The sequence below is a fragment of the Pagrus major genome, chromosome 13, assembly GCF_040436345.1.
Source record: "Pagrus major chromosome 13, Pma_NU_1.0".
Taxonomy (NCBI): Eukaryota; Metazoa; Chordata; class Actinopteri; order Spariformes; family Sparidae; genus Pagrus; species Pagrus major.
Genome location: NC_133227.1, coordinates 6,954,026 through 7,062,612, shown reverse-complemented (window position 1 = coordinate 7,062,612; position 108,587 = coordinate 6,954,026). Strand labels below are relative to the sequence as shown.

Genomic DNA, 108,587 nt, shown 5'->3' with positions numbered 1-108,587 from the left:
CATTATATTTGACCATATTTTATAGCACAAAAGTCTGATCATTACAATAGTGCCAGAATAACTATGGCCCCCGTGTACCTTTTGCATCCTAAATGTAGCAATACATAAGTATAATTTTACATACAAAAATCTAAATATATACTGTATATAAGAAAATAACATAATAACAAAAATCTAGAAATCCAGGAAAGTAAAAGCAAGTCCACACAGCACCGCAACACATCTGCCTGCCAGTCACATAACAGAGATGGTGCGCTGAAATCCAAACAATGTCTTCATCAGTGTGCTGATTGTTTCAAACCCTCCTCTGAAGAATAAAGTTCATACACATTTTAGAGGTTAAATATCCATGGATGGTTCGCTGCTTCTACTTCTACAGAGGTCGAGTGGTTACGAATTTCCTGTCTTGTCATATTATCTTACCTTCAGCCTCTGATTCAGCTGTGATGATTGGCTCTATGTTACTATTCAGCAGTGCAGATTGGCCTGGTTTGACTTACAGTGACTGTATTATGCAGTTGTAGTATTTGTGTGTGTGTTTAGTTACCTTTTTTTTTTTAATTATGTTAACAGCGTACAAAAAAGAAAAAAAATCAGTGCTTCCCTCTTGATTGTAAGGCTTGTCAAAGATTTTATTGATGAAGTCATCACACATACAGCATTTTACAGGTTCAAATGTGGTAATTATCTCAGAGTAAAAAAGCTGCGATAATGTGAATTTATTTCCGTAGCACATATGACTGACAATAAATTATAGACTCAACGGCTCTGCTGTATTTTTTGTTTATTTGCTAACCAAATGGTATGGGAACAGTACAACTTATTTCTAAGAGACTTCTCCTCATAAAAGTGAGGCAGTCTCAGTCTTTTCTGTCCATCTGTCCACTCATTTTTAGTGATACTAGTGCAATGTCTATGTGGCTCTGTCAGTGTGAGGGTCTGTTGATTGTTTTGTGAGTCCACCACTTTGGTCCAGACTGAAATATCTCAGCTCCTAATGGATAGATTGCTGTGACATTTTGTGCAGACATTCATGGTCCACAGAGGATGAAGCTAAATGACTTAAGTGATACCCTGACATTTCTCACCACCACCAAAGAGGTTATGTTATCGCCCATGTCTATTTGTTGGGTGGTTGGTTGGTTTGTGAGCAGGACTGGAACAAATTTCCTCAAAACTTGGATGGAGGATGTTTCTCTGCCCAGAATAGACCCCATTAACTTTTGGTGTGGATCCGGATAAAGAGATGGATCCAGGAACTTTTCTCTTATTGCTTTAATGTTGCCAGAAAGGGACATTTTCGTTCATTTGTCAGGGAACAATGCATGCATCTTGATGAAGAAAATTAGGCGTATTTGGGTGGCTGGTATCCGTCAGTACAATTTTATGCAGATCCTAGATCTGGTGAGATTACATTATGGTTAAACAGTTAGGGGTGGTTTAAAATTTAGAGTTATACAGGGCTATCCAGTTTGATATTGATTAGGCTTGATTGAACTGATCACTGTTGGGCCTTGGTGGAGGTATGCACTCTACTGAATGCCATTCTAGTTCGTTTGTTGTGAAATATTCTAGCAAATTTTTGGTGGATTGCCAAAAGCTAATGGGTTATCAAATATGTAATTTTACCTTGAAATATGGCCCAATGTCCCTTCAGATTTTAACTATCCATCATCTTTCAGTTACTGATCAATCAGGAAACTGTGAAATAATAAATATTTGTCAGATTCCTTACATTAATACATCTTGTAACCTGAAACATTCGAGTTTCCCACCCTGAGCATGACGTCAGGGGAAAATGTCCCATAGCCTTGTACTGCTGGTCTTTTTTGTTTCATATGAGGCCTTTTGATGTATACATTGTGTCTTCAAACAAAACCTTCAAAGCAAAGGATCTATTTCTTAAAAGAGCATCAACAATTGCAAAGAGAATACAAATAGAATAGAAATGTGTGTTTTACTTTAATGCACTAAATCATAATGATATAAAGTCCCCTGTCTGACATCGTTTCATCCCCCCTTTGGGGACACAATCATAATCTGTCCAATAAAGCTTTTATTGTGAACATCAGTGGTATTTCTGCCCCCACAGCACCTCACCAAACAGTTGTGTGTGTGTTTTAGTGACCTGTCTAAGGCAATTATTGATTTTTGTTCTGGTCTAAGGCATAGTGAAGCTCTGCGGCCTGTATGAGGAAATTGTGGTGCTCATCTGTTGTGCAGAGAGATATAGAGCCACAATTGCAATGAAATCTTGAGCTACGTCTGTATTATGAGAAACCCCTCAGGACTTGAGTAAAGCATGCATGTTATTAAATGTGCTTTCAGGGATTCAGCAGCAAACTGCAAGCTATTCTTTTGATCTGAAGAACACTTCAGCACACAACATTCCTGTGGCCGGAGCACTTCTTGTGATATACTCTGTTGTGCAGCTCAAGCAGATTGCTCAGTACAATTAAGCGCCTAATATTCAAAACAAACCAGAGAACATGCAGTCAGCAGAAGTGCGGCACAAGTAAACAAGATCTCATAGCAAGTCTTAGGGCAACCGACTGACTTAAAGCCTAACTTTGTTTGTATAATATGCTTTGCAATAGTTTGTAATATTGATTAATGAGTGAACGTGGATGAAATACTGACGAGTAATCAGTTATTGATGTAGATATTGGATTTCTGAAAGTTTTATGTAATGTACAGTCATTCATACCATAACTATATTATAATATTTTAATCTTTTATTAACAGGGCTTAGTAATTAATCAAACATAAATTACTGAGCTTTGATTCTATGTTTGTTTTGAAGTTTCAGCACTTACTCCTCTCACTGCATTGGAAATATACAATATAATGTTATGTGATAATAATATGACTTCATCATAAAGTAAAGACAGAAGATCAATAGTCTTTTTTCTCTGCAGACATTTTGACATCTAACAGCAGGTATAAATAATAAAATTAATGATAGCTGAATTCTATTTAGCTGCTTCGGTTTCTGGATCCTGATCTTGTGGGTGTCGCGCTCTCAGGAGGGAGTGTAATTATATGGCCATTGTGAAAAATGTGTACAGAGCAGAAAAAGAATTCTGTTTCAAGATTTGAAATTAATAGAAAAAAATAAATAAAATAAAAAGATGTTAGAACAAACCTTAATGTTAGAACCTAAATTGAAATGTTTTTAGTATTGTGTGCTGCTGGTTGACCATGTTAGTGATACCCTAAAAACAGTGACAGGAAGTAAATAAGTACATTTACTTAAGTACTGCACTTAAGTACAATACTTATGCTTAACTCAAGTATTTCCATTTTCTGCGACTTTATCCTCCCACTCCACTAAAATCCTCTTCTAAAATTATTTGATGACTTTAGACACTAGTAACTCTCCAGAGTTAGTTTTATTATACCAAATATAATTTTAAAAAATATGATAAAATATTATTATATTAGACTTTATTAATCCCCAGGGGTAAATTCTCAAGCTACAAAGCAATGTGTGAAGTGATATATATATATATATAAAATATATGTAGATACATTAAAATTAGCTTCATATTAACCATCTGAATTATAAATATGATGTACACAATAATGGATCAACAATCATAATGGAATAATATGATAAATGGTCTAAAATGAGCTCCTCTGACTTCCTGAATGTATTGCTTTGACTTGTAATGGAGTATTTCAATGTGGTATTGCTACTTTTACTAAAGTTAAAGATCTGAGAAGTTCTTCACACAGGTGTGTACAGTTATTAAGGTTCGTTAGACCTCCACCTATAGGTTTAAGATGGGTGGAGTTATGCTGGGAATTAGGTGATGAAGTTGTTAATTGTCCTGCCTTAACAGGTGCAACAGGCAAGTGAGGGAGCTGTCAATCAAACACAGTCTGTACATAGTCCTGAGAGGAGCTATAGTAGAGTAAAATGTAAAACACCTGTGGGCATGAACTTTGATTTTGCAATTGAAGGAATCAAAGAGTGAATTTTGATGCTTTTCTGCAAATTCTCTTGTGTTCCCTTCATATCTACAGAACATTTATTCGATGCTTCTCTGACAAAATGTATTTCATCACCACATGCGCCAGAGAATTCTTTGTGAACGCAAGAATATACTGCCTACGACACTGTCAATTTATGAAATATTCTGATAACTTTTCTTTAAAGGTGTATTCCTGCAATTTTTAAGTTTGTATAGTCATCAATTTTGACGATTGGTATTTTCATAACATTCGGGGAAGCACAAACGTTAGATTAAAAACAGAATTAAAGAAGCAGAGGCTGGAATTTTCTAATTTATAGTCCCTGGCATGGATTAAGAAAAAAACAAACAAAAAGCAAACACTGGATCCTACACTTCCCATAATGCAATTCAGTGTCTGTGTCTTTTATTAGGCATCATCAGGGTTATTTTTTCAAACCTAAGCTCCTTTTCATGAGCTAAGAAGCTCCTTCTAATGTGAAATCTTGAACTACAAGTGTCAAATCGGTGCAGTGCCACTTAAATTAGCTACAACATCTTGTGCTAATAAGTTAATATTTAATTAGCCAATAATGCTCACTCTGCATAGATGCAGTTGGTTCCTCCCCAGTTTACTTACTGCAGAACAAACCTGTGTGACATTACCAGATGTACCACCAGGTGACAGTATTCCTCCTGTGCTGGCCTCATGTTGACAGGTTCACAGACGGACACAATGAAGCATCTGACCTGAGTAAACCACCGCAACTTAACAACGTCCCTATGAACCAACTGTGCCCTGATTCATTGCCAGCAGTAAATGCAATGCAAATCAGATGATTAGTATTCCGCGAACGCAACAGCGCTTTAACTCTACACAACAGAAATGTGCAGTGTGGATGCAATTAAATGCCTTTTTCCAACCATCAGAGATAAAATTGTATTACACACACGCACACGCGCACACACACACACACACACACACACACACACAAAACAATAATACTTATCTTGTCTGTCACTATTAGAAATCTTTGCAGGGAAACTGGAGATAACTGATTTCACGGTGTGTGAAAGTGAATTGAGCAAGTCCAGATTTTACAGTTTAGACAAACATTTTTAATAATAACTACAATAGTTATGCAATTTAATTAAACCCAATACATCTTAATGAGGCCTGCTAACGATCGCCTGCTGCAGCCTCATGCAGAAATGAACGCGTGCCAAGTAGTAGGTGTTGTACCTTAAGTCCTTAAATTTTGGTGAGATGTAAACAAAGATGCTCATTCTCTTCAGGCAAAGGAGAACAAGCAGCTTTCCCACCGACAGTCTGTGTTTAACAATGTGTCTGGGAGTCAACGTGCGAATAAGGCAAAAGAGAATTACAGCCACGGACCGACTCAGAATGTGATTATTTGGGTGCTTTGCTGCTGTAGCGCAGCAGCAGTGTGTTTTTGTTGAATGTAGACAACTGAAAAACCATTAAAACAGAGAAAGCGACATTTTATCTGGCACTGGCACACAGCCTGAATATCCCTCTGACCTATATTCAAGTGCGTTGGCAAGTTTCCCCTGAACCACATGCCCCTGTGCTACCTATTAGTTTGTTACTGAATCTCACATCAATGTGCTGAACTAATCAAACCTCAGGTGAACTCACACATATCAACATTTTTTTCTTCCACAATCTGACAAGTCTTATTTCTGTTTTTTCATCCGTTGCTTCCACCGGAGCCGATCCCATGACTCCTGAATCCTGATGCTGTGGAAATAAGAAAAAAAGAAAAATCCATCCTTCACCTGGAAAGACCTGAATTCACCCGCTAGCCAAACTGAGTGAGGAAAAAGAAGAAAGAAAATAGCTTCAATGAAAAAAAAAAATCGAATTCTCATGAAAAGGATGCAGTGCAACATGATGTTTAGACACGGAGGTGTGAGACATAGATTGCACCTGCAAATGTAACACATTATTCTGTGTGACAGCTTTCAGATACAGTTATGGCTGTGTGAGGGGAGGTTTGGCTGTAATGTCAGCTTCATATTGTGAAGAGTAAAGAACAGAGAAAACAGAAATCTCCCCAGCTTTTGTTGTTCAGTGCCAGAAAACATGAAGACAGACCTGGATCAATAGAAAATTTATCCAAAACACATTTTACGAATATGTTGTGAAACCTAAGTTACATATGCAAGCAACGTACATAAAAGAACCACCTTTATACGAACACATATGAAACGTTTTACTTTTTGTATGTAGTTGTATACTACATTAAATCGGACATATTTTCAGGTTCACAATTGTATTTTGGGTTACTATTAGAATAGGTTTACATGCTTTAATCATCCAGTGCACCTCCTGTCTCTTTAAGGCCAGTCTGCTCTGATTGGTCAGCTCACACATGCCCGAGCCAGCACCGCCAACAACAACAGAGCTGCAGTGCTAAATCAATTCTTTTATGTCAGACTAGCCGCTAGGCATAAATTATGCAAATGTATGACATGGTGACGTAGTGTGATGTCACAAAGTCACAGAATAAAAGGCGGGACTACTGTCGAGCCCTTTCAGGAGCAGTGTTTTCTATGGGAGAGAGGAGCTTCTGTTGGTGTGGACTTTGACCTTTTTTGACTTACTTACTTACTTTCACATGCACAAGAAACTATTACTGAAGGAAAAAAGGAAAAAGCATGATAGGTCTCCTTTAAGCTCACCAAACTTGATATTTTCAGCCAGTCAGAGCTATTAAATATAAGGAAGCTCATGTTTGCCCCTCAAATCTTAGAATTATCAACATAGAGTCTTTCTTCTTCCTCATTTTACTCTGTGCTTTGCCTGCACACCCTATCCCTATATTTCCCTATCTTTTCTGCCTATTTTTCTTAAATAGCATGCATGTTAAGAATATGAAAAAAGTGAGAATATGTAAATTGCCGCATAAATCCCAGTTTGCACCTGCCTACGCCAATCAGTTGCCTTTTACAACCCTTTCTGATGCCTGCAAGACGACACAGGCACCTTAATAACTGTAGTTACTGTTGGCCAATCAAGAATGTTCATTAACACCAGAGTTAATTGAACAAATATTCTCTAGAGATCGAAATTAAAATTGAAATTAATTAAACTTCAATGTATCTTCCTTATTACATGATGTAGAGATCATAAAAGAACGTGTCGGCTGAAAAGACAGACAGCATGGTAGATAGTGTTGATAAAAAACCACAGAGACGGTCACGTTGTGCTGGCACATGGACCTATTTGGTGGCTCGACTGTCGTAACAGTTCCATTCGTCGCTGAAAATCTGCTTTCACATCGAGAATATTGTTTGTTTCCTTTCACAGTTTCCATCAGGCAGTACATTCATTCAGTGTGGTCTTGAAATGCTTGATGTACCATTTGACAGAACAGCCAGTAGACATGTAAGAACATAATTTGCTCATCATAATGGACAAATCGGGGGCACGCCAGCTTCAATCTCTGTCATCTGTTATGCGATGGTTCCTCTGTTCTGGGGGTCATTTGGCAGGCCTGAACATTAAAAGGAACATCACAGGAAATGGTGTAGAAAGCATTTATATATACTGTGTAGGTTCTAAAAATTCATCAAGAGATGCAAAAAGGGGCCGTGAAGCGCTGCCAAACTCTTCAACAACCACCTGCAATTTGATTTCTGTTTAGCTACCGTCCAACTGTTTGGTGTGTATGACAGTAGCATCCTTTGTTTTTTTCTGTCTTTTTCTATCTTGTCCAGTCATATAGCAGAGTGGTTAGAATGAATGGCTAATTTCACTCCCAACACTTTTCCTGTCAACATTTATTTAAAGTGCAGTGCACTCCAGTACATCTTGACACTAAAGTAACCGTTGCTCTTTCATCCAGCATTTAACCAGTTTTGGTCCCAAGGCAGAAACCCCCTTTTAACAAGATAATGATAAATGCGCAAGTTGCATCCTACTGAGAACAGCTCAGTAAACACTTCCTTCCCCCTTATGCTGCGGTCCGACTCATAGTAATATACTAGTGTTGTCTACCGGCTCTTGCTGACATTAACAAGATATGCCTTTCAAATATCATGGCCTTTGGGACTGGGTCAGAGTTACTATTTATAGAAGGGCAGGACTTCACGATAGTTTGGCGTGCTAGAGCTGAAAATAGAGAAGCTCTGCTGCAGCTGATTTTGTGTCAGTTATTGCTCTGGGCTCTTGAACATATGTGACCTACACAGACTCTGGATCACTGGTCTATAACTACTTACAATACCACTGCGTACAGTACCGGTGAAGTAATACACTCACATGAGAATGCTAAGAGTTGCTCTTGGGTCTGCAGTATGGGTTGCTAAAACAAAATAACGTCCTGTAACTGCACTCTAATGCAGAAACTTATGAATACGGTGTCGCCCTACAGTATGATAATTAGCAGATTTTGCAGTGCTTTGCTTTTAAGGTGCAACAAAATACATTTTTTAATAATCTAATGTACCACCACCATCTGCTGAATAAGGCACTCTTGCCAACTATGGGGAGAAAAACAAGTTAGCCATTGTAGCTGCCAGATATTATCTGCAGCCTGTGTTTCTTCTACAATATCAGACAACACAGGGCAGTGGAGGAGTTACATTTTAAAGAATGTAACTAGATAAAGATAATGTTCTGAGTATTTATAAGGCAAGAATTATTTTCCTGATAAAATGACTGATGCTGGATCACTCATTGTAGATTGTCTTAATAAAGCAATATACAATACAGATATGGAAAGCCAATAGGTTTTACCATTGTTTCCACATGTGAAAAAAGCCAGTAACATATGAATGTACAGTATGTAATTCACAATGTGAAAATGTATGTTAAATGTTATTTTTATTAAATATTTGAAACAGCCAATCAGTTGTGAAAACGCCCATTTCACATGTGTCAGTAGTTTCTTTTCACACGTTTAAAGGTGCACTATGTAGTTTTGGGGAATAAAACGTAATCAGAAGAGAAAGGTCTTCATTTTTTATGCCTACACACACTAAATGAACAAACTGACCTTACTGGACAACATCATTTTATACTGTTTTACTTTGTTTATATGTGGCGGACCCTGCCACCTTTCTAGCTTCAAACAGTGTTCTGGGGACCTTATTTTCCTCTGAGAACAGCTTGTTTATTCAGTTATGGAAACAAAATATATTTCTGAGTTTGTATTATTACTTCATTAATATTGTAAATATTTAAATTCTGAGTTTGAATGTCTTCTCCAAAACTACATAGTGCCCCTTTAAAATATTAATAAGGTAATAATACGCACTCAGAAATATATATATATTTTCCATATCTAAATAAAAAGCCATCTTCAGAAGTGGATAAGGTCCCCAGGACACTGTAACTACTTAGAAGGGTCCAACAATATGAAATTGTCAATTATTGATTGATTTTGACAAGCATACAGTAAATCAAGTTAAGAAACTGAAAAGTAGATTAAATCTCATTCAACCTTCTTATTCCCCAGTTTATGATAAATACAGTAAATCCTGTCATGTATGCTGCCATCTTTGATTCAAGATGGGCCCCTTCGTTATTCAAAACCTCTCCCCTCATGTGCCCTACCATACACCTAATGCACCCAATCTGCTCCACCCTCTGCTTAATATTCATCGTCGTGCCTTTAAAAATGCTGAACCCGAGCCTGTGGGGTGGGTGCCTGTCTTGCTGTGTCTCCGGGCCCGGTTGTGTGAGCGCCTGTTGTCGTACTGTTTACATTCTTCCAGAGTCAGAGCCCTGAGCTGTTACAACTCGTGCCACCATGTCTAAACCCTTGTCTGACCACGATAGAAAGAAACAGATCTCAGTGCGAGGCCTCGCCGGCGTTGAGAATGTGGCAGAACTGAAGCAGAACTTCAACAGACATCTCCACTTTACGCTGGTCAAGGACAGAAATGTGGCAACCAGAAGGGATTACTACTTTGCTCTTGCCCACACTGTGCGGGAACACTTGATCGGCAGGTGGATCAGAACCCAGCAGCACTACTATGAGAAAGATCCCAAAGTAAGTGAATAGTGATATCAAAGACACAAGAACATAGAAATTGACTGATAGATAAATATCTTATAAGCTACTATTGTAATATGTAATGGCATATACATAAATTATTTAATGGCAATAACAGTATAAACAGTATCACATCTTGTATTTGTGTATTTGTGAAAATGTTGATATTAAGGGGTAATACCAGCAACTATGATTGATCTAAGACCTGGTTTACACCTTCATTGTGAGCTCTTTGTGCCATAACCTGATTCTTATATTGCTTCATGAAATACCTCTGTTGTTTCTGCACATTGAACACACTTCAGGCTGGAGTAAGGGTAAGGGGGTTAGAGCCAGGGCTTCACATTCTCCAACTGTACTTTAAGCAGCCTGATGTCAGACGTGTAATGTCAAGTCATGACATTTAAACTTCACCGGGGCTTCTTAGCACTCTGCTGGTATGTTGCAGTTCTTACAGTGCATTGAAACATTAAACCTCAGCCATGACCTTCTATCCCCATCCTGTCCAGCCATAAAGCACATAGCCTTTACTTGTGTCATGTGAGCGCATGCCTTCCAGGGTGTCTGAAGTCGGATGTCGTGGTCACATAATCAGAAAAGCAAATGTACTCGCAGCGGCACAAAGAGCCTCAAAAAACAATTGAAAGCTAGTGCTGCTAAAATAAAGCAGCAGAATTGCAAACCACACCGCATTATTCCTTCAAAATGTCACACGAACCTCGAGTAATACTCATCTCCAGTTGCATTTACTTTGCAGGGGAAAAAAAAAATGTTCCTTGCCAGATCAATAATAACTCCACTGAATAAAGGGAGCATTTTTCTTTTCTCAACAGCGGAGGAGAATTTGCCTGCACACCACGGCTAACTCCGCAAGGTTGTTGTTCTGTGATTTAAGTGCCAGAGCCCCTAATCTCCGCAGGGAGACATTTAGTAACTCACATCGAGCCAGTTTTCAGACACTGTTTAACACATGTTGATGGGCTGCAACCTCTGCGACTGTATCACTTTGTTCCAGCGCTCGAGACTGAAAGGTCATAGGTGAAGCCCTTAAAGGTCTAAACAGAGACCCGGCGGAGGAAGGACATCCGAGATCGGTCTAGAGAGTCTCGTGGTGCATGTTAGATCATGTCCAGCAGGGTCACTGTTACAAGATTCATTTTTCACATTGCTAACATGAATTATTGGATGGAAAAAGGGCTAATCAGCACAAATTTGATGATTGAAGTCTGATAGGATTTGGAACATGCAGTCATATATAATTCAGGAGATCCTGCTCCGTCAGTCGTATTCATTATTATTTTACACGTGTGTCTGAACCTTGTCTCTGATCACTCCACACATGAACTCCACAATGAAAGGGTATCAGGCTCAGGCTGACCTTTACAGCGACCTCTATAGGAGCTATTTTTTGCCTGGGCCTAAATGTTGGTGTTATGTAATACCCAGAGCAACCCGTTCCCCCCTCCTCCAGTCCCCCTCTCCTCTCTCCTCCTCTCTGTGTCAGAGGAAAAAAAAAATAAAACAACTAAATGGCAAAGGCTAAACACAGGCTCAGGTGGCACATTTCTACGCTCTCCCAAGCATGAAGCTAAATCATAAAACTTGAAGATTTCTTTCCCAGTCACAGGATGGATGTTGTTGTGACATTTGACTTTTGGTTTCAGTGCCAAATCTTTACCCATCACGCTACTGTGGAGACCTTTCTGTAACCCTAATCATACGTTAAAATATCCCCGGAAATGTTCTTAAGTGTTCCTAAGACAGTTCGGTCTTCTTGATAATGATTAGTTCTCCCCTTCTTCCCAAAACTGTAGCGTGTGTACTACATCTCCCTTGAGTTCTACATGGGCCGCGCTCTCCAGAACACCATGGTGAACCTGGCACTGGAGAACGCCTGTGATGAGGCCACGTACCAGGTCAGACAAAGACACTTCAACTTTTATCAGAATAAAAGAGGCAGCTTCTGAAAATGTCTGTTTAATTAGTCCATGTTGTGTTGTCCTCTGTAGTTGGGTCTGGACATGGAGGAATTGGAGGACATGGAGGAAGACGCTGGTTTGGGAAATGGTGGTCTGGGCCGCCTCGCTGGTGAGCATCTTTTTCCTTTCATTCTTCATGTTTGATAAATTCAAAGAGTTTCTATCTCTGTTGACAGACTTAAATAATGCATTTTTCATACAAGAGCTGGTTACATTTTCTTCATGCTCTGTCTCTATCTTTCAGCCTGCTTCTTGGACTCCATGGCTTCACTGGGTCTGGCTGCCTATGGTTACGGCATTCGCTATGAATTTGGTATCTTCAATCAGAAAATTGTCAATGGCTGGCAGGTCAGGTTCCATCCTTCTTTCTTCTCGTGTTTCACTATAAATCACCTGCTGGATCAGTTTTCTTTTATCAGGAACTGATCTTCCTTGTCATTTTCTGTGTCTGGCTCCGGGAAGAAGCTGCTCACCTGAATGTTTTTTTCCCCCTTCAACAGGGTTTTCTTTCTTTGAAATGTAGGCAGTTTCTGAATACAAAATGCATTGCAGTTTTTGTAATTAGGAACATATTCCATTACAATACAATTAACGTAATTTAATCCATTGACTTTTTAGATTACTTCAATATCAAACATTGAATTATTGCACCTTATTCTAAGTAGTGAACCTAAATTAAATTAGATTAATTTATTTTATCAGCAACTGAATTGAAAACCACTGATTTTGATCATCTGAAAAATGCTTTTTACAACACTGTAAGTAACCCTCACAAAACAGTTCTTGCCCAAACTACAGGTGTACTGTGTGTATCCTCCAACATGTGGGATGCTTTTCTTGTGTGTACGTTTTTGTAACTGCTGTTTTGTAGTCAAAGGGAAGGAGAAGCACTTACTCAAAATGTCATCTTCCATTTTCAATGTAAATAAGAATGGAAAAAAACTCCATCTCCGTAAATCGTCATTAAGAGAGCTAACAGACCACTGGCTATCATAAAGATGAGTTTAATCATTTTGAAATTGCCAGATTTTAAAAATGTAATTAAAAAGCAATCAAGCACAGCTATAATACACATTTTTACAAATGTATTCTTGGCTGATTATAGTTACTTTTTTATTTGTAATCTGATTACTTAATCCTCATTAGGTGTAATCCTTTACAACCCAACCCTGCCTCTCTGTAATATAACTGTATGTCATTACTCAGGTTGAGGAGGCTGATGATTGGCTGCGTTTTGGTAACCCCTGGGAGAAGGCCCGTCCCGAGTACATGCGTCCAGTGCAATTCTATGGCAGGACCGAGCATCACCCTGATGGCGTCAAATGGGTTGACGCTCAGGTGAAAATATGATCCAAAGTAAATTAGTGTGTGTGATAATAGAAAGATGTTTTCTGAGATTAAATATTTATCTATTTCTTTTTCCTGCCATGGTACTGGCAGGTGGTGCTGGCTCTGCCGTATGACACCCCTATCCCCGGCTACAGAAACAATGTTGTCAACACCATGAGGCTGTGGTCTGCGAAGGCACCCTGCGACTTCAACCTCAAAGACTGTATGTGTCTGAAAGAGATCATGTTTTCAGTCGTGCTTTCAAATGAGAATGGCCAAAAGAAGTGTTTTTCTTTCCTTTCCAGTCAATGTCGGTGGCTACATTCAGGCTGTTTTGGACAGAAACTTGGCTGAGAACATCTCCCGTGTGCTGTATCCCAACGACAACGTAAGAAAATATGATTATATTACCTTTAATCCACCAGACGTGCTCTCATAGGGTGGCCATGCATATGTAAACCTGGATTAGAGGAAGCAGCTGAATGTTGAATGTTTTAAGAGCTGTGGACTGTATGGCTCCTGTATGGCTGGAGGGTTTATCTTAACACAGTTAAGGGATGGATTTCCATAATTTGGACCCCTACTGGAGTCCTTTGTCTTCAGCTATAGAGCTCGAGTTCTTTTAGCTTATTCTGAAGCTATCCTTTATAGCTGACATAAAAAGTGACCACCGTGTGCGGTCGGCTCCCTGAAGGCTCAAGGAGGAGGATTTGTGAGATAACCATCTACTGTAGCTCGAGCTGTAACTCATGTCGGGTCTGATAATTTATGTCTGTGCAAGTGAGAGCAGGCGCGCTGGTGGACAGGATGTTTATAGTCAGTCCAGTCACACTGCTGTTTGATCATGTTGTGATTTGATTTGTGAAATTTGAATTCCCAGTTTCTCTAATTTTACTACTTTTAACAGTTTGATATATTTGATCGTATCAATGACGATGTCACATTGGGATTTTTAGAATTGATTGCTTAAAATTAACTCATTGATTAATTCAGGGTAGAAATAATTAGCCCTGCAGTTTCATTGTAATACCTCTTTATTTGACTAATATGCTTTAACTGCAAATTGAAGGTGATATTTCCTCAACTGCCCTTTGAAAAAGTATATTAAAGGATAAGTTCACCCACAAATGAAAATTCCGTCATTGTCTACTCACCCTCCTGTTAATGGAAAGTCAGATGAAGGAGCTTCACAATGAAACACTGTTGCAGTGTTCTCTCAAGCAACTGAAGTAGATGTGGACTTTCTTTTAAAATCCATATAGCTCGTCGGGTATTACCGAAGTCTCTAGAAGCTGTGAGATCCCAAACTGATTTGAAAAGACGTTATTTACTCCCTTTTTAAAGCCAAAATCTTCACTGTAGCGGCTAAGCTAAAAGGGAGCACCACGCCTGAAGTTGGTGCACAAGCTTGGCTGTGCGTCGACAGTGTAAAAGTCTTTTCAAATCAGTTTGGGATCTTGGGGCTTTCTAGAGACTTGGATAACAAAGAGCCTCAAAAAACACTTCACCTGACTTAACAGCATGGGGGGGTGAGTAGATAATGACTGAAGCTTAATTTTTGGGTGAACTTATCCTTTTATATCAACAACTGATGACAAAAAAGCCCAAACATTTGCTTCAAAGACATCAGCAGCTTATTAAATGTGAACTTACCAAATTGTTTTTCAGAGGACGAAGAAAATGTTTGTATTATTGAGTCTTCAAGGATCAGCACTGAACACTGATTTCAGCTCAAATAATTGTTCAATGGAACTTCACATTTACACAATGTATGCACATATATAATACACATACATTAGCATATGACTGTATATTATAGATGGGTGTTTGATGTTGCTCTAAAATGAGTTAACAGCACTTTCTTTTTACATTAGGACTGGGTAATTATTTTCTTAAAATGAAAAGATTTCAGTTGTCCATGAGCTAATACCAGTCAGTAATATGCAAAAGGCTATGTTTAAAGAATAAAAAAAGCTATTCATGTTCGCCTGCAGAACAGAATCAGACAAATATGTGTCTTCATCCTCAGTTCTTTGAAGGGAAGGAGCTCCGTCTGAAGCAGGAATACTTTGTGGTATCTGCCACCCTGCAAGACATCATCCGTCGTTTCAAGGTCTCTAAGTTTGGCTCCAGGGAGATCGCTCGCACAGACTTCAGCAAACTGCCTGACAAGGTGAAGCGAAAAACTCAACAAAATAGTTTCTGTCAAAAATGAAAAGGTTTCCCCCCTGATGTTCTCTCTGTGCTGTCGTTAAATTGCCTCTGTCAGCGTGTGGAACAGGTTGTAGGAGGGATTTATTGTATCTTGTGAGAATAGTTGACATGAGCAGTATGTACAAAGCACTTCATGCTGTATTCTAATTCTGTATTGATGTTCGATAATGTTCTGCATATTCAGGTTGCCATCCAGCTGAATGACACTCACCCAGCCATGGCTATTCCTGAGCTGATGAGGGTTCTGGTTGATGAAGAGAAGCTTGGATGGGATAAGGTGAGGAAGAGCAACACTGACACTTACAGCCTCAACAAGTTTTATTTTTCAAATTAGGAATGTATCTAAGTGTTTCAAACCATGACACTCTTGCTTTGCTTCATTTTGTTTCATTTGCAGAGGTTTTGAATGGGACATAAACATTTTAGTGTAGTTAATAAGACACATTTAGTGGAATCATTTACACTAATTTTGCAATGTTTCTCAAAGTCTTGCCCAGTAACATACATACATGCATATTTCCTTTTGCTGGCGTTCAGGCCTGGGACATCTGCGTGCGCACCTGTGCCTACACCAATCACACCGTCCTTCCTGAAGCTCTGGAGCGCTGGCCAGTCGACCTGTTTGCTCATCTGCTGCCTCGCCACCTAGAAATTGTCTATGAGATCAACCGTCGCCACCTGGAGGTTAGTACTGCACATTACAACATGTTGTCATATCCAAATGTACTGCATACAGTGTGTACTCCTCCTTACTAGCAGTGAAAGTAAACACTGTCAGTGTTCTCTAAGTACCAATGTAGTAATAAAGCCTAGTCATCAGAATATCAGTCAGTACTTTACATAAGTTACATAATGCCGAAGCAAGCAATGAATTTGGTTAGTGGTGAAAAAAAGTGCTGTGCATTAGTACACTTTGAGGTACCTATACCCTCTACTCCAGAGGGAAATATTGTACTTGTTTTACTACAAGTATTTGACAGGTATATATACTTTCTTTTCTGATTAATAACCAACATATCAATTATTATTTAGATTATGGATAAAGAAACTTGGTTTCTTGGTGAAATACACAAGTAGCCCTGCAAGATGTACAGCAGAAATTAAGCCCCACCTTTTCCAGCTGCAACATTAAAGTGATGAACAAATGAATGCATCAATAATTAGAATTCCATCACATAATGTTACTCTGAAATGGGTCCTTCTGTGTAATGAGTAATTTGTGTACTTAAAGTATATTTTAATGCTAATACTTTTGCACGTTTATCGTGTAAATTTCTGCACAGTTGTCATAATTACAAATCCCAGGTCTGTAACAATTTGTCAGATGTAATGTAGGTGCTACAAGCAAACACATGTTATGTGTTGAAAACTTGTACGTTGAAGTAAACATGTATGTAACGCTGTGATCCTACCCTCTCACTGAAGTTACACAGTGCAGGAACAAGTGATGGGGCCAGAGTGGCTGAGACAGAGACACCATTCACCCTATTACAAGACACTGTACCATCAACATGATTTAAGACGCGGTTATTTTAAGTGAAAAGGTTACATAATGCTGCTTAAATTAAAGATCTGAGTTGTTCTTCAACCTTTGATTTGAATGACTATTAAATCAAAGTCCATCACAGAGTAACATTTTAAAACATGTGAGGCTGGAAAAGCAGAACAAAAGAAAGACAATAATTACTGTATTTGGTGTTTTATCTAATTTTGATTGCGTATTATTAGATTGCCACGGTGGAAAGAGACTACAGAGAAACCTGTTAAAATGCAAGTACCGACTTTAAAGACTACGAGCACGGGCACCTAAATGGTGTGATGTAAAAGTTGAAGAACAAAATGGCATTTATTGACTCTTAATTGCAACATTTGTCAGAGTTAAATTACATGGCTCAGGAAGGTGAAAGATTCCTGACATGAAGTGACAGGCAGGTTTTATGAGCTGCAGCTTAACCAGACCTGCACTATAACACACAGAATTTCAGTTACCTACTTAAAATTGTCTTATTACCGCTCATTTAAATGTGCAATATGTAAGAATTGGCCAGCTGTTGAGGCCATACACAAAGCAAATAGGGCCCATCATGTCACAAGAGTAAAGGCTAAATGCTGCTAACTGTTGCTGCTCTTAGCTGGTTAGCTCGGTTAGCTGTGCATGTAGTGGTCTAGATTGGGAGCACCAAAGGAGTGCTGGTGTTTACACCGCTAGTACAGGAGCTTAGGACCGGGACGGGCCAGGGCTAACTGGTTAGCATGCTAACTTTAGTAGATATCGCTCCAACAAAATAGATGTCATTATGTAAAAACTGTAATTTATTAAGACTCTGTTGATAATTTTTGTTAGTTTTGATGTTTTCAACTCAATACTTACATATTACACCTTTATTTTAGACTAGCTGCATTGACATACCTTAAAATGCATAATGATTAAAATCTATGATTCACCAGGAAAAATCAAAACTTTAGTTATTTTTTTTGTCTTATGCTCTTTTTAACTTTGCAGAGAGTTGCTGCTAAGTATCCTGGTGATCATGACCGCATGCGCCGTATGTCCCTCATTGAGGAGGGCGGACAGAAGAGGATCAACATGGCCCATTTGTGCATCGTCGGTTCCCATGCTGTCAACGGCGTGGCCCAGATCCACTCTGACATCCTCAAAGCAACTATGTATGTCCCTAAAATAAACACTAATCTGCCTGTAAAAGTGGTAAAATACAGAACATAAGTACTGTATCTGTTTCATAAATCACTCAGCCTCTATGATTTCTGCTGCTGCATCTGTTGTGGGTTCTGATATATGTGATGCTTCCCTTCGCCTCCAGTTTCAAGGACTTCTACGAAATGGAGCCAAAAAAGTTCCAGAACAAGACCAACGGCATCACCCCTCGCCGCTGGCTGGTCATGTGCAACCCCGGGCTGGCTGAGGTCATCGCCGAGGTTAGCTCTGTTCAAACGCATACATTTCATATGAATGAAAAATACTTTATATTGACTTTTTCTCAATTTTTGTCAACAGAGAATTGGTGAGGACTTCATCCGTGACCTCGACCAGCTGCAGAAACTCCGCAAATTTGTGAACGATGAAGCTTTCATTCGTGATATTGCCAAAGTGAAGCAGGTGATGAATTTATTTGTTTTTCTGTGCTTGATGGAATTAACACTCATGCTTAATGATAAAAAGATACTTGTGAATAAGTAGTTGCACTTTATTACAGCTGGTTATGTAAATACAGCTGCTACACCTGCTCAACAGCACAAACCCCTGGAGAGAGTTGCACATATTCCACACCAAGCAATCTGTGCCTTTTCAGGAGAACATACACTGATTGTTCCATGGTGTGTTGCACATATAATCAGGCTGTTTTCAAGCCTGCGGTAATCAATGTCACAGCTTCCAGTAACAGCCTCTGCAACCGCAGTCAGCAGTCAAGGAGTGTGTTTTCTTTGACATTTGTGCAGATGTTGTGTCTTTCTCTCTTGTGCCTGACTGTGCCGTTATAGAATTATTTAGCTAAATGACGAATGTGTCTTGAAATAGTTGTCCTTTATGTGATGAAGTTGATGTTTCGATAATACAGGAGAACAAGTTGAAGTTTGCTGTGCACTTGGAGGAGCACTACAAGGTGAAGATCAACCCCAACTCCATGTTCGACGTTCAAGTCAAGAGAATCCATGAATACAAGAGACAGCTGCTCAACTGTCTGCACATCATCACCTACTATAACCGTAAGTCGACACGCTTAAAATCTTCTGCCACACACATTTACTTCAGATGCTGTGGTTTTTAAGATTTTGCTGAACACCTCAGTCCTGTAATCTGTTCATATTCATATATCTCCACCAGGCATCAAGAAGGAGCCTAACAAGCAGTGGACTCCAAGAACTGTCATGATTGGAGGAAAGGTTTGTACTTGAGAAGAAACATATTATTTTTCGTTTTCATAATTTTATTTTGAGTCACTACTGGAATATGTTTACATGCTTTTTTGTTTTACATTTTTAACTTTCAAGACATTTTACATGCACAAGAACCTAAATACAATAGACCACTGAAGGAAAGGACAAAAATGAAAAAGTGTAACAGGTCAACTTCAACTGACATCATTCCTCAAACCTTGTCTTTCATGCAGGCTGCTCCTGGATACCACACCGCCAAGATGATTATCCGTCTGATCACGGCTATTGGCGAGGTGGTCAACAACGATCCCGTGGTCGGAGACCGTCTCAAAGTAATCTTTTTGGAGAACTACAGAGTCACACTGGCAGAGAGAGGTAATTAAAAAATCATTGCCCTCTATTCCCATTTTCCTCTCTCGTTTTCTATCTGTTCTAATCCTCATCACCCAGCTGATTTGCTCATTTGCAGATGTCCCTAGCCATTTTTTTTCATAAAAACACGAACACAAAATGCTTATTAGAGTCATCAACACTCTGTGTCATCTTTCAGCCATCCCCGCATCAGACCTGTCAGAGCAGATCTCCACAGCTGGGACTGAGGCCTCTGGCACCGGCAACATGAAGTTTATGCTGAACGGCGCTCTCACCATCGGCACCATGGATGGAGCCAACGTTGAGATGGCTGAGGAGGCCGGCGAGGACAACCTCTTCATCTTTGGCATGAGGGTGGATGATGTCGATGCAATGGACGTGAAAGGGTAAAGATCTGTCCAAATGTATTTACATTTTCAGCTTCTGCCTCATTTAAGTCCCAATATTTGTTTAGAACTTAAAAATAAATGGATCGTGACATAATCCTACAAGGGGGCATCAAAAGGAGCTGAAACAAGGTTCTTCCTTGTCTTTGTATTTGTGCAACTGCAGTATGTTATGTCTTTGCATATAAGAACATAGTGTGTTACCTGTTATCAGATCCACTTGGTGAACTTTTTGGTGACTTTTTCAGTGAGCTCCATGTGTTCTGACTATCCTGCAGCGTTGCTGTCTCCCACAGAGGGTGTTTTTTTAATGATGACTTTCACTAGACTCAAGTGTTTTGTCCACCAAGGCTGATGTTTTCTACACTTAAAGGTGTGGCCTTGTGGAACCTGCTGGTGCCACTGTTTAGGCATTGATTACCACCCCTTCATTAACAGGATGGTTACTACAGCAACAAGCCTGCTGTACTTCTGTTTCTCTGAATGTGCACATTGTTTATTTTTCCGGTCCTTCTCAGATACCACGCTCATGAGTACTACAACCGCCTGCCAGAGCTGAAACAGGCTATTGACCAGATTGCTGGAGGCTTCTTTAGCCCAAAGCAGCATGACCTGTTTAAAGAAATTGTCAACATGCTGATGCATCATGACAGGTAAAGACACATCTAACATTCGCAGCCCGAGGCGCACGCGTGCACATACACACACACATGCAAATAAGGACGTGTATAAACTTGCATGCTGGTGCAAAAATAAAGAAAAGGAAAAAACAAAACAACTCACAGCCCTTTGCATGAACTCCAACATTCAGTGCTCATAATAATACACACATGTATTTACATTGTAATTTATACTATCGAATGCTTTTCTGCACAGATTTAAGGTCTTTGCTGACTATGAAGACTATATTAAATGCCAGGAGAAGGTCAATGCTCTTTACAAGGTATGTTCATTATAAAGGAATTTTTCAATAATGCATTTATAAAGTGACTTTAAGTAGTTTGTGTTCCCTGTGAGTATAACCACTAATGAATGGAGACTCAGAGTTGGAAATCTTAAGAATCACTGATCATACCAATCACTTATCAATCACTTTCATTCCTACATCAGAACCCCAAGGAATGGACCAAGAAGGTGATCTACAACATTGCCGGATGTGGCAAGTTCTCCAGCGATCGCACCATTTCCCAGTATGCTCGTGAGATCTGGGGCATGGAGCCCACACTCGAGAAGCTTCCCGCCCCTGATGACAAGCCCTAAACTGTCCACATGGCCCTCAATCTTTCCCCACTCGTAACAAAGCACGAACGCCTTATCATGGTAGATACTGCGCGTCTGCTCAAAGTCCCCCGCACACCTACGTCCAAAGGAATTAGCATTAAATGCTTCCTGCGTGATGACACTCTGTCTCACACAAACTCCTGGACTGGATAAGTTTCATTTTTTTTCATACCTGCACATTCATGGTGTAATAAAACTGTTAAAATAAAACATAAAGTGGATTCAAGCACTTTGTGGTGGGGTTTCAGAACTTATCCATTTTTTTTTTTTTATTCAGCAGTATAAACTCTTGTATTTCCACTCAGATCCATTCTGAATAAAATGTGTCTGAAAAACTAAAACAGCCTAAGTTTCTTTTTCCACCTTTTTATTTCTGGGAAAACCAGGAATTTCCAGATTTATTAAAGCATTATAATGTGGAGAATCAATACGCAAATCCAAAGTTCACTTAATGACAGTGTTATCCAAACATTGCCAATGTTTGCAAATGCATATAGAAGTGTTAGTCACCTTCAACTGGGAACGAAAGGTACTAGTGTGAGGACAGTGAACTCACTGATTGTGACTCTTCAGAGAATCATTGAATCAGTTGTACATTTAAGATCTATCACAAAAATACAGCAGAAAACCTTCAACATGCATAAGATACTTAAAGTTTAATTTTCACACTGGCATTGTGTCTCACAGTAAACAACACATGATCTGCAATGAACAAACAATTGAGACTCTCAATACTGAGTAGATTTGCATAGGCTCAATACACAATTGTTTCAAGGCAAAAGGCTGATTGAATAATGGGCTTCCTGGATAAAACAGATTACATTTCAGTATCACTTAGATTACTGTTGCAATGGTGAAAAGATCAAAATGAAAAGTTGGATGGGCACTACGTACTTTTGGAGAAGAAATTCAGACTGAGGTAATAATAAAAACTCCCCATAACACTGTTTGAAGCTAGAAAGGTGGCAGGGTCCGCCACATATAAACAAAGTAAAACAGTATGAAATTGTGTTGTCCTTTAAGGTCAGTTTGTTTATTCAGTTTATTCAGTCATGAAAACAGAGAGAGTTTGTTTATTTAGTTTGTTCTGATTAAAACTTCTTCTCTAAAACTACATAGTGCACCTTTAAGGCTTGACTCGTCTGGGCTCACCTCGCAATATAACACAAGATTTAATCAGAGGTATCTGTGTCTTGGCTCTCACAGTGTAACAAAATGTATTCACAGGGATCTGTTAAACAGTGTAAATGGTTTTGAGCTCACTGTCATGCATTCGTTAAGACGCTAAAATCATACAATGAAAATCTGACAGCAAAATTATAATAACGGTGAAGATATTTTCTTCTACACTACAGTTTCTAAATTTTGAGACTATGCACTCACATGCTTCTATCTGAGTCCTTCCCCATATGTGGATGCCCGATATCGGTCCGCATCAGTTGGGCGGAAACAACATGTTGAAAGTGTGATTGCATATTGTGAATAATAGAATATCAAACCCCCACAAGGCATAATAGTCTCATCTCTAACGATGCAACGTGTTCTGGGTGCTGCTCAGTTGTGTGGGCTGCAGCTGAGAAAGGGAAGGGGAGGTGTTCAGAGAGCACACATGCACATGAAAGTCTCAAGAGAAATATCTATTGTAAGTCTGTGTTGCTGCCATCTTAGCCAGGTCTCATTTGATCTCAATGTGACTAACCTGGTTAAATAAATGTAAAAATGCAGCTGTTATTCTTTTTCTAACACTGACTCTAGTGTCAGATGATGGAGATCTGTAAAGGTGAATCAGGACTCACTACTGGTGTCGATCTCGCATGTTAGTGTGCAATGCATGATGGATTATTTGTAAGTGACATGACACTTTTTGTTGTATTTTGTTATCAAACTTTTCAATGTTATGAAATTTGTAACATTCAAAAAGCGGAAATGCTGTGACTGAATCAGCAGACAGACAGACAACAGTGACAAAGCTGAACATTAACATAAAAACTGGTTTATGACTAAAAGACAGACATCCATCTATTTCATTATCTGTATGTCAGTTAAAGGGACTGACATCATGTGCTTTCCCATTCTCTGAAATCCTATTAGATTAGATAGACTTTATTTATCCCACAATGGGAACAAGTACAGGAAAAAGAGTCAGACAAATATGCATAAAGTTTAATTAAAAATAAATAGAAAAAATAAGATATTTACAAAAAACAGCGGGTGTAAGAGTCTGCTGCTGAAAGAGCTGCTCAAGGCTTCCACAGTCTGGTGCAGGGGGTGAGAGGTGTTGTCCATGATTGACGTCAGCTTGGCTAACATCCTCCTCTCACCCACCACCTCTATGGAATCCAGTGGACAGTCCAGGACAGAGCTGGCCCTCCTGACCAGTTTGTTTAGTCTCTTCCTGACCCTGGCCGTGCTGCTACCTCCAATCAGCTGTGAAATGAAGTTCTTATAAGTAACAAGTGGTAACGTTATAAAAGCAAAGCTGTCAATGTAGAGCAGAGTTAAATGGGGTAAAACCAACAAAACAAATAAGGGGGATAAGAGAACTTGATAAGGCCAGTGCTCTCGGATGACAACACCAACACAAGACCTGAGTCAGCAGCAGCAGCAGTCAGGACTTTAGAACTGTGTCAATGAGGACAGCGCTCCTATCCACTATACTTGTGATGGGATGCAGTCAGAGGCAGTACTGTGCTGTACTGTAAATAAATATGGGTATTGGGTCACATTAAAGCCAATTTTGTTGCCTTATTAATGAAAACTGCTGCCTGACAGGCAGTGATGGAATGTAACTAAGAACATTTACTCAAGTACTGTACTTAGGTACAATTTTGAAGTACATGTTCTTAAGTATTTCCATTTTCTGCAACAGTTTGGAGGCAAATATTGTACTTTTGACACACAACTGATTATTGACAGATATTAACAGATGAATATTTTACATAATAGATTCTATCCAGATTGCATGCTACATTGGAGCCAAAGTCATGCATTTTTAAATTCATTCAATTTATTGGAAATGGGATTGAAAACATTGATTCTGATAATCACAAAAATGAGATCTGATCCGATAACCAGCTAGGCCAATAATCAGTCAACCCATAATACAAACTATACAGACATGCAAATATGTACAATATGATTTTAAATGTACTTTTTATATTTAATTACATTTATTGCCAGAAAAATTACTTTTGATACTTCAATACATTTAATATCAGACACTTTAAGACTTTTACTCAAGTACTATCTGTATCATTGTCTGTAGATTCATACATGTGGCTTTTACTTTTACCAAAGTAATATATTAACATGACATCTTTACTTTTACTCAAGCATGACTTTTGGGTACTTGTTACAACACTGCCAGCAGGAATATTAGTCCACGCATCATCTAGTGGGTTAATCATGGCTGAAAAAATATGTTTTGAGATGTTATCTAACATACAGTATTGTTTGTAGCTGTTTGAATTTATCGCAAACACTTAAAGACTCATACTTAGACTTAAAGAAGTATTGCCAGTGACTGAAACCCACTCATTCATGTGTACTGTAGTTGGAAAGTTATTTAATTGAAAAATGAAGTTCTTTGAGTTGCCTGGTGGAGGAGCTGTTGTCACCAGAGGCAAGGTGAGAGGAGTGCTCTCAAGTGTTCTGGGGGTCTGACAGACCCCTCTGTTGGTTGGTTAAAAAATTTATAATGACAACTGCAAAATCAATTACTTTTCTCCCTCATATACATAAGGAGAAAAGTAATTGAATATATTGCTGTAAAGACTTATAGGTGCATTTTTTGTACAAAAGGTGCAATACAAACAAAGTTTATTATAATTATATTATTTTTATTATTTTTATTAATTTTCTTCTTCTTCTTCTTCTTCTTCTTCTTCTTCTTCTTCTTCTTATTATTATTATTATTATTATTATTATTATTATATTAATACCTGTATTGGTCACCACAATTTTAAAACAACCCTAACCTCCCGTCAAGAATTTCAGCCTTTGGTCACCACAGACCTCCTTAAACATGTCAATTTCATGAGGTGTCATGGTGATAAAACAATAAATGTTTTTTTAACTGTTAAAGAGGGCACGGATCTCAAACTGACCATGAGGGTTAACTAAAGTTTAATAACAGACACATGTTATATTAAAATACATGATTTCAAATACTGATGTGTAAATGATGAAATTGTAACAAACACCATAAACTTGAATCTTCATTAAAACTTTTGGATAATTAAAAACAAATAGAAACAGTTCCAGGTATTGGAACCAGACTTTTGGACCCGTGCTGCTACCTGATCAATATCTTATATATTTTTCTTGGCTTAGACAAAAGGTCAGTGTGTCCAGTTGTGTTTGTAACTATTAACAGAGCAAGAGACATGAAGCAAGAGAATGTATAATATGTTACTGCAGTTTCTGAGTGGATTGTTCAAAGGTTTTACAGGTGCCATATATAGATAACTCCGGAGGGTCTGTCACTGAGTTTAACTGGTTTAAAGTTCAAACATGCATCACACATGTAACAGCTTCAGATAACTGCAGAGGTAGAACAATCCTTTAAAGGGACAGTCCACCTCAAAATTAAAAACACATGTTTTTCCTCTGAGCTGTGTCCATCTAGATTGTTTTGGATATTGGCCGTAGACATATTGGCGATCTCTTGAATACGATGGAACTAGACGGCACTGGACTTGTGCTGAGCAAAGCGCCAAAATAACACATTTTGAAAAACAACTTTGTTGTGAGTAGTTTCATATAGGAACTATTTTCTTTCTACTGGACCATGACTGCATACACAACCGTATCATCACAGAGAAGGAAGCATGAATCACTCATAAATAGAGGCAGCTAACAAAACTAACTGGGCGAGTTAATGTTACAGTTCAGCCGAGGAGGACGCCATTAATGTTTGCATCCTGCACTGTCCATGAATTGGTGGACGCTTCTGGACGGTTGTATTTTGGTAAAGAAAAAAAAAAAAGTTCCTACATGAAACAAGGTCTGTGGATTATCTTGAGTGTTGTTTTATTGTGTTAATATTTTGTTAATCATCCACACAATATTGTTGCTTTATTGATATAGAGGTACATGGTCAAAAATATTGTGATTGTCGCCCAGCGAAATGCATTTGATTTCTAAATATGTATCATATATCAAAATATTGTAATATTAGCCCTATTCTGAATTTTAAGGGTTGAAGGTAATGTTAAGTTAAGCTTAGGTATGCCATGAAAATGCAATAAAATATTAACCGGCTGTCCGGGAGGTTTCTATGTGTCTGCTGGCAGCAGAGGGACTCTAAGTACATGAAGTACATATGAGATGTGATGAGCCAGTCTTTTAAAATTTCAATCTGCACGGGCGAAAATCAAATATCACCTTTTCAGGGGACAAATACATGAAATTTTCTCAAGAGCAACTTGAAGAGGACACCAAAGCAGTGCTGACTCAGGCATGTGTGAGTTGACCAATGAGAGCAGACTGGGGGCCTTAAAGAGACAGGAGCTAAAACAGAGTGTTTCAGACAGAGGGCGAATACAGTGATAGAACCTGAAAGGTTTTTTTTAACATTAAAGTTAATTTAGCTAATCTAGTAGTAACCCAAATAAAATTCTGAACCTGAAAATAAGCCCAAATTGTCTCCTTTAAAACGCTGTGGCTTCCTGTCTGTAGCTCTGTCATCACTTTAGATATAAGTAGAGGGGAATATTTTCTCTTGTATGTACAAATATCAGCTGGTATCAGCGGAGAATCATCCTTCTTACAGTTTCACCCTCTGGAAGCTGTTTGGCTGATTCATCCTTTGTGTCTGAGTCCAACCCTCACCCTCCACTTCACTGTTTGAAGTCTGTGTGCGACTTTGTTTTGTATCTTTTAGGATTTTTCTGAAGTTTTTCCACATATTGTGTAAAATACCCTTACTTTTAGGGCTCAAGCCACAAAATACCCTGAAGAGAGAGGAAATCAAAAGGACAAATCTTTCCCCCATCAGAGTCCCACAGCTGAAAAAGCTGAAAGTTGATTGTTTTGCTTTGGTGCACCTGCAGCTTCATTCAGCCTGACATCTCATGCTGATTATTACACAAGTGCACACATTCCTCAAAACTAATCATCAGGACACAAACCGGGCAGAAATGTCTCAGATTTTAGCAACATGCACTCAGTAAAGCACAATACAAATATGAAATACAAATGATTGCAGTGCAGTGCTGTCATTTTGTCTTATAACAGTCAGTCAGCACAACGTGACCCAGTCAGAGTCACTTATTGACATTTTCTGTTTTATAACACGAGATGACAGAGGAGTCGCCTTGTTGAAGCGCTGTTAAATGGTTGAATACTGCTGCTGATAGCTTTTGTCCCGTAAACCACCAGCCCACACTGACTTATGAATGAACTGAGAAAGAAAATAAATAAGGAAAACATTAAAGAATCTGACAACAAAACACACAGCTCAGACCAGATTAGTGCGGTTGACCTCACATGTGCAAACATGTTGAGACACACACACACACACACACGCACACACACACACACTTTATCACCCTGTCTCTCGTATTAAGTAACCAATAAGGGGCAGGGAGTGCGTTTCAAGGAGGAAAAAGAGCTGAGCTTAGTGGTGCACCCACTCTTGATGCTGAAGCTCACTTGCACTGAAACACTTCAACCAGACATTGTTCCTGCACAGAAAGGACTCAGCACTCTACCTCAGTGAAGGAGCTGCTAATTCCTCGAGAGGTTACATTGCACTTCTAATAATCCAAAGTTCAGAAAAAGCCGTAGGAATTTGAGAGCCGATTACTCACTTTAACACACTGCAGCAACAAGACGACTTTTACTTCCTTTTTGATTTTTTAAGGACTCTCTCCGGAACACTTTGGCCGGGACTTTATTTGATTTGAGAGTATTATGTGTTGGCTGTTTTTTTAATGAAGGTGCTACACTTTCCTTGTTTTATTCTGTGGATATTTTATGTGATGAAGCAAGAAGACTAATTCAGCAGGTGAGTCTGTTACATTTCAGATGTATTAACACATTTAATTTAGTCCTGGCAGCTGATGTTTTCCTGATTACTTAAACAGGTGCTACAACATAGTCCTTTTTGCACATCCAAGTATTCTGAGGGAACCCACCACCAACAGGATCTAGTGCCATAACATTAAGTCTAGTCGTGTACAACGATGGCATTTGGTGACCTACTTGAGCTGGTGGGAGCCACGGGACGCTTCCAGATCCTGCATGTGACCCTCCTCTGCATACCCGTCCTGATGATGGCCAGCCACAACCTGCTGCAGAACTTTGTGGCCTCGGTGCCTCATCACTACTGCAGCGCGCACAAAAACCTCTCTCAGTCCCAGCTGAGCCCAGAGGAAACGCTGCTCATCACAGTGCCGGTAGACCAGACGGGGAAGCTTCAGAGGTGCCAGCGTTATGTTACCCCACAATGGCACCTCCTGGTTAAAAATGGGAGCTCCAGTTCAGGGGAGCAGGGTGACACTGTGGACGGTTCGGATGTTGATCTGCAGGGATGCACAGACGGATGGTCCTTTAACATGACTGAGAGGAGCTCCACCATCATATCCGATGTAGGACTGTGTATCTTTTTGTTCTGTCATCTTTACATGTTGCCTTGTCATGTGTGGTAAATTGTGTTACATTTTTTTGTCAGTGGGATTTGGTGTGCGATTTACGCTCCCTGAAGCAAATGGGACAAACCGTCTACATGGGAGGTGTGCTTGTGGGAGCTCTTGTCTTTGGAAGTCTTTCAGACAAGTAACTTTAATCTCATCCACTCATTTTTATAGTTACGGTGTGGTTTTGTTGCAATGACTCACATGTGTTTTTTCATCCTTTAAACATGAATGCAGCATTGCTCAGAAATTCTAACTTATTCAAATAATAATCAGTCAAATAATGGGATATAGTTTGACCTTACTGACCTCACACTGTGCAAATCTACCTGACTCCCAGGTATGGCCGACGTATCCTTCTGCTCATCTCTAACCTGCTGATGGCGGTTTCAGGAACATGCGCCGCTTTCTCCAACTCCTTCTATCTCTTCTGCCTGTTCCGCTTTGGTTGTGGCATGGCTCTGTCTGGCCTGGGGCTCAACACCTTCTCACTCAGTAAGATATTAAAGTAGATGGAGAACAATCAGTGTACTCTGAATGGCTGGGCAATATATCCATATTATCTTTATCTTTATCATGATATGATATTTATCATCTTTGATTTTTGAGGTGTTTTCTGTGCCTGGTTTTAAAGCAACATTATGTAACGGTGTCTCTGTCTCAGCCACTCCGCCCCCCATCACTTGTCTCTGCTCTATGTCACTTCAGTGACATAACATCGTTATGACGTGACGAGTTTTGTTTGTAGTTAGCAGCTATATTATGTCTGACAAACTGTTACGGACCTGGGATTTGTATTTACGGCAGTGGTGTTGCTCTCATAAACTGTGGGGGGCGCCAAATCACACAAAATGCTAATTTCTACATAAAGTTGTACTGTTCTACATTTTCTAACATATCTCTTTACCCACTGAGTCATTATATCCACATTACTGATGATTATTTATCAAAAATCTCACTGTATTCATATTTTGTGAAAGACAATATTGTTGCAATATTGATGTCCGGGTACCCGATCAAAAAAATATGACATTTAATTTAGTTTCCAGCGTTCATGAACTGCTTTTGAGGAGATTATCAACATATATATGATGTGCAGCAATATACCCTAATATAAGCCTTTTGCATTGTTATTTTAAAGCAACATTATGTAGGAATTGTCATTTTATGCACCTTGACACCCCCCCACAGTTTCTGAGTGCAACACTTCTGTCGTAAATACAAATCCAAAGTCTGTAACAGTTTGTCAGACTTAATCAAACCTCATTACATCATAACAACGTTATGTGTTGAAAACTTGTATGTTGAAGTAAACATGTATGTAACGCTGTGATCCTACCCTCTCACTGCAGTTACACAGTGCAGAAACAAGTGATAGAGACAGAGACACCATTCGCTCTATTACAAGACACTGTACCATCAAAATGATTTTGAGGCTGTTATTTTAAGGTAAAAAAGTTTCATAATATTGTGAATTAACCAATATTCTCACAAAATTGATATACATGATATTTAATTTGTTGCCCAGTCCTGGCATTTCTGAAATGCTTTTGAGGAGATTTCAACATAACGAGACATATATCTTGTGTTGTGATATAGAAATATTGTGTTGTTATTTTAGGGCCATATCGCCCAGCCTTAGTACTATGTAAAGGACTTAACTGAAGTCAACATACATGCTATACAATATCTCTTTTTCTTTCACTTCAAGTTGTGGAGTGGATCCCCACTCGTGTGCGGACGGTGGTGGGGACGATAACAGGTTACTGTTACACACTGGGGCAGCTGCTCCTGGCAGTCATAGCTTACTTCATCCGGGACTGGAGGTGGTTGACCCTGGCCGTGTCTCTGCCCTTCTATGTCTTCTTCCTCATTTCATGGTGAGATGCCAAGTAATGAACAGCAAAATAAAAGTGAGGGTTGCAGCCAGAATTAGCAATCAGTGTTTAAAGATACAGTTTATTGCCCTGTTAACAAATAAAACCCAATGGATGTCTCACGCAGGTGGTTTCATGAATCTTCAAGATGGTTAGTCCTGAGTAATAAGTCCGAGCAAGCCATCACGAACCTTAAAAGCGTGGCCAATTTTAATGGTCGGCGTGAAGAGGGTGAAAAAATCGACATTAAAGTAAGAGAAGTGTTTTGTTCTTTGTGTTATAGTGCACCGTCTGTCTGTGTCTGTAAAATCAATTGGAATTAAGAGAACTTTCTCTTTATGCATAGATGCTGCAGGAGTCCATGAAGAAAGAGATGTCCGGTTCGCAGGGTTCCTACTCTGTCCTGGATCTTTTCCGCACACCCACAATGAGGTCTATGACGGTCTGCCTCAGTGCTGTCTGGTAGATATCCTGCTCTCGTTGAAGAAAAACAGTTCTTAAGCACATTTTATAGAATTTCAGTGACACAATGCATGATTTCTCCAGGTTATCGACCAGCTTTGCCTACTATGGTCTCGCTATGGATCTGCAAAAGTTCGGGGTGGACATCTACCTAATCCAAGTGATCTTTGGTGCTGTTGATATCCCAGCTAAAGTCGTCATCACGGTGTCTATGAGTTTCATTGGACGGCGGCCATCACAGTGTGGCGCCCTCATCATCGCAGGAGTCACCATTCTGATCAACCTGCTGGTGCCGTATGGTACGTTAGAACACGTGCACACAGGGTGAATATTACACAAGAGAAACAACACAGTGATCTGATTGCATGTTCCACTTACACGCGTAGATAAACAGACCGTACGCACCTGTCTGGCTGTGTGGGGTAAAGGTTGTCTCGCTGCCTCCTTTAACTGCTGCTACCTTTACTCCGGAGAACTGTACCCAACCATCATTCGGTAAGTCCCATCTGGCAACAAGAGTGGAATTTGAGCTTTTGGACATTTTAATTTAGTTTTTATTGTGCAATTAGGTTCAGTTAATTTGTTTAATGTGGAAATCGTCTCTATTAATGAATGAACCAGAGGAAAGTTTCTCTGGACTTATGTTTGCCCTAGTAACAGCCTTCACAGCCAGGTCTCATAATTATGCTGCCAGTTCTAGAGATCTGCAGTTTAATCTTTATTATTTCAACACAGAAACCTATTTTAAAAATCTACCAAAATTAAAGTTCTTCACCAAAGAAAAGTTGTGTGGTGTGTATTCTGTTGGTTTGCTGTTTATTGTACAGACGTGTTTTGTGGCAGAAGAGCAAGTTACAGTCAGAGGGGAGAAGGGCAGATAAAGATTAACAGAGTCAGCGTAACCCGCCTAAACAGTGAAGGATCATAATGAATTAAGTGACCATGTCGGTACATAAACTTGGTTTGTCACGTCTTCAAAACAGCTGTTATTCTTTAAACTGCAGCTTCGACAAGATATTCAAAACACCTGAGGGGTTTTGGTTCACGTGCATGGTTTTCTCCGGACCCTTCTTTCAGCAGTGACAATCGCCAGAATAAATGTTGGTATTGTTCATTTCTGTAAACCGTGGATATGCTGAAACTTTACATTTCTTTACGTTGCAAAAGTTTTTGTCGGTTCAGTTTTCATTGTAACTGTTCTGACAATGCTTTGTGCTTATGGTCTGGTTAAGGCACAAAAACCGATTGGTTAGAGTTAGAAAAAGATCACATTTTGGCTTAAAATACCTGCACGTAAACGTGCTTTGCAGAAACATAAAACACCAGCATTTTATTCTGGCGACCCAATACTAACCCAATCGCCAGAAGATGTGTTTGCATTTTATTTTTCTGCAAACCACAGATATGTCGAAACTTTACATTTCTTTATATTAGAGTACCCAGTGAAATCTCCACAAAGACAGCCGAAACATGTCCTGATGGTCGCTAAAATGACCTGGTTTGGGGGCTGGAACAGGAAGAGAGAGTGATCGTTTGTGTGGCAACCATTTCTCCTATCCACCAATTTTAAGCTCTTTCCACAATTATATGATAATAACAATTAACATATGCATCTTTAGTTTGTCCCTAGCAAAACAATCACTGATTTAAAGGAGTGTAGTTACAGTATGGCTCTTTGTGGTGTTTAATAATTGAACTTTACTACTCTCTCAGTCAGAATGGCATGGGCTGGGTATCCATGATGGCTCGTGTTGGAGCCATGGTGGCCCCCATGGTGCTTCTCACAGGGGACCACATTCCTTGGCTACCAGGTTTGATCTACGGGGGAGCTCCCATTCTCAGCGGAGTGGCTGCACTATTTCTTCCAGAAACACTTGGCTCACCCCTTCCTGACACAATACAAGACGTGGAGGACAGGTAAGCCCGAGCTCTAGGAGTCAAGATTTGTTATATTTGTTTGTTCTTATAGCTCTTATAGAGTCCACCATCATCACTGAAAAGAGAAAGATACAGAAACTGATTTATCCATGATTGCATTTTTAATTTGAAACACAGGGGATCTGGAAGGCGCCCCAAAATGGCACCAAAGGAAACAATCAGCTTGCAGGACACGCAGGCCAACCTCCTGAAGCAGACTGCCTGAGGGCATCCGTGTTGTTCCTGATGTTTTTGCTGACATGTTAATGGAAGTAGAGTGGGTACTGCTTTTTCTCTGGCCTGTTTGTATATTTGATTTCCATAAAGAGTTTATTGTGTCTTATGACTGCTGGACAAATGGAGTTGCATTGTTATTTTCTTCTGCACAGGTCAATACAGTGAAATGAATAGCTGCAAACAATCAGACCTAGATTTATCTGCTATACAGTAGCTGTGAGGACTTTAGTCTCACTTTGGAACAATTATGTTTTATATTTTAAATATCTGTGGTAATAAAAGGATCCTATATAAAAGGCCTTTTGAAGATTAAAGGCCACAATTTCACTGGTGTTTTTATAACTTCTTATTACTTTATATAAAACCTTGTATTTGTGAGGAATAATGTATTTTCATTAAAATCAACATATATTCACGTATGTCTGGTGTGCCTCTATTTTCTTACTGTTTAATGGACCCAAATCATCAGAATGATTTGTCAACAAGGTCCCGTTGAAATGGGCTGAGTCATTGTCAGATGAAGAATCAAGAAATCAAGGATTTAAATTTAAATAGAGAAAAAACATCTGTATTTGATGCATCTGAAATGAATCCGACAATGAGTAAACCTACCTGATTTTAGTAACCACACGCAGGATGGAGTGTTACATCCAAAGGTACAGCTCCAGTTTAAATGTTACTTACATTTTAACTGGATGTTGCAAGACAACGTCTAGTTTCATGTTGAAATGACCCTCAGTCTTTAAAGATTAAACTCTTGAGTCTCACAGACAGTCTGGCCAATGTCTGCAAGACCTTTTTTCACTTCGGTTAGACATAGTGAAGTATAAATAATGAATTTGCTGCTGAATTAGACTTACTTTTGAGCACATTTTTTCTTGTGATGAAAGCTGTATGAAAGACTTTTGTGAGCTGAGTCATGTTTGACAGAATTATTTTACAGTCCGTGTTGTGGTCATTGAGCCTTCACCATCATCTCCACCACAGTAAACCACAACATAGTTTACATTTTGAAGAAAATTGTATTTGATACATTTGTGCTGAACCATACAGGGTCTATAGTCTTCTGGTGGTCAGTAGATTGACTGTAGATGCTGTAAATGAATAAAACACTGACACGTACTGGTGACTTTAATACTGAGTGTTAAATATTTCCATTTTATGCTGCTTTATACTTCTACTCCAGAACATCTCTGAGGCAAATATGGTATAGTTTTAACTTCACTACATTCATTTGATAACATTAGTTAATAGTTACTTTAGAGCTAAGATATTAATATTAATATTCTGTATTAAACTGTGCATTGACAAGTTTTCTGCTTCAATGTACCATTATGAAATAAATGTTGACTGCACTATTTAAAGGATATAGAGTAATTAAACCATCTGTTTAGACTGGTCCCCGATTAACCTCGTTATCACTACACAATTTTGTCCACTACGGGGGCACGTGGTCACCCGGGAAAAAGGAAGGTTAACTTGTCCTCCATTTCTACTAAAGAATAAATGATTGAATAAACTCATGTTTTTATGGAAGCCCTAAAGGGCCATGCATTCATACATTTTATTTCCTCTGTTTTCTGTTTTTTTTTTTTACTACACTATCGTTTTGTTTTCTCAAGATCTTGAATCAATTATATCATTATCTCGGGAAAACAAAGTTTTGTTATCTCGAGATCTCGAGAAAATTATCCCGTTATCTCGGGAAAACGGCAGTTGTTATTTCGAGATAATAACTCGAGATCTCGAGAAAACAAATGAAATTAACTCGTTATCACGGGAAAACGGAGGAAATAAAATGTATGAATGCATGGCCCTTTAGGGCTTCCGTATGTTTTGTCCTGTGCTGTTGTTATTAGAAACTCAGAGAAAAACAGACACGATCCGGTTAGCTTTTCAACAGCGGTGCCAACAATAATAACACTTGGAGGAGGGAAAAGTTGTCTGTTGCCCTTTAACACAAAATAAAAACCAACTCATAAATGATGATGTTTTATTACAGATTCGACAGATGAAAAAGTAGTTCAGATTAGCTCCTTGTTCATCAGCTTTTACATTAAATTGCTGTACTCATGAATGCATCGATAATTACAATCCAGTAATATAATATATAGGATTCTGCAAAATTAGTATTTTTACTTTTAGTACTTTATATATGTTTTGATGCAAATACTTATTTTCTGAAGCATGACTTCAGTATATAGTATTTATACACTGAGGTACTGCTACTCAGTGATGGAATGTAAGTACATTTACTCAAGTACTGTACTTAAGTACAATTTTGCACCCGACTACATTTTGGAGGCAAATATTGTACTATTTACTCACTACATCAATTTAATAACGTTAAAGCGGATCTGATAATTGGCTTGGCTGATAATGGATCAGCCTATAGTATACAGTATACACATAGGCTACATGTAAATATATGTATAATTGACTTTTATTTGCACTTTTGATACTTAAGTACATTTAATATCAAATACTTTAAGACTTTAACTCAATTTGTATGATTGACTTTCACATTTACCAATGATATCTTTACTTTTACTCAAGTACTACTTTTAGTTACTTTATACTGTAGTATGAGTATTTTTCAGCCACTGCTTCAGGTGAGGTGTATTTTAAATACAGTTTTGATGTTTCACATTTGCTACAATAGATGCTTTGGATCTCAAACTGCAATTTAGAATCAAAGTAAATGTTGGCACCTCTTCCCATAAACACCACTGTTATACTCGTCTCTATTAAATGATACAATCTTGCTGTTGCACCACCATCTAGTGGTCAACCCATGCTAATGCAACAACACTGAAATACATGTATATGATACAAAAGAGTTAAAGAACTTTAAGATAAAATGTCACATTGAATATAGATCTGTTTTTCTTACATCATAAAGATTATTGTTATTAAAGGTTTCAATATGAAGAGGACAAATTGAGTCTTATATGAGGGCTGCTCCAACTTATTAAATCAGCTGACTGTCAATTTGTCATTCAAGATTTTTTTGTTAAGAGATCCTTCTGCAGAATTACATCCATCTGAGGGACAATAATGCTGGAGAAACAATAAAGTTTTGAACTTTAATAAAAATTAATAGTTTTTTATTTGAGGACAGCCCTGTACCTGTTTTTTCTTTCCTTCAGACAGCTCTCAGGCAGGGTGTGTGTGTTTATACGTGCTTGTGTGTCTGGCACTGTATGAGCTGTAGCATGTAAAACAGCTTTGTTTCATCTATAAACCCTCAGGTTTTATGTGTGTTCTGGTGTGAAGACAAAAGGGCAAATCAAAATGCAGAGCAAAGCCTTTTACAGAAAGAACTACATCGTAAAATGATATGAATAAAGATTTATTTTCTCATATGAACAGGTGGATTCATTTTTCATTTTATTTTACAATCTATGACAATCTCGCAATTTTTTTCTCTTTTTTTTCTAGCATATTTCAGGAATGACATGGGGAAAGGTTCTTTTTTATTGCTGAATGTTAAATGAAATACACTTTCACTGACTGGAAAAGAATTGTCTGCTGCTTTTTTACCATGCACCCATCTAACCGTGACCACAAGGACATGCAGAAGAGAGGTGTTCAAACATTTTTCAAGCGAGGGGTGGGGTCAGGTGGGGGGGTGGGCTCATAAAATTAAACAGAAGAGACTGGCAGGACGTGCCTTGGTAGCATCTCGATTGGGTGAGAGGACTGGCAAAGTGAAGGGAGTATCACATTTAAAACTAGAGGAGCACTGTCTTCTTTTGCATTTTTCAGACATACAAAATCAGACCCAGAGGTGAGAAACTCAATGAAATATCTGCAAGTGATGTGTGACCAAAGACCTTTCTCTAGAACAATACCACTGTGCATTCACCATATAGCAGTTAGAATTGCAGATCAATCCTTTTAGGCATTTTTTAAACCATTAATCATCTGATAATTCAGCATTCAACTTTTTTTTTTTTCAAACAAGGAGTTGAAACAAAACCAACAGCGATGAAACATCATCGGCTGCTCTCTTGCACTGAGTCACTTTTAATGGGTTTGACATTTCTTGAATTATCTTTTAAATATTTACCTTCAGTGGAGGACTGGGGGGGGCTTAAATGATTTGGTTCACTTTTAAAGTCATCATCATTTAAATTGTAAATGACTAGATCTGTCAACAAGACAAAGCAGTACACAGTACTATTGGAGGAGGAGACACTATTTGGATGCTATCTGACATTACTTGGAAGTGTGCATGTTAAAGTGGGGGCGGTCTAACAAACCCAGTGATAACATAATTCATGGACACAGTCATTCAATGGACGTGAGCGTGTGAACAAGAAAGGCTGACAACGTGATAGATGGCTGCATAATGGCTTTAAAAACTAACTCATGTAAATATGCATTTATATCATGATAGTTCATTCTACACTACAGGCATCACATAGTTTTTTTTTTTTTTTTACACACACAACACACTACAATCACCTCTTAGAAAATGATGTAATCAAACAGCAAAATAGAAAGTTTGCATATTTTTGCATTGTATGATCCTCCAAAGTTTCACAGCTATTTCATTTATATTGTCTAGTATGTTTCTGCACTGCTCTGCTCTCCGCTGAGCTGTTTCCGCTTGGCTTGCTTTCTCTCTGCATGGGAGTGTTCAGGGAACTGGTAGACTGTATGTTAACATTTAGGCCTTCATTATCTGAGAACCTTAGTCTTAGGTAGACCTTAAGTTGAGGGTGAACTGGGTTTAAGTTGGAGGGGGAGAGGGTGGGGGTTGGGGTGGGGCTTGTGGAAATCCTGAGACACTGTGTGGCCTTTTAACACGAGCCACAAAAACAGAATGGACACAGAAGGATGATGAGGCATGGGATCAGGGGCTGAGTTGAGTGGAAACAGATGCAATCTTTTTGTTTTGCCATCACCTCTGATGGCAGGGGTCACCCTGTGCCAAGTAGCTCAGTGTTTGTTGGCCTCGTAACAGACTAACGTAGGGAAAACCTGCCGGGAAATAAAAGGGACTTAACTGGGGCAGGCTGGGAAAAGGGGCGGAATAGCTGTAAACACATCAAGCGATGACCTGCATAACATACAACCCGACAGCAGCCTTACCTGTCCACCTACACTGAGGGGTCACTGTTCTGATAAAGCACTAGTCTGTGCACCTCTGAGAGGCTCTTCGGTCAGCTCTGCTGAGACGCCAGTAGACCCACACGTTTGATGTTACCACAACAAACAATGAGATTCATCTAACAATCACAAATACATGCAAGCCGACTGACATGCGCGCACGCACGCACACACACGGGCATTTATGCACACACACAACCACACAGTCTCTCACTTTTATCTCTCTTTCTCTCGGTAGACATTAGTCAGAGGGCAAAAGAGGATCTACACTGTATTTATCAGGCGTTCTATTAGATCCCAAATCATAAACCCTACAGGCGAATCATATTAATGTAAACATACACTTTATGTTGAAGTGGTTTATATTGCGTGACATGGAAGGGGTTATGTTCCAGTGGGGCTAGACTCCTCAAAGAATGCAACTTGGAAAGAAAGTAAAACAGGAAACCAGAGAGGAAAAAAAACATAAATGTGTATAAAAAATGAGGCGTCCATATAAGAAAGGCTACAAAAACCTCCACTGGCCCTCTGGCATCGGCATACAGCAAAAGGCACCACAATATTACTCTATTTTTTACGTTGTGAAAAAACTGGCACATCTTTTTATGCTGTAAATCAAAATGTACATATAAATAGAGTTTTCCCTATAAAAAAGTCTTTGCTGTTAACTAGTAGACAACTTTTGCTAAAATGAAAATAAATATTTCATTTGTTTAGAATATCTGTCAGTTATATAAAATAAAAATATTTCTTATAGATGCAGGTCTATACTATATTGATTTTTGTTGGTTCATTTTCACTCTTTAATGGGGTGTATTGTCCGGTTTGGAGCGTGAGTGTGTAAGTCTTGTGTGCATGTTCCCATGCCCACTGTGCCGCCCCGATGAGTGAGAAGTCCGACTGTCCACCGGCCTGTAGATGGTGGAGGGCTCCGCATTCATGTTCTGCATACTGAGGAAGGGCGTGCTCTCACCGTCCTCCTCTGACTCACTATCTGTTAGGCAGCTTCGAGACCCATAGTCCCGAGATGCCTCGTATCCACGCGGGGCCACGTGGCCGTTCAGTCTGGATCTCCGCCAACGCCGGCTACCAGTTCCACTGGACCCACTTCTCTTTGGTTGCTCCCGAGAGGAGAGATACTCCTGGGTGGTCTCATAGTCTTCTTCCTCAGCCAGCCGGTAGGGGCTGGAGGGCAGGCTGCCCCTGCTGTCATTTAGATAGGTACGGCGCTGCTGCCGGTAGGGCTCCTGGCACTGGGCGTCGTGTAGGGGCACCTGGTAACGGCGCAGCAGAGGCTGATCATCCTCCAGAGGGTAGGGGTTGTGGACAGCAGGAGGGAGAGACATGGCATGGCTGGCATTGGGGGATGTGATCTGGAAGGTAGGCACCTGCGAGGGCAATGAGTAATGGAAATCCACTGGCGAGAGGCGGGCTGGTGTCGTCAGGGCTGACACGTATCTGTGGTGAATACAGAGGGGAGGAAATAGTTAGATAGAGAAGAGCGAGGAACAGAGGAGTGCACACAAAGCAGTTTGAATGGTTGACATGCAATCTGTTAACTCACTTAACTGTAAATGGTCACTTTTATTTTTATATGGACAATAAGTATTTTTCCATACATAGATTTAGCTTAGCTGTTCACTTGAGCTTAACTGCTGGAAAGTAGGTTCCACACTGGTTGACTCACTTGAGTCTTTCCATTTTCTACTTTCTACTTTCTACTTCTACTCTAACACATTTTGGAGGCAAATACCACACACACACACACACTCACTCACTCACTCACACACACACACGCACGCACGCACACACACACACACACACACACATGCTGATGGTTTGCAAGAATCAGATTATTATCAAGATTGGGTGCAGTAATTCACACATGAACTCTAGTCTAAACAAACATGCTAAGTCAGTTATTACATCAGTTATCTGAACTACAGTTTCAAATGTTAATCATAATATTTGCACCCACTCTTTGATGTCCTCAGGAAGGAGCAGCTGCTTTGGCTGCCCTTCAGTCTATAATGAGGATTGACGGTGACTAAACAGTCTTCCTCTGCACCCCTAGGCTCTGGATCAACCTGCCCGACAAGATCGCCCAGCCAACCCATTGTCCTACTTTTTTAACCCATTTTAAAAACAAACCCTTTATGTCTGGCTTTTACTTGAGCAAATAATTACACTATTACATTTGACTGGTCTGTGTATAGACTGATAGTAATAATAATAATAATAATGATAATAGTAATAATAATAATAATGATAACAATAAGACCATACTATTCCATATCCTCTCCCATACTTTGAAGACATATGGTGCAACTTCCTGACTCATCATTCCCCTGTAGTATCTTTAAATTAACTGCTATCTACACAACTCATAATTACTGTGGTTGTCTTTGTTCAAACAAGTGCCATAAAACACGTGGGCACCGTGGTCGAATGCTAAAGTTAATGTGGAGGTTCTTGAAAATGCAGAACCAATAATTACTGTTAGATGTTAGCTTTAAAAACTTGGCCTACTTTCTTTCAAGGCAGAAAGTCAGTATGAAGTTAAGTGACAGGTTTCATGGTTGCCTCCTTTTAGGCTTAAAAACAAATTTGGATTGTCACAAACACCGGAAGCTTACTGGCGTCATTACCTGCACGATCCTGCAGTCATAATACCTTCATCATATTACAACTGAACATTCATGGGAGTACATTTGAAAAGCAACTTAGAATTTACATATCACTGATGGTGAATCATTATGGATGAGACTGCTTGGATCGTCTGTTTATTGCCTTGAGGAGACTACAGCCGGCTGTGTGAGACACAAGCCTGACATATTCCCACAACACTGCTGATTCAGCTGATGCAAAAGCTGCCACCATGATGGAAGAGGTGCTTGTTACCTGAAATGACTCTGTGGGGATGTTGGTTATGCAATCTGGCTCTGCATAACAACTCAATGGCCAAGTCCCTATTCAAGCGTACATGCTTGCTGCATGCTGGCGTCAAACACAAATCTTATCTGGCTAGTTAATTTGAAAGGAACTGGTCTTTTGCTTCATTCAGAGAACAACTGCCAGCACTGCGCACTTTCTTTTTCAAGTCCTTGTGATTTATATTGTCTCTGTGTTTTCGCTGCAGCCATCAGCTCGTGCAGGACACTCTATCTGTCATGCAGTCGGCTCCAGAAAGGTTGAAATACTTTACAGACGCATGCATGAAACAGTCCTTGCTCCATGGCTGTCATATTTAGCTCAGTTGGTGGAGCACGACTGAAGCTGGCCATGCTCTGATTTGCATATTCAACACTTCCAAGTATTTCACAGGAATAGCAGGCCAAGTCTCACTGAGTATAACTTCAATGTTAGAATTAGTTAAAGTGTTAGAGGGCCTACATCTGGTCCTAAGTGTGTCTTTGGTCGGCCTGAATGTAATGTAGCAACTTTGTTCAGCCAAAAGGCAGGAAGGCACCCGTTGACTCATCCGTCATGATGTCATTATGTACGCCGACCCAGTGGATGTTTCTCAACTGCACACCTTTTTTTTTTTTTGTATTTTGCATTCGACCTACATGTGTTTTCATGTCCTCTTTTTGTTTGTGAAAAGGAAAGGCGGCTTCATACCTGTGACCTGTGCCCATGGGAGGATACTTTGGCTTTGCACTTGCACAATCTAGTGTTTGCTGTGACGATCCCGTGCAAAGGGTTTAATTACTTACAACGTCCCACTCGTCTGAGAATGTGACCACTCTGTTGTTTGTTAAAAAATAATCTCATGGATGGATGCCTGCTTTGTGGCCACCTTGGCTCCCTCTCAGAGTTTGTGAAATGTTACCATCTGAATAACATACTGTACTATCCTCCAGATCTTTTGTTGTTTCACTGAGCCCTTTTTTGTGCCAACTACTCAGGTTCCACTCAGCTATCATTTTACAGCACCTTTCCCAATGGTAAACCATCCTAATTGGATTGGTTGATGTTGACAAAAATTAGGGTTTCATGATGGAGGATATTAGGGTTAATAGTGAGGCCTGTGCTTAAAGGGGCTCTGCGAACTTCTGTGTTGTGCTGGAAGCAGGTCGTTAGTTTATGTTGGCGCACTCCATTTCTAAACTAGCGTTAGCTACTGTTGCTCTCTGTTAGCGGAGCGGAGAAAGACACTGAGACGAGGCACTCGAGAACATGCATGAAGTCACATCCTTTGGACTGTCGCGGAAAATCTGACCTGAGTCGTTCCACAGAAATCCATAGTCCAGCAGCGTTAAACTACTGAAACAAATCGTCCAAGAGAGACAGGGAATGTCTCATTTTTCATGTCATTTCCACTCACATATGGCCAATAAAAAAGTGATTAAAACATGTTTATTGCTAAAAAAATGTGTCACAGAACCCCTTTAAGCTATAGGAAAGGAAGGGCAGGGCCTCCTCATGTATGGCAACCTCAAACCTTAAACACAGGCTCTTCAATTACAGGGTCAACAAAGACAGACTTGCTCATCCGGCATCATTCCCTTCCTTCAAAAATAAGCATGTTTCGAGCAAAAATACCTAACCTACTTTATTTTTTATGGGTGCTGTGTTTACATGCCATAATTTGAGTACAGGGTCCAATTGTGCTCCCATATCCCAAAATGTCCTCCCAGCTCGCTGCTAATGTGCGCTTGTTGAGCGATGGATGTGTTGGAATTCTAAACATCAGCAGAGAGCTGACGGGAAGGCATTTTGGGATTTGGGGTCTTACTATAAGGCCCCAGAAAAAAAAAATCAGGAAGTGTATCTTAGGCACTTTAAATGCAAGGTCAAATTCAGGCCATGGGTGACACTGAGTACTACTGACATAGAAAACATGACCCAGCCTCACATTATGGGAAATTTGGAGGTATGTCTGATGCTGACAAGAGGACAAGGAGCTGATGGACATACTTAACGTTGTGAAATAGTTGCGCTTCGATTACGTTTTGTTAAGTTCAGGCACCCAAACTACTTTTTTAGGTTTTCAATGAAGTACAGTAATTACATAATTATTCAAGTTAAAAGTGCAATATGTAAGAAATTTTATCAAAAACTCACAAGAATTAACTAAAATTATCAAGAGAATTTAAATAAATAACAGTTTTGACGTTATGACATCTATGTATTGTGTTGCAGCGATATCAACTGATGTTAGCATCACCTCCTTTTTGTTTTGTGTATGAATCTTACAGGTGGCCAATTCTTACATATTGCCCCTTTAAGTTGTGTATTTATGTATGTAAGTGTGAGGGTTGAGGTTGGGATGAATGAGTGGGTCACTTCCAACATTATTTTAAATGAAACCATGCTTTCTTTCTGTTTCCTGCCATTTTCAGAGAAAATTTAAATACGAAGCCAATCACACTGCGATCTTTTGCATCCTTATTAGGTAGAGTTAACCTGTTGTGGCCCTGAAACAAGGCCACAACCACAGCTCGATATACTTTATGCTTGTTTGTCATCTTGCCCAGAGTCACACGAGAAGATTGATGTCGTTGTGCCTCAGTACAAAAATAGGTGCGAGATAAATATAGACTTCTTTGGAGTTGTTGTAAGGCATATTTTCTCACTTCTGACAGACAGAGCTTCCTTTCTTCCCGTTTCCTGTGCTAACTAATGGGCAAGATGGCAAAGTTGAAGGGAACACTTCAGCCAATCAGAATAATGTGTGTCCAGATTTCTCATTGAAATAAACACTCTGCCTTGCAGTTTGTCAGTTTCCAAACTGCCCTTACTAGCCTCACGAGGCTGACAGAGAACCCCACTCGGGCCTGTTTCCCACCTGTCGCTGTGCGGAGAGTCTCCCAGCGAGTCGAAGGAGTCTCCGTACTGCAGGCCCGGCCGATGGGGGTCAGAGTAACCACAGTGTGCAGCGCGCCGGGCCCGTGCCTCCATGCACGCAGGACTGCTGCATTTACTGGTCCCCACGGATGATGACATCATTCCCGGCGAGTCAGAGAGGATGCTGTCAGAATGTTCCAGGCTCCATGTCCGTTCCTCATGTCTGACAAATAAAAAAACGGTGTTAACACGTACACACCCAGTCCCAGTGTGACTCTTTTTTTAATCCTTTTTTTTCGAAGCTCCAAAATCGGTGCACCTGTTTCCAGAGGCAGAGCTTTTAACTAAGCTCCCAAAATGACCAATCACTTTGTGCGAGTTTCTGTTTTTACATAAAGGGCTGAATGTGCTTAAGGCAGACACAAGAGCTGCATGGTGCACGCTCACCTGTGAGTTGATGAATGGGCTCGCGTGGAAGAGTTGTGAGATCTGGAAGAGGCATGGCTGGCAGGGAACGATCCCTCTGTTGCAGGCCGTATGACTCGTTCAGTTGCAGGGACATTCTTTGATATGTACTGTGTCGGAGAAAAAGATGGATATGGCAGATAGAAATAATGTGAAAAAAGGCAAGCTTCGATTATGTAACCGAGCATAAAACCATTTGTTGCACATCTGTGTGCGCACACTTTAATAACATTTGGAATCCTTTCAGAAACTCACATCTACCATGGGGATTTCCTCTGGGCCTGGTCCTGGGTGATTGGGTCCGTTAGCAAGGCTACGATTGGGATGTTCTGGACACATGTTTTGTCGCAGATGATTGTGCATCTTCTTTCTTTGTTTCCTGTTGAGAAAATCTCCGTCATTCTCTATTGCTCTTTTGTGTTAATACATAATAATACACTTTCTTTGATCAGTCAGGTTGAGGGCAGTATAACTGAAGACTGTCTGTTCAACTAACATTTTACTACTTTACTTGTAAACAGGTCTTATTATATAAAAAGGCCACATTTTAAGACAGAAAACACATCTGTTTCTATGCTGTGCTGCATGTTACAGGCACTGTTAACACTAATTCAGCAGCTTCAGTTTACAATTTTTTCAAACAGAATAAAGTGGTAAAAACAGAAATCTAAAAGGAAAGGCTGTATGTTAAGAAAAAACATGAGCTGATCCACTTGTCAGCAGGACTTACTTGGTTTTACAGTAGGCAACCACACACACGATGCCCACCACCAACAGAGCCACACAAATACCCGTGATTGTCAGGACTCTTTTCTGGTAGAGCTCCTCTGCCTCTGTCAACATCACACCCACGAACACACAGACGCACCCACACACACCACGTGCACACAGTGAGGGAAATAAGAGGAGAAAAAGAAATTAGTGTCGTGAAGGTGCAGATTCCTACTTATTCACAGTAGATCTACACTTTTTTCTATTTCTGTTTTTTTTGGGACTGAATCCTGAGCAGCATGAAGCTTCATCTTCCCCCCCAGACAACTCAATTCGCAGTCAAACTTCTCCTCTCATGTAATCACAAATACAACAGATGCTGTTGCTGCCTGTGCTGCAGTAAGGCGGCGTGGGTGTCGGCAGGGGCCCAGCAGTAGATAGACTGATATATTAAGCAACTGTATTCTCGAAAAGTCATTTCAGATGATATCTGATATGATGCCCAGTTGAACTATAGAACAATGCTTATGAGAATTGGATGTAAGCAATAATTAACACGATCCTCTCAGTCTAAAGTGCTGTTACTCTGCTTTGTTGTCTCATTCACTTATAGAAGTCTTCATCTGCTCAGGCATTCAGTGAGCACAATCATCCTGAGATCTTATTTAACAGTAATTCATGAAACAAGTGATTTTAAAGATGGAGTCATTAAATATGAATCTTAAACTGCTGCTTTTTGCTTTTCCAGAGAAGAGCTGGTGTGAGATTGAGGTAGACTCTTTGTGTCCCCGGGGTCAACGATGGAGCAAAGAGGCAGAGCGATAACCAATGTAATAAAACATCCGCCGTACAACACTTTCCATTTGAGTTGTGTCAAGTTCCCGATGCCATAAAGAAGGTAATCAAGACCCGGCACATAACTGTACCTGTATAATTACATGACACCTGTTAAAAAACGCCTCTGGCATTTATTCTACGCTCTCAACCACTGAAGCACTTTTCTGGAAAAGGCAGCAGAAAACAGGAGCTCACAATGAAGGAGGATGGAAATAGCGGCAGATAGAAGAAAAATCATAACTGTAGGTTCTAAATATAGCTTTGCATGCTCACATCACAGCATCTACTCCTTGAAGGATAATTCAAACCAGTAACACAGATATTATATTTCATACTTCAAAGTTACATTTCAGCTACACTAAAGATGGGGGTGATGCAAGAAGCATGGGCAAGATCACACATAAATAAAGAGATGGCATATCAAAGGAAAAGACAGACTCTGGATTGGATAGATAGAGTTGAAGATTGAGGAAAAGACATCTTGTAGCTACAAACATGATACATCATGCTTGTTACAGATGGAATGAAGAGTCAAAAATCAGTCCAAAAAGAAGAAAAAAAAAACAAAACACACTACCGTGAGTGAGACAGAAACTCAGTTAATAGTTCTACTTTTTTCATCGTATGAGATGTGATGACATCCATGTTAATGATGTTTGATGGAGGATCAGTTGCATTGTCTGAGGGTTTGTCATTACAATGGGTTATGGCAGGATCAATCGGTTAATTGAGGGGGTCGATATGATTTACAGTTCACACCACATACAGAACGGGAGCAAGTCAAATACGAAGGACATCTACTGAGCTAGGACTGAGAATCAAAATGGATTGTTCCATACCCATAAATTCAATCCCAAGATGCTCTGCCATTGCAGAGGGATGACAGTTGGAAGAAAAAACAAAAAGAAACAAAAGAGATTTAGAAAGTGGCACCTCCTATACGTACTGTGTAGTGGAGCAAACACATACGCATTACAGCAACTGAGACAACAGACACAGACGTGGTCAGTAACATGAAGGACGAGACAACCAGACACACTTAAAGCATGCAGCACAACCACACTACACAAAGCTACATGACTAAATAATGGTGATTTAAAGGTGCACTATGTAGTTTTGGGGAAGCAATTTTAATCAGAAGAGAAAGATAAACCAACTCTCTTTGTTATCATGACTGAATAAACTGAATACACAAACTGACCTTAAAGGACAACACGGTTTCATACTGTTTTACTTTGTTTATATGTGGCGGACCCTGCCACCTTCCTAGCTTCAAACAGTGTTCAGGGTACCTTATTTTCCTTTATACATAGTGTCCTTGTAAATTAGATTTTTTAATTCAAAATACAACATTTCTTGAGTTCTGCTCTCGATGTTCCTCTACTTCTATCAGCTGTATGTCTCAACACAGTCCGATGTGGAATCGCCTCAGTTCTACACTTCACGAGTGTTTTTCGAAAGAGGTTTCAGCTCTGCAGGGAGTGCAATTTCATTACATAACCAAACAAAATCTCCTGATGGGAACAGCGCATATTAGGCCCAAAGCCACTCTCATTACTACTGCATGGGGGAAAATATGCGTCAGAGATCACCTGTGCTTTCAGTTTTTCTGCTTTCTAAAAAAACGCTCCGCTGTCATCTCCCGAACACACCCATCACATGAACAGGCAAGTTAAAAGTGTGTCTGTGCAGTATCTAAATAATCACGCTGGCTGATGGGGAAGAATTATAGTCGGACTTTATGTTATACGGCGGAGTGAGGCTATTGGGAGGCTGCACCAACCAGCTGAGTCCATAGCTCTGGCAGCTCGCTTGCTTTACTTGGGTTGAAGCGAGTCCCAGCTGTTCTTATGACAACATGCTCTTGTTAAGCCAAGTCCTTATGGCTGAGGAGCAGAAGCCATCCTCCTTCTCTTTTGGGATCTCCTGGGAATGGGAGGCTCCCCTCCAGGAGGCGGGTCTTTAAGCGCAGAGTGGATGTGTGTGTGTGCACATGTGCCTGCTCTTTGGGAGAAAATGTGATTTATTCTCCTTAATTGAGAGTAGAAAATGTGAAATATGCGAGTGGCCATTAAAGCTTACTACATCCACCACATCTATCATGTCTGAATGTGGCTTTCATGAGCATGATTTCTATTGTGGATCTGCTGTTTTGAACTTATGAGAGGTTATGTAGAGGTTCTGCTTTATGTAGAAAAATTACATTACATCTTGCACCCAGACTGAGTTGAAGCCTTATCTTTTCTATTTGAAATTACATCTTTTAAAGGAGACATACTGTTTCGTTTTTTTCCCATTCCTTCAGTGTTTTACATAGGTTCTTTTGAATGTAAGATCTTGAAAGATAAAAAGGTCAAAGTCTGCACCAACAGGAGCTCCTCTCTCCCACAGAAAACACTGCTCCTGAAACGCCTCGCCAGTATTCCTGCCTTTAATTCTCCTCATGTAAATACTGTAAATATCTTATTTAGTTTATTTAGTCTATTTTATTATATCTTTATTTGATTTGTATTTATCTTTTCCAAATACTAACTTGTTTTAACAGGTTTTGTGTCCCCCCTGGGGACAAATAATTTTTTTTTAATTGAATTCAACTGAATTGAATTGAATGAACTCTGTGACTTTGTGACATCACACTACGTCACCGTGTCACACATTTACATAATTTATGCCTAGGCGCTTGTTTGGCCTGTAGGAATTGATTTAGCACAGCTGCTCCATTGTTGTAAGCGGTGCTGGCTCAGGCATGTGCGAGCCGACCAATCAGAGGAGACTGGGTATTCAGGGGAAGGGGCCTTAAAGAGACAGGAGCTAAAACAGAGTGTTTCAGACAGCGGGGGGATACAGTGGACAGTATGAGAAGACCAATGTGGTTTTTGAGCACTAAAGCATGTAAACCTATTCTAGTAGTAACAAGAAATAAAATTATCAATCTGAAAATGAGCATAATATGTCTCCTTTAACTAAGTTTAGAGGTGAAGGCTAAAATATAAATTACAAATGTCTTCATGCAAGGTCTTCCTAAGATGGACTTACTTTTCTCTTGAACAGGTGTGAATGCATCCTGTCTTAACACTGGTCTCATTATATCCGATTGTTTCCTAAAGCCAACTGGTAATAAGGAAAAAATTTGAATGCATAAGCATGTAAACCCAGTAATCAAAGCCTGCTCTGTGTTCATGTAGCTGGATGAGAACTGGAAATAAGCGCTGTCCTTGATGTAGTCGCACAGCTGCACAGAAGTGAGACAGAATGCAGGAAAAGTGGGTGAGTGCGGGAAGAGAGCGCTCCCACACACCACTGTCTACTCTGCCAAAAAAACAAGTAATTTCAGCACAGTGCATTACGACTTAATGCGAGATGAAATTACTTGTAGTTAAGAAAGGGGGTTTTCGCGTTGCACTCCGAGCCAACGGACGGTATGTGTGAGCTCCACGAGGCAGACTACAGGGATGAGACTCTGTAGGCAGCATCAGATGCGGTTAGTTATTTTCTGACTGTAGAGGATACATTGAATTGCAACCACAGGGGCTTGCGAAGACATGATGCTGACAAATATGCAGGAGGATGGCAGGAGAGTCTGTTATCATCTAACATGAATTATAGACTTTGGTTTTAATTCTATATCATTACGACACAATATCTTTGCCCTCGTGTACGCTTTGTTCACAGAACCACCAAGTCTTTTTTGTTTTGTTTTATAAATGTCAAATCACTCACTACTTTCAATATCCCTTGAGATACTTTACAAGGAATCAACCAACTTGTGACACTGAGGTGTAAAACAAGAAGACTATCGCTGATAATCTCAAGAGGCATGATTACACACCAAGTGGATGGTTTTCAAATCAAGAAACCTTCAGGGTAAGGTCTATTAAGTCATAGGTTTCCACAAACCTTCATCTGATCTTGGCTTATTTCTTCAATTGACTGATATGTGTGCTGATGTTGCTGCGGTGAACGGTACTCTTACCCCGGGCTAGTAAAGCTTGTTTGACATGGCACTCTAGCGCAGCTCACGAACTCTGCGCTGAGGACATCTGCTGTGAGAGCAGCACTTTGTTGCTACCTTGAAAGCAAGGTGTGTTTGCAACACGTGCATTTTTGCTGAATGTTGGTTGTTACGGGAGAGCGGCTGTATCTGAGGTGCACCACTTTTCTAACAGCTTGGTAGGTCTCAAAGTAATGTGATGTCCGGACTGTATGTGCATGTGTGTTCTACTTAAAGGAACAGTTCACCCAAAAATGAAAATTCAGTCATTATTCACTCACCCTCGTGTCACTGGAAAGATGTTTTCTGGTTCACAAAACCTTTCTGAGCTTCACAGCAAATACATGTTGCAGCATTCTCCTCAACAACGAGTGTATATGGGGACTATGGGAAATCTTTACTGTAGCTGCTAAACTAAAAGAGTGAGAGCATACCCTGTGTGAAGTGGATGCACCTCACACTGAGGGTTTAAATAACGTCTTTTAAAATCAATTTGGGATCTCGGGGCTCTAGAAGACTTGGATTACACTGGACAAGCTGTATGGAGCCATTTGATGGTTTTCTTTCTGTCGTTTTTCAAAGTTTTAAAACAAGTCTCCATCTACTTCAGGCGCTGAGGAAAATGCTGCAACTCTGTTTTGCTGTGAAGCTCCAGAAAGGTTTTGTGTACTACAGAATTTCACCCGTCTTTAATGACTGAAGTTTCATCTTCATGTGAACACTATATTTGCAGTACATGGCTGGACCTTTGGGGAATCTCAAATAACCGCCAAAATCAAATGAATTTGGTCAACACTCTAGCTAACTGGAATTTTATCATGTCGGCTCATGTACAGTACGACTCATTACTGGTTGATGCACAGCCATTAAAATAATAAACAATTTAACATTTGTAAGTTTACGGAGAAATATCCCACATGTCGTATCTGGTTTGTCTGGAATATTAATCAAAGGGCCAATATAGAGACTAAGTCTGCTGATCAGATGGTTTCAAGCGACAAACATTTCTTTATCAGTCAAGCCAGTGCACCACCTAACACATTCAGCCATTTGTCATGCCTATTAGTTAATGCTTATTGTTCAGGCCTGGCTCTCCATCCATTAGCTTTGATAGGATTATACGTGCTTGTGTTTGCAGCTGATTGCATCATTAGTAAGCGAGCTAAAGGTGGGGTTTTAGTAATTGTTTATCCATTAGACTGTGTTGTTACGTGCAGCTGACTTTGTGCAAATCAACTTCCACACAGCATCAAAATTCATCTGCCTACGTGTTGTTACCAAACTTACTATCGGAGTCTGAGAGTGCACATGCAATACACTGCGAGTTAAAGGGCACACAATCTCACATGCAGACCAAACACAATAACAGACTCTGCTAAACTATGCCAGCTTGTGAATGACTCATCGGAGGAGGCACAGACACAACTACTAGGTAATAACAGGAAATGAATGCAATCTCTCTACGCTCAGCATGCACGCATGACACGAGGACAGTCTGACAGAGTGACAGAAGAGGAAGTTGACATACGGTAGAAACTGGCCATAACGTAGGTTTGACAGCGATCACCAGTAAAGTCATTTGGACACCTGATGGAAAGAAACAAAGCCACAAAAAAGAGAGGGAGGAGGAGGGTGGTGGGTGAGTGAGAAAGAGAAGGAAAACAGAACGAGAGAGAGAGAGAGGGCGAGGGTGGAGTGATAAGGAGAGTATGCATAAGAAAAAGTGAAGAGGGAGAGAGGGAGAGAGGGAGGGAGAGAGGGAGGGAGAGAGACACAGAGTTAGAACAACAGCACAACTACAGACAGCAGAAGCAGAGTGTTCCCATGGATGACACCGCTGTGTGCATGGTGTAGTGCACAGCTCATTGCGTGTTGACCTGAGAAGGAGAAAGAGGAGGAGAAAGAGGAAGAGAACTGGGGGGGAGGGAGGGTGGGAGGGTTGGGTGAGGGCAGCAGGAGTCCACAGAGGTAATCCAGTGCCAACTGTGTCTCTGCTCTCAGCTGCTCATATCAAGTGAACATACTTTTGAAAGGATTGGGCATGTACAACCGCAGCGGCTCGGTCTGTAAGCATCGAGGGCCGAAGTATCCATCCGGACATCTGGGAAGGAGCAGATAAGTGTTATGAAAAGGAAAACACAGGAAGTGAGGTGCACTGTAAATATTACTGTGACCTTTAAAAGCATATTGTGAAAGGTCACAGTGGAGTTAAATGGATAAAGAAAAAAAAAAGTGACAAACAGGAAACTTTGTCAATTTCAAAAGTGTCACTGACACACCATAAACAACAACATTAGTGCTGGACACATGTTCATATTCCCATTGAAATAAATTAATACTACTTTTATTTACATTTTATTATTCAATAATCACTATCATAATATGAATAATAATTAGGGATTCACGATAATACAGACAAGTCACATCAGCTAAGAAAGGCTTTAAAATGAAATATCAGCATCGGCCTGAAATGAAGATTTCTGCCAATATGAGATGATACTTCAAATCAACATTATGTAATTTTTTCACCTTAAGATAACAACTTCAAAATCATATTGATGGCACAGTGTCTTGTAATAGGGCGAATGATGTTTGTCTCAGCCACTCCGCCCCCCCATCACTTGTTTCTGCACTATGTAACTTCAGTGAGAGGGTAGGATCACCGCGTTACATACATGTTTACTTCAACATACAAGTTTTCAACACATAACGTTGTTATGATGTAATGAGTTTGTTTGCAGTAAGCACCTACATTACATCTGACACATTGTTAATAAAAAATGTGCAAAAGTTAGATGAATATAAGTTAATGCACTAAACAACCAGTAAACAGTTGAAATAAATGAAAAAGAACAGAAACAATAAAACTGTGACCCATAGTACTGCAAAAGGTAAAGGCCCACGCTCTTTTTGACCTCAGCCTGTGTTTTGTGGGACGAGAGAGGAGGGACATTCATTCATGCAATGTGTCCTGGGAAAAAGCAGGCACTGCTTTGTTGGTGATCAATAAACAAATTCTAAGAACCTGTGCAGCAAAGCTGACAGTAGGCTAATGTGCTTTCTCCCGTTGGTGTCTGTCGGGAGCCTGGTAGCTGTGTTGCATAACCTGCAAATGTGACATTTTTTAAAAAAGGGTGTCATTGTACAGTAAGTCATAAATATTCAAATAAAGAGGAAATCGAATTTGTATTTTCACTTGCAAAAAGAATAATTTGTATATGGAGATTCTCTCCATGGAGAAGCATGACTGGACAACTCCCTTTACTTTTGGTTTGAAGCATAAGTCAAGCAAAGTTTTCTGACACGTAGCTATTATACATAAGTGAAGACAGACTGCTGTATCATCACCATCAAGTGACCATATTTCCTTATTATAATCCCATTAAGATGAGCACTCGCTCTTTTAGGGGCACCGACATTCCACTCACAGTCACAACTGGACCACCAATCCAACAAAGGTCATTGCTGGTGATTTACTGGCTTCACACAACGCCTCCCAGGAGCACCATAACATTCAGCATTAAATTACTCAACCTGAGCGATGGTGTTAAACCGGGGGATAACACCACCTAGACTGAGGAAACCCGGCTGAAAGATGAAAGAAACAAACTGTCGCTGCATGATTTAAAAATCAGATGAGCGTGCAAATATCCACTGTGGCGCAGCTGCAAACTCTATTATCACTTTTATCTTTGGTTTGAAATAAATCTTTATTATCATTTATTATCAGCTGAGAGGGAATAAACATTTAGAAGGAAAAAATGAAAGTTTTACCATGTGTTATTCCATAAACAGCAGATTTACATTGCCATGGTCTTACACAGAGGTGATTTGGTAAAGGTTCCCTGTGCACCTGGTAATCAGCTTTTTGAAGAAATAATTCCCTTTCAGTGAAGAATGCTAATGTATTTTTATACATTTGTATACATCTGACCATTAGTCGCTCAATGGATAAGCCACTTGACAGATGTGAGATTTGCTGCTTCTGTCTGCTGTAAACTGAATATCCTGTGGAAATTTGTGGAGTTACCCTTTAATGGATTAAGTTATTTCATTTTAGATTGGGGTGGAACAAAAAAAAAGCTTTTTATGCTTATACTTCATGTGAAAATGACAATTCCGCATTTTTTTTTATGATGTATATGCTCAAAAGATTATTCATGTGAAGGAAATCATCGGAAAAAGAACATTTACGTGAGTGAGTTACTTACTTTGGGTCATTTATTAACCTCACCTCTCCCCAAAACAAAGTTTACACCTCAAAGTGAAGGAGCTGGGCACAAAAGTAGGGCTAGCTGTCTGCAGGACTTGTTTAGCCAGTGAGTAATACCCACTGAAGCCTGGCCTATATTGAATGAGATGGCTGTGGGGCAACAAATCCCTGCAGGCCTTCACTGCATTATCCAACTTTTCTGGACCCATGCCCCAGCCGTGAGTGAATTAGCTGCAGCAATTGAGTTATTGCTGCCTCCAATTTGTACACAGCGTATTGAACGGCTGTTGCAGCCATGTCCGCGTTGCTTGTCGAGCATTCTTCCCTGGGCCAACTGGGCACAGGAGCCTCGCCAAAGTTTGAGCTCTATATCACACCAGCCGATGCAATGCTGAGATGACATATGGTCGAACATGATATCTGACAGCCATGACAGGAAACAATGTGCATGTTGTAAGTATGCTATTAGGTTTCACTGATGCCTTATTGAATTAAACCCGATTAGGGCTGCGACTAACAAATATCTTCCTTATTGATTAAATGTGACGATCGAAAGCAAACGCTGACATATTAAATCTGCTTGTTCGGTTTGATCTAAATTCCAAAACCCAATTCAATTTGATATGATAGAAGACAGAAGAAAAATCACATTTGAGAAGCAGTGTTCTACACTTCTGCTTAAAAAATCACTCAAATGCTGAATTGATTATCAAAATAGTTGCCTAATAATTTTCGACTAATCGTTTAATTGACACATTATCGTGTCTCTACACATAAAAATGTATCAGTCCACTGAAAATAGTCTTTATTTTAAATGATAACTCCAACTGAACATCGTTCCAAATGACGCTTCCTGACCTCGAGGCTAACACAAACTAAAATGTAAATGTCAAAGGGAAAAAAAAAAGCTTGTTTCTGTGATAATGTCAACCTGTTTTCTTCCTGAAAAGCTGAGATACATGGTTCCTCCAGCCCACTTTACACACGGGTCTTGATCCCCTCTGCCAAGGACCTCAAATGTAAGCAATGATTCTATTTACCTCACTGGGGGCCTCTAACAGGCATAAATATTTGCTCACTACTAAACCAGTGACTCATGACATTTTGAAAAGGCTTTTAATGTGCAGCCCTCCTGTACACTAAACATGACTTAAAAGGATGAGCGCACCGCCGCCTCACTCCATTATTAGTGCTAAAATACACAACAGGTGGGTAGTTAAGCAGACTGGCAGCATTTTCCTGTGATGTGTTTCTGCTGCTGCTGCTGCTGAAAGAAAGAAGAGCGGAAATCAAGTGCTATCAGGAAAATAAACAGCAGGATCAAAATTTGTAGTTAAGGAATATTGCCAGAGTAAAAAACGTCATGAAAGAAGTTAGGACAAAGAAGGGTAACAATAAAAAATGTCATATTGGAGGCGAATCCGGAAAAACGACGGAGATAACTCACTTGCAGGAGAGCTGATTTATACCATGTATGAAGTAACAGTCGCCGCCATTCACACAGTAGGCCTTCTCTGTGTCGTTGCATCTTCTGGCGTGGCCTGAGCCTGGAGATGGCGTTGTGGTTACTGAGAAAGAGAAACAAAAAGAAGGAAAAACACATTACCACCAGCACGGTCAGTTCGTGATCGCAGGTTACATTGCAATTTCTGGCAATCCATTGGATTACAAGAAAATGTAATCCTATCTGAATGCTTCTGGATTACTTTGAAATCGAACACCAAAATTATTGTTTTATTCTGTTTTTGATTCAGTTTTCACTTTAGACATTTTCAATGCAAATAAAATGCATTTCCCATATTCAGCATTCACAGTTGGCCAAATAAAATTACCCTTACAATTTTTTTTCAAATGTAATCTAGGCTAATTATAGTTACTTATTTTTGTCATCTCATTACATAATCCCATCTTTTACGTTTGAGCCGGTTTTACTCTCATAATAGCTCCAGTAAGATTAATAAATGCTGATTTAAAAGTAAAACAAGAACACACGCAGGATTTTTGTTTCATATGAACATGATTGTTATTTTGATCAGGCTGACAGTCTCTCATCTTGACAAGTATCCTCAGTTTTGCTCATATTATATACTCGTATTTCCACGAGAACTCTTAGTTTTCCGTCCACAAATGTAATTGTGTCTCTAAGCAGTGTTGACACTATCTCAAGAAGTTCTATGAGCAAAGATAAATATTTCCCTGACATTGCGTAGGAGTTGTTTATGCGTTGACTCAGGTCCTTGGAATGGCCCAAAATGTCATGTATCTGCACTTAATCCCCCCGACTGAATAGATATAATATGTTTGGGATGAAGTCTGCTTATCTGCTCGAGAGCGGGGACGTTTGAAGGAAGAGCAGTGCTGAGAGAGGTGCAAGGCGGCAGGCAGGCAGGATTGGGCTTGAGAAGGGAGGAGCGTGCTTCGCATGTCAGATGTCGACATGTGATTGCAACCTTGTACCTGCTGTCAGACGCTATTAGCACCTTCGCATGAGTGTGACAGTTTGTTGGGAGGAATACAGAAGTTTCCGATTGGGAGACCTTTACAGGAGAAAACATCAGCTTCAGCGCTCATGTCATGTGGAATGTTGTGACAAGAAATTGCACTAGGTTAGGCCGATTGCCACCAGGACTAGATTTCGCAACTCCCATTTGTTACACAGCTTGACAGTCGTCTGCATGCAGAAGTGTGCTCTGCCTTGTTCGGAAGCACACTTCTGGTTTAGCTAAAACAACAGAGGTTAATTCCCATGCTAGTCAGCATAACAAAGCAACCGGATGACATCAGCCTGCGCTTCTCTCGCCAGTATGAATAAGTCCAAACACAATATTATAAATACAATTAGAAATGTTGTGTTATTTGTCAGTCAATGTCATTAATTACCAAAATGGGACACTGCTGCTCTGCAAATCATAGTTCCTATGTTACTTTTACGACTTGCCACTGGATATGGAAATCTTCTTAGTTCTCATGCGCAGGCAGACACAAAGGTCTACTCTTACAAACATGCATCCAAACAAATCATAAATCCAAAGCTGGTTCGATCTGATGAGACATGCTGATATGAGTTATACCTGACCTTTCATTTTTGGAGTTGAAAAGGTAATATACTTGGGCTTAAATCATAAGCTGTCATGTTATTGCTCTGCTGAAGTTCTCCTAGAAATGATTTAATGATTCTAACACACCACCGCAGCCATCCGCTGTCACTTCAAAATTTTCCAAAAACATTTCCAGGCTCACCAGTTAATCAGGACTACCTCACCGACACACCTGACCTCTCACTTGGAGTGCTGGTGCGTAAAACACCTCGTAAAAAAAGATCAGACAGGAGGAACCTGAAAACATTGTAAAAAAAAACACCCTCCTACGCTCAAAATAGAAGCCTTGTGCAGTCTTCAACCGTAAAACACGCAAGACAAAAGGCGGCGAACATTGGCTGCATGAATCTCTATCTGGGGCAGCAGCAGCCAATCCCAGAATGCACTGGTGGGAGGACGGGGAACGTCCTGGACAGATCATCAGTCCTCCACAGGGCGGGCTGAAACACACAGACAGTCACACTCACACATAATCTCCAGTCCACCTGGCTTACATGTGGGCGGACTGCGGGTGGAAAACAGACGACCCGGAGAAGAGCCCACATGAGGGGGTGGAGAACATGTAAACTTCACACAGAGAGGATCAGGGCTGATATGTGAACCTGGACATGTTCTGCTGTCAAAGTTTATTTGGCTACTGGCCATACCAGATCTGTTTCACTGCACACGCTTTTTTAACTCATTCTCATCGTTTTCAGCCAAAGAGATAACTTGTGTTATCTCTTTAGTACTTTTTAACAATTTTTAGGTGATTGTTACCCCTTTTCGCAGAACATCATAATGATATGCTGAACTTTGTTGTCCACAGAGGACTTCTACACGACCGAAGCTAATAATTTTTTAAATTTAAACATACTCTAACCAACCATTACCTACTTTTGTCTATTATAAGGCCACAAATCCCTTTACACGACAGCTCCATGGGCAATGAATGGGAAACCAACTGCAGTTCCTCGCCAAATTTGCATGGAATTTGGGTTTAAAATTATCGGGAAGCCCGTGACGATGGACCTTTTTTTCTGACTGATGCATGACTTTGTATTTCCTTGTCTGGTAATTCAATGTCCAGAGTAGGAATGTTTTTGGCAATGGTAGATTATGGATCAAATCTCAATGACAGTCTTTAAAGCAACACAATACAAATTCCTGGAGAAAGTTGATTGTTGAGTCTCATCCCCAGATCATCAAATACTGAAGCTTTGGGTCAGTATTTGGTATTTGGTGGCCACCCCAAGTTTTTCAGGGGCCCCTTCTGGCCTCCCTATAAAAAAATTCTGAGGGCGCCCCTGTCCGGAGGATTACATTTTGTAATCAAAACCTTATTTGAATGATGAGACGTTGGTCTGCACATTAACACAAGATTAATACCCACAGTCTAAGCTTTGAACTTGGTTTTAGACCCAGACAGATGTGTTGATTTGCCATCCAGCTGAACCCTCGCAGGTGAAGAGCCCACACATCCCCCTTTCAGCAGACAAGGTTCATTTGCCTAAACAATAAACATCACCTGCCGGTATTCAAAAGCTTCAAGGAGGAGCAGAGACACATTCCTGTGGACATTATTTTACCCTCAAAGGAGTCTTTGGACAAGTAACGCTCTTTGAGGAAAGTCTCCCTCTGTGACAGGACCTCTCTATAAAAAGACAGGATATAATTGTTATGTAGGATCAAAAAGAGACCCAAACACAAGACACACAGAGGCAGGCAGATTGAAAAACTAAAATCGAGCTTTAATAAAGAGCTGAAGGCCCAAGATCCAAAATACAAAATGCAAGCAACAAAAGCCATTGACAATAAAGCTGGAACAAGGACAATTAAAAAAAGTTATCCAAAAATGGAGGGCAAACCATAAAGCCATGGGGAACACACGACATGAGATGATGTACAAAATAAAACAGGAAGCCAAAAACCATGACAATAACGTTTAAATTAACGTTAACAATCTCATGTAATTCTTGTCAACTGACATCTCAGATTCAGTCGCCTCTATCTCTGTAATGTTCATTCCATCAGTATCTGCCAATCATTCACACATGTAAAATATGTGAAAGGGACATATTCCAACAACTTCGAGAAAATGATCATAATCGATCGAGGGTGTCACACGGGCTCGGGGGACCCCAAAGCTTCAAACCACAAGATAATTTTTTCCCACAACGTTGGAACATTCAACTAACGGCTGCAACTATCTTTCAGTGGCTTCAAAGATGGCATCCATCCCAATACTAACAAAAACAATCCATTTGAGACCAGTTACTGGCCTGCAGTCATCAACTGACATCCAATCCATGATACTGCACAGAGAGTGTCCCAACTTTCTTCTCCTCCTCTCTGCTGTCCTCCCTTCTTTCTTTTGTGTCCTCCAATTACTCCCCCAGAGTGAGGAAAGGTTCTGGTTTCAGCGTGTCTTACTTCAGATACTTCATTAAAAAGCATATCATGTGCACACTGACCACAAAATCAGATAACACAACTTAATGAACACAACAGAATATAATAAACAATAATATCTTTAAATCAAATACTGATCATATTCATCATATTTGTAGCTAGAAGAGCTTCGACTATTCTGATTATTTCAAATTTTTCAACTGTGGCTGCTTTGGTTGAAAAAACTGGGAGCCAAAGCCAGGAAAGTGCAACTACACCGATGCACCGAGCGTCTATAAATCACACACCCACCGCCCACTTCAGGTTTTATAATAAACTTGTAAAACTTGACAAAAGTATGTACAATCCTGCTGAGAAGCAGTAAAATATCCTGGCAGGACCCTGAGATGACGGGACTCACTGCTTCCCGTCTTCACCTGCAGCACGTCCATGTCCTCATGATGAATACTGTAACTAACCATTGTGTTGCAACTTTGAATATATTCTAATCGACTGTGACCTACTTTTTGTCTATTTTAAGGTCACATATTCCTTATTACACGATGGCTCTATGGGCACTGAGCGGGACACCAACTACACCTCCTCACAAGATTTGCATGACATTTGGGTTTAAAATGATTCAGAAGCCCAGCGGGAAGTTTTGCTGGCATTTCAGCCATTTGATAACAATGCATTATTGTGTAACCCTCTACTAGAAATTACGCTTATATATTAATGTCTTGCATTTCAAATGTTAAATTTCTCGGGAAAAAGTGGAGTAAATGTTGAAAAAAGTAAAGAAAAAGTCAAAAATGACTATTCAGTTTTAACCCAAATTGACCGAGGGTTGTCCATTAATGATTGGATATTGCCATATCTGACATGTAGGACGTACATGATGTAATGACGTAACGTAAGTAATGTTTATAAAGTAAAACGTTTATTCAGAAACAACATCATTGCATAATAAGTTGAAAGGTCATTTACTGACTCATAAATGTGAACCAAGGTGGTTAATTCTTGCATTTGTATTTTGTTAACATGACTAACTTTCGTATTATATCCTGCAGATATCGTCTGTAGTAGTTTTCTGACTTTGGAAAACCCATAGAAGGAGAGGTACACACAGACCCCGTCCCAGTGATGAAACAAGGACAGTGTTTTCTTTCTGAGGTGATCTAGTTCAGCCAATACACTGTTTACTCAGGCTGCAGCGCATGTTTACTGGAGATTAAAACTCATGACAAGGCCGAGAAATTTATTGACATAGTTAGAGATACACATACAAACAACAGAGGAGCATCTCATTTAGGGCTGCATGGTGGAAAAAAATCAAAATATAATCTTTTGTAAGCATGTCAATGCATTGTTTTTTATTTGGTGCGAGACGGTGTTATTTCACTATTATCTCATGGCACTACACTTAACACTAATTTGGTTTAAACAACTATAATCAAGGCCTTTTGTCTTCAACGTCGTGAAGTTTTTCTAAGAGTACAAACTGAAGGACAACTTCAGTTTCATGTTGGATTTTTATGTTGTTCCAGAGGAGACCTGGTTACTTACATAACCCCTGACTGACTGGTTATAAAGTCTTTTCTCAGTCTGAGTTTGACTGTTTGTGGTCTGTTTTAATTGAGAGACTTTATATTCCTCAGTGGATGACGTTTATTTCATTGCATTTGTTTTTAAATGTTTAGTTGCATTCATTTTAAATCAGTCAGTTGCTGTCTGTGTGGACCAAAATCTGCACATATTCAGCAAAATAGGAGTTTTATGTTGTGACAATGCTGTGTTTATGGTCTGGTTAGATGAAGGCACAAGAACCACTTGGTTAGGGTAAGGAAAAGATCATCTTTATGCTTAAAATACCTGCTTTGGTCGTAAAAACACCGGACAAGAGATGTCCCTGGCTGGGAATTGTCCCCTGGTGTCCTAAAAAATATCCAGTGGTTTCACACCTACAAATATTGAAAAGCAGTCTCGAACTGTGGTCACTGGCTTGGCAGGAAGGTCAGGTCATAAACATTAACGTTTTTTTGGAAATGTCAATATGGGACGTATCCGTTGTTTTCAGAAACATTATTTGCCAACATTTTATTCAGGCGACTGTGCTGGTAGGATACTGTATGTATGTGATGAAATGATTTGTATATGTTAATCTGCTTTTATATTATGTAATATTGTTATATACGAGCACGTTGTTTGTAATGGCTCCTCCGAGGTGGACACATTTGTAAACGCCCAGTGAGGCTGCTGTTAACAGACCACAGAGCTTTCTGTTGACAGTTGCTATGATAACATGTGTAGCGGATGCTGTACGTGTTCATCGTTTGCCATGTGGAGCAGCTGTTCAGCGCGGTTAGAGTTGGGCAGAGTTCTTGCATGTGTCCAATAAAGAAAAAAAAAAACAGAGAAAGTACATTGCACTCTGGTGTATCAGTGATATGTGAGCTGAAAGCTGCAGCGTAATTCAAACAATGTATTTTCGAAACCAATTGAGACACATGTTTTGTCACTTGAGAGCTCCTCTGTTCCACCTGCTCCAGTTAGTCCTGTCAACTGCAGGATCCTTTTCGCTACATTGTGTTTGAAGTGATAATTAAGGGAAGGGCAACAGTGGGCAACGATATTAACAAAAATAGTTTGTCTTATTTGAACATTAACAGTTTTGTTCCAAGTCCTCTTTCTTTTTATTGGTTGTCAGTGTCTTTCCAGACACAGCACTTTTATCTGCAACGATCCCCAAGAGGCAGGACGGTAATGGTGAGGCTAAAAATGGCTGATAAAAGAGCCTGATCATAGCAGCCTGGACGTTTCCTACTTCTTGCATCACAGTGAGAGTGCATTTAATCACTGAGGACCATTTCGAGTCGTAGAACGAACTCTGTTACGTGCAAAATCTTTACATGTAACAGAGATTCCATAAATATCACGCAGCAAAATCCTCCATCTCACAAAGGGGAGCAGAGTTCAGGTGTATTCGTTAAGGCTGACTCTGCTTTCCTGGCTGGATGTTGGAGACAAATTCCTTTAACCCAACAAGGAGATCAGCCTCTCTGCTAAACAGAGTTTATCTGCACTTATGTGGCCAGGGTTAAGTTAAGTTTTCTTGGTTTTTTAACCTCAGGTTTCAACTTTCCTCGGTCCTGGAGCCTGCGGGCTTAGTCTGAGTTGGATTTGACGAGAGGTTTCCTCATAGGTTAGCGAGAGCCACAGTGTTTAGCCATCAGCCCTTGCCACTGACTTTGATTAATCCTTCATGGCCCAAGAACTGAAAAGAAAAGCTGGGGGTGCAAGCAGGACCATCTGGAAACCTTCATAAACATGCCTGTCTTTCCACGCTCTCCAAAGGATTCTAGGAAAATCGTAAAAATGAAAAGAGAGGTCCCCGTTGCACAGTTTTTTCCTCTTGAGGCACCCTGTGCATATGCAGCAAACAGAAAAGTGCTCACACTGAATCCCAGCCCTGCGCTGCACCTCACAACCCAATGGCATACGCTGAATTGTGTAATGAAATACATTTTCAACTGGCCTGTCTTTGGTGCAGAGTTATACACATGTCCCGCTAATTTATGACAAATGTTGATAATTTACTGCAGCTTGGTTTAATCTTTTCCACTTCTGCAACGCAACTGAACAGAAAAGCATCTCGAAAAAACACAAGACAGAATCAGATTCTGTGCAGGGAGAGAGCCAAGGCAGTTTTTCAGCCAGTGGTGGGTCGGTTCCATCTGGACTTTGTTATGGCTTTGTGTTTTCACTCTTAAAAGCAATGTTATCAGGATAAAAAGCATAAATTATGTGGCCTATTTGTCAGTGAGCGAGAACAGTGTGCAGAGCTGGTCCATCTCTGACAGCACTACATTTCTGCAGTGGGGTAGATAAAGGGACATGAAGCTCAAGATATCATCTAGAACTTGTCAATCATATGAATGTTTAATGATGTTACAAATCTAAACTAAGCTTTTGTGTGACATCTATGACTCACACATATGTTTGAAAAAAAACAAAAAAAAACTATATCGATGAATGTGTAAGCTAAATAAAGTGCTAGCCGGGCAGCAGCGTGTCAACAGGTGGCACCATACTGCAATACCACACAACTCTTTCTTTAATCAGATAATGTAAATCATCACAATTCAAACAAGCAGAGAAATTAAACTCGGGACATAAAAATCGCTCGGATGGGAAAGTGAAAAATGTCTTAAGTGCAGCCCCTTCAGCAGACACATAAAGAGGATGGTATCTGTAATAGCTCTGCCACCCAGACATGCTTTTCCACAAGTCAGTTTTATGTACCAGAAAAAAACCTCAGAGTGACCCCCTCCCTTCCTCCCTCCCTCCTCCTCCCCTCACCTCCCGACTCCTAGCAGGGAATGTCTGACATGTCTCCTGTTACAGCTGGGACCGAGATCTTTTATCTCTATGCGAGAGCCCAATTCATATTGCATGCATTCTTGCAACACTTGTGTTCCTCTACCGTAGATCTGTCTGGGCCAGCTATTTCATACGGAGGGAATAAATAAGATAAGCAGATAAGGAGAAGGTACAAAAAGACTAAATTGGAGAGTGTGGTTTCGGTTCAATGCAAAGCTGCTGACAGCTGGGACTGATGTGGTGAGAGAGGGTGTGCAAGGATGGTTACGATGATGCGTGCATGAATGAAAAGAAAATTATACTTATGCTATATTTATATTGTGGGAGTAGTGCCGTTGAATAGCGGTATTATAGTTCTGTAGAAAGTAGAGCTGGAGACAAATTGCACCAATAAGAAAAGTAAGACAAATGTCTGGACCTACATTGCATCGCGACAAGGAGGATCTGCTACATGTAAACGTTTCCTTTTAAACGTCTGAAAGATTGATGCTTTCTTATTTGAATGTTGCTAATTACATACAATCCATGTTTTCATTCTCAGATTTAGAGCCGCAACATATTTTGACAGGAGCTCAAGTCCAGACAAATGCAGCCGGGATGAAAGAAACAAAGGGGAAGAAAAGAAAAACAGAAACAAACGAGAGGCCAAAAAAAGAAAAAGAGATGGATACGGGAGCAATGCAGGGAAGAGGAGGGTTGAGAAAAGAAGGTTTGTCGACAGGATCTTAAGTTGGAAAATATTCCAGCTTGCCAAAGCCAACAAAAAACAAGCACGCACCTACTTCCACATAGACAATATAGGCACACCCAATCAATAGCAATAGCCAGCATCTGTGTCCTCTAGTAATTTGAACAGAGTTCAAAGTGAGCAGAAGAGATTTCATGACAAATACCCAAAGAAGGAATTAAATTGCTGTTTACTGTAGGTAGGACCCATTATGAATGAGAGAGCACTTAAAGCTTTTTTTCAATAGGAAATTATCCACAATTCAAACACCTTCAGTATGAAACAGGAATGTTTAGAAATGAACAAAATGGAGCCTGCCAGGAACATTAATCTACCACCCACTCTCCAGCAACACTGCCACCGCCACAACCAGTGTGTCTTCTTTTATATTCTTGTCTCCTATTACCATTTTTCAGTCACATAGCTGATATGCCTGGTCTTGCCTGCCTCAATCGTCTCTGCGCTGAAGTGAAATCAAAGAGCAGCCCAGTGTGTGTGATTGCACAACAGCTGCTCATGCACAGCGCATGAAGCAAAGTGCACTTAGGAAGGGCTCGGGTATGGTGCGGGTGCATAAGCGGGTGTTGGTATGACCGCTGGCGGGCACCAGAATGTGTGCAGTTGGCAACGAAGTGACACATGGTGTTTTCCGCGGCGCAGCTCCAGACAGGGCTGTTCTAAGCTCGGGCTCAGCGTGGCGTCCTGAGGATGCCTGTTGCTTTCATTTTCCCACTCTGACCTGAGAAATGTTTATTTACTCTGTCCTTGCACATGCATCTTTCTCAACTATGGCCACTATAGTCACAGATGAGCAGCAAAAACGTACTCTTGCAGGGACGAATGCTCAATTGCAAAAGAATCGAATCATTGAATCACTTAGGCTCGATTTCACTTTGAATTGTATACCTACCCCTCATTGTCGAGCGCCCCCGTGCCCCTCAGAACGGATGTTACAAGGTGTAGTGTCTGAAAACTCCCCCGATGAAATGGGACAACCATTCAAGACCTTCATATGTCATCGGTAGTCAGTAATCCTGGTATTATCACAGTGCCATTTGCCAGTTATCTGATTGAGATAGAGAATCATGGCTGCTCGTAGTCATCTATTAACAAAGAACACTGCTTCTTTCCTGGCCACTCGCAGTGCTTTACAGGCTAACATTAGCAATCTGTGCTCCTACCCTTCCAGTCTGCACTGATATTAGAGGAGCAGTAACAAGTGCAGCAACTTATTTTAGTTTAAGCCTCTGCTTACCCTTCTATCCCAACAAGTATAAGAACACCCTGCCCCTAGGCGTGAATGCGCAAAACGGACGGGTAGGGCTAATTGTGTTAAGTATATTGAGATTGGGCCTTTGTGTAAAAGGGAAAATCCATCCCATGTTTCCAGGACATAACCACTTTAAAGTCTTTCAACCTTGGGCCATCTTTTGTCTAAACTTGCCTGACAGACAGCAACTCTGGTGGTAAAAGTCAGAGGAGCACATCTGTGACTTGACTGTGAAAATACACTGTTCCGCTCATTCAGTATCTGCTACTGAAATGCCATCTAGCAAGACCTTTGCTTGAGCTTGATGAAGCAAACGGGAGATTTCTCCCACTTTTACATTGTAATGTACATGATGGTTATGACACAGACTTTGTTCAACTTCCACAGTCTGGATGTGAAAGAGCTGTGAGAAGAAGCTAATTAAACCCTGCAGGAATTAGTTTAGTCTAGTTTATGATTTAAACTTTCAAACTAATCAGAAGAAACTCATAATTTGATAAAAAATCAGAAACATGTTAAGAGTAGAATTTTATCCAGGAAGCTTAGTGCCAAGTAAGCAAAAGATATGCGGGGTGGTTGGTCAGTTATTTGTCGGCAAGCTGCTCAGTATACTGTTTGAAGCATTATAATTTATTTCGATTTTTTTTCAAAACTCTCAAACTGTTGTTGGAGCAGCTGAGAACAGCAGAGCCCAGAAAAGACGCCCAGGCAGCTGTTAAAAATGGGCTACATTTCATTGAAAGTTTTCTTTTTTATAACCTTTATTTTCAACAAATGACTGGTTCTACAGAATCTCCTGGACATTTCCATACATTACAGGGTTATATAAAGGTTACTATGTTAGTCGCCACCGCAGTAACAGCAGCTTGTCTACGTCTAACTCAGATTTGTCAACAGCATAAAAGTCGGGAAACTAGAAGCATCAAGAGTCAAGAGAGAAGAACTGGTGCCCCCCTCTGCAGACATGTGGTGCCCTTTTTATTTTTTTCGCCCCTGCCCCTCAGACATCCTGAGTCCGCCACTGACCAGTTACCTCCAGAAACTTTTTGGCATATAATGCTAAAAAGGTAAAGTATATATCAGTTTAACAAAAAATATTCTAGATGATGAGTCTCACTTTTTAAGGACAAAATTGGAGGCCGTCCACATCTCTCCTTTGTCCTTCATCTTCAACAGCTGGCCCTCGTTTCTGAGGAAGGGCAGACGTTTTAACCGTGCACCAGATACAGAAGACATATACCAACGCTCCATATTTGGGTCTTGTGCTCACAGCTACAGTAGTGGCCAGCTGCTAGGACTAAAGGTTTTCCCTCTGCTCTTCCTCCGAAAGCCAAAAAGCACAGTTTGTGCTTGTGTGTGTGTGTGTGTGTGTGTGTGTGTGTGTGTGTGTGTGTGTGTGTGTGTGTGTGTGTGTGTGTGTGTGTGTGTGTGTGTGTGTGTGTGCTGCAGCCCTTCTTCACTCTTATACACACACACGCACACACCACCCACACTGGCTGTACATCCTGAAAAACGGGCAATGGAGCGCTGCTGTTTTGTTAGGCTGCCGGCCCTCTGTATACTAAAGGATGAGTTCACTGTGAGTGTATCGGTGATTAAAGTGAGTGTGAAATGGCTTCCACAGTGCTGACCGTAACCCCCGTACTCATGCTAGAATTCCCAGGACAGAACTTAGTCACCCCCAGCAGACGTGATGCGATGAATACAGTTGCAAAATCACCGACAAAAGGAAGCGGCGTGATGGAGTAATGGGAGGTTTAGGATGAGAGACAGCTGTGGCAACCAAACTACAGTACTGCGCTCCTGAGCTTTAAGCAATGGAATGGTAAGTACATGTTCCTCAAAGAAAACTTTGAAAAAGTGTGAAGACACCAGTTTCGCCCACGTCCAATTCTGAAAGATTCTAAGTAATAGGAGGAGCAGGGATTTTTTGTTTGATGTGAGTGAACAATAGTTTACTCACAGACCTGTGTTCAGTTTGCCGGCTCTGTTCACTGAACTTACAAGCAACTGCAAATTATTACTGACTCAGTGCAGGCAAGCCTTTAGGATGCAATGAATCATTTTCAAGGCAATATTTCTCCCTCTTTGAAAGCATTAGCAAACAGTTCTTGTTAGTTCTTGTTAAAATCCCGCACAGTCACCCACAGCTGGGGTCACCATCGGGGAGAGACCACCAGGACAGCTGAGGGAGGCCTGAAAAGGGAATCTTTTATTGTGCTATTAAATGAAGTCTCAGTTAAGTTGGAGTCGCGGGGAACCCTGCAAGAGTTAACAAAGCCCTGCACAGAGCAAAAAACCTCATGTCACCTCCTGCTCACATCACTCAGCTCTTCAAGTGTAACAGCTGCTTCCTTCCACACACATAGCAATATCCTCACTCATTCACACTGAGGGCTTAACTGTCCCGCATAACACCGTGAGATTACTGGACATCCTAAGAAGTGAGATGTGTGGTGATTTTCAATAACTTAGTTGTTGTTTTTTTTTTGTTTTACAAAGATCTGATTGAGGGCGCCCACTTATCGAGTCGGATTGACGGGATTAAAGTGAATCAACAGAGCAAACAGAACATAATGACGCTTTGAGAAAAGTGTTTTTTTTCCATATTTTTTCCTCATTTTTCCCTAATAATGATGATCCGACAGCTGCTGCTTCTCTAACACATTAACACATATATGTCGAAGTCAGTAAGGCGCATAGCTCTTGTCAGAAAAAGTGATGAATTACTGACATACAGTATTTGGGAGCTGTGTTAGATACCTGGCCCTTCAAAAAACGTCATCGTATACCTGTCTTAATTTCTATCATTGAGTGAACTGCTGACCGCTGACAAAGTGACATATTTTATGGATATTTCATGGTTTAGTCAACGCATAACAGAACAACTAGTAAACAGTACAATAAGCCCAGATAGCAAACACAATTACTACAAGAATTTTGTGTAAAACGACCAATTTGGGTGAATTTTGCTTCAGAGATGATTTTCATGAGAATTTTAGTAACTTTTTACACAATTCTCTGTTTATATTATGTATTTTTAACATTTTTGTGTGTGTTTTGTGTGGTCATCACCCGGATGCTTGGCCATTGTTCAGTTAGCTTTTGGTTACTTAAATTACGTACTTTTACGCAGGACGAGGCTGTTTAGCAGAGAGTGAAGGCTATTTAATTTAATTTTAATTTAGTTTTCTTCAGAGACATGAATGAGATAAAAACCTACTGTATAAGATAAAAGTAGAAGGCTTCAAGACCCCCCCTCGCTTTGGCGATGAGTTGTCGGGACACCCAGGCTGGGAACCAGGGCATTCAGTGTTACCTAATATAATTATCAGACACATTACACAACCACACAAGCCCATACTTCATGCTTATAAAATTTTTGTAAAAAGAGACGCTAAAAGAGCAGCCAGAACATGCAGTCCTTACAGGCATTACAAGCATAAAACAAACCTCTAACCTATCAAGTTACTTGATATTCATCATGATTCAGTGTTTCCATTTGACTTATTATTCCCACAAATCCTCCTCAGTCCTGTGCTGTACGTATACTCTGAGGTAGCATTGGTAGCATCACATGCCGTGCCCCGATGGCTCAGCGATGCTCGCACGACCGAATGATGTGTGCTTACGATGCTGTGGGTGTTCATCCGCTCATGACATAAACTCTTCCATTTACTCTGGATCTTCCCGCTGTCCCGGATGCTGCCCACTAATACAGAGAGGCCCCGACAATAAACAAAAACAACGTGCAGCGTGGGTGAAGTGACGATTTTATGACTGCCTCTGCAGCTAAACATTATTGTGGGAGAGCTTCAAAACAAGGTCTAAGCTGTGACACGCTCCAGCTGTCGTGAGGTAAGAGGCGATGTCGGACGGAATAACAAACAGTCTCTTTTTCAGCTGATGAAAGTTTAGCATGGGCTGTGAAAATAGTGAATCGATTGAATTTTAAACTGTCGGTTTTCTGTGGTCAGTGTTGGGTATTAACTCAGATTCTTTAAACATACTGACCTTCACATCGAGGTTCATTTAAACTTTTTCTTAATTTTTTGCGTCAAAAAAAGTTAGAGCACCAAAAATTCACACTTTTCACATATACGGTACGTACTGTATCTCTGGGATAATGCCTTTGTAAATTTGCCTGACAGCTCTTATTAACACTATGGAAGCGTAAGGGCTGTGTGGTGATGAATGAATGAACGTTTTGTTTCCAAAAGCCAAGATCAGGACCAATTAGTTTTAACACTGGCACATGTTCAGCATCATCTATAAACCAGAGCGTTCATGCTGCAACAGCACTATCTTTGTGTTGTGTCTGCCAAGACAAGAACTGTACTTAAGTACGAATTTGAGGGATATTGTACTTAACTTGGGGCTAGGGTTAGTCTTTTTCTTTTTTTTTGGCCACTTCCTACTTTTACTTCACTACATTTCAGAGGGAAATATTGTACTTTAGCTTTTAGTAACTAGTAAGAAAGTATACCTTATCTTAACTATTTTCTGCATTGGGAACTTTTAATACATTAAGTACATTTCCCTGATTTTTCAATGCAGGACTTCTACTTCTAACAGACTATTTTTGTTAGGAGTACCCAAAAATTAACCATCCTACAAATAAAATGATCTGAAAACTTTCTTCACCACTTCTTTTAGATTACGACGTCCTATTTGCTCCACATAGGAAAGACTGGATCCTGAATTTGTGCTTGAACCCGCCAACTGACCAAACCTGAGATGGTGGTGCAACCGGCCGGCCACCTTGGAGGAATGCCTGAGGACTGAGGATAATTTTGAAAAAGTGGGCATGACTAATAGCACAGCGGCTTGATCCACAGAACTCGACAAGCTGTTCTCCAGTGGGCCGTAAATACAGAACACTTGGCAGATGTGAAGCCCTGCTCCTCTCAGACATGGCTGCCTCTGCTGCTGCTTACCCACACCAATCAATAGAATTGACTGGTGTACAGATACTCCACATTCAGCCACGACCACAACTCACATCCTTTAGCGTCATTAGAGATGAGTTTATCTTGTCGCTTACGTAGTAAGGGGGAGTAAGTTTTGTTTTTACTACTCTTACCGGAGACATAGAAGGAGCAGAGGAAGTTGTTGTTTATCTAGTTCAAAGTAGTACTTACTGTGCTGTTTCACTTACGTGGGACAGATATGAAAACTTACTGGAATTAAACAGAAAGAGATGGAGGGGTTTTTTGTCTGGTGTTTATTTGTGTAAGGGTACTCTGAAACAGTTAACATTGCCAAGGAAAAACAGAAAAGTTATGGCCTTCTATTCCAAAGCATGTCAAAGTTTGTCACAACGTATTTTTTCTCTTGTGTGTCCCCCACTATCTTCAGCAAGTGTGATTATGATACAATATTAAGCATTATTTCACCTCTAAATAAATTATTATGGCAAAACTGACTGACTTTGAATTACCCTTAAAATGTATATTTTTAGCTTTTTTGCTCAAGATTTAGGCCCAGGACACCTGGAGTGTAACACAATTGCTTTTACAACTGTGCTTAAATTGAAATAGTTAAATCATGGTTATAGACTTCGCTTAACTGCTGATCAAAAGTTCAAAATGTTCTGATTCTTCATCACTCTCAGATGCTTGTCTGTTGTTAATCTGGTTTCCTGGCACAATTAAGGTCCCTGGATAGAGCAACACTGCCAAATGCGTTGAACTTGACAGTTATTACTTGATTATTGTATTCAGTGATGGACTCAGGATGTTTGAGGGGCAGGGGCAAAAAAAAAAAAAAAATTAAAAAAGGGACTCCAGCTGTATGCGGTGGGGCACCAGCACACAGAAAGTCATCAAACATTCATATTGAACTGAAAGGGCACCCTAGAGGGCACTTCATCATGTTTTATCTGCCATACAGGCATCCAAGAGGTCACTTTTGCTGCTTTTTGTCGAACATAGGGGCACCTGGGGGGCAATCGGCAACCAACCTTTTGTTCTTTAAAGAGATGCATCAACTAATCACTTTTGATTGATAATTGAATAGATAAGAGAGTTTAGTTTCTTGCACTGGCCTTAAATCAAAGAATCTCAGCTGACTCACATCCCATGATGTTGCAGAGATGCTCAAGCGTAGTTTTGTCCATTTAGTTGTAAAAGCTACGAGGTCATTTGAAGTAAGTTAAGCGGTACTTTTGTGACAGAAGGGACTGTGTTCGACTTCGGAACGGGGAGCGAAAACATGTAAAGGTATGTGCACATGTGTGCACGTCTGTAAGTGCGTGTGTGTGTGGGCCTGCGTGCATGCATGCGCGAAATTGTTGCTGGTGGGCCCCAGCATGACTGAGGCTGAGGTTGGAGCAATCATATGTTCAGCTGTGATTTCCATCAACACATTCCTGGACGCTCACACACTCTCTCAGCGGAGCTGCGCACAGCACCCCCCAAGGATGTGACCTGCAGCCTGCAGACACATGGCTGCCTCACAAGCGCTTATCACAACACAGCAGCCTGTAGGATAATGGGAGGCCTTAATCTGAAGCCACGTGGAGCCAAGCAAACTTTGACTAGTGTTGCTCCTTCACACTGGCCTTATAGAAAACAGTCGATGATATACTACACCGTTCTGCAGAAGGCCAGCAGGTCTTACCATGCCAGACTGATTACAGGGTAGAGGTCAGACCAAATGGACAACAAATGGTCCCTGGTCCTCTACACGGGGGGTTGGGCATGAGGCTGAAAACACCACTCTGGAAAAGGCAGCGATTGTTACAGAAACTGCTAAAAGGACATATGATATTCCAGAGCACCAGGAGACACACACTCTCACCACATGCTGTGTACTGTCACGCATTCTGTCGCAATGCCGAAGTTGGCAAAACAAAAACAATAAAACACTGCGGATTAAGAAAAGAATGTCAAAATGGCTCCCCTGATTGATGCCACGTTTCTCCAAAGCGGCCTCAGCGAGGGAGCGGGAACGAAAGGCTGAAACACTGACAACAAGCAACTTAAAGATTCAAGTCAGCAGAACATCCCGCCATCTGTGCTGAATAATTATACAGTAACTGGCACTCAATCAGCTGACAGTGTGCGTTTCTCTTCCACTGGTCAAACAAAAAGAGACATGAGTAAAGTCCCCGCGCAGGTTCAATCTTTCAGTGTTACTGGCAAACTGCATGGCTGGCACGAAGCCACAGTGTACTGCGTGCTTTAAAATGCATGAGGGATTCGCTCTGAGTTTAGGTTCAGCCTTGAATGCGTTGGATACTTTTTTTGCCGCCCAAGGCAATTTGCACACCATGGTCTACATGTCAACTCAGAGTTACAAGGGTGTCGCATTTGTCCTGCTGCACAAATATTGATACAGGCTGAGTAATGACCAGCTGTTACGTGTAGTATCAATAATAAGGGTTTACATGTTTTTGCTTTACGTGTCATGGGGCAGTGGTTCCTATCCTCCTCGTACTCCTTCATGATATATCACATTTTTAGTGAAGCAACACATATTTAATCACACCTCAGGGTACATGTCAGGTTTGTCTGCAACTCCTCGTGCTTTGCATATGGACTTAAAAGACCTGTATGTTCACACTTGCTGATGAAAATGCTGTGCTGTGTCTGGTAGAGCAGGAAAATCCATTTGCGATATATTAAGTAATGGGTGTTGAGGACCAGTACTGCATCGATACCTGATTGGTCAGTACTGAAATTTTGACAAGCTCCTGAACAGACTGTGCTGCTATCTGTATTTTGTAAAGGTTTATTTTACCAAACATGCCTTAGCTGGCAATTTTTAAACTCCTGAATAGGGTAAAATAACAGCAGGTATGTCACAAAGCTGTTGTCAAGTCTGTAAAAAAGATTTACAATCCTTCACTACAATGGAGTCCAGTGTGTTCAGATAATCACTAGGTAGCCTAAGTCTGAACTTAGAATGAGCTGTCCTGACAACAGAGATAACTACTTTTGTATTGCTTATGGTTGTTAACGCGAGAGCCAGACTGATACTGGGTTTTTGGGGCTGATGTCGACTTTAGGGTGTAAAAAATGCCAAAATCGATACATTGGCTGAAACTAAAATGCACAGAATATATATATATATATATATATATATATATATATATATATATATATATATATAAACGCACATTTTTGGCAACAATCCTTCAAATGTCAATCAAAAAAGGGCAATGTACGTAAGAGAGGCAGGATATTTTATAGTTTAACAATAAACTTTATAGTCCAAAATGACATCAGGGCCCTGGAACAGTAAACTGACTGGGAATTTAATAATTAGAATTTACCTCAAGCATCTTTTTCTGCATTACGTTCTGTAAAGAAAAAAGTTTCATTTTGGATATCGGACAACACATACACAGATACCCATAGATTTGTGATAGGCCACATCGGTCGGACTCTGGTTAATATCTAGGCAGGTGATCATACTGCTTCGTAACTTGTTATTTTAAAAAAAAAAAGTAATAATAACTTTTGAATCTTTTTACTTCTTTTCTTGTCATGTCTTTATTTTTTGCATCAAATGATGGACAGTAGCAGAGACGTGGTCTTGAGTCATTGTGACTTGGACTCAAACATGATGACTCAAATGACTTATCTGTTTTCATTTCCTGCATCTGCATTGATAAGCAGTAGCAGTATCAATGTAGGTATTGATAAAATCCCAATGATACCCATCCATATGTGTCACTGTTTGAAAATCTTTCAAAAATCCACAACAGTGCCCATACAAATGAGAGATTTCTTTTGCATTCATGCAGAAAGATCCCCACTCACTCTAAACTAAGGAAAAGACTAAACAAATGAATAATGAATTAAAAGAATAATATTAACCAACAGATAAAGCCAGCCCCCACCTCACACAAACACAACAATGAACCAATGGCTGGCACAGTGCAGGAGTGTGTGTGTGAGCTGCTGGGCTTGTGGTGGCCCGTATTCACCATGTGGTGGAGCTGAGTGATGGTTTCCCAAAGTCTGCCTTCACCAGGACGACAGCAGGCAGGCACAGCCATGTGCTACGCTCTCTCTGCTGCTGCGAGCTTTACAACGATGCTCCTCTTTGACTCTATCATCTATGATCTTGCACTTTCTGTCCGTGTGGCGACCCATGTTTCTAATGATTGTATTTTTTCCTCAGCTGTGTTAGCATGCTAGTGAGTGCTACAACACGGTTAGAAAAAGCCACCTGACTGCACACATCAAATAGAGCAGGAAGGTGCCTCGGACAAAGCTGGCAAGCACTAACTGCATTCAAAAAATGGGTGTGAAAGTCTCCTCTGCAACACGGCGGGCTCTTGTCTTCCCCCTCTTCATACTTTTCTCCCCCCCCCCCCTCCCTCACTGTCTGCCTCTCCTTCCTCTGGCTGTATCCCCCCCACCACTCGCTCTCTCCCCCCCTAATGTCTTTGTCTGCTTCCTGTCATGCATTCCCTCATTTTGTAATTCTTTCCCCCCCTTTATTCACGCTCTCTTCTTCTTTTGCTCTCTCCGTCCATCTACATCTGCACCCCTCCCCTTGCTCTCCCTCCCTAGAAGGCACACATACACAGATAATACTGCGGCTACATGCTGCTTCGGCAACATACTGCAGCAGGCAGGCAGGCAGGCATACTCCACTGCAGCCCTTTAACACAATAGCCATTTCTCTTATGACCTCAGGATGAAAAGCAGCTCTTGGTCTGAGTGTTTTACATGTCCTCTGCATCAAAATCAAGCAAAAAGAACATTTTCTTCCACCTGTTTCATAGCTAGAGAAAGCCCGCTATTGCCTAAACATTCTCTGCAAACGCAACATTTGCAGAGAATTTCAGCCTTTTATCGCAATCACAGCAACGTGCACCGTGCGCTGCCACTCTCCTTTCATTGACAAATGTAGTGTCAGTGGAGCCCTCCCACTGCCTATGGACATACCACCCCTAATTCGCCCTGTCTTGCCTTCTCCCCTGAAGCATGACGGAACTAGGCGTGCTGGTGTAACACAGTGGGACTTCTTCATTGAACGACGAACAAACACATTCGCACATGCACAAACAAAAAAACGCACGGGGAGACAGACATCTGTTGATCGCAGCACATGATAGGAAGTACAGTGATGCCATTGTTGGAGCATCCAGGAGTGATATAAGGAAGAGTTGGCGCTGACAGACAGATATGCAAAGATCAGACAATCATTTCCACGATGGCGCGTGCGAACAATGTGCAAATGTGTGCAAGATTTAAAGGGGCGCTGTGTAGTTTTGGAGAAGAAATTCCAACTCAGAATTTTAATATTTAAAATATTAATGAGGGAATAACACGAACACAGAAATATTTATTTTTTCCATAACTGAATAGACAAGCTGTTCTCAGAGGAAAATAAAGTCCCCAGAACATTGTTTGAAGCTAGAAAGGTGGCAGGGTCCGCTAAATATAAACAAAGTAAAACAGTCTGAAATTGTGTTGTCCTTTAAGGTCAGTTTGTTTATTCAGTTTATTCAGTCATAAAAACAAAGAGTTTGTTTATTTAGTTTGTTTAGGCATAAAAAAAAAAAAAACAGTCAATGAAGATCTTTAAAGTTCTCCCCTTAAACTACATATTGCATCTTTAAGGCACAAATACACACATGTTTTAACTATTAGCATATTTTGCAGCAGATGTAGGGATATCATGTTTTACTTGTTTTAAACAGTGTGTGCTGTCGGTGAAAACACTGTCTAGTGTACCGTATCATCGCTCACTCATGTTTTATCCATTGTGGCTACTGTACGTCTCAGGCCACTTGTCCGTTGCTTTGTAATATTATATTTCTTTGATATTACAGCCACTTTTGCCTGCTAAGATCATCATATAGAGTTTCACGGGCCACCAGTCACATGTTCATAAGCCTTCATTAAACACTCAGGCAAACAGGTGCTACCACCAGGGATTCCCCCGACCTTTGCAGGGTGCAGAGCACCATTTAACCTATTTCTATTTAATTGCCATTAAGTGTGATTGTTACTCACTGATTACTGTTTAATTTTTCATAAATGTTAGCACAGTATGTCTTGGGATCCTGCGTCACTGACCCTTTAAATAGTGCACGCTCTTGAGTAAAAAAAAAAGAAAAGAAAAGAAGAGGAAATATATCATTGCACTGGAATAAAGCCAAACAGGCGTACAGCATTAGCCACACGATCTGGCTATAAAAACTCATTGAAGCTTTTCAGATGTCAGAGAATAAAAAGAGGCAACGCGCAGCCCCGTTTAAATACAAGATGGATGACTTCTTTTCTGCACAATTGTTTGCTGGAAATGAATCTTGCATGTTGGAACCAACTGAGAATCTCTGTGTTTCCAAACACAATGGGCCCTTTCTTTATCTGAAAAGAGCTGCTACTCTAATAATGCAGCTCGGCTTAAGTCTGCTAACTGTAAACAATGGCGCTAAAAAGGTGGCCTTGACAAATATAAAGAGAGAAGGGGGAGTGATTATTGTGCCTGAAAGTGAATACAAGGACACTGAGTGATGGCTGAACTCCGGCACCTCCCTTTTATTTACCAGCTATACCACACACGTCAGTATACTCACCCTGCTGTCAAGGTCAGTGATGAGAATGAGGGTATCTCCTCTGTGGCGCGGTGTGAGGAACACACTTTACTTTATATCTCACCGATTCTCCGAAAGCAGTGAGAGAACAGTGAATATATGAATCTAGTCAGCTCAGACTTGGTTCACCTGAATATGTCGTCATGCATAAGTAAAAAAAAAACGCTCAACATCACAGCACCCTGTCTCCACTGATAGATAGATAGATAGATAGATAAAACAGCCCGGGGAACTCAATGTGCCATCACGCTGACTCATGTGTGCCAGACGACCTGACGTATGCTTCTCTGACAGTCCACAACCAGATAGCATCAGGTCTTTCTTTGATCGAGGCAGATCGAGGCAGTGCTACATGAATTGTATCGCTTCATTTCTTTTAAAATACTGGCTCCGTCCACTCAGACAACAAGCTACCCACAGCCACCGCACACTCACTACCCGCACCGTTTGGAACAAACACAAACTCACCACCCCGCCAAATGGAAGCAGCTGTTATCGAAACTCTTTCATCTGCTACAGTACTTTGCAAAACTCAGCAATGCACACACACCACCAGTGAACGAGCCTGTTAGATTCTATCATCTGAAGGTTTAGACACTTTTTTTTTCTTTACAACTTGCATATTCTGTCGAGCTATGTTTTAGATTTTGTACTCTAGTCTCTACTATATTCTGCTGCTTTTGTTGTGTGCTAGCGACGGTCAAAGGCACCCTGCGCTGCAGTTTTGTGGGATTTCACACTGCCAGCAGAGTGCCGTGAATGAAAAAACTGAGAGATCACACCGTACAGTGCATTTAAATTCCATTCACCTCTGAGTACAATGTACTGTTCCACTGATTAAAGGCCCCGCAGCCACATGTGTGGACAGTTGTTCTTCATGCATGTTACCGGTGTTACATGCCTGTTTGCGATGGCCCCTTTTGATCTCTCATTTGGAAGAAGAACAGTCATGACAACAATAATGCACATCTGTGCCACTTCACTTGTTGCTTAGGAGTCGGTGTACTCACTGCTTTGGACGTTAACAGTGCCAGTGGAGTTGTCCTTTCCCAGCGGGTTCTCCACCACACATGTGTAATTCCCAGAATCCTCCAGTTTTGCTCTGTTGATCTGGACTCTGGAGTTTTTCCTGTGGGAGACAACACTCGCACAGCTGAGTCAGGGGAATCAGGGCAGGGAGGAAATAGCATGGAAACGCAACAAGTGGAAACATGGGAGACAAAGAAGCAGACAACAGGGCAAGCAGCAGCATGGCAACAACGCTGTGCTTTGATAGGGATAGATGCTTGCTCACTCTGGGGCCAAGTATGAGGGAAAAGTGCTTACAATGAGAAAGCACGAGTGCAGAGGTGTTACAACAACTGTTTCATAAAAGGGCTTGTTGGTTTCACAGCTGCAGCCTTTTACAACAACTTTTTTTCAAAAACAATTCCATCTACTTATAGGTGGCCAACTTGTGAATTCATACTCATTTTGCTGTTACCACTAGCTGCACAGCTAACTGAGCTCACTAGCTAATGGAAACTACAGTTAGCAGCAGGTGGCGGTCCTGACTGGGAGCTCAGAGTGCCATTATAGGGCAGGACACGCGGGCTAGCTGGTTAGCATGCTGACTTAAGTAGATATCTCTATAACACCATACACGTCTTTGACAGAACTTCAAAACATTTTTTTTTTAACATTCTGTTGTTCAGTTATTTCTTATTACTGGAACAGGTTGCACCTTTAGATTAATTTTAGCTGTTTGCTGAGAATGCGTTGATGAGGGCAATGGATGTATTAAGAGAACTGCACATTCATGTGGTATCAGAATCATCAGAAAAATGAGTTCCTGACTGGGGAAATCTATGTGAATGCCCTCAAGTCGGACAAACAACTTGGAAAGTTAGCAATGATTTTGGTACATGACTTTGACGTCATGCACCAAAATCTTTAGGTCTTTATCGTTAGTTGCTGTCCACTTCCAGCGAGCTAGATTAGCTACTTATTAGCAGTAACCCTGATCAAATATAGCTCGATGTGCTATGAAGTGTAAAAAGCTCATTCGTGTAATCCTAATGTATAGCCGAGGCCAGGGGGCATATGCGTTGAGCTGTGCAACATAGAACAAAACCAGAAAGAGAGAAAACTTGTTCTTGGAGTTTCGTATCCAGCTCTGATAATACACCCAAAACATGACAGAACAGTGAAGTCAGGTACTGTGTGTTTTTGCCAGTTTTACTCTGACTGTTAACCGTGACATGACACAATGTAATCTGACAGTAGTGCAAGTTGTCAGAAATCAGTGATCCTGTGAGGCCAGTTGTTTACAACTGATGTAAAGTTTCTCTAAAGTTAGCAAACATTAGCCACTGGTTGAACAAGCAAAACTTGACTAGAGGCAACTTGCAATCGTGCTGAATTGAGGGTAAAAAAATGTCGATTTTTTATTTTTAGTATTTTAGTTCAATTATTTTAGTTCAATAAACATTAAGAGGGATGATAAATACACTTGAATTAATATAAATAATTAGACATTTCAATGAATGAATGAATTTCTATATTGATATTGATTTTGATTTCATTCTACAGCTCTTAAAAAACTGCACCAGCACATCCTGTTGATAAAAGAATCTTAGACTGTTTGCGTCGGCTTTACAGGACACGGGTGACTTGTACTCACTGGCTGTTCCTTATTCGGACTTTTTTGCTTTTCTTCAGCTCGTTGCCATCTTTGAACCATCTGTAGGTGGGGAGAGGGTTCCCTGTTGCCTCACACTTTACTGTGAGCTTGCTTCCCTCGTCCACAATTATTGGAATCCTCATCGGTTTTAACTTTGGAGCCGCAGCTAGAAAAAGAGAGAAAGAGAACAACTCAGTGTTATTAACCGCCATAGACATAAACTTATCATTGTAGTTTGGTTTGCACTGTTGGTTTATGATTGTGTGTTGGTTTTTTTAAGGAGGAACAGCGAGACAGAAACGGAGCCAGTCATCATCTCTGTGGACTCGGCCAACAACTCTCTCATGTGACCACCAGATGTTGTCACTAGAGATATTATCAACTTTGTCTCAGACTAATAAACAGGCAGGATTTCACTCCGCCGCTGCTGCTATGAAAACACCTGAAGCAATATTTAAACATGCACAATCTGACAAACAACACATGCAATTAGAAGCAAATGGTAAACAAGAAAAGAACGCTTTAACACTACGATTACTGACTTGTTGTGATGACAAAACTAAAAAGAAAACACTTTTATCAGAACTCTTTCGTCCACTTCAGGACTTTGCAAAATGCGTTCACAAATTCTGAAGATTAAATCACTTTTTACAACTTCCATATTCTGTTGGCCTCTGTTCATATGTCACACACGAGCGACAAAGAATACAATTATAATTTCTTGCAACCTTTTTCCTCAGATGAAAAAAAAGGAATTGAAATATTGAAAAATGATCTTTGTCCAGACGCACGCATACGTGCCCGCTCAACACACACTCACACAAACACTCGCCAGCTGACAGCTGCACACATGTTTAGGAGAGGACTCATGCAGGGCGGGGCGAGAGAGAAGGGGTGAACAAGGGTCAACCAGAGGCTGGCCAAGATGCCCCCCTCTCTCGCTCTCCCTTACACACAAACACACACTCTCTGTAACATTTACGATTTCATGCATAAGCTAAACCGAGCGGCCCTGCAAATTGCAGATGTTTGCTGTGCATCGCCTCCGAAGGATGACAGCACAATGGAGACAAACAAAGCATGACAGGCAGAGTGAGGTTTACATAGGTAACGACTTCAATTAAAGAGGTGCACCAAAATTATCCCCTGTCGGCCTCTTTTTTGAGAGACTGTCCTACTTCACTGACCTGGTAAAGGCGACATGTCTGCACAGGAAGAAAAACCTTAATGATGCTGCATTTCTTTTTCTTTTCTTTGTCGATTTTATTCCGGTTAAGATGTGTTTTGGGGTACAGTCAGGTTTGCTTCAAAAACAGCATTTTCACCATGGATTTGCTAATGATGATGTAATGTGTAAGGACAATTGATAATTTTCAGGTTCCTCGTTTTATTATCGTTATTACTAAAAAAGGTTTACAGGATTTAATGCTCAAAAAACATCAGTTTTCTCATTCTGTCCAGTGCTGCAGCTCTGTATTCCCCCTCTGTCTGAAATGCTCTGTTTTAGCTCCTGTCTCTTTAAGAGTACATACATACAGTAAGTATTTACACACAAGCAGCAGCTCCTTCTTAAATGCACAGTATATGCGGTATCTTCTGCAGCGAGGGGTCTCTCAATCGAAACAATGAAAACAAAAGAGTAGTTTGATGATGTTGTGAATCAGAGCGGGATCATGGGAGTTATTGTCTTTGCCATCTGACGTGACTCGGGCAGAAACCAGGTTCACAGATGAGGTAATGTATTATGACATTTACTGCGGAAATGTTACTGAGTTTATCTTTAAGCTTTGTAAGTCTGGCAGATGTTGATTTGAAAGAACTCTTTCTTTGGCATCCAAGAACCTTGAGAGTCCGTCCTGTGTGCTCTGCCACCTCTGGTCACTTGGCACTAATACTCCTCAAAGGGGCCAGAGGACACCACTCTCCGTTCCAGCCCTGGACCTCTTTGGTACCACCTCAGTTAATGTTGATGACGCAGCATAGAGAGAGGTTACTATGATCCATCCTTGTCAATTTTTGTCTCACTAAAAGGTCTGATGCACTTCGATGTTTTTTTTTTTTCTTTAAATAAATGCTCTTCATGCAATCATCTTAATTTGTAAAGTAATCTTGAGACCTTTGACGTCTACTGATATTTTCTGCCCACTTAAGTTGATACTGATGCTCAGACTTGAGCGGCTCGAATTATCCCAATTTAAAACAAAAGGCAAGTCACATCACAAGCGGTCGTGATTACTCCACGAGACTGAGCACCACATACACTAAAAGAGTCGTCTGTCTGATGTACACTTTGAGCTAATTTCCACTGGAATCACAGATAGTGAAATGTCACATTTAAAATAGCTCGCAAACAGCACAGATCAATGGAAAAAAGAACTATTCTTAGTTCAATAGCAGCTATTTGTTTCTAAAATTACTCTGTGGCTGGTAAGACAGTGGACTTTTATCTGTGCACAGCTTCCTGCTGGAAAATGTGGCTGGTGATATTCGTGGCATTCGGAAAATAAAGACAAAGATTCTGACACAAGGCAGATGTGCCTTTGTACCGGGGTACTTAGTAACCTTAATGAGCTTATTCTCGGGATGGGTCTTTGTGCTGCGATTGCTCCAGCAGTTAGCTCAAGATTTTACTGTCCCGAAAGGGTTTGGAACAATAAAACCCTCATTTATGCAGCAAGGCATAAATGTGGTTTTGCTGAAAGTCATAACATTATATAGGCCGAATACACTGTATATCGGCGTTTAAAATCAGCTCAACCAGCGGTGTGGGTTTATCAACGGCCTCGAGCAAGGCCATATACTGAACATGAGACTCCAGATGTTCTTCATTAAACAGTTTCTGTTATTTAACAAATGTAATGTAGTATATTGGACTTGATGTTAAATAAAGATCAGACTGCACAATGCCTTACGGTCGACTGATCCTCCTAATTTCACATTACGCCAGCTAATGGAATAATACCAACATTGTATCAGTTGTTTTGTAACATGGCAAGTTGATGAATAGCATATGCACATGTGCAATGCTTGATAGGCAGCTCGTTTGTATACCGCTGTATCTGAGGATGGAACAGAACTGGACTTACAAAAGTCCCCGGTCTGGATGTGCACATGATTTCACACACTCAACTCGGACCAGCACAACGCCTGAGGAAAGCCTTGTCAGTCATAGTTAGAGAGCAGCAGGAATGAAGTTGCACCACAAAGAAAAATGTTTAGTACTTCCCCTGGACACAGGTTCGTCCTTGCCAAGCAAATTAAACAAGCTTTGTCCTTGCCTGGAAAAGTTACAGAAACACAGGACTGCACTTCTCATCAACCCGATGAGCCAGATGTGCGGGAGAGGTCTGCTGCATCTACAGCTCTAATGAAGACACAGTCCATCAGACACTCTCGCTCCGAGATACAGATGTTTAACATTATACTGCGCAGAGATTAGTCGTCATGTCCATGTTAAGTAAAGTATGTCTTTCCAGCTCTTTTATCTGCTTAAGCCAAATAAATCAACAAAACAAATGCCTCTATAGTCCATAAACTTCGACTCTGACAGCTTGGTCAGTGATATACTGTGGTTGCTCATGCCTGAAATGACAGATGTGAAAAACAGAGCATCATACAGTAGACAGATTGATGGACAACTTAAGTAAAATACATCACGTCGACCGAATTTGACAGAAAGGCATTTTAATTTTACCAATTGCAATGAATGTTTTCCAACAAGGGTCATTATTGTTGGAAATAAAATAACTTCTTGGAGACAAATCTGTTTTTCCATTACACCTGTGGAAAAAGTGTCCGGCAGCGATGATAAACCCTCGCCTCAACAACAGCCTGATTCTCTCTTTTTGAAGCGGAGGGGCAGCTGCAGACATGGACTATAAAAACCAAATTTGAGAATAGAAGCCTAACCGGCGTGTCAACAGCTCATGCCTTGGGTAACAGTTGGAGACCTCGGCCCAGAGAGAGCTTCAAAAACAAAGTGACCTGATGAATTAACAATGCATTGCCCGTATTATTGAGTTAACATTTCTGTTTTACTTCCAGGAGCTTAGTTTGGAATCCGAGGCATGCCTTTGTGTTCTCCCTTCTAGACAAAGTATCCCTGATTACTCCGGTGTTATGTCACTTCAGTGCACGCCGTCCAAAGACAAATTACATGGCGAGACAGCCAGAGCGATGGGTTTTGCATGTGGGAATGGTCTTTCGGACGCTGCACACTGGTCACTGTAATGCAACATCTGTTCAAAGAGATCATTTCAACAGCCTCCCACAACAACCAAGACACTTCCACCAAATAATTATCTGCCACATTGTTTATATATGACTCAAAATGCTCCACTTCCCTCTCACTAAACTCTATACACAAACTACTAATAGTGTCGCTTTTGCAATTTATAAAATGTTTTATGTTTCTCTGAAACAGTAAAAACAAATGAAGACACTGCGTGAGAAATGTGAATCATTTCAACTTTTTACCGACACACTTAACACTTAAAAGTACTGGGTTATAAATTGACACAGTGTGGGTTCAATATAGCAAAGACACAATACACTGTACATTTTAAAAGTTGACTTTACTTTAAAAGTGTCAGAAAACAGAATTCATTTTAAATAGTACTCACTAAAAAGTTTTAACAATTTAAAAATGTCCCTAATTTTTTAAAAGTAAATTGACTTCATCAGATTTTACAGTGTACCGGGCTTATTATACTCAGTACCAATGGGTAGAAAACTGCCAAAGGGTTGATCCAGTTAGCCAACAGTAATATAAAAATTACACCACTCTGGGTCAAAACACCTCATTGGTACATTGGAGTAAAGTTAACCCACAATTACAGCTGTGTTTTACTGACTACACACTGGGTCGATATTTAACTCGTAAGTTGTTTACTTGCGTTATTATATAAGATGATGCTTGTTGACACTCATGAACATGAAAACTGATTTATAAAAAAAATCACGGAAATGGCAATGACGCCTTTTCTTGTAATTGGATTTTAATCACTTTTCATTTCTAATAATTATTTTACAAACAATCCATCACTGACACTTGATTTAAACCTAAAATCAGGGAATCTACACAATGTGCAATCAGTTGTTAAACTATTAAAACAGTGGGAAAAGATGCTGTGGTGATTCTGTGCAGCCAAAATCAAGTTCGCTAACATTTTTCAGTTCATGTCCAGAGAAAACTAGGACTCCATGCATTGTGTTTACGCTGTTCAATCATGTAGGCCTGTGAGAAGGATGAACAAAACTGACATTGAAGTGAAGGTGGACGGTTGTTATCTCCCAAAATAGCCGCTTTTCAACTCCACGAGAACCAAAGAACTCAAGAGAAAGAGCCACAAAGCCTTCATGGGGGGAAATTGGACCAAAAGAGGCCAGATCATTCAAATTTCCTTACAAAACTGGCCTCCATTTCCAAAATATCATACCACAGTGAGTGATGGCAAGACTGTCTATGTTTTCTTTCATTGGTTAAACAACACAGCTACAATCCATTATTGTACTTCGAACCATAAATTATTTTTGTTTGGTTCTGGACATTCAAATATTGTATTTTTCCATGTACAAGAACCTCTATAGTTTGTGCATGTGACAACTGGACTACCTTTCCTGTGTACTGCACTGCAGTCTTTGTTTCACTTTATATATCATGTGTGCAGTACACTACAATGGGACATGCTGCCGTTTAACAGAGACTTCATTTTGTGATGGTAAAAAAATTTAATATTTTAGACACAACTGGATTAAACTGGGTAGCTGACAACAGTTGAAACAATAGTGTAAATTGTGTACAAGTGTCACTCAGTACCTTACTGTGTACGTATGTTAAATTGCTCGAGGTTATAACGGCTGTAATTAGCAAAGTGTGAACATATTTGCTCAACACCATGTCTTGCAGTGGTGAAACCACCAACATGAAAAGCCGACACGGAGGTTTTCACTTCACCTGTTGAACTGAGCTCTGCTCCAATCACCTTCACAAAATCTATCATTTTAGAACATTATTTCATCCCAAAACAAAGAATAACAATTGTTTTCAATGTAATTTATTACTTTTGGCAACGGCCATAGGGAACATAATCAAGACCTTGCTAGAACACTCTAGTTTTCTCTGTGTTGCATTGTTCTTTCGCAACAAAGGCTGTTGTGAGTTCTTATGAAGAAACTTGAATGAATAAACTTCAGTCAGGTACCCAATGAGGATTTTACCTTTATCATGAGAACTGATAGTGACACTTACTTACATTTACATTATCTGTAGCCGATACTCATTTCAGCCACAAAAAGCTACATGCAAATACCGTGTTAATACGATAATTTCCTTAACGTTTGCCTATAGTGGCAGCATCCTGATGAACAAATGAAAATTATGTTACTCGGGTTATATGGCCAGTTTCAATAAAATATTTAGATTAACAGCTAAAAGTTTACAAAAGTTACATTGATCATCAGTGAATTGACTACCTCCAATGTGAAAGTAGCTCTACGCATTTCAACATGGCTGTCACTGACTCCCCCATATAACACTGTGAGCAGACGCTTCCAACACACAAACCCACACTGCCCATTTTTTTAAAGCTGGGGATGGTAACATTGAGAAACCAGCAAGAGGATCCAACCAAAAAAATCCCATCTCTTCAGGCCACTCCCCCAAAACACATGAACACTCACTCCGTGACTTCACCTGGACGACGAGTCCACAAGACAGACTTGGCCAGTTTTGAACTACCTCATGTCTCAGTCACGTGCAAGAAAACACCCAACATTATCATAATGAACATAAACAACAGACATGGCATTCAGCAATAAATCCACCTAACCGTGTGGGAAACTGCGGTCAAGTGCAATGAGCTTACGGGCAGAGTGCATGCAGGTAGGCAGGTATGTAGGCACACAGACGGGCCGAATGAATAGTTGGATGGGCTTATTACAATGTTTGTTTTCCTTTTTTGTCAAAGAATTTTAATTATTGACTAATGTGGAATGTGTAATTGCGCAATCTTGCCAAAAACATCATGATCTATTTAGTCGCAATCACGATCCATGATCTAGATTGCAGTCTTTTAATCAATTTTTTGGAATGCCCTGTAGACTTTAGACTTTCTGGCCATTTGCACCATCAAAACAAAACATTGCATTAAATAAATACTTCAGTAGTTGTTTACGTGACTTAAGCAAGAACCATGTGAAGTAATTCATCCAATCAGCACAACACTCTATTGGTTAATTCCCATAGTGTGGATCAGCTAATGAGGTTATGTGAAGTTTGGAAACAGAAGTAAGAGGACATGAAATACCACAGTCTCCACGATTTGCCTGAAAAGTAGACTGAGGACGCCTTCAAGATCGATCATCATCTTAACTCGTTAGATTTTCCACCCCTACAACAAATATAACTAAAAAATGCTTCCAAGATACATGACTTACCCAAGATTTAACCTGACATGCCTCGTTAACTGCCATTGGTCAACATATAAGGAGTAGACATTTTACATAATACTGCTGTTATCTATGCAACAGCTGACAGCAACATAATTAGAGAGGGGCGGAGATAGATATAAAGGAAATTATGCACAAGCTGGCACACCAATGACAAATATTACATTTGATCCATTTTAAGCAAAATATTTCCATTTCCATTTGTGTTGGTATTTTAAAGTAAGTAAATATGAAAGCATGGCGGCCACTTGTAAAGCAGTTAACTCACTGTAACAGCCCGGCAAGCTAAATATGCATAAACAACATAGCATGGAAGCTCTTTGGTAAACCAGCTATTTCAAAAGTTTCATCAGTAGATTACTTCCAGATTAAAAGTCTGTCATAATTTGTCTCGAGACAGTCTTTCAGAACCACCTTTCAAAAGACTTCCGTTTGCTTACCAATCTGCGGCATTAATTAGCCATGCTGAGAGCCATGTTCACTGGCAGCTGCTACACGGATTTCAAAAGCTTTAACAGGAACTATAATGATGTATGTGCTGTCCATTGTCAGTTGAAGGAAAGTTTTATGAGCTGGCTTTCTGTTTAGTTCCCCCTTTTTCCAGTTGTTGTTTGTACGAGCACAACAAAAACAAATTTTTGTAAGAGCAATAACGTGTAGGAAGATCCCAACGGAATAATACGTCAAGGTTGTCACCACCTCCTTTGACTTCCTGTCTCTGTTTTGTTTCTGAATATGTTCTATTATAAAGGTGTGGTAGGTGTGAGTGCATGATAAAAAAGCATCTGGCACAAAATGAAGGAGCCGACTCTTCACTTCCATAACTAATTATTACCACCCTGAGTACACACGCAAACCCAGCAACACAGAAAATAACTTGTTGTGTTGTGTCTTGACATAAGATGAGATGGATGGAGGAAGTTTATGAATTTTAACATCATCACCAGCAGAAGCACATTTATGTAGGTCAGGCGAACTGTACAGGGATTTCTAACTACTAGGTGAAAAAAGAGACACAAATATTCATGTTGTATTGTGCTGATGACAGATTTGATGAAATGCCTGTAGCATTTTGTTCTCCTTGTCTTATTCATAAGAAAGACAACAAAGTTTCTCATATCTTCCATCCCTCGGGTGTCTTTTCTTTCCAACGAGGACCAACATTTTGGCACCGGTGTCTTTATTAGGGTCTGCAGAAGTTTCCCCTTTCTAACCCTGAGCCTGTTTCATTAGAAAAATCACGTAACACTCTTTAAAGAGTGTCACGTTTCAGCCATATTATACGTAACTTAACTAAAAGGACATCATCATGTAACAATGCAGCAGCAGAATGCCCTAAATCAAAATATTCTGGAGACATCGTAACCAGAGAAAAGGCAATTATAGCTGAGAAATACCTGCTGTGTCTCCGTAAATACATGTGGAAAACTAAGTTTTCAGAGAACATAAGGCACACAATACTGTCTTGTTTCTGTAAGTGATGGATGGCTGGCAGTCTAACAACCTCTGACAATCGCTCATGGGCGAGATTACATACAATTATATTTTGACACACCTCAGCCACAAAAGCACATGTACACATACAAGCATGCACGTTGCATACTGTATTATGCACAATGCAGATGAATTAATCCTGAACAGCCTTTTCAGCGGCATCTAAAACCAGTGAAGAACCAGTGATCAGGTCTGTGGAAGCTTTCAGAAACTGACTGTGGATCCCCACAAAACTGCAAATGTGGACAATAAGAGTTGCTTAAAGCTGCTACAAGTAACTTTCTTTTTTGTTGATTCTGGCGGCCCCTGTGGAAAAAAGTGGTAATGGCTAGTGAGTGCATTTGTTGTGGAAGTGAGTGAAAGAAAGAGTTTTTTTAATACTATTTTTTTTCTTTTTTAAGCACAGCTGTGTGAAGGATACATAGTGATGAAGTAATGTATCCATTTGTAAAATGGCGATGGTAAAACAAACTGTTTTAGTGCCGTACCACCAGACTACAGAGCAGCTTCTTTCCTCAGGCTGTGAGACTCCTCAATTCATCCTCAGCACTATGCCATAAAAATAGTTTTAATTTTATGACTAACCTAACCCAGATAAGTCAGAATTCAACCTGCTGACAGGCTTTGAGAATAACTATATAAAAATACACATTTTTCTCGCTGATTGTCTCATTTGCCTTCACACTATAGGTCATACAGAGGTATCAATATTCAATTAAGACTGTTTTATAATCAGTTAATATCAGTTAAAAGTTCCTTGTCGTACCTTCAAACACAAAACCTAATCTTAAATTGCCTTTCTTTTTCTCAGACCTTCAATTTCTTCTTTAAGTTCCAGTGCGTAGGATTTAATGGTATCGATTGCAACCAAATGAACACACCTCGTCTCATTCTCACCTAGGGTGGCTGCTAAAAGGCGAAAGGCCCTCTTTCAAGCCAGTGTTTCGTTTGTCTGTTCTGTACTGTAGAAACATGGCGGTGCAGCATAGCGCACTCTGTGGAAGAGGACCCGCTTGTTCTGTGGATAGGCTCCTTCGAAGGTAACGAAAACCCAACGATTCTTAGCGACAGGTGATTAAACTCTAATGAAAACATAATCATGAACATTATATTCCATTTCTGCCCCTTAATCTTCCTAAATCCCAAATATTGGACTTGTAAGTGAGTTAATGTACTTAGTTACATTCAAGCAGTGTGGACCATATACTGAACATGAGACTCCTGATACATTTTCTATCATTCAACAAGTGTAATGCACTTTATGGGATGTTAAATAATTATCAGACTGCACAATGCCTAATTTTCACATTTCGCCAGCTAACGGCAAATTACAATCAGATGCAGCTTCTGTATGTAATGACGCATTATCACAAATCCATATTTCAGCGAATGTATGCAATCTCCACGTAATTCCACACAGGCTAACATGACATGACATGCGCTCCTCTACTTTTATCTGTTTTAGTACATCCCACTACATTTTATGCAACTGTGCTGCTTGGTTAGCACAGCAGGAAAGCCAGTTATCTAGCTAAGAGATCTTTGATTATCTTTTGAACAAGAACAGACAACAAAGGTAATATATAGAAACCTATGATGTTACGAACATGTCTACTCATTGAATAATTTTTAATTAGCAACTAAATTAAGTGTAGCTGCACTGGTTGTGCAGACTTGTTCTCAGATTTAAAAATTCTTTTGAACATGATTTATTGATAAACCGCATCCTCAACAAAGAGATGTCAGCCAGTAATAATTATAAGATGGAAACCGGTATCTAAGAGCCAGATCAGACTGACATACTGGGTGGCTGATCCATCCCTAAAAGTGTTGTCTGGTTCCTCTTTTTTTTTTTGTATCTTCAATGACCTATTTTGGTGCTTCAGGCCCAGAACACACCTGACGTGGTGCCTGAAGACCCCTGCAGACACAACAGGCATGACCTGTGAGCGCGTCTTCATTTTGACCTACTTTAAAAGCTCCATTTTACAATGGGGTGAGCACATAGTTTCACACAGGTTACCCACTTAGTCAGTGTTGGGATATACCAAAAGCAGGATCTCATTTTCAGTTGGAAAATGACGATTCCAGATCTGATTATCGTGCTCTGGATGAATGAGCACATGTCAGCTGACACATGTATCAGTGAACAACAGCGGCAAAAATACAGTTACATGGTAAATGCATATTGGTCAAATTCAACAATAGACAGGTAAAGTTTATTTTCACTTGGGTCATTTTGTGAAAAGTAGAGAACCAGAATGTGCTCAGCACACGCAGCTCTTCTCTGTGTGTGCGGCAGCTGCGCGCTTTCATTGTCAAAGATGCCAAAAATTATTCTGCGAGCACTTCATGTCCAGCGCAGTTTGGGGAGCTGTTCATCTTACGTGTTTACAGATCACAATCAAACTTGGAATGAGTAACCGGCAATTATTTATATATTAAACTTTCATGGTTAATAAAACTAGCATATTAGCCACCGCTGATGCCAAGAACCACTTCAGTAGCACATTTAAGCTGGAAAAGGCGCAAAAATCTTCAACAACAACAAAAGAAAGATATCTGCGATGCTAAACCCAGTCTTGAGGGTTATCTGTTGGAAGCTGACAGAGGTGACATCAGCAGGTACAAAATGGCTCCCACCATCATGAGATGCTTTCAAAGATACAGTATCTGATCCAACCAAGAGTGACACATAGTAGCTAAAGCAATAATGATGGTATTGTCCTTAAAGTGTCACTAAAACGGGGGCTGGGCTTCCCCATGACCTGAGGTCAAACTACAGTGACATGCCTCAGCTTGTAGGATCCTCCAGTGAGCAGGCACATTGCTACGTATGTGACTCTGAAATACAAGTGAAAGCTCCCATACTATTCCAATGTCAAAGTAGCTTTCACCAAAAACACACACTCTTACGTTGGATGACTCACCACAGACTGAGAATTAAGATTAAAGCCGCTGTGTAACTGCTGAATTATTAAACCTGTCAGAAAGTGCGTAATGAGTACACTGTATTCCGCAATACAAACATTACTTTGTGATTTAAAGTGTTGAAAAACCAACATCTCTTTTAAACCTGTGATATGTGGCGGAGAGTTGGATGAAACGAGATCATGCAATGACTTAATGATAACCTTAAAAGCACAGTGATTGCAAGTCATAAGAGCTCATAATACAACTGTACTTTGGCTCTCGTGACGCCCACAGCTTGTTTGGCTGATACTTTAAAGTTTCAGTTGATTTTGTACTCAAGTCATATCATTTGACTTCCCTACGGTCCCAAAGTGCGGCCGAAACCAGATGTGCCTCTACACGCTGTCCACATCAGGAGACCAATCCATGTGACAACCTAGCGGCAAGCTTTGACAAGCCAAGGGGATACTTACTCTGTCCCACACTTCCGTGACACAGTAACACAACCTTAATCTCCCTCTTTTTTCTCTCCAAGTCTCTCTCTCTCTGTCTCACTCTAACACACACACACACACACACACACAGATAAATGTACATTTAAATACATAAAATGCTACACAGAAACCACCTTTAATTCTATTTTACCTGTAGTGGGATCGCCCTCTTTCTCCTTCTGTCCTTTCTTAACCCCCTTCTTTCTCCCTTTCCTGTCTTTCCTCTTGTTCTCCGTCATGCTGTCAGAAGAAAGTAAATCCTCTCAGGAGTTGACTCAGGAAAAAAAACAGGTAGTCCTATTGGGAAAGTGTGGCAAGTGGGCACCACCAGACTCTGAGCCTTAGTTAGAGCGTCTCTCCTCCTATATAGACTCACACCAATCAAGTACAGCAAAGGAACCACCTACTCACAGCAGGGCAGAGGGAGAGAGAGAGAGAGAGAGAGAGAGAGAGAGAGAGAGAGAGAGAGAGAGAGAGAGAGAGAGGAAGGGAGGGAGAGGGAGAGAGAGGGAGGGAGGAAGCAGGGAGAAAAATAGGGAGAGAAAGGTAGAGAGGCACTGCTCAAGTGACTAAGAGGGGAAAAGTGAGAGAATACAGTGGGAGGGAGGGAAGAAAGAGGGAGGGAGCGAGGAAGGCATTTCCCATTGCTTTAAGGCAATCAACTGTTCCCTTACTGGATCTATCAGATAAGCAGTGGCTCTTCCAGGTCCTGCAGCAACAAGACTTGTCCTAAGGAGTCCACAAGTCTTAAGTTGGCCATTTCAAGTTCCATGGCTTCACTTTGTTGCCAACTCCACCTCGGGAGCATCTTCTCCTTTAATGACCCATGCAAAAGTGGAGCGAGACCACTTAAGCTGTCCCCTCTGCGCTGCTGACCCCACCAAGATAATCCCGCAGACCTGCCCTTGCCAGGTTGATGTCGACGGGGTTCCCAAAACACTTCACATCTGGTTCAGATTTGCTGAGCACAGATCGCGTGGATACATGCAAGAGAGAGCGATGTGTGAGGTGCCGAATGTCAGATCGCAATCTGTGACAGACTGATTGTTTAAAAAAAAATGACACAAAATCTTCTTTGGCTTCCCCCGGCTGTGCCCCCCCTCTTGTCTGTCAGTTCCCCCCCCTTTCGGTGCTACAGGGCGAGTTCCAGCATGTCTGTGGTTGTAGCTCTCTCTTTCACTGTCACTGTTGGCCAGGTGTCATCAATGTCCACGCAGCAATAAGGATTTGGGGGGGCGTTAAAACAAGATTTATAACACCAGACCCAGGCCTTCTGAGAATAAGTCTAATTTTATTTCTGAAAGGTGAGTGGGCAACTCACCTTTGCTTACCTCCAGTATTTCTATGTATCTGCAGACTTGGCAGAAATAAAATAAAAAGTACAGAACTTTCTTAAAGGGGACATATTATGCTCTTTTTCAGGTTCACACTTTTATTTTGGGTTACCTCTAGTATAGGTTTACATGGTCTAATGCTCAAAAAACACATCGGTTTTCTCATTCTGTCCAATGCAGCAGCACTGTATTCCCCCTCTGTCTGAAACACTCTGTTTTAGTTCCTGTCTCTTTAAGGCCCCCCTCCTGAATACCCAGTCTCCTCCTATTGGTCTGCTCACACATGCCTTAGCCAGCACTGCTAGCAACAAAGATGTGAGATGTGCTGAATTATTTCTTACGTGCCAAATTAGCCTGCTAGACATAAATTACGCAAATGTGTGACATCCTGACATAGTGTGATGTCACAAAGTCACATAATTAAAGGCGGGACTACTGACGAGGCATTTCAGGAGCAGTGTTTTCAGTGGGAGGAAGGAATTTCTGTTGATGCGAACTTTGACCTTTTTTAACTTTGAAGATCTTTTACATGCACGAAAACCTATATAAAACACTGAAGGAAAGGCAAAAAAACAATCGGCCTCTTTGAAGGTGCAGTATGTAGTTTGGGGGAAAAGGTGCAATCAGAAGATATTTTCATTGACTGATTTTTATGTCTAAACAAACTAAATAAACAAACTCTCTTCCTTTTCACGACAGAATCAACTGAATACACAAACTGACCTTAAAGGACAATGCAATTTCATACTGTTTTACTTTGTTTATGTTTGGCGGACCCTGCCACTTTTCTAGCTATAAACAGTGTTCCAGTGAGTTTGTATTATGTACCTCATTGATATTGTAAAAATATATTGAATTTCTTCTCCAAATACGTAGTACCCCTTTAAAGTGTTAATCCTGCCTGACTGTTATACAAGAGGATGTTTTACTCAGGTTTGTGTGGAACTATATCTAATGTGAACACACCCTCGACAACAACAACAACAACAACAACAACAATGCTGCGGCTAATCTGTTTATCTTCATTTGACATAGCCCAAAGTGCGACTACACGATGATCACAGTATTATTTTAAGCTGCTATATCAAAGTAAGGTTTTCTAATTTCATGCTGCCTGAACTCCACTGTCCTGTTAAGTGGCAACAAAAGAGTGACTCTCAATGAAACTCGTGCGTTACAAAAACGAAATCTCTAGATGAGTCATCTGCGGGGCCCTCCCGGGGTTTGTCTCGGTCCAACCCTTAGAGGATTCTCAAGATATCCTGGGAGGAGGCGGCAGCAGCGGGGACTGTAAGGGGGCAGCAAATGGGTCATAACAGGTCAACGCACTCTATAGTGTAACTCTCATCTGTGGGCAAAAAGGGGTCAAATCGAGGCCAAGGTTTGACACACCAATCAAGTCCAGTGCGCTGCTTTTCCTACTTGAAAAACGACCTGCTCGGTCCTCTCTCCTCACCTCTCCTCTCCTCCTTGTGGCTGTGCTCGATGAGCTAATCTGTCAGCAGAGGTAGCTGAGGACTGGCAGGGGCTACACGGTGTGTCAGAGAGCTGCCCCTGCCGACCTATTGCACCACCCCACCCCCCACCCAACCCTCAACACTCACTTCCTCCTCTACAGTTCAACAAGATGAGACTCGTTCCCAGGCACTGTGTGTCTGTGGGTGGGCACGCGGTTTATGAATGTGTCAGAAATGTGAGTATTTGTGACGTCAGGACAAAAGAAATGTGCGTTTCAGGATGATGGGGGAGTAGAGTTAGTGCAGGATTTGGATATCTTCGAGCAGAGCCGTGCAAAATGCAAATCAGGGAAAAGTTAAATTGGCTGACATGAGTTGTGAGGGTTATAACTGTGGGAGTATTGTGAGGACATTAACCTTTGGGATACCGTAGACATCAATATGTCAAAGTTTTGCAAACTTGCTGAAAATATTTTCTAAAATTTGGAATGTAGCACCTCAGATGAGTTTCATGATGACAACCTGCCGCAACTGTGTCCAAGTTGCAGAATTACAAAAAAAGAAAACATGGCTATATACAAGAAAATGAGTCATTGTGGACTATACACTGTAAGAAAATCAGTTTTTTTGGCAGCAAGACTAAGTTGGGCAAGTTTTTGTGTGTGAGCTTGTGGAGTACAACTAGAGACTGAAATGAACTACCAGACACAAATATGGTCACGGACATGTGCATCTAAATCTCTTTCTCTTTTTTCTAGTCTACTCGAAAGCATCTGCTGTTTTTCAACAGCCGTGGGCCGTCCTTGGATCAGGGTCTGGAGGTGGAGTGGCACAGTGGGCCAGTGTGGGAGGAGAATGACTTGAAGAGCACATCCCAAAAAAAAAAACAAAAAGAAAAAATGGAGGGAGCCAACCCCTAAAAGTTCTGACATGGATCCTTTGTATGCCCTGCTCATAAATGCTTCACAGGCCCCATCTCTGCCTGCCTCCTAATCCCTCCTCGTGCTGCCCCCAAAAAAGGGAGACAGCTTTCCTGTATGATGGAGCTGAGCAACAGCATACCTGCACATCATCACATTGATACCGCTCAACAGCACTCCTGCCCTTTCACCGGCACGAGAGTTTATCTTTTTAGACATAATGGCTTTAAACAGCCATTAGGTTGTGTTGTTTACATCTGTCTGCGTTTTTGCCAACAAAGTGTATATGGGTGTGGGGAGGGGGGCTTTAAGTAGGGGATAGTGCCTGCTTTTAAACACATGCCTGTAGTCTTGACTCTCAGAGGTGAGGCAAGGGCATGGGACGGGGGGGGGACGGGGGACGGGGACGGACAGCCTCTGAGAGAAACAGAGGATAAACGGAAAAAAGAGAGGTGTAGGAGAGGTGAGGACAGAAGGTAAAAAGTGCAAAAGAGAGATTTGGGAGTGGAGATAATGTCCTCTTCATCAGATGACAGAAAACTGCCCCACCTGCTGATATTCACCTTTTAACAAGACATCTGCTTCCTCAGCTGACCATGCACTGAGGTGTGTTGGCTGCCTGATGACTGAAACGCACAGCGGTTGTAAGTACAGACCAAGGAGACTGCGTAAAACACACATTTCTGAGCGTTAACAACACCTCTATAGTCTTGCTGCTAACCATGCATGTGCCTTGAGCGTCTGTATGAATGACGGGTAGAAGATGAAAAGCATGTGACGAGAGAAAGACTGAAGACTTATGTCACTGGGAGGGCTGGCAAAGCCCCCTTAAAGGGAGACACAACACGAATCGGAGCCAGTGACATCTGGAGGCCTGAGGAAGGGGCTATTTTCTTCAAGGTCAGCTCAGCCAAGGTCAGCTGGAATTCCAAAATCTGAGTGTTACTAATGACTCTGCTCAGCAACAGCTGAGATCAGGATCACAGAGAGAGAGCAGGAATCACATCCGCTGCCTTATTCACAACAGAGCAAATGGATCAACAGATTAAAATGGAGCATTTACAGAGAGCTGCTCGAAAATCAAAGAGAAACAGCACGGAAGAAATAAGTGTTAAACAAGGAAGTGATCCTGGGTGGATTCGGCTCTTTGACGTTTCCGCAGCACATAGCTGTCACCATGGTAACCACAGTCTTAAGGGTAGCAACTGGAGTATGTGAGAGAGAGAGAGAGAGAGAGATGTGGAAGGGCGGAGTGAGGATGAGAGGATGCAAGCGAGAAAGTAGGAGATAATGTGTAAGAAATACAATAGGAGGAAGAGCGAGAGAGAGGCAGGAATAAAAGAAAGGCAGGACGGGTAGAGACGGAGCGAGAGCCGAGAAACGGGGAGCGAGACAAAGAAACACAGAGATAGAGGTATATCCAGTGAGCAGCTGCAGCCCGGCCACTGTATCGCTCCATAAGAGAGATGTCCATGAGTAAGCCTGTGCCAAGCCTGCCGGGAAGCACTGCAGTAGCATCTCAGAGAGGGAGAGATGACAAACATCAGCACTGAGCATGCTCCACTCTCAAGGCCACTGAGAAAATGAGATTTCAGCTCTTTAGCCTCTCAGTTTGTTCAGTTCTCCAGCTCTGTTCCAGCCTCCATCTGTCACTATCCGGCTTTCATGAGCACATCACACCACCAGCGACCCCTCTCCATCTCCCTTTATACAGTATATGTTCTCCACGCTGGATGCAATGTGACTGATGTGTCTGACGACTGATTGATCTAATGGTGAGAGGCATCTTTCCCACTTATGGCCACGCGCTGACTCATATCGTGACAGGTTTGATTGGGGGCTGAGAGGGAACAAGAGATGAGCATAGCAACTCATCAGCCAATGGGGCATGATACTGCAATAACAGGCCAGCATACACACACACACACACACACACGCACACACACACACAGCCCCGTTGGCAGATGTGATCTCTGTGCCTCCGAACTCTTACGGATCGTCTTCCTCATCTGGACGGCTGCCAGAGCTGCTCTGTAAATGACAGCCATACATTTGTGTCAGACCTACAATTATGCTGATGTTGATTTATTTATTTATTTTTTTGCCGCTCTTTATGCTCATTCTGCAGGCAGGCAGGCAGACAGACACACCCACGCCGAGATACAATTGTGGGCTTTTTCAGGTTCATGACTGAAAATTGACGACTCTTTCTGGCATGAGTCGCGGTTATGTGATGAAGTGGGCGCTGAGGTGTGTTGGTGTGTGTATGTGTGTGAGGACACGGTGCAGTTTGAAAAAGAAGCTGTAGAGGATGTCAATCGCCACTCAACCTTCCACTCTGGCTAAAGTCCTGAACAGTGTGAAATAAATTTCTGCTCGCTGATGATACTGGTAATAAAAGTTTCCATCAAAGTTGATGCACCGACGCACCTCACTGTCTATATGTCTTTCTTGTCCGACGACAAAGAGCCTCTCAATCGGACAATAATAGCTTATTGGGGTGATACAGAAATAGTGCAAATGTTTTTTTTAATGACAGATGCTGTCTGAGCATGACTTTGATGATCCTCTTAAACAAAAATCCGCTCTATCTTCTTAAGGCTGCCTGATTGAATCTCTCGCTTTTCCTCTTTTTTTAAACGTATTTATTTTTCTCTCCCTCTGTCTGTCTGTCTCTCTCTGCCTGTCTCCCTCCCTCCTTTCTAAGGGAGAGATAAAGAGGTTTGTGTGACTGCGAGCAGATTGACTTGAAGATAGAGGCTGGAAGCAGATCTCTTCCACCTCCTCATTCTGCTCTTTCTCTCTCGCTCTCACCCAGATGAATAGACAAACAGTCTCCCACATGCTCTCACAGTTTATCAAACACACACCCACATAGAACCAGGTCTTCATGCAAACACATATGTGCGCTCTCACCAGAGAGAGCAACACGCACTCAATCTAAGTGTCCTCGGGCCGACAAAGTATACACTGTCATACTCAAATACAAACAGACCCCCTCAAACACGCACATAGGCATACGCAAAAAAACACACAGGTGCATCCACATGTAAATAGAGAAGGAGCGCGTGGGTCATTGATGCGTTCATAATGGACCTGTTTTCCACTCATGGTGTACCTAATACAAACCATTTGCCTGTATAAAAGCATACTTCATTTACGGAAGGGACTTTTTAAGACACCACATCTGAATCACAGAATAACACCCGGCTCGTTGCGTGTGTTTTTCCATTGCGCACACGTTTTTCGCTGTAAAGACAACTCACAACACTTATAAAACCATGTCACATGCCATCTTTGGGTATCACTTTAAAAATCCATTAAACAAATGAGTCTTAAAAGAGAACTTTTAGAGTACAGCCATGAATGTTATCATTTCATTGTCTGCACATGCACACTTGGACACATGACCAGTTACTCGCTATCTTAATCTCAGGAAAGATTAAAAGTGACTCCCCAACGGTCGCACATTTGAAGTGAACCCATGACTGGAAATGTAAGTAAACATTTGGATTTAAATAAATCACTGCGAAACAAATCGATCAATCAACTTTTCAGACATGCTTAAAATCAACCCCAAACTGCAGAAATGTAAATCCGCATGAGGGAAAACACGGGAAGGTTGTGCTCTTATCAGCAGCCGCCCCCCCTTCAAAAACATGCGTGCATCCGTTCTCTGCTTTGCATTCTTCGCATCAAATCAAATTCCTTTTGCGCTCTGCACTTGTCCTTTATCTCCAGAATGTGCTCTTAGAGCAGCACAAACATGTCACAATGAGGACACTGTGAGGAGTCTCACACAGAGTGAAACCAGCCCCTTTGTCAAATCATTTGCATTTCTGCTTTTGCCTCTCATGGCTGAGCTCGGGCTTATCAAGAGTCTGTCTTATCTCTTTGTTTGTTTTTCACCAATGTAGGCTTTTCCTGGAAAACAGGCCACTACGCATGTAGTCTACGCTTAGATCATGCTTTGGCGGCATAAGCCCAGATCAAGGCGGTCTCAAATTGAGTGATGCTTGATAAGTGGGCAAGAGAGTGGCCCCGGCTGACAGTGCCAGGATGGCCTCACACTGGGCTCTGGCAAGCCAGACATGGCTGACAGGAAGCCAGGACTGCGGTCGGGTCATCTCAGAGCGACAAGATGACTGCACAGGCCCACAAAACCCTCTCCACCCCTCGAGAAGCAGTTAAATCCATCGCCAAAGCACACCAGTGACTGTCAAGCCTAGTACTAAGAAGGAGGTCAAAGCTAGCTGAGTCTTTAATAGCTCTAAATAGGCAAGCCACCGCCAGTATGAGCAGCTTAGTGATGGAGGAGCGGTACCAAAGCTTTAGCCTAAAATCTAATAGTTGAGTTTTAGCCAACAGAGTATTGTGCTCCAAAAGCCACGCAGCACTAATGTAATACCAAAGCATGTTTGTTTGGATGAAGATGAACAGATGGAAGGACAGGTTAGTCTCAACTTGCGCAAAGTCAAACTAGTTTTTTGTTCTGCTGTCTCATTCTTCGTGGTACATTTTATGCTGTTTTGTAATACTGACTTGCCTACGGTGGTTTCCTGGCCCATGGCCATTTGCAGTACAACAACTGCCTGCTTGCAAACCCAATGTCGTGAAGACAACAAGCGAATGAAAAGAAACATGCCTAGACAATGCGTAGCAAAAGTACACATCCCAATAGATGTGATGGAGAAAAAGTGGAAACGGGGCTACAGGGACTTTCTGTAACACTGATCTTACAAGCACAACAGAGCTCTGTGAGGAATGTTGCTTTCTCATTTAGGGTAAAACACCCCCGGAGTTAAGGGGTATCAATATCACAAGGGAGATATATTCTTCTTTTGTCTGCATTTGCTGCAGTGAGGTGATGGTGAGCGTGCTGGTCTGCGGGCCAGCTGGGACACATCTCAGTTCACCCGTACACACACACATGCACCCCCCCCAACACACACACACACACACACACACAAGCGCACGCACATTACTGAAGCTCGCTTTACGCTGCTCACTATCTTTCAACAACAAGCTGAGCAGGGACCAGACGGAAAGAGGTCCTATTTGTGCAGGAAGATAAATACACTTCTGCACCCAGTCCTGTCCCCTCCAGATTAGAGCAACACAATAATGAGCAGGAGCACTGGTGGAAGGTCAGAAGACAGCAAGGGTAAAGGATAGAGTAACAGCCTGCTAACAAAACACACGCCCACGCACGCAGGAGTAATCACAGACGGACACGCATGCTTTTATCTTTAATTATCAGAACATTAAATAATCGTCTGAATTAGCAGGAGCATTTTGTCCCTTGTACTGTGCTTTGCGTGCGAATTTAACCATTCAGGTGTGTTACTTGTGAAGTTAAAGTATGTCCCTCATCAATATGGATGGAATCCCTGTGGGTATTCACTATCTGTTGCCATCTTAACAGAATCATTCACTCTGGAAAAGCTCCAGCATTTACAACCCGATGGCGTGACACTTCTTAGAAACACAGACGGCAGGCAAGAGTCACTGTGGGTGTTTCAAGTATCTGGTCATCTTACAGTGGGATGTTGGTGAGTTGAAATGTCTAAATATCCACATTACATACTGTATATATTCAGGAATGAGTGTGTCGGGTTGTTTACAAGTTATTCTTCTGTGAGTCAGCAGTGTCATAATCTTATATCAACTCTGCCTTACGTTCGGGATGGTGACGCTCAACCACGGACCGCAGAATTAGGCAATTCCTCTCCTCTCTGCCATGAACGCATGTTTTCTATCACTCTGCCGAAGCAAACCTCCGAGACCCGCTCCACTGTTTTGAGGGGAAACATGATTTTCTCTTGGTCCACTTCCAAACGCAGCTAACAAGCCATTCCATTCTGTTTAAAGTCTTTTCATGTTAAGACACACATCAATCCACACCTACAACATACCTGAGGAAACAAACCTTCTCTCAGGATATGTACTGTGTGTGTGGGGTGAACATGGCCGGACACGTCCCTTAAACACACCGGGAGGCGCCCAGCAGGAGTGCCGGCAGCCCCTCTTTTCAACACTTCAGCATGCTGCACACAAACACAGTTGCCCTTCCCATGGTCCTTTTGTTCCCTATCGTTTTGTTGAAGTTCCTGTCATGGACACTGTCAGCTTTCTCTGGACATTTATAACTGACAGTTATAATATTACACTTTCAGGCAAACACTCGCTTCAACGCATGACTTCTTTTTTTTCCGGGACAACGCCGCACTAATCACGCTTGAATCACTGCGCACATGCAGGCAAGCTCCTGAAACTAGCCATCTCACAAGTGACGCAGGAAAACATGCATATGCTTGCCGAACCCAGAATTATGGCAAATGCACTTTACAGAAATTCAGACAATTACCCAAAGAATAACACACCCAAGCACTGACAAGCATGTACACAGACCTGGGGAGAAATGTTCTCGCATTGATTGCATTCCTTATGAAACTCTCTGAAGCAAAACTCAGTCAACTTGATGCAGACAAATAAAACTGGAAAAGACTAGTTTCAGTTTATGTGTGTTTTAAAAGAGGTTGTAAAGATACCACTTTGAGTATATGCATAGTTTTGTAACTTAATATAAAGTAGCATGCCAGTCCCAACAACAAACTGGTTTACCATGACATGACTTCAAAAGATGTCTTAAAGACTGTTGTGTCTGCAATAAAACCATGACGCAACATAACATGCTCAAACCTACGGATAAAACCAGGAGAGAACTACAATCTGGTGCACGACGTGGCCTGGGGCCTTACAGCAAATGAATGCCACAGAGTGAGTCTGCAGTGAAAGGTTATCTCCTGCACTGTCCTTCAGTGTCACTCTGCTTCCTGTGGATCTACCTGACACCCCGGTGAGGAAACGCTGCAACGAGGAAGCACCCAGAGCTACAAATGAATAACTGACGAGCAGATTTCACGCGCAAACTGCTGCAATAAATCAATTCTCCCAGCTGCATATTCTAAACAGCTCTGACGTACACAGACTTCTATGCTGACGTGTAGCAGAAACTACATCATGGCTCAATACGACCTGCCTCTTCCAATTTGGAAACACAATTGTTGCTATGAGTCAAGGAGCAGCAATTAGCTGTGCTAATTCTGCCAGAAACCTTGGCACTGTTTGCTGGCATTTTAAGTTTACCATGGATGAAACATTTTTCTTCCACCTTCCAGCTGAAACATGTTGTCTTGTTTTCTGGAACATCATGAATTTATAATCACCTGATGTTGTTATTACACAGTTTGGCCACTACAAAAACTGATTTTAAAGCCTGGTGCTCTTCCTGGGGGCTTGGTTGACGTTGCTAACACTAGCTAACGTTAATGTTGGTATCGATAGCAAGGAAATCTTAGGGCAGTACAGTATGCTGGGCCAGCCATCTTTATGTTTTTTTCCACAAACTGGCAACTACCACGGTTCTTGATACTAAAGGTGTTATTGGCCCTAGCTGGAACCAACTTAGACAGATTTTACTGTCATTCTGTGAGCAACAAATGAACACAGAACGAAATTTCGTTGCAGAGGCTCAGCATAGAATTAAAGTGAAAGTATATCAAAATAATACCAAAATAAGAAAATGAATATCAAAAACAGAAACATACTAAAAAGTGCAAATTATTGAAAGTGTTAGCAACTGTCAGAATTCTCACACAGAGATAAACAAAACAACCATTTTGGATTCGACAAACATTTTAAATTATTGATTCACAATCATAACAATGTATTTAAGGAAAAGAGATCCTTAGTCTGCACCTTTCTACAAGCTCTGTAGATGTATTATTTAAAAAAAATTATTTGTCTGCATAAAAATGTTATCAATATGACCTTTAACTCATGTCTTCCATTGACATTGACTACAAGACAGTGCACCTATTTTTGAAAATTTCCTGTGACGTACTTTAAATAAACTGCAGTCAAGGCTGACATTGATGACCTTAAGCTGTTTACACAAACCTTTGATACACTGCGACTGAGGAGCCCTGTTGTCACCAATAAACCAGTTTATGGAATATTATGGAATGTGTTTTCTCTGGTGCTACGCCCACAGTTACAAAGATCGACAGGCAGAAAGAACATGGATATGTGTGCCCGCCAGCGTCACCCTCCCTCTTTGGACTGAGCAATAGCAGGTTACTTCAACAACATGCCAAAACAATGTTGATCTCAACAGTAATTTCTGTGATCTTGACACGCTGACAACATGCCTGATGTTAGGCGCAATTATGCTCTTCATAGAAAGTATTCATCCACTGTGAACTGAACCCTGTGTGTCACTGTGAGTGTGCACAGACAACAGGCACCAGAGGTGGGTAGGACAAAGATATTACATACCACAGTAACCAGGTTAATATTGGTGGGAGCCAAGGAGCTTAATCAGATTTCAGATCATTGAAAAATGAGCTTTGGGGGTTTTCAGAGTTATGCCATTTACCTCATAGGTCCAGAGCTGGATTACAGGACTAAACAGGGTTAATAATGTGTGCTGTCTATAGATGTAAACAAAGCCAAATGCCTATCAAACAAGCTTAATAGTCCTGCAGCCGATTGATTATTGGCAGCTCTTTTTTCTCCAATGCAGTAATCAATCTGTTGGCCACATGTAAAAATTTAGGGGATAAAACTATATTATTTTCTGAGCAAAACACATCCCAGAGTCTGTGCCAAAACAGAGGGATGGTAATGTTTTATTAATGTTGCTGAATGATTGATTTGTTTTCTGTTCTGTTGCTGTTTTCTGGCTGCAAAATTACAAATCCATGACACCCTTTTTTCTGCACACATACGTGTTGTAAATTTCCTTTGTCACCAGCATCCAAACTCTTGTTGATTGCTGATACCATTTGCGACTTTGAAGGGTTAATTTTGTCGACAACCTTTCATGCTGTGCACAGAAAAAAAAAAAAAAAAACGTTTTAAATATTTAATTACATGCACTGGCTGCAGCCTGTGACGGAAGAGTATTGCAGCCCAAGATAGCTGCAAATTACTGAATGATTCAAAAGGCAGGGTAAACTTAAACTGCCTTCACAAAGCAGTAGGATGCAGGTCGTAAAGAGCAGAACAATATAAACACGTTAAACGTTGGTATCATGTGGGAAATGTCACAAGGCCATATTATTAAACAGGCTCATGTACTGACTTTTTGTGTCTTTAATTTCATTGTAGATTTTGACTTTTTTCGTGATTTCATTCTGATTAAAAGAGAAACACCATGTTTATAAGAGAACAATCTTTTCTAATACTGTTGTTTGTTACTGATTCTTTCATTTTGGATGCTTTTATTGTTACAACCTATTACTGGGCATATTTTGACCTCCAACACTGCACATGATTTCTTCTCCCTGACTCACGGTTCGTTTAGTCAAAAAGAACGCATTCGCTTATAGCTGAGCGCAGCATAAACAGCACAGGTCTGACACTAAAAAGATGGCCTCCTCTTGCGAACAACGTAGCATCCAAATGGCAGTGACTTTCACAGTTGTTATCCTGTACATATCTCCAGGACTGTGCAGTGATTGTGGGCTTTTGAGTGTTTTTGACACAGCTCCAGCCGCAGGGGCAGGGAGTCTAACAACTGCTGTGACATTCCCAACGGACTCATCCCTTTCAACTTTTCGGTGTTTCTCCTGCTTCCTGATCCTGATCATATACTGCCTCATTGTGGTGAAGGCAACATTCTTCAGTGGGTTGAGAAATTCAGAGTCCTAATTGTTGGAAAAGCAGACAAGCAGGGTGTAAACGGTGATCAGAGAGGCTAAAGCCAAAATAGTGCCATGTTTTTGTTAAACAGCTGTTCTGTTAAATAGTTTACTTGAGGTTTTTCATCTCAGATTACAGTTTGTGTTAATATACATAAGTTTGGTTATAATTGAACTAACAGCTTCTTGCTGCAGTAGTAGTAGCCTGTAGTGTTACAGAGGGACGCACTCAAAATAACTCAACTTTAAACAGGATTACGAATTTTTTAATCAGAGTTTTAAAATTATTTCGGTGCTGAAACTTACAAAATGACCACTAAATACAGTGTTATTTAGCTTCGATTGCAACTTTAATGCCAGTGAAACTGTGACTTTGTTTTTCCTGTTAAACTCACTGCAGTTTATCTGATGTTTAGGTTTGATGCTCTAGATATTCTAGAAATCTGAAGCAAAGCTTAAGTTATTTCGGTGATGCTGCAACTTCTGACATCGTTGATGGAAAAGCTCACTCGCAGCAATGATCAATCTATTTTTTTTCATCAAGATCCATGCAGTATTTTTTCTGAGAAATCAACGAAAATGGCAAAAAATGCCCAATCTCGTTAGTTAATGGGGTCTATTGTAGGCTGAGACCCATCCTCCAGCCAAGTTTCGTGGAAATCTGTTTAGCAATTTTTGTGTCATGCTGCTGACAAACCAACCAACCAACAAACAATCCTTGGAAGAGGTAATAAGATCTTAGTGACACTGTAACAGAATTACTCTAAGATGTTTACATGACACCGGTCTTCATCAAAGTGCTCTTATACTCATATCAAGGTCATCTCTTAAATGCACATAATGTAATTCTGCTGCTTGGGGTCTCCCAATTAAACAATGACAACAACACATGGACATATAACTACGTATAACTTTTGGTTTAGTGCCCAGCTATTTTGAATATGGATACAATTATTTAATTTTGTGGCTGGATCAAATTATGACACTCAAAAGAAAATGATTCTCTGGTTTACGGCTTCTTCTTTAACAATGTAAGCTTATAAGAAAAAGTCATGTAAATGCGTGTATACTAAAATTCTGTCCTAAATAGTTTTGCTGTACCAAAAGCAGCTTTCGTGCCCTTTTATGAATTCGAGCCAGAGATTAATGGAGATTATTGGTTGTGACATTATGTACTGTAAAACTAATCTGCATTCACACCACCAGCAGCCGACCCAATCCTGCTCCTCTGTCTGATGGCTGATTTCAGCCAGCTGTTTGCGAGCTGCAGTGCTGCAGCAGTACTGTACTGTGCGGTAATGTATTTTAGAAACGAGGTTAAGGTGTTTTATATAAAACACCAATGTTTCTGTGATCATACAAAAGTTATTCGTCAAGTGTCTCTGAAAGTGAATGCCTGTAGCCTTGGCTGATAAAGGTTAGAAAGAGTCTGTCTGTCATGCATATCTCTAAATGCATATTTATTGAATATTTCCTTCTTTGCTTTGATTCTTTTGTATCTTCACAGTGACCTTAGAAATAGAAATAGAAGATGTTTCATTATCATTAACGGTTATTACTACATAATGTCAATACTCTAATAGAAAAGAAAACGTGTTTGAAATGAACAATGCATATTTTGCCCAGATTTTCTCTAATCAGGCTTAAACTATGAAAACAAACAATCTGCTAATGTTTTACATTTTGCTGGCTGTTTCTTCCCCAACCTGCCCAGTCACAACATCAAATAAACATTTTAAATTCTTTACAAATCTCATTGAAGCAGTTTGCATTTATATGGAACATATGATTAATTAGATAAAAAATGACAAGCCTTAAAGTGCATGGCGTTGCAGACTTGTTTTCATAGTTCTTATCCAACTGAACTTAGAGTAAGCCCATTATTCTCCATGAGCTGGGACATAATTCTGTATTACAGCATGGAAATGTATAATCATCCAAAGCATTGCTTTTGTGTGTGTGAAATCAAAGGGCATGTGGAAAACTGTGGGAAATATCTGTCACAGTAGAGTGGTTAAACCACTCATGTAGAACTAAACTCATGTTAAACCACT

At 40.7% G+C, this 108,587-nt stretch overlaps 3 protein-coding genes across 3 annotated transcripts; 2 read left to right on the top strand and 1 right to left on the bottom strand.

Annotated features, from left to right (window-relative positions):
* The first annotated feature begins 9,626 nt into the window (after window positions 1–9,626).
* pygma (phosphorylase, glycogen, muscle A) lies at window positions 9,627–21,666 on the top strand. Its single transcript, XM_073479058.1, has 20 exons — window positions 9,627–9,979; window positions 11,797–11,898; window positions 11,992–12,070; window positions 12,206–12,309; window positions 13,168–13,299; window positions 13,402–13,513; window positions 13,596–13,678; window positions 15,320–15,463; window positions 15,689–15,781; window positions 16,042–16,188; window positions 18,008–18,171; window positions 18,327–18,441; window positions 18,521–18,622; window positions 19,083–19,230; window positions 19,349–19,407; window positions 19,635–19,776; window positions 19,952–20,159; window positions 20,678–20,812; window positions 21,036–21,102; window positions 21,270–21,666. Exons 1-20 carry the CDS (start codon window positions 9,737–9,739, stop codon window positions 21,417–21,419), a joined length of 2,529 nt encoding a protein of 842 aa, XP_073335159.1. The 5' UTR covers window positions 9,627–9,736; the 3' UTR covers window positions 21,420–21,666.
* Window positions 21,667–28,061: 6,395 nt separating this feature from the next.
* Window positions 28,062–33,989, top strand: slc22a6l (solute carrier family 22 member 6, like). The gene is made up of 11 exons (XM_073478860.1): window positions 28,062–28,449; window positions 28,529–29,032; window positions 29,116–29,219; window positions 29,418–29,572; window positions 30,789–30,957; window positions 31,082–31,205; window positions 31,301–31,416; window positions 31,501–31,715; window positions 31,803–31,911; window positions 33,130–33,333; window positions 33,472–33,989. Exons 2-11 carry the CDS (start codon window positions 28,628–28,630, stop codon window positions 33,557–33,559), a joined length of 1,689 nt encoding a protein of 562 aa, XP_073334961.1. The 5' UTR covers window positions 28,062–28,449; window positions 28,529–28,627; the 3' UTR covers window positions 33,560–33,989.
* Window positions 33,990–39,418: 5,429 nt separating this feature from the next.
* Window positions 39,419–93,407, bottom strand: LOC141006803 (pro-neuregulin-2, membrane-bound isoform-like). Its single transcript, XM_073479056.1, has 10 exons — window positions 93,267–93,407; window positions 80,766–80,931; window positions 79,114–79,232; window positions 56,143–56,263; window positions 52,507–52,583; window positions 45,674–45,776; window positions 45,199–45,322; window positions 44,926–45,053; window positions 44,480–44,701; window positions 39,419–40,146 (listed from the first exon to the last, which is right to left on the bottom strand). The coding sequence occupies exons 1-10, from the start codon at window positions 93,352–93,354 to the stop codon at window positions 39,492–39,494; spliced, it is 1,803 nt and encodes a 600-aa protein (XP_073335157.1). The 5' UTR covers window positions 93,355–93,407; the 3' UTR covers window positions 39,419–39,491.
* Window positions 93,408–108,587: the final 15,180 nt, after the last annotated feature.

Excerpts from the sequence above, each read along its gene's own strand:
- pygma (XM_073479058.1), top strand. The coding sequence starts at position 9,737 with ATGTCTAAACCCTTGTCTGACCACGATAGAAAGAAACAGATCTCAGTG. Across the intron at positions 15,464-15,688 it reads TCAGCAAACTGCCTGACAAG|GTTGCCATCCAGCTGAATGA; the intron begins GTGAAGCGAAAA and ends CTGCATATTCAG. Across the intron at positions 18,442-18,520 it reads TGGCTGAGGTCATCGCCGAG|AGAATTGGTGAGGACTTCAT; the intron begins GTTAGCTCTGTT and ends TTTTGTCAACAG.
- slc22a6l (XM_073478860.1), top strand. The coding sequence starts at position 28,628 with ATGGCATTTGGTGACCTACTTGAGCTGGTGGGAGCCACGGGACGCTTC. Across the intron at positions 29,573-30,788 it reads GCTCAACACCTTCTCACTCA|TTGTGGAGTGGATCCCCACT; the intron begins GTAAGATATTAA and ends TTTCACTTCAAG. Across the intron at positions 31,206-31,300 it reads GTGAAAAAATCGACATTAAA|ATGCTGCAGGAGTCCATGAA; the intron begins GTAAGAGAAGTG and ends CTTTATGCATAG.
- LOC141006803 (XM_073479056.1), bottom strand. The coding sequence starts at position 93,354 with ATGACGGAGAACAAGAGGAAAGACAGGAAAGGGAGAAAGAAGGGGGTT. Across the intron at positions 56,264-79,113 it reads CACTGTTAACGTCCAAAGCA|TAACCACAACGCCATCTCCA; the intron begins GTGAGTACACCG and ends TCTCTTTCTCAG. Across the intron at positions 45,777-52,506 it reads CATGCCCAATCCTTTCAAAA|AGGCAGAGGAGCTCTACCAG; the intron begins GTATGTTCACTT and ends TGATGTTGACAG.